The sequence below is a fragment of the Nelumbo nucifera genome, chromosome 5 (assembly GCF_055504915.1).
Source record: "Nelumbo nucifera cultivar China Antique chromosome 5, China Antique-T2T, whole genome shotgun sequence".
NCBI lineage: Eukaryota > Viridiplantae > Streptophyta > Magnoliopsida > Proteales > Nelumbonaceae > Nelumbo > Nelumbo nucifera.
In genome coordinates, this window is record NC_142653.1 from 73,685,882 (window position 1) to 73,830,060 (window position 144,179).

General features: G+C 39.9%; 2 protein-coding genes across 7 annotated transcripts in view; one reads left to right on the forward strand and one right to left on the reverse strand.

Moving 5' to 3' along the window:
• The first annotated feature begins 7,316 nt into the window (after positions 1–7,316).
• On the forward strand, positions 7,317–112,029 carry LOC104589179 (alpha/beta-Hydrolases superfamily protein). 6 transcript variants are annotated; one of them, XR_016075971.1, is made up of 15 exons: positions 7,317–7,843; positions 23,455–23,592; positions 23,744–23,770; positions 35,214–35,304; positions 52,672–52,715; positions 55,336–55,434; positions 55,955–56,012; positions 56,121–56,173; positions 56,321–56,422; positions 82,832–82,897; positions 83,037–83,158; positions 83,338–83,509; positions 110,358–110,410; positions 111,480–111,635; positions 111,770–112,029. XR_016075971.1 is itself a non-coding variant. In XM_088887198.1 (13 exons), the coding sequence occupies exons 1-13, from the start codon at positions 7,706–7,708 to the stop codon at positions 111,887–111,889; spliced, it is 1,230 nt and encodes a 409-aa protein (XP_088743324.1). In that variant the 5' UTR covers positions 7,317–7,705; the 3' UTR covers positions 111,890–111,986. The 6 variants fall into 6 exon arrangements, 3 of the variants coding, with proteins under 3 accessions (XP_088743324.1, XP_088743326.1, XP_088743325.1); XR_016075969.1 differs by lacking the exon at positions 110,358–110,410; XR_016075970.1 differs by lacking the exons at positions 23,744–23,770; positions 110,358–110,410.
• A 30,604-nt stretch (positions 112,030–142,633) lies between these two features.
• The window catches only part of LOC104593980 (uncharacterized), a 7,903-nt gene continuing 6,357 nt past the window's right edge, over positions 142,634–144,179 (reverse strand). Inside the window, exon 3 of the mRNA XM_010254106.3 lies at positions 142,634–143,461. Within this exon, the coding sequence (XP_010252408.1) occupies positions 143,046–143,461 (416 nt within the window). The 3' untranslated portion in view covers positions 142,634–143,045. The remainder of the gene's footprint in view (positions 143,462–144,179) is intronic.

The following is a 144,179-nucleotide window of genomic DNA, read 5'->3' on the forward strand; positions in this document are numbered from 1 at the left end:
TTGGATTTGGACTCTTTAAGTGGATAAGAGTTATCCTCTTATCCTTATCTACTGATTCAAACCCAGATCCACCCCTATCTAATTAATCCAATTAACCCAGTTCAAAGTGGGCTTTAGGCTCATTAAACTTTCAGGCTCACTTCCTTTTAATATTGGCAAGCTTGGCTCTCTTTGTATGGCGTGGAACCCTAACATTGATCTACGCATAAGCTATATGGGTTCAACCTTGCCTCTGTTATAAGCCTGGCCGAATTCACTGCTGAATACTGGAATTTTGGTCCAGGGTAATACTGGAATTTTGGTCTGGCTCAAGGTTTTCAAGAAAATCCACACTACATTTACCACAGGTCTCTCCCAGGTAGCTGAGACAAGCCACCCCAAGCAACTTGGCGGTACATCAGTGCCAGCCTTGACAGAATAAATCTCCCCAGATCCATCCAATGGTTGTGAAGATTCTAAACTAACACGACTCTCATATGTATCCAATTTAAGGGTATTACACAGAAACATACCACAATACCATGAATCAAAGATGTACTTTATTCATTTACAATAAATGTCATAATGTACAAAATGCTGATTGGAGCTAAGGGCATACATTGTCTAATAGAAAGCATATGGCTGCTTAGTCAAATGGAGTGTGGAGCTGAGCAAATTCGACATTGACTACACGCCTCGGCCCACCATCGAAACCCAAGCCTTGACTGCCTTCCTGGTTGAGTGCACCTTCTTGGCACAAGACCCAATTGCAGCGCCCCCAGTTTGGAATCTTCACATGGACGATTCATCCAACCAGCAAGGTAGTGGAGTCGGGCTCATTCTCCTCGGCCTAGACAACACCATATTAGAGCAAGCCCTCAGGCTCGAATTCAAAGCATCAAATTATGAAGCTGAGTACGAAGCTCTAATCACTGGACTTCGGTTCACCCTAGACCTTGGTGCTCGGTGAGTTAAAGCTTTCAGTGATTCCCAATTGGTGGTCAACCAGATCCTCGGCCACTTTGAAGCAAGGATACCAACAATGGTGAGTTACTTGCAAAGGGTTCAAGAGCCCGTCCAACGGCTCGGACACTTCACCATATAGCATATTCCCCGAGCTGAGAACATACGGGCCAATGCACTCTCAAAGCTCGCTATCTTGTCATGCACGGACCTCGACTTGACAGCCCGAATGGATACCCTTGCGCAACCCAACATCTTAGAGATAGCCCTACTCATCCTCCCTGTTCAAAAAGGATCGTCATGAATGGACCCCATAGTTCCGCACCTATAGGACGGTACATTGCTAGCCGACCGAACCGAAGCAAAAAATCTCGTACATAGGTCAGCTTGGTACTGCCTCATCCAAGGACAACTCTACCGCCAATTACACACTCTCCCCTACCTAAGGTGTCTCCCCCCAGCTAAAGACTAAACTTGACAAGGCCAAGGGAATGTGGGTTTAGGAGTTGCTGAGCATTCTCAAGGCATACAGGACCATATCGCGAACAACTATCGAACAGACCATTCAGTCTAGCATACTGAGCTGAAGCAGTGATCCTTGTATAAATAGGCTCCCCAACTCTCTAGACTGAGATTTACGATGATGAACAAAACAATGACGATCTTCGCATAAACCTTGACCTAGTGGAAGAAGCGTGACCGAGCATACCTTAGATTGGCAGCACAAAAGCACTGGATGGCCAAATATTATAGAACTTGTGCCCCGGGTATGTTGGAAGACAAGCGACCTCATTCTCTGCAAAGTCATAGAACTTGCGCCATGAGAAGGGAAGCTCGGACCAAATTGGGAGGAACCGTATAGAGTGACTAGAGCCCTCAGACCAAGCACCTACATGTTGGAAGACCTCGATGAAAATCTTGATTCGAGGAGATGGAACACCGGAAATCTGAGGGTGTACTATCAATAGCTCAGATCAATAAAGTGATTTGTTTTGCACTCAATTGGCTAGCGTGCACTGCACCGCACACACCGCCCAGCCGAACTCTAACGGTTGAAGTGCCTACTCAACGCACACTGCCCAACCAAACTCTAATAGTTGAGGTATCCACGCACTCATCACTGCACACACCTCCACACTTCGACAACACCTAGCCAACCTACGACTAGCAGACTCGGCTGACCTCCAATGGCCGAAGCTCGAAGCGGGAACGATGCTCGTGCCTTTAAAGGCAAGAGGGCAGCTATTGAACTCTGCGCATCCAACTGATGAACCAACAGAGCAGAGCCAACCGAGGAGCGCGGCCCCCGAGCATCCCCGACACGACAAGAGGTCGGAAGCAGCTCTGCCAGCATGGGAGCTAAAAATAGAGAACCAAGAAACTTGACTAACCGAGACCTCGGCCTGGACAAAACTGAGGCTTGCGACTAATTCATTCACCAAGTTAAGCAAAAAAAAAAGGGAAGAGAAACACATAGCTCAGGACCAAAAATTTTTTTCATTAATCAAAATTATTTACAAGTGAGAAGGCTTGGTATACCGAGCCGCATACATTACAAGCAAAAAAAAGGAATAGAACAGAAAAGGTAGCAACATAGAATGAGACACTTCAATCTTCGGCCGACGCTCCTCGGCTGACTTAGGGACCTCGATGGCAATACTCTCCTCGCTTGGCGTAAGGGGATCAATTGGGCCCAGACCTTGCATGACTTTGACTACCTCGGGGAAGTGGCGCATAGTCCTCTGCCAACAGAAGTTAAACCCCTGCTCCAAAGAACGAGTGGAAAAGTCGTCCAAGTCATTCTAATAGGCCTCTGAGGCCTTATACTTGGTAACTCCTTCCTCCTCCGCCTAGGCTATCTTCTCCTTGTCCTCCCTGATCTCTCTCCTTAGCGCGTCTTACACCTCCTTTAGCTCGGTGACGTGGCCCTTGAGCTTGCGGACAGTGTCATTTTGCTCCTCAGCCTCCCACGCCTCGTAAAGACGCCTTAGTGTTCGAAGACAGTCAACTAGGCCGACGACCAGGCAAGCATTCTGCAAGAAAATCAACTGTTAGTACAATAGCAATAGTGACTAACTGAAGTGAAACGACCGAAGAGATAGAATAAAGGACTTACCACTGCAGCCTACCGTAGAGCCACACTGTTAGTACAATAGCAATAGTGACTAACTGAAGTGAAACGACCGAAGAGATAGAATAAAGGACTTACCACTGCAGCCTGCCGTAGAGCCACACTCTCTAGGGAACCGCTGGTCAAGCCAGCAATCTCCTTTCGATGATAGGCACTACAGACCCCGAATGATCTGTTCGGGGATGCCCTTCGTCTCGGGCTCGTCACTTGGTCGGACTCTCCACTACGACACATATACATCGGCCATGCCACTCTCTAGCATGCTGTCCCTTGGTGGTGACAGGTGATCGAACTGCGTTCCCTTCTTTGGGTTGACCACCACCTCTTTGACTGTTGAGGCGTGGGCTCCGTCGATCTTGATTGTGGCTCGGTGGCTCGCGATTGTGCCCCCTAAGCCTTGGTAAACCGCGACCTCTCCACCACGGCCCTTATGCGCCGAGCCATCTCATCAACGCTAGCCATCTCAGTACTTGCACAAACCATCATCAAATCAATACCAAGTAAAGAGTTCAGAAATGAAAAAGAGCCCAGTAGAACACACAAACCAGCCGTCTCACTCATCATTCTAGCACGGATTAACATTGAGAACAATGTGCACTCCAGCACGTCTATCCTCTCTATCTGCCTAATGGACACCTTCTCCTCCTTGGTATGTTCAGCTGCAGTTGGCGCCTTCATCTTGGCCCTCGACTTTTGAAGCTCAGCGGGGAACGACCAGCCTCTAGGGTAGCACACGAAGAAGAACCTCTCCTTCCAGTGCTTCACCGAAGACAGAGCCCCAACAAACACCTTGTTATGATGTCGAACCAAGAAGTAGTAGTACCCCTTCAGGTGCTTCTTTAGTTGCAGAAAGTAGACAAACATCGGCAGGGTGACTTCCAAACCATGGACCGAACAGTAACACAAGAGACCCACTAAGTACCTAAAAGAGTTCGACATCAACTGGATGGGCTAGACGCGGAACCACCTCAACACCACGATGATTCCCTCACTTAAAGGAAACCTCAACCCGACCATCAAGTTGTGCTCGTAAATGCAAAACTCTCCTGGCCGAGCTGAGGTCGCTCTCTCACCAGCACCCGGGCACCTTAACTCATACTCCTCAGGTATACAGTACAAGGCCCTGATTCGGGCCAAGTCCCCAGGAGTCAAGCAGCATAGAGGAGACCTAAACCGGCTGCTGGACCATAGAGGAAGGTCGACCCCCTCCTCAATCACTACTTCGACCTCGACCTCATCGGCTTTGGCCCCCTAGACCGCGGCCTCCTCCAACTCTGCGGCCTCAACCCCAAGTTCGTCGACCTTGGCCCCTGGCCATCGGCCTCACAAATAGCAAGCATGGTGGTCTCAACAAGAGAACTTGACTCGGACTCACTACCAAAACTAAAAGAAGAGGAAGATGAACAAGAGGAGTCAAAAGATGAAGAAGAAGACATCTTACCGAATTGAAGTTAGAGATTGCGCCATCGGCCTCACGAATAGCAAGTGTGGTGGCCTCAACAAGAGACCTTGACTCGGACTCGCTACCAAAACTAAAAGAAGAGGAAGATGAACAAGAGGAGTCAAAGGACGAAGAAGAAGACATCTTACCGAAGTGAAGTTAGAGATTGCGGAAAATCGAAACACTAGTTGAGCTGAGGACTACTTCTTGCCGAGCTCCAGAGAACCCTCTTCGCAAATGACAAAGTAGAAATGCTCTTCACTTCCCTTTTATAGGACTCCCAATGGCCCAGATCAAGGAAAATCAACAACGTTGATCAAACACCACACTCTGATAGTTAGGGAAGATGAAATGATGCCTTTGCCCCTCACACACATGTAGCCTTGAGGAAAAGAAACGACACCCTACTGACCCATCTCGGAAATGGTATGGGTGTCAAACCGGCCAATTCACCCAAGAAATTGGTTTACCTCGAGCCACTCAACCCAGAAAAGCGTGCTTAGCCAAAGTTCAAGTTCCTTAGCCGAGAACCGAAGAGCTCTTCTATGCCACACCGCGGTTGAGCACTACATTCCTCGACTTCAGAACTAGGGGAGTGTTGTTTGGGTTATGGTTGAGCTGGCCCCGTGTGCCATGTGGCAACCTTCGTGGCCATCTTATTTCTTCAGCCACATTGACACTACGTAGGATGGATAAGTGCAACTAAGAAGAGGATCCCCGTATGGATAAGGAGGACAAGCCTCTCGAGGATTAGGACTTATCTCAAAGACCTCAGCGAACAACCTCATCCTAACAACCCCCGAAAGCCTCATCCGAATCAAACACGGATCTTCAACTATAAATAGGTAACCTCTGCTCAAGGTAAAGGACTTTTGACTCTTTAGCCTTTGTACCGTTACTCTACTTCTGCTCAGACCAACACTTTTCTCAACTACTCAGCCCGACCATCCATCTCTCATTATTGACTTGACGTTGGAGTGTCTACCCAAGGAATAACTCCTCAGGCCTCTGATTTCTTTCTTGGTTGCAGATCTTGTTGCACGGTTTTTCCTTCCGCCTCGGCTTCGCCAATTGGCAGGATTATCTGACTACGGTCTTGGTTCGGGACACCTCGGATTGGACAACATCAAGTTCCTCTTTTTTAGGCTTGAACTAGCTTCGATTCTTTGTGCCTTCGTGGGTTTAGAGGAGCATATGCCATGGCTTGGAATTGCTAAATTCTAGGTTGATGTGAAGGGTTGGAGATGGAGGAGCATTTGAATTTGGGAGGATCCATGGGTTCTCTCCCTTGAGAATTTTAGAATCCACTTTGAAACCAGACATATGCTAGTGGAGTTCGGTTAGTGATCTTCTCATTGGTCCCCCTCTTAGATGGAATGAACATTGTTTGGAGACTCTTTTCTCATGGGTGGAAGCTCAAGCAATTCAAGCTATCCTTGTTAGAGCAGACAACTGAGAACTAATGGCCATGATGTGGATTCGTACCAACTCTACTCAATATGCTTTGAGATTTGGTTATCATGTTGCTAATGGAGAGTTGATGGGGAAAGGCTTACTTGCAACAAAGGAGAAACGGCAGCTTGGGAATCACAACCCTCTCCCGAGTCAGTAATGGATAGGGGTGCTCAACCGAACTGTGGGCTAATTTTTGAAGTCGAATTGGGGTTATCGTTCTTCTAAAAACCGATAAATGAAATCGAACTGAAGCCGATCAGTTAACTGGTTGATTGATTCGGTTAGCCATTGGTTCGGTTCGTCAGTTTTTTTATTTTTTATTATTTACAATATTTATTATAGAAATATATATATATATATATATATATAATACTAGATGTATATATATAATATAATATTTTTAATAATAAATAATAAATAATAAATTATATATATTTATATATATAATGCATATTTATTTATTTATAATGTATAAAAAATTAAAAAAATATATAATATATATAAATATATGTATACCGATCGATTCGATTAACTACTGATTTTCTATTTTGGTTAATCGAAATCGAACTGGGACCTTTGGTTTTTTAAAATATTGAACCAAAATCGAACCAATCGGTTTGGTTAATTAAAATTTTAGTTCGATTTCTATTAGTTCGATTTTTTAATTTTTTTTGCTCACCCCTAATAACGGAAGTCAGTTTATAAATTGTGGGTCCTTTAGAAGATTTAGAGCTTCATTTAATTGAATCCGCATCACTTGCCAAGAAAACATGTTCCAACGCTCTAGTAACATTATCTCACATTGCACGTTTTATGCATAGCGGGTCTCACTTTTACGATGGGTCGCAATCTCATGATAAGATGTGCCGTGTTACATCAAGATGGTGGAGGGTTGGAACATATTTTGTTGGTAGAATTCAACTCGCAACATGGCTCAGGCTCACCAGAAGATTATTTGCAATTTGCGAGTATGTGGGACCCCTGTCACGACCTCCTCCCGGCATGATAAAGTTAAGACAATCATGACCGTCCATTTTGTTCAGTTTACGATGCTTCATGCGGCTAAGTTTGGTGGTGGTGATGACACTGGCAGTGGTGTTCAGAATTTTATATACGTTGTTAGTTAACGACTTTAACCGTCCTCACGGTCTTACACTCACGTGCGGCGGCGTGCCATCTATTTTATGGTCGTCCTTCCTCTTCACGGTCTTACACTCACCGCGCATCTCATATGAGACTGGGATCCACCATTAAAGTGAAACCCACTATTCATGAGATGTGCGGTGTGAGATGATGTTGATCGAGGGTTGGAATATGTTTTATTGGCGGGTGATTCGGACTCCCATGTTGCAAGGGTGGCAAGCGCAACTTGACAGACAATAAGGGTATTACCGTGATTTTAACTTGAGAGACCATTGCGGCATTGCCACAGGTTCGATTGAAATGTAAGCGACGCCATGTGAGCGGAGTGTTGTGGAGACTGGAGACAGCAGAGACACCTTGGAGTCTCCGCCTCCATCATTCCGAAATTCTTCTCCCTATGCAAAGCCTAATTTTCTCCGTTAGAAGCCCTAAAGCTCCTCTCCAGAGCCGAAGCCCCATTAGTGCCTGAACTCTCAAATCCCAAGCTCCCGAATTTCTTTTGGATCTCCCACCGAGAACTCCAGACTTTCTTTCAACAAAGCTCTAATTCGTTTCCTCGCATGAAATCAACAAATTCACGTTGATCTGCTAAAATGGCGGGAATTTCAAATTTTACGCCGAGTGGGCTCAGGCAGAGATCGCTTGCATTTGCGGGGAACGAGTTGGGTTTCTCTTCAACTTGCAAATTCAATCGAAATGTGAAAACAAGAATATCGAGGCGTTTCTTCGAGGTATGGTTGAGCTCCCAAGTCCCAATAGATATCAGCTTCATTTTCGTCGTCGGAAATGCAGGTCTGACGAAAATACCCCCAATAAGAGCCGGATAATTGCGCTTTTTTTCTTCTTCTTCTTTTTTTTTTTTTTTAAACCTTGTTAATTCAGTATTAAATGTATTTTGCCATTATGATCACTGTCTGGAATACATTCTGGGTCAAATAGCTGATCATGATTCACCTCATTCCCACATTCTTCAGAGTGTAGAGTATTCTTCCACGGATTTCTCCCTCTAATGAAGGTGAAACAATTTCCTGAGAGTATGTTATGCAATAATTTTCAAACCTCCTCTTTAGCAGATTGAAGGTACACACAAATCCTACTGATATGTGGAAGCATTGAATTCAGAAACCAAGACATGATAATCAGGTTTTCTGACTCTCACTTCGCATATGATGGGTCATCTTCACTGGGTTCTTTTGTCTTCCCAATTCAATTAATTTCTCCCAACTTCCAATATCCCCCGATATACATATTTATAGATTGTGATCACTCGAAATAATTCTTTCCATCAAGTTTGAACTCCATTGTTGCCTGAAATACCACTAGTAACGACATGATAAAGTCAAATACCTCACTGAACAGAAAACCCAATCACCCAACAGGTTGACTCCAACCCATAATATTACCAGACATACCAAGAAACATTGATATGACTTAAGCTAAAACACTAGTTTGGACAGGTTTCTTTTTAATGGGGACTGGGAGGAAATTTTGTGGAGCTGATGCAAGAAACGCTAGTCTTCACAAACTTAGATCATAAACTGGTGTGTCACTGGAGTACCCAATTCATAACATGCATAGAAGTGCTAGGTACATTAGAGAGACCAAAGGGCATAACCAATCACTCATATAATCCACCCTTGGTCCTGAGTGCTGTCTTCCATTTGTCATTGGGTTGAATTCTAATCTGATGGTACCCACTCTTAAGATCTATCTTGGAAAAGATTGTTGCACCAGCCATCATGTGAAGCATATCAAGTCTAGGAATAGGAAACTTATATTTGATGGTGATCATATTAATGGCTTGTCTATCAACACATATATTCCAAGAGCCATCTTTCTTTGGTGTTAAAAGGGCTGGAACTGCACAAGGACTAAGACTTTCTTGGATGAAGCCTTTAGACAATAACTCTTCAACTTTCCTTTTGAGTTCAACATGTTCTATTAGGTTCATGCGATATGCAGGCAAGTTGGGAAGTTGAGAACTTGGGACAGAATCAATAGCATATTAGATGTTGCACATTGGTTGCAACTTGCAACTCATTAGTAAGTTCTTCTAGTGCTACATCTAAAAAATCTGAGAACATCTTGTGTACTTCTAGAGGTGAATGTACAAGTGGTACAAGTGTTGACATTGGCCTTAAAATAACTTGCTGGTTATTAAACATGAAGTCATAGGTGTTTAGCTTTCCACAATGGTATACATCCCCAATCATATAGCCAAGGTCGCCCCAGTAAAATGTGGATAACATTCATGGGAATAACATCACACCGAATAGAATCTGAGCATTGATGAATGGAAAAAGAAACCAAACATCATTTAGTTACCGGAAGGGAGGTGTAGTTGATCCAAACAACTTTGTATGGGTGAGGATGTGGTTCCGTTGGCAACTTCAAGCGCTCAACAGTTGATTCAGACACCACATTCATGTAGCTACCACCATCAATAATAAGCTTTTTAGCTTGATTTCCACACCTAACCAATGTTTGAAAATTGTAGTTTGCCTCCAATCCTCCTCTTTTTTTGGAATAGAATGTATTTGTCTCACAACATTCACAAGGGAAACATCTACATCATTATCGTGCAAATCAACACCATCGTAGTTTCCAAAATCATCTTCCTTGGGTGAGTCATGCCCATAATCTTGTGGATCATGGGTTTGTGGTTCAGGTTCAAGTCTCTCCTTCCTTGTTTTAGCTTCATCCATAGGTTCCCCACCATTCCTTGGGGCACTAGAAGAAGCCTCTCTATTGGTACTTGCAGTATTAACTTGTCGTTGTGGAGAGCCTTGTTGTAACTCCTTGACTTGAGCTTCCAATGCATCAACTATTTCCATGATCATGTAAATGAAATCACCCCATTGCCCATTAGTCAATCTGCCTCTAAAGTTCCTTCCACTACAAGTTGTCATAGCTTTGGTCCTTGTTTTGATACCCAACAGAGAAGGAAGAGAAGAGATGGAAATAAGATGAAAATCCTAGGCAATCACACCAAATTCTGTAGAGAAACAAAGAAGCTTCCCCCCCCCCCCAAGTTAGCTTGCCAAAAAGAAGTTAGGTTAGAGAAAACCTACCCCAAACAATTACAAACATAAAGTCAAACAAAGCGAAATTACTAGACTAAGACTTGTCCTGAATATAACCCCTAAACATGCAAAATTAAAAAAATATTGTAGTTGTCCAGAAATGTGAAAAAGCCAAATAGGTTCTGTCCAATAGAAGATTCAACCCCACAAAAAGCATCTTAAGGTGGATTGAAGACTCTAGGGTCATCCTAAGTGGATCCACTGCTATCCCAACTCCCATGGGGGCCCATGTCATTATAATGATGCCAAATAAACATAGGAGCAACTTTGGTTCTCTTTTGATACACCTTAAGTTGATTCCCATTAGATTGGACAACACCCTCACTTAGGATCATTTGAAGAGAAGAGGGTATCAAATAGGAAATAGGTGTGCTCTTTGTGAGCTAGAAGCAGGAAGCATTTTGCATTTGTTGGTCAAGTGCTGCTACACAAGGTGTATTTGGGGATCCTTTTTTTGGTTCTTGGGGCGGGGTTGTCGCCTTGGGTGCCTAGAAAAATTTTTAGCTTTGGCTGGAGAGGGAGAGGGAGTCATTTTTAAGTGGTGGTAGGGAAGTATGGGGTAGTGAGGTTTGGGTGGAAATCAAGGGAGGTTTCAAACTCCTATTGGGTGAATGTTCGGAAGGGTATAATGAAATTTAACCAGAACTTCAGGGGTTTGGTAAGTTTTAATGTGGGGGATGGGTCCAGAGTGAGATTTTAGGAAGACGATTAGAGTGGGACTGGGAAGTTGTTGATATTTTCCCAAGATTGTATAGGCTGGCTGATCAACAGGTTTTGATTGCCCACTGTTATGAAATCAGAGGTGATCAGGTGGTTTGGAGTCCCAAGTTCAGAAGACCCCTGCTTGATCAAGAGGTGGAGGAGTGTATTCTACTGCTGGACAAGCTAGAACAAACCAAAATTTCTATGGCTAATGAAGATGGTTTGTTGTGGAAGGAGTGCAGGAATGGAAAGTTCTTGGTGAAGTCTTTTTACTTGGCTCTCATTAAAGATATGATCAGTGATCAAATGAGTGGAGTGTGGGGGAATCCAGTCCCTCCGAGAATTGAAGCCTTTGCTTGGCTGGTTGCCTTGGACCAAGGTTCAAAGTATCGATACGTATCGGGCCGTATCGGCCAATACGTATCATATCGGGAGCTTCCCAATACGCTCCTACAGAGGCTGTATCAGGGTTTCAACCGGTTCAGGGGGTGGGCGGACCTTAAACTGGCCCTCTGAACCAGACTTGAAAAAAAAAACTAAAAAAAAAAAGCTATCGATACTGCCCGATACGCCTCTACTGGTGTATTGATATTTTGAACCTTGCATTGGACAGTATTCTCACAACAGAACATCTGAAAAGTAGAAGTTTCAGCATGGCTAGTTACTGCGACATATGTAAGTCGGAAGAGGAAACTGCTTTTCACTTGTCCTTCTCTTGCAAATTGGCAAACTTCATATAGAGGTACTACTCTTTCCTCTTTGGAATTCCCATCTTCCAGGCATCCTCAACTGCAGAGATATTTTCTGCTTGGCCAAGGTTCGGAGGAAGCAAGAAAGCTAAAATTATTTGGAGCTGCATTCCATTTGCAGTGTGTTGGTCCCTGTGGTGCGAGAGGAACAGGAGGCTTTTTGAGGATAAAGAGAAAAGCTTTGAAGTGGTTGTGGCTTAGGTTGGAAAGCATATGACAAGCTGGGTCCTTTCTCTTCAAGAATTTGAGCAAATTAGCATATCAGACTTAGTAGAGAACTTTTGGGATCTTCTTTGAATTCAAGCTTGTAATGTGAATCTTTTTAATTTGGACTGATGTATTGGTGTATCACCTTGACACCTGATCAGATTGTACTTGTTCTTTTTATTTTAAATAAAATTTTTCTTCATTACTCTTCAAAAATAATGCCCTTGATATTTATACATCACTGTTCTACATTAATCTGTTGTCTCAATGATTAACAACACAAAGAAATGCATTATATTTGATAAAAAATTTTTCTCAGCTATATTTTAATTATCTTTGTAATTGACTTTTTCAACATTTATTTATGCATGCGATATGATAGCATTTACACATTTGTCCAGCAGTAGAATACACTCCACCTCTTGATCAAGCAGGGGTCTTCTGAGCTTGGGACTCCAAACCACCTGATCATCTCTGATTTCATAGTAGTGGGCAATCTAAACTTGTTGATCAGCCAGCCTATACAATCTTGGGAAAATGTCAACAACTTCCCAGTCCCACTCTAATTGTCTTCCTAAAATCTCACTCTGGACCCATCCCCCACGTTAAAACTTATCAAACTCCTGAATTCCTGCTTCTAGCTCACAAAGAACACACCTATTTGCTATTTGATACCCTCTTTTCTTCAAATGATCCCAAGTGAGGGTGTTGTCCAATCTAATGGGAATCAACTTAAGGCATATCAAAAGAGAACCAAAGTTGCTCCTATGCTTATTTGGCATCATTCTAATGACATGGGCCCCCATGGGAGCTGGGTTAGCAGTGGATCCACTTAGGATGACCCTAGAGTCTTCATCCACCTTAAGATGCTTTTTGTGGGGTTGAGTCTGCTATTGGACAGAACCTAGCTTTTTTCACATTTCTGGACAGCTACAGTATTTTTGTAATTTTGCATGTTTAGGGGTTATATTCAGGACAAGTCTTAGTCTAGTAATTTCCCTTTGTTTGACTTTATGTTTGTAATTGTTTGGAGTAGGTTTTCTCTAATCTAACTTCTTTTTGGCAAGCTAACTTGGGGGGGGGGGGGGGCAAGCTTCTTTATTTCTATACAGAATTTGGTGTGATTGCCTAGAATTTTCATCTTATTTCCATCTCTTCTCTTCTTTCTTTGTTAGTTCTTTGTTTGTGCTACACATCTAGACCTAAGATGGTTGCAAGAATAGTGCTGAATCACAAAGATCTTGCATCAGTTTGGTATCAAAACAAGGATCAACACTATGACAACTTGTAGTGGAAGGAACTTTAGAGGCAGATTGACTAATGGGCAATGGGGTGAATTTGTGGAGTGACCTTGTCACCTTGAGTATCAATAGTAGTGGTGGAAGTTATTTGAGACAATGTTTTCAACTCGCTATTGACCTATATGGTTGAATCATTCGAATCATCACCTGGTCCCATTTCCGGGTGTGGCTTTCCTAAAACTTGGAAATTGACCAAAAACCGTTGACTTGGCCAAAAACTATCTGACTTGGGTGGTTGAACAATTGACCTGTTCAACCTGGTCGCTGGTCATGGATTACAAAGTAAAATGTGTTGAAACTTTTGGAGGCCAAAACTTTGTACTTGATTGTTTGGAGGCCATAACTTTGTACTTGATTGTTTGGAGGCCATAGGCCATACATTATTTAATTAGTATAAAATACATGTTTATGCACTAATCCGCCTGTCTGGTTACAACCGCCACTTTTCTCTGCTCTTCTCTATTCCTTTTTTTCCTCTCTCTCCTATCTTGGTCGCTGTAAAGAAACCCTAGGGCTGACCGTAGAACACAACAAGGTCTGTATCTAGGGTTTTCCTTGGTTGTAGGGCCCAAGGGGAGTTTGTTCCAGAAACCGATGCCCTACTAGATACCTTGCAGCAGGTAGTAGCCATTCAGTTGCTAAGAGAGATCTGTGTGGAACAGATCTAGTTGGAAGGACTGACTTCGACAGTCCTAGTACAGATCGTAAGGGTGATCTCAGTCTACGACAGCAGAAGTCAAAGCCCAGTCTAGTCCAGAAGAGTTCAACACATTACGGAGGCAGATTGTTCTTGGTTTCAGACCTGTTACAAGGGGTTCTCAGACCTGCAACAACTTCGGTAAGTCTGAAATAGTGTTCTTTGTACTGAGTTTTCAATTGTGATCACTGTAAGAGGAAGGAGATGTCTTCAATATCGGGAGAAGTGTCTTCTAGGGATAATAGGACTGGTGGGAGGTCTTCTAATCTGGAAAATCCAAATCTGCACAGCTTGCAGATCACCAATGTATTGTTGGATGAATATAACTTCAGAGAATGGTCTGTTTCAGCCATGCTCTTCATTACTTCCCGGGAACTTACGGGTTATTTAGATGAACAGAAGAAGGAACCTGTAGTGGGTAGTGCGGAGTATGCAGTATGGCGTAAGGAAAATGCTACTGTTATGTCCTGGCTGCTTGCTTCGATGACTCCAAGAGTGGCCAGGACTGTTCAACACTTTCCTACTGCTGTTAAGATTTGGGAGAAAGTCTAAAACTTATGGACAGAGAAAGAACAATGCCAGAATTTATAGGCTGAACCAAGACATTGCTGCATTGAGACAAGGAGATGTGACAGTTGCAACGTATTTTGCAAACCTAGAAGGACTATGGGAAGAACTTGATCATCATCTTATTCTTGATTGGGAGAATGCAAAAGACAAGGAGAGGCATGACAAACAAATTGAAGAGGGTAGAGCCTTTAAGTTCTTGGCTGGTTTAGACCCAATGTATGAGAGCACAAGGTCTCAAATTCTTGGAAGGGATGAAATGCCATATTTACACCATGTCTATTATCTAGTAAGGAATGAAGAGGTTAGGAGGAAAGAGATGCAAGTTGACACTCAAATACAGCCAGCTGAACAACCTGTTAAACATTCAGCCCTGATTTCTTCAAACCAAAAGGGGAGCAAGCATTCAGACAAGAGACATCTTAAGTGCTCTCATTGTGGTGGTGAAAGGCATGTAAAAGAGATTTGTTGGGTTCTTTATCCTCATCTGAAACCAGCTGCGTTAAGGAAAGACAAGAAGTCCCAGAAGAATCAAATAGCAAGTGGGAACCATGTTACTAGTCACAGTGGTGATAGCTCGAAGAACACATCTACAGTTGCATCTTCTCCCATGGGACAGACTGCTAATTCCTCCACATCCGGGTTCTTGGGTTTCACTGCTGATGAGGTAGAGGTCCTTAGCTGGGCCCTAACCCGTCTAAGGACTAATTCCCTTGCTTCCACCTCTCTTGTCAGATCAGGTATTGTCTCTGCTTATTGCACAGCTAGTTCTATAGATTCTACTTCTTGGATTATTGATTCCGATGCAACTGACCACATGACACACATGTCCTCTTTATTTTCTTCTTACCAATTGATGTCTGGTCAAGATAAGATGAGAGTTGCTGACGGTTCCCTCTCCACCATCTCTTGGAAGGGGGGGGTTGACCTAAGCAAGAATCTCTCTCTTAAATCTATTCTACATGTTCCAAATCTTACTCCCAATCTCTTGTCTGTTTCGAAGCTTACAAAGAATTTAAACTGTAGCGTAACTTTCTTTCCTAATCATTGTGTCTTTCAGGACAGATTGACGAAGAGAACGATTGGGAGCGGTCATGAGTGTGGAGGTCTTTACTATTTTGATGCAGACATAAGTTCGGCCTTACAATCATCTTTTATCAGTAGTCAGAATAATGAGGAGTCAATAGCTAGGTTACACTTGTGGCATGCTAGGCTAGGTCATTTACCTTTTTCATCATTGTAAGGGCTGTTTCCTGAATTATTCAAGGGTATTTTGAGTCAAAATTTAGTTTGTAAAGTGTGTTAGTTGTCAAAACATTGTAAAACTCTTTATCCAATTTCTAGTAATGAAATTTAAGCTCCTTTTGATTTGGTCCATTCTGATGTTTGGGGCCCTTCACCCCTTGTTTCTGTGGATGGCTTTCGTTACTTTATTAGTTTTATTGATCACTACTCACGATGCACATGGATCTACTTGTTAAAAGGACGTGATGAAGTGCCACGGATAACCATGGCATTTTGTAAAATGATCGAAACTCAATTTGACAAGAAGATTAAGCAATTCCGTTCAGACAATGCTGCTGAATATTTTGAAAGATCCTTGAACCTGTTCATGGAAGATGCTGGCATGCTACATCAGTCATCTTGTGCTAGTACCCCTCAACAGAATGGGGTTGCTGAGCGCAAAAATACACTTATTGGAGACCGCTCGAGCTTTATTATTTCAGCACAAAGTTCCCAAGCACTACTGGTCTCAAGCAGTCCTTATCGCATCATATCTGATAAATCGGATGCCATCCAAGGTGTTGGGTATGAAAACTCCTTTCTCTGTCCTTTGCCCTAATCTTCCAGACTTTCCTCTTCCACCTAAAGTCTTTGGTTGTGTATGTTTTATACATGTAAAGGATCCAAAGAAGACCAAGTTGGATCCTAGGGCTACGAAACGAATCTTTCTTGGGTACTCTTCTACACAGAAAGGTTACAAGTGTTATGATCCCGTCACCAAGAAGAAATACGTCACAAAAGATGTGGTATTTTTTGAGTCTCACTCCTATTTTCATTCTTCCCAGAATCCTCTTCAGGTGGAGACTAGTGGGATGGAAGAGGATTCTTCTTCCCCCTCCTTTTTTGTGCCTCTTTCTGCCTCGGGCCTTCCATTTTCTCCTCCTGATCCTCCTAGTTGTAGCATCCCGAGTGAACCTAGTGAGGCTCTCATTGCACCTATTACCACTCTTGATGCTGCAGATGTAACTGAGGACACCAGTAAGCAACAAAAAGATATAAGAATCACCTACAACAGAAGGAAAAAAGACCCTTTAACTCATGGCAACAATCAATCGGACTCAGATCAATCTGCCTCAACAACTCCAGGTAATCATCACTCATACTTCTGATTTGGATCTCCCTATTGCTCTTCGTAAGTCTACCCATTCTTGTACTATCCGACACCCCATTGCTGAATTTGTTTCTTACTCACGTTTATCTCCTCGTTATTATTCCTTTGTGTCTGCTCTTTCCTCCATGCATGTTCCTATTAGGTACTCAGAGGCAGTGTTTGATCCAAGATGGAAAGAGGCTATGAATGAAGAAATGAAAGCCTTAATGAAAGCAAGTACTTGGGAATTAGTGGATCTACTAGAAGGGAAGAGCACTGTGGGATGCAAGTGGGTGTTCACTATAAAGCATAGGGAGGACGGGTCCATTGAAAGATACAACGCCAGACTTGTGGCAAAGGGGTTTACTCAAGAGGAAAATTGACTACAAAGAGACCTTTGCTCCAGTCGCAAAGCTCAACACAATCCGGGTCTTATTGTCATTAGCTGCAAATTTCTCATGGGAGCTACATTAGTTGGATGTGAAGAATGCTTTTCTAAATGGTGATCTACGTGAAGAGGTATTCATGGATCCTCCACCAAGTTATGGCTTTGATGGGAAAGTATGTAAGAAAGCATTATATGGCCTTAAGCAGTCTCCTCGGGCTTGGTTTGAGAGACTTTGTGGGGCCGTAAAGAGAGTGGGATACACAAAAATGTTAGACAGTGTATGCCCTTAGCTCCAATCGGAATGATGTACATTATGACATTTATTGTAAATGAATAAAGGCTAACACTGATGTGCCGCCATTGGATGAGTCTGGGGAGATTTATCCTGCCAAGGCTGACACTGATGTGCCGCCAAGTTGGTTGGGGTGGCTTGTCTCAGTTGCTAGGGTGAGACCTGAGGTACATGCAGTGTGGGTTTTCTTAAAACCCAGAACCTGACCAGAATTCTAGTATTGCCCTGGACTTTGGAGATTGATGGGCAAAACTGGAATGTTACACCTGACCCCTAGACTCGATTATGATACTGCACTAGGTGTCTGATTGGACTGTCTTTGATATGCCAATCAGTGAGATCCTTAGAGGGGTCAAAACCTGGGTATGTTGGGACAGTCTGAGAATTCATCTAAGTGGGTGATCATAGTGACAGGATTAGCCCCTTTGTCGGACAAAGGTAATGATCGGGGATGCACTATCTCTGATGGAAACCAAAGCTGCCGACAGCCGATTTCAATCGTTGAAATTTGTTTTGCAAAATATATTTATATAAATATATATATATATATATATATTATGGTTTCAAAATGTTTGCAAAAGTTTTAATTCTCGGGATCCATGTGAGTAGAGAGTGCGACACTGTTCCTTGCAGCCGAGGGAGAGGTCCTCTCTTGTTGGGTAGTGTTTGATCATTATGGGTTGAGAGGTTAAGTGTAAGACCATTGAGGGTAGTACCTGATGGGCTAATCTTGCATCTGCCCACAGTCCCTGGGTTTTTATAAGGTGGCTTGGCCCAGGGACCACTTAGTATAAGTGTTGGGCCCGTTAAGAGCCCATGGTGATGGGCTCAGGGGTTCACTGCCCATAACAGTGAATTCAGCCAGGCCTTGTAACAAAGTATAGGCTGAACCCATGTGGCTGATGTGTAGATCAATGTTTGGGTCCCACGCCATACAAGGAAACCTAACTGGGTAGCAGTTTCGAAGGTAAGTGAGCACATGGACTTAATGGGCCTAAAGCCCAATTCGAACTGGTCTAATTGGATTAGTTAAAGAAGGGGGCGGATCTGGGATTTGGATCAGCAGATAGGATAGGGATTTATCCCTATCCACTCAGAGAGTCCAGATCCAATATTTGGATCTGGAAACTCCTAATAAGATTAGGAGGGCTGATCTAATTTGCAGATAAGATAAGGGCTTATCCTTATCTCTTAAAGAGAACTCCTGATCCAAATACAGATTTGGATTAGGAAACTCCTAATGAGATTAGGAGCTCTCTTTAAGGCTATAAAAGGAGGAGGGGGGCGTGTTAGACAGTTGTATGCCCTTAGCTTCAATTAGAAATATGTACATTATGAATTTATTGTAAATGAATAAAGTACACATTTGATTCATGTTCCTGTGGTGTGTTTCTGTGTAATACCCTTAAACTGGACACTTAATGAGACTTGTGTTAGTTTAGAATGTTCACAGCCATTGGGTAAGTCTGGGGAGATTTATCCTGCCAAGGCTGACACTGGTGTGCTGCCAACTGTTAGGGTGGCTTGTCTCAGCTACCAGGGTGAGACCCGAAGCACATGCAGTGTAGGATTAATAGAACCTTTGAACCGGACCAGATTTCCAGTATTGCCCTGGACCTTGGAGATAGATGGGCAAAACTAGAAAGTTACACCTGACCCCTAGACTCGATTATGACACTACACTAGGTGTCGGATCGGGCTGTCTTTGATGTACCAATCAGTGAGATCCTTAGCGGGGGTCAAAACCTGGGTATGTTGGGACAGTCCGAGAATTCATCTGAGTGGGTGATCATAGTGATAGGATCAGCCCCTTTGTCAGACAAAGGTAATGATCGGGGATGCACTCTCTCTGATGGAAACCAAGACTGCTGGCATCCGATTTCAATTGTTGAGATTTTGTTTTGCAAAATATATTTATATAAAGATATATATATATATATATATATATATATATATATATATATATATATATATGTTATGGTTTCGAAATGATTTGCAAAAGGTTTTAATTCCTGGGATCCATGTAAGTAGAGATTGCAACGCTATTCCTTGCAGTCGAAGGAGAGGTCCTTAATAGGCCTTGGAAGGCTAAGTGAGTACATAACTTAATAGGCCTTAAGCCCATTTTGAACTGGGCTGATTTGATCAGTCAATTAAAGGGGGCGAATTCTGAGGAGGATCAGCTCATAGGATTGGGCCTAGACCATATTCACTTAGAGAGTCCAAGATCTAAATAAGATTTAGATCTGGAAGCCTCCTAATTAGATTAGGAGATGGCTGATCTGATTTGCAGATAAGATAAGGGTTCTCCCTTATCACTTAAAGGGACTTCTAATCCAAATATAATTTGGATCAGAAGCTCCTAATAGGATTAGGAGCTGATCCCTTCAAATCTATAAAAGGATGAGGGGGTGGCAGCCTTTAGACATGCAACCTAAGACTCTTGTCTTCAGAGCTGAAATCACAGAAGAGAGATTTCTGCAACCTCTGCAAAATCTCTCTTGCTGCCTCCTTCCTGCTGCCGCCATTACCTTCAGTTCGATCTCCAGTTCTTGGGAGAAATCAAGATTTGATCTTGACACCAATCTTTTGGGAAAAGATTGATTGGAGCTGTACTCACAAGCCATCCAGTTGATTCTTGCGAAGGGTCAAGTTCTTTTGAAGAACATTGCTGATTTTGCTCCATCCTGCACTGCGCCATTTTCAGTGGGAGCAGTCTTTGGATCCTTCCTTGGGCATGAACACCTCCATTGGGAGATACTAATTCTCCGTATCAGGTACATCCTCCCTCCTACTCCTTTTGGTTCAGATCTGATTTGGTTCATGGTTCAAGATTGATCATTGAAAAATATGTTTTTCTAAAGTAGGGAATTCGATTCCCTACAAAATGGGAGAAATTTTTGAATTTTGCCCAGTCCATTCCGCAAGACTTGGGCGTCCATGTGATGGATATCCCATCCCTTCAGGGCGAACCATTCTAGACAACATCTCATCAGATCAGATCTAAGATCACAGAGAGAGAAGACAGCTACAGTAAGACTGCGCCATCTTCTGCTCTTGCGCCCTCCTCCTGCTGCCGCCATTGCCAGTTCGATCTCCATTGTAGGAGCCATAAAGAAGTGTTCTTGATATCAGTCTTTGGAGAAAGGCTGATCTAAAGTCGTGTTCACACTTCCTCCATCGAATTCTTGCTGAAGGATTCGGTTCTTGTGAAGAACCTGCTGATTCTACTCCACCCTACGCTGTGTCATCTTCAGTGGGAGCAGTCTTTGGAGTTTTCCTTGGGTGTGAACACCTTCGTTGGGAGTTACTGCTACTCCGTATCAGGTACATCCCTCTCCTACCTTTTGGTTTCAGATCTGGTTCGGTTCTTTGTTCAAGATTGATCATTGAAAATGCAGATTTTCTAAAACAGGGAATGCGATTCCCAGATGGGAGAGAGAAATTTTTGAAATTTCGCCCTACCTTGCTGCAGGGTTCGGCCATCCATATGATGGATCTCTCATCCCTTCAAAAAAGTGGTGCAGATCATACTTTGTTCATAAGGAAACAGAATAGCCGACTTACGGTACTCATCGTCTATGTGGATGATATGGTGATTACAGGGGATGATCTAGAAGAGATAAAAAGATTAAAGGAGTTCTTGGCTTCTGAGTTTGAGATCAAAGACTAGGCCATCTGAGATACTTCCTTGGAATTAAAGTTGCTAGGTCACAAGAGGGCATCTATATATGTCAGCGGAAGTATGTCCTTGACCTCCAGGGGAGACAGGTATGATGGGGTGTAGACTAGCAGATACTCCAATAGAACAGAACCATGGTCTATAGGAATCAGTTGGAGAGGACTACCTTGATAAAGAAAGATACCAAAAACTGGTAGGGAAGTTGATATATCTGTCTCTCACTCGACCATATATTGCTTATGCTGTACATGTTGTCAGCCAGTTCATGCACTCTCCAAAGATTCCTCATATGAGAGCAGTGGAAAGATTTTTTAGGTACTTGAAGACTTGCCCAGGAAAAGGAATTCTGTTCAAAAAACACAATAAAATTGAAATTGAAGCGTATATTGATAAAGATTGGGCTGGCTCTGTTGGAGACAGGAAGTCTACTTCTGGGTATTGCACGTTTGTTGGAGGAAATCTGGTTACATGGCGAAGTAAAAAGCAGAATGTGGTTGCTAGATCAAGTGCAGAGGCAGAATATCGAGCTATGGCTCATGGTGTTGCTGAACTACTGTGGCTTAGGACCCTTCTTGGTGAGCTCGGGATAAAGGTCAAGTGTCCTCTCAGGCTGTATTGTGACAACAAGGCTGCCATCAACATTGCAAATAACCCAGTGCAACATGATAGGACGAAGCACATTGAGATTGACCGACACTTCGTTAGAGAAAGAATCGTTTCAGGAAAACTCTGTATTCCTTATACTCCTTCCGAGATGTAGATTGCAGATGTTTTAATTAAAGGACTAGCTTCAACGAAGTTCTCAGACTTACTTGGCAAGCTAAACATGACTGACATCCATGCTTAGCTTGAGGGGGAGTGTTGGTTCAACTGTTTTAGTGTTTATGTTAGTCATATTTGTGTCTTTAGTTCTTAGTTATTGGGCCTAAACTTGTTTAATGTTTTATTTGTTTTATTTGTCTAGGTGTCCCATCACTATCAGGGGCATTCTAGTCCATTCATGTAACATTATTTTATAATCATCTATATGTTTGCTGTGTTCCAGCAAACATATGTAATGTGCTGTCTTGTCATGGTCTGACCTGTCTGACCCGGACAGTCAAATTGCTGAACTGCAACCCAGAGGCAAAAATGGTTCAGCCACCTGGTTGGCTTTTTAAAACACTGATCTGAGAGTCTTGAGGAGGTGAGTTGGTCGCAATATTAGCTGAGTTATACTTCTTCTCAGGCTTCTGGTAGAACTTTTTGGGCTTGCCAACATTATCTCAACATATCTTTTTGTGTTTGGGTTTCTCACAGTTTGTGCACCTTAATGTATCTTTCTCATTCTCCTCTCTATTCTTATTGGATTTATCTTTCTTGTAGTGGGTTTCTTGTGCTTGCCGACACTTTGACAGAATCCCCTTAACCCTTTTGCTAGTGTTTTCTCATTCTTCTTAATACAAGACATTCTTCATCAAATAATATTTGATTAATAATCCTAAAATCACAAAACATTCTTTTCTATAGAGGCAAAACAATTAGGACCCTCGCATGGACTTGTTTGGGTTTGGCTAAAGGGCCTTTATAGAGCTGGAGAGCTGATCTTGTAGAATCAGGAATGCAAGATGTTTAAAATCACATTAGCTTCCTGGATTAATGCAATTGGGAGAGAAATAAACAAATTGAAAATTTCAGATGCTTGAATTGTTGAGTGCTTCTATATTTATATGTTTTGTTTGATTTTATTTCTACATTTTCACTTTGAATATGTTTTATATGTTATGTTTATATATATATATATATATATTTTAACTTGAGATAATTGGCTTTTTAAAACATTTAATTTTTGTAAAATTCAAGTATGCATTTAATTTCTGAATCATTATTATTTTATTTGTATTTTCAAATTATTTTTTTTTTGAAAAAATTCAATACATTTGTGCTTTTCTTCAAAAGGGTGCATGCCTTGCCTTGTGCCTTGACATCCTTTGGTCCCAGCTATGTGTAGCTCAAATTTCATTTTATGACCAAAAGAAAAAAAAAGAAAAACAGAAACAATGAGGACCAAAGTAAAGTCCATTATCCAATATTGGCCCTAGCTATCTCAGGTTTTGGGAAGGGTGGACTTGATACAACCTAACCTTTGTCATTTATTTTGGCACAAAGTGGCTGCTCTCAGACTTCAACCTGCATTCTCTTACTCATCACCCCAAGATTTTACCATCACACCAAGAAGTGGCCCCTAGATAGTGAGGACAAAGTAATTTTCTATATTTTCTGGGTTTATGTTCTTATCAATTTGCTTCTTCTGGTTTTAGGATGATTGCGGTGGTCGATTATCTCTAACACACTCAAAGAAATCTTATGGAATTATCAGACCAAGCATTTGTATGGCTTTAGTGGAGGAGAGACCTTCTTCTCGTGGCCAAGATGTGGCTAAACCTTCTGGAATCTTGGTACTTAAAGAGTTTCCTGTTTCATTTGTTGTCACTGATTTTGTTTGAGGATGTTGTTGTTATGCTTTTGGGAAAACATTTTACTCAGTCATTTTTATGTACTAATATTGGTTTATTCTCACATTAATTATGTGTTATGATATTTTTGCAGGCTTATGATCTTGTCCAAGGAGCACTTGTATGTCCATACATTACCTAGTTATCCATGCATTGCAATTTTGATCTTATTTGAGTTTGAACACATTTTCAATTCTAGAAGCTATGTTCCATTGTTTGAGAGTTAGTGTCTCTTCTATATTATGTCTTATTAACGTGGTATATGCTTTTTTTGAAGTTTCAATAACGGATTATTTTGGGCTAAATTGTAAGGCTGGGTTTGGGGACTGCAGTTCTAGTTGTATTTGGTTTTCCTATGGGTGTGGGCAACTTACCCACATAATTGTAATCTCAAGTTTTATATAATGCTTAATAAAATTTACCCTTGCTGATAAAAAAAAAAACGAATTATGGTAAAATGTGAAAAATGGGGATAAAGAGCTCCTCTAGTTCAAGATCAATGAAAACCCTTTTAAAATCCTCCCTATTCTTTTTTCCTTAGCTAGCAGCCTCCTCTTTATGGATGTTTGGGATTCATCTCTTTGGGTGTCTATTACATATTATATCTTCTTAATATGTGTTGTGCTTAGTGGAAGTTTGAATAATAAATTATGATGAAATATGGAAAACTGGAGATATAGAGTTCCTCTAGACAAGAGTTGGACCGTTATCTTCTTAAGATCCTTCCTGTTAAGTTCTTTGATTTCCTTTAGAAGTAGCCTTCTCTGGATTTTGGGAGGCATCTCTCCAATTACTGAGAATCTAAGGATGTGGGTGTCGATGTGCATGGGGAACAAGGGTTTGAGGAAGTTGAGGTACACGAAGGAAGAGATTATGATTTTTCCATTGGGTAAATGCAAAAAATTAAACAAGAAGATTGATTTGAAGAAGGTTGTGCATACAAAAGTTCTATGGACTCATGCAATCACCACGAGCCTGGTTTGGTAGGTTCAATAGTGTTGTATAGGAGGTTGGTCTCCAGTAATGTGGAGTTGATCATTAAGTCTTCGGCAGGGATACCACATTTGGGAAGATCATTTTGGTAGTGTATGTTGATAACATAATAACTATTGGTAGTCATAGTTTTTGAGGCTAGGCGACAGGGGGGCGCCTTGTCGCCTAGTTGCCTAGGCGGGCGCCTAGTTGCCTAGGCGGGCGCCTAGTTGCCTAGGCGGGCGCCTAGGTGACGCTTAGGTGATGGATTTTTTTTAAGTAAAACCATATATCCTAGGGTAGTTTAGAAAATCAACATTTCATGAGAAGAAAAGGAACAAAGGAAAGAAAATTAAAAAAATATAGGGGATGAACCCCCTACTTTTGTTATAGGAAAAAAAGAAAAGAAAAGGTGGAAGAAGAAGAAGATCTGAGAAGAAAATGTGTTGATTAGACAAAATTTTAAGTTTTTTCCCTTGCTTATTGGTTCAGGTTCTGAAATCTTTGAGCATTCAATCAAGGATCAAAACTTCGATATGATACGCCCCGTATTGGGTGTATTGTATTGTATCTTTTGCGCCCCAATACACATGTTTACAGGTGTTTTTGGGAACCCGTTTTTTTAAAATAATATATATATATATATATATATATATATGTGTGTGTGTGTGTGTGTGTGTGTGCGTGTATTTAAAAATGAAATTGAAAACCAAAGAAATAAAAAAATAGGGGGAGTATCGTTATAAGTGCTGATACACCTCTGCCGATACACAGAGGTGTATCGATACTTTGAACCATGGTTTCAATACAACAGTTAGCAATGTTTGTGTTGATTAAACCCTAACAAATAAGAAAATAATAAAAAGAAGTTAGTACATAAACACATAAAATGAGTATTCTAGTTTAATAATGCCTATTTTATAATTATAATGTAAAAAAATTAAAAATATAAAAGTATTTTTTAACATAGTGCACAAAATTACTTGGCGACTGGGCAAGGAGAGCCTCCAAGGGCGCCTTGCCGCCTAGGCATCGCCTTGACAACTATGCTGGTAGTGATGCTAATGGAATTGATGGTTTGAAACAAATTTTGCAACAACACTTTCAAACCAAGGACTTAGGATCCTTAAAGTATTTCTTGGGTATTGAAGTAGCCCGTTCGAAGTGGAGAATCTCCTTGCTATGGACCCTAATGTGAAAAATGACTGATAGCCAGGGGGAACCATTCGATGATCCTGGAAGGTATAGGAGATTAGTTGGCAAGTTGATTTATCTCACCATCACTTGTCTTGATAACTCCTTCAATGTTGGGGTTCTGAGTCAGTTCATGCAGAATCCCACAGTCATTCACTGGAAGGTGTTGTAAGAGTATTAAGATACCTGAAAGGTGCCCCAGGCTGGGGATTACTATACAAGAAAGGGAGAGACTAACCTTAGAGGGATATTCTGATGTAGATTGGGCAGGTTCTTCAATGGACAGGTCTACTACAGGGTACTTTACTTTGTTGTGTGATAATCTCATTACTTGGGAAAGTAAGAAGCAAAGTGTAGTTGCTAGAAGTAGTGCTGAATCTGAGTATAGAGCAATGGACCACACCACCTGTGAGTTGATATGGCTGAAACATCTCCTTCAAGAAATAGGTGTTCTTATTGGAAGCCTACTACCAAGTTGTTTTGTGATAATCAAGTTGGTACTCATATTACTTGCAACTCAGTTTTCCATGACAGGACCAAACATATAGAAGTTGACTGCCATTTTGTAAAAGAATAGGTGACAAATGGAGATATTGTGATTCCTTATGTCAAGTCAGAAGAACAACTGACAGATTTGTTTACAAAGAGCTTGTGTCATACTAGGATGGATTATATTTGTAACAAGCTGGAACTCTATGATATATATGCTCTAGCTTGAGGGGCAGTGTTGAAATGTTTGCTCACAAGGGAATTTTAGTCATTTGATATAATCTGGTATTTCCATGTTAAGAATCAATTAATATGGGCATTTTTGTAATTTTTGCATGTTTAATGAACAATGCTATAGTGCAGGTCAAGAGGAAGGGATATACAGATCGTATTCCTTCCTTGAAACCTACTTTTCTTCTTCCCCCTACTTTCTCCTTTCTTTCTATTGTGTAAGACAGGTTTCCTGACCTTCTTTGTTTTTCCCTTTCTTTTTCTACTTTATTTACAAACTTTATCAATAAAAAGAAGAATATAGTATATAAACACACAAAATGAATATTTTGGTTTAACAATGTCTTTTTTTTGAGAAAGGTAAAGTATAGTAAATTGTATTGAAATCTAAAGTATGGTCCTCTGTACAATGAGAAACTGTATATAACACCCAATTAGGGACCTCCAAAAAATTACACCTTCAAAAAGAAGAAAAAGTATCATTTCTAAATATACTATGGACAGACAGCCAGTCCTTTAAGAACCCTACTGCTGCATTAATCACCACTGATTCTGTCAGCACCTTCTGCTCAAAGACTCTGCAGTTTCTTTCAAGACAAATGGCCCACAAAATTGCAGACCAACAAATCTTTCCTTTTCTAGACATACCCAGGACATGCCAGCTGGCCCAGCCCTTTAATAGATCTTGCACCGAAAATAGCTCCAAGAAAATAGTTCCATATTGAAGCACTAAAGCTACAGTGCAGAAATAAGTGACTTGAAGTCTCCTTGTAGTTACCACAACTGTAACTCTTGTTTTAACATCAACATTCATGTAATTTCTGTTATAGTTCTTGTATTTGCTGTTAGGAGAGGCGGCACCTTGCGCCTCTAAAGGGACTTTCTTGTAACCAATCATTAATTTAATGGAAATGAATTTATTTATCAAAAAAAGTCTCCTTGTAGTTACAAAAAGTACAAAGAAAATCTCTAACAATAAAACCTTTCTTCAACAGCAAGGTCTTTTTTTTTGATCGGCAACAAAAAATTTATTAATAAAGAGATAAATTTACCGCTTTTAGGTAGCTTCGGCTACCCAAAACAAACTTAAGCACAGGACATCAGCTAACAGAAAAGCTATAACTTTTTACTTTACAAGTTGGCACAGAATCATTGTTCCCTGTTTACCCCTTGCTTTGATAAGTGATCTGTGAAACTGTTGGTTGACCTTGGAGTCCATTGAAAAACCAATGGATATCCCTGGAAAGATATAACTGTGTCCTACAATCTGTTTATATCATCGTGAGTGAAGTCCGAGAATAAATTCATTGATTTCACTTCTCAGAAATTTATCTTCAACAGCATGGTCTTTGTTAAGAATTTTTCCAAAGCAGCTACCCAAAGGAAGAATTTTACTTTGGAGGGGGCTGCATTTTCCTAAATGATCTTGCTAGGGAAAAAAAGATCTTGCCTCACCAACAAGATCCAAATAGAAGAAATTCACAAAGAACTCCCCAGATTTTGTCCGCTTCGAACATCTTGTATCTTGAACTTGCAGGTTTAGCTGTTGATTTTGAAGGGCTTCATACAGAAGGGCCACCAAATCCAGTTCCTAATCAATTAAAAATTCTCTTGGAGGGTGGCCAAATAATGATACTGTTCTCCATCACAATCTGCAACTGAGGCTGACCTGTTTGCAGCCACGTTAAAGCGAGAACACATCTTTTATAGCACTATCCCCACACCCAAGGGTCCAACCAAAAAACACAGCCTCCTCCCCATCCTCCACTTTGAGCTTTAAGCCTTCAGTATACTTATCAAAAGCTCTATAAATGACTTTCCACACTGTACATCCATAAGGAAGATTGGGATCCATCATGTCCCACCTGTTGCTTCTTAAGCCATACTTCTCCTCAATAACCTTTCTCCATAGAATGTTTGGTTCACTATAAAATCTCCAAAACCATCTTCCCTATAATGCAATGTTTGTAATAGAGGATGTTGAGGAGGTTAATAGTAAAAAAGAGAAGAAAGTCAAAGGAGAAGATTTCGATCTAGGTTAAAAGGAAAATTCGAATGAAGGGGTGGGGGCAAAAATGTCCAAAGAAAGCCACATGGAGGAGGGAGGGGTACTAAGTGGGGAACCCCAAAAGTCGTTTCCTGGGCTTGATTTGAATGGAGGATCAGGTTGCTGCCTATTCGGAGGAGGTGAATGGGGTGTGTGGGGCTTATTATACTATTGGAGAGAAAGCTGAATTCCTTAATTCTAGTCTACCCAACCCCAATTTTCTTATTAGAGAACACCAATACCCCTCATTCTTCCCCCTCAAAAATGGATATAGCAGAGATTTTTGTTGACATCAATAGGGTTGGTATGGGAATGGGGTGTTATATGCTAGTTTGGTGGGAAAGAAATGGAGATAGAAAAACTTAAAGCTTGGGAAAATCTAGAATGGGGAAGAGAGGGTTTTGGGGGTGAGGAAGTTAAATGGGTCCTGGAGTTTGAGAGATGAAGAAAGAGAGATCTCTATTTGTGTCTCGACTAGTGGTTCCTGGCAGTAGGGGAAGTGCTTGGTGGTAGAAGGAAATAGGAAATGTGGATTGGGGTGATTGGAATACATCTGCATGCATGGAGAGTTCTAACATTTGTGGAGATCAACAACATGTGTGGAAGATTTTTGAATTATGATGACAAAAATAGATCCTAGGAGAAATTGGATATGGTGAGGATATTGATCGAGACAGAGGACGTCTTTGCCATTCCATTTAGGATGGTGCTTAACTTTTCAGGGGAATATTACAAGTCAAGATTTATTGTGGAAGGAGAAGATGGAACACATTTAAGAGCAAAGGGGAGAGGTGGTGACAGAGATGTGGGAATCTTCGGAGGCAGGGTGAAGGAGGAGACAGTGGAATGGGGGGAAGTCAAAGAGTTAGTCTAGGGGAGGAGAGGAAGAAGAAGAGGATGAGGTAGTAGGTAAATTAGTAAGAGAGGGTCATGTGGAAGGCTTAAGATTGAGTGGATGGGTGGTAGATATCCACGCGGAGGAAAATTTAAAGGAGGCGGAAGACCATGGGTAGGGTAGAGAAAGGAGGGGGGAAGGAGTTATAAAATAGGCATTAGTAGGTTTTAAAAAGAAGGAAGAGAGAGGTGGGAACCTTGTTTCCCAAAAGTATTAGTATTATATCTCTATGGATGTATCATTCTGTATGGGAACCTTGTTTCCTCCTTTTTGCTAATGTTGTTTATTCATTCATCCTAATAAAATATCTTCTAAAAAGGCAATTAAAATTATAAAATCATTATTTTTTTTGTGAGAACTAAGAACTTAAGACCCTAACATAGACTTGTTCGGGCTTGCCTCGAGGGGCGTGGCACAAAGGCAGCTCGTAGAATCAGGAATGTAATATGTTTTACATCACATTAGCTACTTGAAGTAATGCAGTTGAGGAAAAAAAGAGATTGTGGGTTTTACATGCTTGAAAATGTTTTATATGCTTGATTTTAATTTTAAAATTTCATTTGAATATGCTTTGCATGTTATGTTTATGTATTTTAATTTTATATAATAGGTTTTTTAAATAATTTATTTTAAAATTTAAGTTTTACATTTTTTATTAAAATTATGTTTCATATTTTTTTTTTGATTTTTTGGCATTTTTTTTGAATTTTCTGACTTTTTTTTTTGCTTTTTAGCATTTTTTTTGTATTTTTGCACCTTGCTTCAAAAAGGCACACGCTTCCCCTTGCGCCTCAGGTGCAAATTGGCCCCTGTGCCTTTTTGTGCCTTGTTCTTTTAAAACACTGAGTAGCAAGACTCTTCTTAACATATTCCATAGCATTATCTAATTGGAATATTTTGATACAAGTTATTAAACTGGGTGTGGATCATCTAATGAAACTAACCTATCAATTTGGGAACTTCATCATGAGAATGCAAATGGTCCAACAGCTGTACTAAAATTTAACTTCAAATTTAATTATTGAATATGCTTTGCTGATAAAAAAAAACAAAGATAAACATTTGTTGCCTAGTCCCTTTGTATTGCTAATCCATCAACCAAAATGTCAGCTGATCTTTGTACCCATGGTATTACCAATTACAATTCTCTAGAATGCGAGCCAAAACATCTTATTTCATTTCTGTAGTTCCAGTTTGCCGCAATCCTTTTCGATAACCAACTTATAATTACTTTGAAATCTCCTTCAATAACTAGTTTGTCAAACCCCAATTCGTTTGCCTTCTGCACCCCAACCACTGCTGCTTTCAGTTCTTCCTTGATGGGGTCTCCTTCCCATATTGGGACCGAGTACATCGCAAGTAAAAAACCATTCTCATCTCTTATTACTTCTATCCTAGAAGGACCAGGATTTCTCCTACTGCTTCGATCAAAGTTCAACTTTTATCTTGCCCCTTTCTGGTGGCATCCTTTCCTTTATCAGCTTTGATTTCTTAGAAGAAGAGGCTGAAAATGCACCGCATTTTCTGAAAAAATATCCATCGTGAAGTCTGAAAACAAATCCAAAGTCGTCACCCAATCCAATGTGCAACCTTCACTGTGATTCTCTCAAATAATAGCTTCCTTGCTTCTTTCCTTCCCTTCAAAGATTCTTGTGTTTCTTTCCTCCCACAAAGTCTAGAGCACCAATGCTCTTGTACATCAGAAACCAGGCATATTTTTGTAACTGGAATCAACTACATAATATTTTCCAACTCAACAAGAGGACAAGTGTTAGATTTCGGTGGAATTAAAGATTGATACCATGCGTAATCCTGGTTGTTAACTTGCAAGCCTTCAGGTGGGATAGGAAATAGGTTTTGAAATGTCTCAATGAATACCCTTGAATCTTGAGCAGCTCCCTTCCATCCTGCTCAAACAAACATGAATAACATGTCAAAGGAACATGTACACATAACATTTTGGGTAGTGGAAGACTTCCTTCCCCAATATGGAACCTGTTCATCAGATGGTACCCATGTATGGACATGTGTATCTATAACCAAAAATATCTGAAGTTATTACAAAGAATTACTTCAAACTAAGGATAGTATTTATGGCTGTTTTCTATCGTGGGAAGAACCACCGTAAAGTCACCGGGGCATACAATATCTTTCCTGAATTCGCATATTGCTTTTAGCACGACACTAAAATGTAGGGATGTCATTTTCTTCGAGTGTTGGAAATGATTGGTAACATCTTGACTTCATTAATTATAAGCAATAATCTTCAGCCTAATCCCAACTTGTTCATCAATTGACTCATATCTACAATCCCTTACTAGTCCCCTCTTTGCCAATGCTCCCACCAAGCAAATGAACTCATTAGGGATCTAATGATGCCATAAATAATTAAATATAACAATAAATATATGAATATTTAAAAGTATATGTTTAATAAATAAAAAATTTAAAAGTATATATTTAATAAATAAAAATCGGACCAAACCTCCATGATTCAGTTCTCAGGGACTAAGAAAATATACTTGTTTCATGGTTCCAGTTGCCACTGCAAGAGGTGGTTGCCGTTGCAAGAGGTAGACCCTGTTGCAGAGATCAAGTCGTTAGAGAATGTTACAGAATACAGACTTAGAACCCCGGAAGCCTAGACATTTGACAAAGGAAAAAGCCACCTGGTGGTCGCCACTGCAAGTGGTGGCTACCAGCACTGCTCCACAGTCCTTGACAGAGAAATAGAGCGTCATGAATTGACTTGAGAAACAGAGAAAGAAAAACTGAAAAACTTAAGTTGTGGTTATTGGCTTGCCGCTGCAAGTTGTGGTGGCCGTGGCATGTGATGGTTACTGACACTACTCCATAGTCCAGCTGCTGGTGTCTTGAGACCTTGACTTGAGAAAGAGAAACAGAGAAACCCTAGAGTAAGAGTAAAGAGAAAATCATTTGTCTTTGTCAAATAGGTCTTACACTTAGGATAAAAGTCATTTTTTTCCTTTTATTTTTGTTTTAAATAAATTTTGTTAATTTAATTATTTTTATTTGCAAACCACTAACTGCTGCCTGGGCCAATTGGGTTGACAGGTTGATTACCTTGGTCAGCGGTTCTCTGACTGTTTCAATGGTTTTCCTTAAAATAGCAGTTTTGGACTGAATGGAACCGGTACCCTGGCTGGTTTCCAGGCCAAATGGTCCAACTGTCCGGGTCAGTGACAGTTGACCAAATGGTCAACTGTCCAAAGCCACTGGCTTCCACTCTCGGTGGCATTGGATTTCCCCAAACAGTTGATGCTTGAGAGCTTTTTGTCTGGTTTCTTGTTAATGCTTTGTAGAAAGATTTCATTGTCAATCTACTTTTTTTTGCACTCCTTCCTCCATCTCGAATCTGTCCTCTTTTGATTCAACTCCACCTCTTGAAGCCTATCCAGCAGCTCTCTATGTTCTTCCACGTCCCAATCTAGGAGCAGCCTTCTAAAAGTAGGAGAGCAAACCTCATTCCCTTGCTTTATTTCAAAACATTGAGCAATGGTGACATTGTTTTCTGCTTAAACTATACAACCTCGGACAAACTTTACAAAGCCCTTCTCTCCACCTTCTCAGCCATTCATCCAAACTCCCTTGTTTGATCTACACAGCCACTCCCACTTCACCAAATGATGCTTCTTTCAATCCACCTTAACATTCCAAAGAAAGTCCCTTTGCACATTTTCAATCTCATCTGCCACCAAAGCTGGAATTTTAAATAAGGATAAATGATATAGCAGCAAATTAGAAAGGACACATTTGGTGATTGTAATCATCCCTCCAAGAGAAACATACCTTCCTTTCCAACCTGCCAATCTTTGCTCAATTCTTTGCACCACTGGTTGCCAAGTGGAAGGAGCTGCTGCTCTTTCCCTAATCAGTAATCCCAACTATGTGAAAGGGAACTCCCCCACTAAACACCCCAATGCCCTAGCACAACCCTCAATCAATGACTGTTGTATATCTCCCACCCCCATCATGGTACTTCTGCTTAGATTAATTTTAATCCTGCTAACTGCTCAAAACATTTAAGAATTGCCCTCAAATCCAAAACTTACTGCACTGATGCATCCACAAAAGCAGCATATCATCTGCATATTGCAAGTATGGTACTCTTACTCCTCTTCCCACCTTAAATCCTTCCAATAACCCTGCATCCACCCCCTTGTCAATTAGCCTGCCCAACACTTCTATCGCCAACACAAAAGGGAAAGGAGACAAGAGATCACCTTGTCCTATCCCCTAGAAGAACTGGAATGTTCTGTTAATACCCTATTAACTCAAACTGAAAAGGAAACTAAGGATATACAGGCAAATATCCAGCTTCTCCATTTATCCCCAAATCCCATCCTTGCCAACACCTCCTCCAGGAAGCCCATTCGATATGGTTATGTGGATTCTCCATATCAATCTTACATATCACTCCTGCAATACCACTCTAATAATCTAGTTCTTGCATTTGCACATTCACTTCGAACCAAAACCCCATTCAATATTTACCTTCAACAAATGCCATTTGAGTTGATCCCATAAATTCTGTCACACCAATATAAGTGATCTACAATCAACTTCTAGGTTTCCACATAATATACCTCACCTGAATTGAGGCTGGAGAAAGAGAAAAATAGGAGCTGCAACCTGTAGACACCCAGAAAACAAAGCAGAATACTGCAACTCGTTTCTTAGGCTTCCACTGATCAAACAGAGCCAAAGGGCCATACCCCAAAAAGGCAACTAGTCTCCAGTCTTTGATGATAAAAAAAATATATTGTTTTGTTGGTTTTATGGGCAGAAACTCTAGAACATCTTCTAGGCTTCAAATCTGAATCTGAAACCAAAACTCTTCATATAAACCAGGTGATCCAAGCTGTAATGATCAGCAAAAGAAAAAGCTATGCTCTGATAACAACTTGAAAAAAAGCAATAATGATCAGCAAATTACAGCCCCATACACCCTGCTGATCTGAGCAGTATATGGGTCAAAATGTAAGAACGAAAAGAGAAAAACCATGCTCTGATACCAACTTGAAAAGCTCAATCAGATTAGAGTTCTAATCTAAATAAAATATGCAGTAGTTGATGAAAATTCAGCAGCAAAAAGAGAAGAAAGAAGGCAAAAGAGAGAAGGAATGTGGAGAAGAGAATCCTCTTAGGGATGCATGTGCAGCCCTATTGTAATCACTGTACAACTCTGAAAATAATAAAGAAAACATAAGAATAATGACAAATCAGCATAAATAAAGGAATAAACTTCTCAACATAGGTGAAAGGAAGTTAATGGGTAACTGAATTTGAGGTAGAGGACATTAGGGAGGGTGGTAGTGCTATATAGAACTGATTGCTCTGATACTAGATGGTGTATAACTATTGATCTGATACCAAATTCAACAACGGGGAGAGTACTGAATGCACAATTTGCTTTTCTGCAGACAGGTTGGCTAATCTGGCAGGATTTGAGGTTGTTGTCAGATCTTGTAATTAAATGTTGTTTTATTGATGGGGTTATTTATTTTGAGTAATTTCGTGATACTCTTGCTCTTGGTTATAATATTTTTCTTTGTATGGAGTTCTCTTTGTTTAATTATAAAAAGTCTAGCCTCCAGAATACTGCCTGTTCCCTTTTTTGGAATTACATATATAATTCTATTTACACTCACTTAATGAAAGGAAAGAAGAAAAAAAAAAGATTAATCTGAAACATATAAATCTTTTTGAGTGCAGGTCAGATGGAGTTCTGTTATGGACAAGTCTATACCTGATCCACCAACAGCTGTTCTTTTGCATGGAATTCTTGGTAGCAGGAAGAACTGGGGTAGGTGTATATAGTTTGTTGCTTAAAACCAGTGTGTTACTTCATATTCAGCATATTTTATTTTTTAGAAACATAAAAGTTTTTTGTTTTTCTTTTTAAACTTATATTGTTTTCTATTTGGAACTTGGATTTATGAATTGATGATGAATCTGTATCTTATGCATATTGCATTGTAACATTACGAGATTCTGTAGTGACACTTGGTTTCATTTCTCTTTCTATCACTGTTTTTCATAACTCCGTCTAGCATAAATTGTGAACCTTTTCCTACTGCAAGATGCAAGATTTGGTACAAAGGACAGAGCTTTAACATTTAGCTATGTTATTTCTATAGCTATATAAATGAAAATCATTTGATATCCCATTCTCCCTATTAGAGATGGTCTTTCAAGTAGATCTGAAACAGGAATAGGGCATTGACTAATCCATTCCAATTCTTATCAAAATTCCTTTTTTCCTGTCCTTTCATTTCCTCTCTTCTCTGTCTGTGGGGTCTACCCTAGTTTATCAACTTTTTTTCCCCAAGTTTCCAAGTCATTGATTAAGTAGTTTAGGTGTTATTTAGTTTTCATTTTGTCATATGAGAATGATAGAATTTTAGTTCTGATTTCATAGTTTTAGTAGGATTGGCTCAGTTGTAGTATGGGAGTGGTATACTTCTAGTTTTTTGATTTCTTAGTTTTGGTAGGATTCTCTATGCGTATGTAGTTCTTTTACGAAATTCAATTAGTAATAAATAAATTGAGTTAATTTGAGTTCTTACTTTTTATGCTAAGAGTCATGAGTGATTCCAATGTCCTAGAGTGATTATAGGCCCCTTTTGAGTGATTCAGGGTTTCCAATCTTCTTTCTGTATCTTCCTTCTAATTCTACTAGCAGCAATTATAAGTTTATAACCATTCCGAAAGAGCCATTGAGGACATATAAGGGTCTATATTGAACATGTGTGGCATTGCACTTGTGTTGGCAGACACACAAGCCATCCAACTTTCTCCTACCATCTGATCTGCAACTTGTCCAACTTTCTGCATTGTCCACATGTTGGTGTTAGGGATGTTTGGTGGTTGCAAAAGTGGGAATGGTAGCCTATGATTGTAATGTAGGGGCTGGTAGATAGAAACAAGGTTGATGGGTAGTCTTGCTTCAAAATTCAACAAAGTATTGCTCTGAATCTAGGAGAAAATCCAGAGAATAGTTTCTGGGTTGCTTCTAGAAGCAGAAAACCATTAGAAAATGTTAGAGAATATCAACCTATTCAAGGATCTCACCTAACAGCTTAAGCTTTTAGGTTGAATGGTTCTCTGAGATGGTATCAGAGCCATTTTGACCAAGTGGTCTAATGTTCGGTCCTTGTTACCCCTATTATAATTAAATAAGTTTCAGCACAAGGTGTGGGTGGGCCTGTGCTTGTTCACGCTTCAAGCCCAATGAGCTTTCATGTGAGGGGATGCATTAGAGAATATCAACCTATTCAAGGACCTCACCTAACAGCTTAAGCTTTTAGGTTGAATGGTTCTCTGAGAGAAAATAACAAAGAGAAAGAAATCTTGTATTTCTCAAACACTGATTTCAAAGACAACTGTAGTGAAAAAAGTAATTCATTCCATTCTCATTCAATTCTGCTGTTCTAGACAGATTTACATGTATGTATAAACTTCACCAAAACAAAGGGGCTGTTTAGTATTGTGGTTGTTTATTTAATAAACACTTTGTACTGTATTTTTCTTGAAAAATGAGAAAGTGGTTGATAAATATTTTGTTGACGGATGTTGTACACAGGTTTAGTACCGCAGGGGTATTTCTGTAATTTTTCCATTCATTATGTTGTACGACCAGTATAGTATAAATAACAACTGCTTCACTCGCCTGAAGTATTCTTTTGAGGCATTCAGTCCTCTCGCCTCTCCTCTCTTCTCTTCTTCTCTTTCTCTCTTCCTCCTCTCTTCTCTTGTTCAACATGGTATCAGAGCGGGTTTGTCCAGGCCTGAAAACAAATTAGTTGAGGTCATTCTCCAATGCCGAGTAGGTTGCTTCTTCATCTCCAAGAAGCTGTATCCCTGATGTTCGACTTCAAGAAGGAAGAAGGTGCCGGCCTGACTGTTCAGCTTCCTAGCGCAAAAAAGAGTTCTGGTACAAAGTCTTTTCATCTTCCAGCTCAGATGCTGTTTTCCTTGATTGCTCGGCTGTAGAGAGGCTGTCACCTGATGTACGAAGAGGATGTTCTGGTTTGCAGAGAGGCTGGCGTTTAAGAAGGTACTGTCCATCTACTGTTCGGGTGCCTTGGTATTCAACTGAGGTTGTTTTTTTGTTGTTTTCTTCTTGCACCCTTCGATGGATTGATGGTGCCCTAAAAATCCAAATGTGGTGTTCTCCTCTTGTGTGTTACTACTATTCGGCTACATTGTTGATGGATTGAAGTTTTTTTTTTCTCCCATTGACTGTTCTTGCTGTTCGGCTACATTGTTGATCTCAGTGACTATTCGGCTACCCTGAAGTTGGTGTCAGCCGATTAGGTGTGTGGTGAACTATCACCTTGTATCTTTCTTTCTACTAAGGAGTTGTATGAAAACTGTAAAACCATAGGTCATACAGACCTGGTTATGTACTGCAACTGCAGTGTTTGTATGTTTGTTCTTTGGATTCCTACAAAATTGTAGGTCATATAGACTAGTCCAAGTGCTGCAGCAACAGTGTTTGTTCTTGGCTCTCTGTGAAACCGTAGGTCAGAAGTACCTAGTTGTATGCTGAAATAGCAAGTGTTTCTTCTTTTGTGGACTGAAGGACATAAGATCCCTTTTTCTGTAGCAGCTCTGTGAGGCAGTGTGCCTTGGGTGTTGTGTGTTCTTAAACCTGAAATCATGAATAGTGAAGATTCAGCCACATCTGGAATCTCCACAATGCTGAATGGAATGAGTGGGGGTGGCGACCTATCCTTCCCTATGGCTGTTGTTCCTCTTGATGGATTAAATTACCTAGAATGGTCAAGAGGGATCAAGTTATACATCACTGCAAGGGGGAAAGTAGGCTATATTAATGGAAGAATCAAAGAACCACCCTCTGGGAATGCTGAATATGATAGATGGGATCAGGAGAACAGTATGGTAATGTCTTGGCTCTTGGTCTCCATGCAACCACAATTAAGAAAGAACTTCATGTGGGCTGAAACTGCAAATGAGATCTGGGAACAAGCAAAATCCACATATTCAGAACTACGACACTATGCCAAGATCTATCAACTGTTGGCAGTATCATCTACTTGTCGACAGGGGGAGAGAAGTTTATCAGTATATTACTCTGACTTGACCTCTGTCTAGAAGGAATTGGACCATTTCCAGAATGTTGATTGGAAGTGTGATGAGGATGCCAAACTGTACAAGAAACTTGTTTCACAACAAAGAGTGTTTGCTTTCTTGCATGGTCTAAATCCTATGTACGAGTCCATCAGAGTACAAATTCTCAGTTCTAAGGATTTTCCATCAATTCAGGAAGTCTATGCTCTTGTTCAATCTGAAGAGAGTAGAAGGAACTTGATGAACAACACTGGTGGGGATGCAATTGTGTTGGCAGCAAAAGGGGGTGTCTCTACTAGTGTGGGATCTTCTTCCAGGAGAGGGGATCTCCAGAAAAAAACAGAAGATAAGGAAAAATTGTGGTGCTCTAATTGTCAGAAACCCTGACACACCAAGGATACCTGTTGGGATCTCCATGGGAAACCAAAATGGGCTCAAGATTTGACTAAGAAGCAAGGCTCAGATGTGAATAAAATGTTCGGGCAGCAAGGTACAAAGAAACACCACATGGCCAACATGGTTACTCGGGAGAATCAACCCCCCATTCCTACTGTGACTCAAACACATCTCTCTGGATCTGATCCAAGGGAGGATATTGTAAATTCCTTCCGTGACCATCTAGAGCTCTATGGTAGAGCAATTCGTCAGATGGATGCTCCTCCCACAACCTCATTTGCATCCACGTCAGGTAACCCTACCACAACTTTCCATGTTGCTTCTCACAACCTTGACTCTCCATGGATCATTGATTCTGGAGCGTCAAAAGACATGATTGGTATGCCCTCTTACTTTCAAACCTATCACCCTCTTTCTGGAAGAGACAAGGTGAGACTAGCTGATGGATCATACACTTTCATAGCTGGTCAAGGAACTCTCTCTCTTCCTCTTGGTCTTACACTTCCTGATGTTCTTCATGTTCCAAAATTTCCCATGAATTTGTTCTCAGTTAGTAGTGTTACTAATTCCTTAAACTGTTCCGTAACCTTTTTCCCTTCTTATTGTGTGATTTAGGATCTGGCCTCGGGGAGGACGATTGGTAGGGGACGTATGGTTGATGGACTCTACATGTTGGAGAATACGACTGTCTGCATGTTACAGAGTCTATGAGTCAGTTCAGAAAGAGTAAAGTGTACTTATGACATTGTCGTCTTGGTCATTTGTCTTTCGAGTCCTTGAAAGTTGTATTCCCAGAACTGTGTAAGTCAATGTCCGTTTCTGATTTCTCTTGTCAAACGTGTCAGTTAAGCAAGCATTGTAGAACTCATTTTCTTTAGAAAAATAGTAAATCTGAGTTTCCTTTTCACATTGTTCATTCTGATGTATGGGGCCCTGTTACTTTACCTTTTGAGAGTGGCTACAAGTACTTCATTACCTTCATTGATGATTATTCTAGATATACTTGGGTATATCAAATGCGAACCCGGGAGGAAGTACCAAAAATTATCCAAGACTTTCAGTGGATGGTCTTCACTCAATTTCAGACTGAGATACAAATTTTTCAGTCAGATAATGCAAAAGAGTTTTTTCATAGTGATCTCACGGAGTTCTTTGCTTCACATGGCCCACTTCATCGTAGCTCTTGTGCCCGCACACCACAACAAAATGGTGTGGCTGAACGGAAGAAACGACACCTCCTTGAAGTGGCTCGGGATTTACTACTTCATATGAATGTCCCCAAACGATTTTGGTTTGAGGCTGTCCTTTGTTCTACATACCTCATTAACCGAATGCCCCCTCGTTGGTTAGAGTACAAAGCCCCGCATCAGCTTCTCTTCCCTAAGGTCCCTCTTTTTTCTGTCCCTCCTCGTGTATTTGGTTGTCAGTGGTTTGTCCAAAATCTGTCTCCCACCTGTGGGAAATTGGATTCTCGTGTTATCCCGTGCATATTTCTTGGTTACTCTTTCACTCAAAAGGGGTATCGTTGCTTTAATCCTGTTTCTCGGAAATTCTATGTCTCTATGGATGTTACTTTCTTTGAAGATGAGCCTTTTTTTCCTGTTTCTCCTCAGGGGGAGTGTAGGCATGAGGAGAAACTGGTTCAACTTCCTTCTCTTCCTGATCCTTCACCATTGGTTCAACCTCCTCTTCCCGACCCTCCATCTTTCAGTGTCTTTTCTCGTCATCGCAAAGGCCAACCAAATTCAAGAGCTATGGAGAATCCAGAAGCTATACCTCAAGTGCCATCAAACTCCTCGGGGGAAGATCATACCCACTCAGGTAACTTGACTCCCAATGATGTTCTTGATTCCTCTGTTGCTAATGATCTTGACCTTCCTATTGCCCACAGGTAAGGTGTTAGGTTGTGCACCACTAAACATCCCATTTCCAACTTTGTTTCATATGAGAACATTTCACCCTCATTTCGTGCCTTCCTTACCTCCATTGACAGTGTCCCTATTCCCAAGAATGTGGCAGAAGCTCTTTCAGTACCAGAATGGACAAATGCCATGAAAGAAGTAATTAATGCCCTTCATAAAAATGGCACATGGGAACTTGTTGATCTTCCTAAGGGAAAGGATCTAGTTGGATGTAAATGGGTGTTCACGGTTAAGCATGGGGTTGATGGAACTGTGGAGAGGTATAAAGCTCGTTTAGTGGCAAAGGGGTTTAGTCAAGTATATGGACTTGATTATGCAGAAACTTTTGCCCCTGTTGCCAAGATGAACTCTATTAGAGTTCTTTTCTCTCTTGCTGCTAATCTGAATTGGGATCTACATCAGCTTGACATCAAGAATGCTTTCTTGAATGGTGACCTTGAAGAGGAAGTTTATATGGTTCAACCCCCTGGTTTTCTGGCTCAAGGCAATGAACAAAAAGTGTGCAAGTTAAAGAAGTCTTTATATGGGCTGAAGCAATCACTAAGAGCTTGGTTCAGCAGATTCCATGCTGCGGTTCAGCAAAAGGGATACAAGCAATGTCAATCAGATCACACACTGTTTGTGAAAAGGGGAGAAGGTAAAATGGCCGCTTTAATAGTATATGTGGATGACATAATTGTTACTGGTGACTGGAAGGATGAAATTCAAAGGTTAAAGGGTTTCCTTGCCACTCAGTTTGAAGTGAAGGACCTAGGACCTACCAAATAATTCCTTGGAATTGAAGATGCTCGATCAAAAAAGGGTATCTTTATCTCTCAAAGGAAATATGTCCTAGATTTGCTTTAGGACACTGGAAAGATGGTGGTTAAGCCAGCTGACTCTCCCATTGACCCCAACCATAAATTAAGTGACAGCCAGTGTGAATCTCTTAAAAATGTGAAACAATTTCAGAGGCTTGTAGGGAGATTGTTATATCTCTCTATGACCCGTCCAGACATTGCATATGCTGTTGGTTTCCTCAGTCAGTTCATGCATGCACCTAGGTCCACTCATCTTGATACTACGATATCTTAAGAAGTTTCCTGGTGCTGGCTTGTTATTTCAAAGGCACAGGCATTTGAGAGTTGAAGTTTATACAGATGCGGATTGGGCTGGATCTCAAAGTGACAGAAAGTCTACTAGTGGTTACTGCACCTTTGTAGGAGGGAACCTCGTTACTTGGAGGAGTACAAAGCAAACCGTGGTGGCTAGATCCAGTGCTGAAGCTGAATATTGTGCAATGGCCCACGGAGTAGCTGAAGGTATGTGGATAAAGAATCTGTTGAGTGAGTTGGGTTTCCCAGTGGACAAACCCATAACTCTATTCTGTGATAACAAAGCAGCTATAAGTATTGTTGCTAACCCGGTGCTACATGATAGAACAAAGCACATCGAAGTTGACAAGCATTTTATCAGAGAGAAAGTCATCACAGGCGAAGTATGTACTCCCTATGTCAGCTCTGAAGACCAATTGGCAGACATCTTTACAAAATGGCTAAACTATTCCAGACATCATGATCTCTGTGACAAGTTGGGCATGATTGATATCTATGCCCCAACTTGAGGGGGAGTGTTGACAGATGTTGTTGTACACAGGTTTAGTACCACAAGGGTATTTCTGTAATTTTTCCATTCTTTATGTTGTACGATCAGTATAGTATAAATAACAAATGCTTCACTCGCCTGAAGTATTCTTTTGAGGCATTCAGTCCTCTCGCCTCTCCTTTCTTCTCTTCTTCTCTTACTCTCTTCCTCCTCTCTTATCTTGTTCAACATATTTATTTGGTGTTGTTTGACAGCTAGGTGGCATTAGACGCCATTAGGCACCACATAAGATGAAGAGTAAATAAACGGCTGGGTGTTTGGGAAAACATTAAAAATGGTATTTCCCCCAATGGTTGGCTCTCATGTAAACCAAGGAAATGTTTATTTAATAAACAATCTCATAAATGACTACAAAACCAAACACCATGATAAAGATTTAGCAATTACTGAAACTGCAGCCATCTCATAATTCGAATCCTTTAAACTGAGAAAATTGAAACTAAAAAATAGAAATACAGTTAAGACTGGGGAGGTGGAATCCTCTTGTTGGTGTGCTGAGAAACATGGGGTCTTCAAGTTTTGTCTGAATTAACGTTTTTGGCATTCCTCCCCATGCCTGGATTTTCCAAACTTTCAGGGATATCGATGACGCTTGTGGGATTTTTAGGTTCGTCGATTCAAGAACTTTGGATTGGAAGAACTTAATGAGCACGCGTTATCTTAATTGAGGTGGAGGACATTCATCTTGTTCCAACATCCCTTTTGCTTCACTTTGGCGGAGAACTTTTCGATTTAAGAGTGGTTATCGAAGGTACTTACCTTGGAGGTTGGCTTGATATCCTCTTCTCGAGTAAAGAGGAAGGAAGTGTATCTCGAGCCCCATCCGGTTCGAGAAGGTGGAAGTCGAAAAGATTACTCTTAGAGATAGTTTCGGAGGATGAAGTTGAGGGTTTTTTGGGAACAAAAAATGATATCGGTTTTAGTGGGATTTGGGGGAGAGCTCGAAAAAGAAAGAGGGGAGTGGGGCCCACTCAGTGTCAGGTGATAGGGGTGTTAGAAAGTCTCTTCAAGTGTGTCCTGTATTGGGGAAGGAGACATCACCGGGGCCCATTCTCCAATGCCTTTATCAATTCATGCGATTAGGGTGAAGGTTTGGATGTTAGGCAAGCTATACCTGAATGAGCAAGGGTGGCGGTGTTTTGCTGTGAAGTGGCCTAAAGAAATCTGTCATACTCCTCTCTGGGAATACTCATCATCTCCTTCCCAGAAATAGTTGTGACTGTAGAAGATGCTGGATCAACTGGTTGAGTATCACCGACTTCACTACCAACAGTAGCTGCATGATTAGCCCATGTGGATGGTGGGCCATGTAAATCATAACAGAAGTTAACTGTGTGTCCTTCTCTTCCACAGTGTGTGCACTTCCTTGTTGTGCTCCCCCTTCCTCTTCCACGGCCTCCCCCTGAATTACGACCTCCTCCACTAGTACGACCACCCATAGGATTACCACGGCCTCCCTTAATTGTACAACCGCCTCCTCTGTGCCCATAAGAACCACCTTGAGTGCTAACCAGTGCTGATCTGTCAGAAGTTATGTTACTCTATACGGGGCTAAGAGATATCCTACGGAGATGGGCAAACACTTCTTGAGTAGGGAGAGCGGATCCTCCCAATATCTGTGCCCTAACTGTTCATACTCTGCTTTCTGTCCCACCAAGAACCGTGTAACATCTAGTTGTTCCCTTTGTTGCTGCTGAATTTTGATGTTCGGTGTTAAGGGACGATAGACGTTAAGTTCATTGCGAAGATTTTTCATACTGGCATACTATTCTTCAAGGGTCTGATTTCCCTGCTACAAACTTAAGTATTCTTGATAAAGCTGATAAACCCTTATAGTGTTGTCTTGTCCAGAATAGAGTTTCTTGGCATGTTCCCATATATCCCTTGTATCTAAAAACATGAAGTTAATACTGATTTTAGGCTTCATACTGTTCTACAACCACATCATGATCTGAGCATCCTCTTGCTCCCAATCACTAAAACCTGGGGATTCAGCACTCAGTTTCTCCTCCCGTACCTGTTTCACTTTCTTCTTAGCCTTCAAAAACACCTCCACCGACTTGGCTCACAGAACATAGTTTTCACCATTGAGTTTTCTTGACAGTGTGGCCGGCTAGAGAAGAGAAGAGATTGGCAATGGAACAGTGTTGGCGGTGCCAACTTCTATTAGTATATATAGGGTGACTAAAATAAAAGGGGAAAAGACCCTTGTTCCCCTCTGTAAGTGAAGTACAATAATCAGAAAAATAAAAAAAGACATTAATCAACCAAACAGACCCTACCAAGACAAGACTAAAAGACAAGAAATAAAATAAACTATTTCAACACTCCCCCTCAAGTTGGAGCATAGATGTCAATCATGCCCAACTTGCCACACAAATCATTATGCTGCACATGATGAAGACCCTTGGTGAAGATGTCTGCAAGTTGTTCTACAACCACATAAAATGCTTGTCCACTTCAATGTGTTTCATCCTATCATGGAGGACTAGATTAGTTGCAATGTTGATAGCAATTTTATTATCGCAATAGAGTGACATAGGGTACTAACTACAAAACCCAGTTCACCTAACAGGTTTCTTATCCACATGATTTCAGCAGCCTCATGAGACACGGCTTTGTATTCTGCTTCAACACTAGATCTAGCCACCACACTTTGCTTCTTACTTCTCCATGTGACCAAATTTCCTCCTACAAAGGCACAATACCCACTGGTAGACTTTCGGTTATCAACTTCCCCTACCCAATCAGCATCAGTATATACTTCCACCTTTAAATGTCCATGTTTCTGGAACAACAAACCAGCTCTAGGAAACTTCATGAGGTATCTAAGGACCCTCTCTGCAGCTTCAAAGTGAGTTGTCCTAGGGTTGTGCATGAACTGGCTAAGGACACCCACTGCATAAGCAATATCTGGCCTAGTCATAGACAAATACAAGAGTCTCTCTACAAGTCTCTGAAACTTCTTCACATCTTTCATGAACTCCCCCTGACTGTCTCCCAGCTGATGGTTAGGTTCAATTGGTGAGTCAATTGGTTTCACCCCTAGATTGCCAGTATCTTTTAGTAGGTCCAATACATATTTCCGTTGAGAAATAAAGATGCCCTTTTTAGAGTGGGCAACTTCAATTCCGAGGAAATAACGTAAGGGTCCTAGATCTTTCACCTCAAATTGAGTGGCTAAGAATTTTTTTAGTTTCTGTATTTCAGTTTCCCAATCTCTTCTGATCACAATGTCATCCACATACACAATTAAAGCTGCACTTTCCCTTCACGTTTCTTCACAAACAGTGTGTGGTATGACTGGCTTTGTTTGAACCCCATCTGTTGAACTGCTAAGTGGAACTTACTAAACCAAGCTCGAGGTGATTATTTCAACCCATATAAAGATTTTTTTAACCTGCACACTTTTTGCTCACTGCCTTTGGCACAAAAACCTGGAGGTTGGGTCATGTACACTTCTTCTTCTAAGTCACCATTCAAGAAGGCATTTTTAATGTCCAATTGGTGAAGTTCCCAGTCAAAGTTTGCTGCCAATGAAGAAGAATCCTGATAGAGTTCATCTTGGCTATTGGGGCATGTGTTTCTGCATAGTCCACTCCATATACATGTGTAATACTTTTTGCCACTAGTCTGGCCTTGTACCTTTCGACAATTCCATCAGCCTTGTGTTTCACTGTGAACACCCACTGGTTCCTTCCCTTCAGGAAGATCCACCAACTCCCAAGTGCCATTTTTTTGTAATGCATCAATTTCTTCCTTCATTGCATCTATCCATTCAGGTTTGGATAAAGCTTCTGCCACATTCTTTGGAATCGGGATACTATCAACAGAAGAGAGGAATGCACGTTATGAAGGTGAAATATGGTCATAGGACACAAAGTGAGAGATAGGATGATTAGTGGTACAGGATCTAACACCCTTTCTCTTAGCAATAGGAACATCAAGATCATTAATGACATGGGAATCAACATTGAGAGGTGCAAGCATATCAATAGGAACAAGTGTACCTGGCTGATGAGAAGGATCTGCTTCTGGTGAATCCGATGATGTTGGTTGCATAGCGTCAGGTTCCACGACTCTTGAACTCTGCTGGATTTTGTGGCGACAGAGAAAGACACGAAATGGAGGAGGATGATTAGTGGTATAGGATCTAACACCCTTTCTCTTAGCAATAGGAACATCAAGATCATTAATGACATGGGAATCAACATTGAGAGGTGCAAGCATATCAATAGGAACAAGTGTACCTGGCTGATGAGAAGGATCTGCCTCCAGTGAATCCGATGATGTTGGTTGCATAGCGTCAGGTTCCACAACTCTTGAACTCTGCTGGATTTTGTGGTGACATAGAAAGACATGGAATGGAGGAGGATCAGGTAGAGGAGGTAGTTGAGCCTGGATGTGTTTCTCCTCAACCCTACTCTCCCCCTGAGGAAAAACCGAGAAGAAAGGTTGATTCTCAAAGAAGGATACGTCAACGGAGACATAGTACTTACGAGAGGTGGGATCATAGCAACAATACCCCTTTTGAGATAAAGGGTAACCAAGGAAAACACAAGGAATAGCATGAGGATCAAGTTTACCCCGAGTAGGGGACAAGTTGTGAACAAAGCAACGACACCCAAAAACACGCATTGGAATGGGAGACAACGGAGCTGTGGGAAACAAAAGCTGATGTGGGGCCTTAAACTCTAGTAACCGAGATGGCATACAGTTGATAATGTACGTGGCACACAGAACAACATCCATCCAAAAACGTTTTGGAACATTCATATGGAGTAACAAGCCAAGAGCTACTTCGAGAAGGTGTCGGTTTTTTCTTTCAGCAAACTGTTTTGTTGGGGTGTTCGAGCACAAGAGCTTCGTTGAATAGATCCACTCCAAGCAAGGAATTCCGTGAGACCATTGTGGAAGTATTCTTTTGCATTGTCTGACTGGAAAATATGAATTTCAATTTGGAACTGGGTGAACACCATGCATTGAAAGTCTTTCACAATTTTCGGCACTTCATCTCTAGATCACATAGGGTAAACCCAAGTATATCTAGAGTAATCATCAATCAAAGTAATGAAGTACTTATAGCCAACCTCAGTAGGTAGAGTAACATGGCCCCAAACATCAGAATAGACAATATGAAACAGAAATTCAGATCTTTTATTTCTCAAAAGAAAAGAGTTTGTACAATGCTTACTCAATTGACACGTCTGACACTGCAACTGACTCATTGACAAAGACTTGAACAAATTGGGAAACATAACTTTTAATGATTCAAAAGAAATATGACCAAGACGACTGTGCCATAAATAGGCTTGACTCTCACGGGACGAACTCAAGAACTCTGTAGCTGCAAGACCAGCTTTATTCTCCAACACGTAGAGACCATCTACCATGCTTCCTCTACTAATCGTCTTCCCCGAGGCCAAATCCTGAAACACACATGAAGACAGAAAGAAGGTAACTGAACAGTTCAAAGAGTGAGTGATACTATTAATGGAAAGTAAATTTATAGGCAATTTAGGAACATGCAACACATTAGAGAGGATAAGGCCAAGTGGGAGAGATATGGTTCCTTGGCCGGTTATGGTGGAGAATGAACCATCATCCAATCTCACCTTATCTCTCCCAGAGAGAAGGTTGTATGCCTGAAATAAATTTGACTTACCGGTCATGTGGTTCGAGGCTCCGGAGTCAATTACCCAAGGAGAATTAGATGTATGAGATGACACATGGAGAGCAGTGGCAGTGTTACCTGATGTAGACGCAAAGGAGGTAGAAGGGGTAGGACCAGAATCCATCTGGCGAAGAGTCCTACCATATAACTCCAAATGGTCACGAAAGGAGTTGATAATCTCTTCCTTAGGGTCAGAACTGGGACTAGTCTCTTGAGATGCCATATTAGCTGAGTTGGTTTCTTACCCTGATCAGATGTTGACTTCTTACACAAATCCTATGCCCATTTAGGTTTTCCATGGAGACCCCAACATGTGTCTCTGGTGTGTCTTGTTTTCTGGCAGTGAGTGCACCAAAGTTTACTTTTGTCATCTGCTCTCTTCTGTGAATCACCCTTCTTAAAGGAACCTCCGACATTATTATCTATACTTCCCCGGACAGCTAGGGCAACTGGCTCACCCTCTGCACAATTCATCACACTTCTTCCACTCTCTTCTGATTGGACTAAGGCATAAACCTCCTGAATTGATGGCAAGTCTTTACTTCCCAAGATCTGTACTCTCATGGACTCGTATGAAGGGTTCAACCCCAAGAGAAAAGCAATTACACGTTGCTGAGAGACAAGTGACTTGTATGCCTTTGCATCTTCATCACACTTCCAATTTACATTCTGGTAGTGATCCAGTTCTTTTCAGATCGATGTCAGATCTGAATAGTACACTGAGAGACTCCTCTCCCCCTGCTTGCAAGTAGAGGACTCAGCTTGCAGTTGGTATATCTTGGCATAGTGCCTTTGCTCTGAATAAGTAGACTTCGCTTGTTCCCATATTTCACAAGCTGTTTCAGCCCACATGAATGCCTTTCTTATTTGTGGCAACATGGAAACCAAGAGCCATGACATAACCATACTATTTTCTTGGTTCCACCTATCATATTTAGCGCTTCCACCCTTCGGTTCCTTCACTTTACCATTAATGTATCCTATTTTCTCCCTAGCTGTTATGTAGAGTTTTATTCCCCTAGACCACTCAAGGTAGTTTAGTCCATCGAAGGGGATTACAGCCATGGGAAAACTCATATCCATTCTCCCATTCAGTCCATTATGGTTTCCTGAAACCCCCGAAGTAGCAGAATTCTCAGCTGACATGGTCAAAACAGACAATCAGTCCCAAACATTGGACTTAAGATCCCTCCTTACTCCAAAAATAAAATTGCTCCACACACGTACTCAGTCCACACCCACACACTTGGGTTTGAAATCAGTCTGAGCACAAACAGTACCAATTTCATGACAAAAAGGCAAGATTCGGCAGATTTCAGACCTGTATGGTTTAACAGTCTCAACCTACCAGCCTTTCAGAATGTCTAAGAACATTAATCAGCAGGAGAGATCCTTAACACTTATAATAAAGCCAAAAAATTGAGATAACAGGTCATCCTTGACCTACCGTCACTTTAACACAGGAACAGGATCACACGATCCAAAAAAGAACAAGAGGTATAAACCTCACAAAGGTCTGACAGCATTCGGCAGCCCAGATTCATTTGGTTTTTTCACTTGGTCTACGACCAAGGAGGGTAAGGAAGAGAAAAAAGGAAGGACTGTACCAGTTGTAGATCTGTTTTCTTCAGCCCAGATTCAGATCTCTGATCCGCCCAGATTCAGCAAGTTGGAAAAGGAAGGAAGCTTGTTCGATCTGTTTTCTCAGTCAGTATTCCCGCTCTGATACTATCTTGACAATGTGGCCGGCCAGAAATAAGAGGAAGAGAAGAGAAGAGAAGAAGAGAGAAGGGAGAAGAGATTGGCAATGGAACAGTGCTGGTGGCTCCAGCTTCTATTAGTATATATAGGGTGGCTAAAATAAAAGGGGAAAAGACCCTTGTGCCACTCTGTAAGTGAAGTACAATAATCAGAAAAATAAAAAAAAGACATTAATCAACCAAACAGACCCTACCAAGACGAGACTAAAAGACAAGAAATAAAATAAACTATTTCAACAAGTTTGATGGGTGTCACCTGGACACTTAAAAAATCAGAGGAGATCATCACACTCGATTTCTGGTCACCACTCGAATCACCCACCGACGCCATTTCAATCTACAAAACTTGTTCTGCCCGTCACACACACAAAAGAGAGGTTTCAACCACTGCACTACTGTTCTTCAACTACCACACCAGCACAGTTATAGTCACCACGAGCTTGCCCTAGCATGCATTCAGTCACTTTGAACACCACTGATCTGTGAACAGGCAGATTTAAAAACACAGAGAATCCCTCTTGAAACTGCTCATTAGAGGGTTCAGACCACAACTACTGCACCTACTCGACCACCACAGCTGTCACGCATAGTGACAGCAGTCCACAATTTTTTTTTTTTTTTTCTGTTCACTCAAACTGCTGCAGTCGTCTACTGTTACCAGAAGTTAACCCACCGAAACCCTAGATGTTGCCGCAGAAACCTGGGTTTCGTTGCAGTCCTCTAACCCAGATTTCTCACACCAGAAAAAAAAATGGAAAAGAGAGAAGAAGAAAGAAGAGAGAAGAAGGCTGCAGTCGACTTTTATTAGTGGCGCTCTGATACCATGTTAGTATTCAGCCGAACTGAGAAGAGAGAGAAAAGAAGAAGAAGAAGAAGAAGAAGAAGAAGAAGAAGAAGAAGAAGAAGAAGAAGAAAGGAGAATAGTGTCGAACTGAGAAGACCAACAGTCTAACCCAGTCGACCATATGTTAAACTTGGTAAATAAGTATACAAAGACAAAAATGCCCCTATCTAGACAGAAGGCATATAACTAATACATTATTGATATGGAAAAGACTGAAATGCCCCTGTTTAGTCAACTCTAACACTATCTTTCCATTCTCTTGTATTCTGAAACTAACGGATATACAGATCTGAACTTTATCAGGGAGTAATGGAAATAAGGAAGCTTATTGTATCCAGACTGCTGCCAAACACAGTACGGGAGGGGGAAACACCTGACACAGCTGAATCTTCAGAGCCCATTACAAAGGACACCTAGAACCTTTTGCTAACACTTCAATCTACCACTGAAATCACACTAATGTGACAGTTCACACAGATCTCAGCCCTCTTATATCAAGCAGCCACAATCCTCACAACCAATAAATAGAGAATAGAAGCAAACTGACCTCACACAACTTAATGAAAATCCCTTTTCAAAGGTAGACCGTATATTCCAGCCCCATTCAACAGTATACAACAATCCTAGCATGCAGATAACAACATATATTTCCATCACACTGAGAAAAATCACTGCTGCAAACCATTTAAGACCACTCTTCAACATACTGAGTGTCCAGACATACCAAACAGGAAACAAAGCAACCCAGAGAAACTCAGTATGCACTCACTGAGTTCTATTTTGTTCCCTTGAAAGAAGTTCACATCCTCCATGATCTAAAAAAAGAAATTGAATAGAGCATCTACACTCCCATCTTCAATCACCAGTCACCACAACCAATTCTTCTCGGTACTATGACCAAGAGTAAATAAGGAAAAAAACAGAAATAAATGATTTGTAGATTATCACCAACATTCCGAAGGCCTTCTCCTCTAATCAGCAGATTGTTTTTGCAGTTTGAGAGAAAAAAGAATAAAGAGAAGATTCAGATCTGCTCAGAAAGGTGCTGTGATATCATGTGATCAGATCTGAACAGAAGAAGCCAAAAGTGGATTAGGCACCACCCCCACTCTTATTTTATTAGGGTGACATAAATAATATATAAAGCGAGAAGAATACCCCTGCACATATAATGAGACAATTTACAACAGATACCAACTAGTGTAGGGGCTGGTAGATAGAAGACAAGGTTGATGAGTAGCCTTGCTTCAAAATTAGTTGTTGGCTCATTTCTAGTAGCAGAGAACCATTAGAAAATCACAATGGGAAAAGAAGAAATCATGTTGTTTTCCCAACACTGATTGAATAACAATTGTAGAGAAAAACAAAAGCTAACTCATTCAATTGCCATTCAGCTCTGCTGCTCTGAGAGGCTTACATGTATATATAGAATTCTCAAGGCTTAGAGATTTGGAAATTACTAAAACCACAGCCGACTCCTAATTAGAATCCTAGAAACTCAAAAAATAGAATCACAGGAAAATAGTAGTAGACTAAACTAATAATTTCCTAAACAAAAAGGGGAAACTACCAATTGCACATCTTTTAATACAGATGGTAGGAGCCATAAATTTAGAAACTGCTATAACTCTCTAGAAATTGATTTCTGAACCTTCCATGATGTAGAAGGCTGTACTGGATCAAGTTGTAATGGCCGAATTCTTTTTTTTGTAAAATGTGATTAGACATTGCCTTTGTCGTTTTTGTTTTTGTTCTTTTCTTTAGTGCAATCTCTCTTATTGCTTTTTGTCTAGAAGGTGTGCCTGATATTTAATAGTATTAATTTTTAATATTCCAGGATCTTTTGCTCGTAGATTGGCGCAAGAATTTCCAATGTGGCAGGTAATATTTTGAGAAATTGCCTCTTGATTTGGTTTCTGTCTTCCAAAGATTTTAGAGAGAGAATGTGACAACTCAAACCTTACCAGATTTCTATTTAAGCCCATGCTTACTTTTTAGTATAAATTAACAATAAATACCTTGTTTATTCAAGAAGAAAAGGTGTAGAAATAAACAATGAAAAAGGTATTTAATCAAGAAGAAAAGGTGTAGAAAGGGAAGTAGGGATTCAGAAAAATAGAAGAGAGAAGAAAGTGGAAGAAGAGGGAGATGGAGAAGAGGGAATCATAGTCCTCTCCTGTCTCCTAATCGATTCTTTTATTAGATTCATTATAATGAATGCAAAATTACATAAATGCCCTTAATAGGGTGGCTGACTATAAATAACTATAAACATAAAGATAAATGGTTAACAGACCCATTAAAAAGAGGCCCATTAACAAGAACAAAATAAAAGGCTATTTAAGAACTGTTGACAGATGGCCCATCTTTTCTACAAAAGATTTTCTAGGCTACAGATAAAAGACATACAAAATTCTGACACTGATGGGAAACCAGTTCTCCAGAAACTGTCCAGAGCTCAAATTGGTTCATTATGCTCCCTTTTACCATGATGTTTTCTTCCAGGAATCTGTCTGTGTTTTAGGTGCACTATACACAGAGAGAACCCTACATTCATATATAGATGTAGTGTGCAACTTTTGAAATAGGTACATGTCTCTGATCTTAAAGCTCGTATTTTTATTTCTCCATCTTCTCTTTACATCTCACAATTTTCAGCACAATAGCACTATACCATGTGGATATTAGCAAAATGACTATTTTTCATTATTCGTCATCATAATCATCATCATCAATTCATGCCTTTTCCCAACTCTATGCGGTCAGCTACATGAACCCTGTTTTGCCAATCCGTGCTATTTGAAGCCATATCCACTGTTAAATTTTTAGTGCTTAAATCATTTCTTACTACTACCCATGTCCTTTCTGGTCCACCCCCAGCTCTTCTAGCCCCTTCAATGTGTAACAAATCATTTCTAACTACACAGTTGGCGGTCTTCTATGCACGTGTCCAAACCATCTTAGTCTACTTTCTCTCATTTTATCACCTATTGGATCTACTTCTAGGTTCACATGGATAACTTCATTCCTAATCCTACTCTTTCTAGTTTTTCCACTCATCCATCTTAGCATTCACATTTCTGCTACATTCATTTTCTGGACATATTTCTGGACTGCCCAACACTCTGCTCCATACAACATAGCTGGTCTTATAACAGTTTTATAGAATTTTTCTTTTAATCTAAATGGTATTCGCCTATCACATAAAAGTCTAGATGCACCCATAGTTGTCAAGGCGACTAGGCGCTTTTTTTTGCTTGCTTTGCCTAAATGCCAAGCAACACCAATAGTTGTCAACATGAATTTGTGAGTTTCTTTTTATATGAGGGTTCGAATGATACAGAGCTCTTTACCAAAAAAAAAAGCGATAAATTAAAAACTGAAGTTCAGTGAAGTTCAAAGACTTCGAAGATTTTGAAGCGACAAAGAACTGAACTTCACTGACGTTCAAAGACTTAGAAGATTTAAAAGAGTGAAGACATAAAGCAACAAGTAACTCCAGTCGAACACAGGAATGTTCGACTTCCAGAACAGCGCCTTCTTCTTTTTCTGGGATAAGAAATAACCCTCTCTCCTTAAATTTTTGATTCTTTTCCTTTCTTTTTTGGAACAAAAACAGGGGCTCCACTCCTTAAATTTCTGTTATCCATTTGACTTTTTTCTCTGTTTGTTTGAAATGATCATCATTTTCAAGTTCTTTTCTTGCATTTTTTTTTTAAAACAAGAACAGGGGCTTCACCCCTTCATATTTTTTAGCGTTTTTTCTTTCTCTTTTCTGAGACAAAAAAAGGGGCTCTGCCCTTGACTTATTTGTTGATTTTTTTTCTTCTTTTTCTATGACAAAAGAAGAGCAGCCCCTTCTTTTACTAGGCGATGGTTATTTCTAAGACACTATCCTTGAAACAGTAGGAAGAAAATGATTATTTCTGAGAAACTAGCATTGAAAATTACAAAGAAAAGGTTTATGTCTGAAACACAACCCTAGAAACACTGGGAAAAACAAGTTTACTTTTGACACACTAGGCAACGCCTAGGCGACTAGGAGATTAAGTTCTCCCTTGTCGCGTAGGTTCACCTGGGCGCCTTTAAAATTATGAATGCACCCCTCCATTTTGCCCAGATCGTTTTCCATTATTATTTATTTTAAATAGTTTACAAAAAAGATAGGACATTACCTGCTGAAGGAAGTGAGAAGAGAAAGTTGGGTGTCACACTGATTCCAGGACATTTATGATTGACTGATCAGATGGTCTTAATCTGCCAGCTTATCTGTCTACATTGCTGAAACCCCTGTATTGATTCCTTCAAACAACACAGAGTGAATAGAATATCTTTGCTGTATATTATTGTCTTAGAGTTTTTCTGTTACTATTTAGAATGTACATCTCTTTATAATTTTCTGTTGATACAACACAGATGCATTAAGTTTGATCTATAACTTTCTTGTTTCTTTCCAATATTTGTGAGAAACTTCATTTTTCTGTTTTGTCATTGTATGCAGTTTCTATTAGTAGATTTGCGTTGCCATGGCGATTCAGCATCTATTAAGAAGAGAGGACCTCATACTGTTGCTGCAGCTGCACTTGATGTCTTAAAACTCGTGAGTTATTAACCAATAGTAGCAACTTGTGCATATTATTTCCTTAGTTTTATCTATGTTGTGTGAAAGTAATATAAAGTCAATTCTATATTTTTGTTAATTAATTTTGATATATAGGTGATATTTTTTTAATTAAAGTATAAAATGGAGGGTTCCTGTTGGAATCTGCCCAACTCAGACACCAGCTTTGAGAGCAGTGTGACCTCCTGTGAAAGCGAGAGAGAGAGAGAGAGAGATCAACTGAAAGGAACAACTTTCTATTTAATTCAGTCATTATTATTTCTTATTTATAGCCTGAGCTTATATCGAGTAATGGATTACAGTTGGAGTTCTCCCACTTGGATTCTTTTTAGTTAGTTGAGATCCAAAAGAAAAACTTTGAATCTGTAGAAATTCTCTCCACATCTGTTCAATCCTTGAATGTTCCTAAATCTCCAAGTGTTCGTCTGCGGTCTTATTTATTATTATCTCTTATATTGATTTTTTCTTATATTTTACTGCTCTATTTTGCACTCAATAGGTAGCACAGCTCAGATTAACACCTCGTGTCTTAGTTGGTCACAGCTTTGGAGGCAAAGGTATGCTGTGGCTACTACGGCAGGATACTGCCTCATGTTTGAAATCATTTACTTCTAAGAGCTCAGGAAAACTAAGTGCTTTAAGTTTCTCATTAATGATCTACGCAGTTGCACTGAGCATGGTTGAACAAGCTGCAAAGCCTCTTGCACGACCAGTCAGAGTAAAGTTACACTATCCTTTCTTGTTAAATCTTTGGTTCTAAACAAAGTGAACCTTTTAATGGTTGGCAATATTTGTGCTTTGGTGCTTATTCAGGTTATTCTTTTCATTCTTATCTTCTAATATATCTTTGATGCTTTTCTTGAAGGTTTGGGTTCTAGATGCAACTCCTGGAAATGTCCGTCCTGGTGGAGATGGAGAGGATCATCCTGCTGAACTGATTTCTTTCCTAAGCAGGATGCCAAAGCAGGTGCGTTTTCTTTCAATAGTTCCAACCAATGATTTCTTAAGTATATTTTGCCTTTGCTCTTTCATTTTTTTTTTTCATTTTTTTTGTTCTGTGAAAAGGTTGTGAACTTTATTGAATATATAGTCTACTTTACCAGTAAATAGTAAGCTAATATCATTGATTATTATTGACGGCTGGCTAGTTCTTTTATTGCTTCTTTGTGTTCTAGGCTTTATATTATTTGTTTATTTGTTACTGGGCCATTGGCATTTATTAATAGTTCCTTCTTTTCTATTGCCGAGCTGCCTAATTGGGGGCATACATGCAATTGCCTCTTCAATTAACAGAAGTAAATACGTATGTGTTATGTTAATGTGATCTGACATTGAGACCCATGATTAGAGTAGTTTGAATAGTTTCTCCTTCTAAACATTTGTATTTTTTTTTGTTAATTAACAGGAATTTTATTAAAAAGGGAACAATATGTACTGTTAACTGGTGTATTATATGTACTGTACACTGGTTTAGTACCCATGGGGGTATTTTCGTAATTCTGTATACATTTTGTTATGTATGGCCAGAACAGTATAAATAGAAAGCTTCACTCAACTGAAGCTATGTTTTTGTTGAGGCCTTAACTCAGTTGCCTCTTATTCTTCTTCCTCTTCTCCTTTCTTCTTCTTTTCTCCTTCTTTTCTTCTTCTTCTTGGTCTCCTACTCAACATGGTATCAGAGCAGGTTCGTCCATGCCTAGAAAACAACTAGCTGAGGTCTCTCTCCTCTGCTGCAAAGGAGTTATAGTACTGATGCTCGAAGACAAGGAAGAGGAAGTTTTTCTAGTGCTGCGGTTAGTCTCCACTGCCGAGTAGGGCTCTGCTACAAGTATGCTGACTGTTCAACTTCCTAGCACAGAAAAAAGGTTCGGCTACATGTTTTTTTGCTGGTAACTGGGTTGCTTCGACTAAGAGGACTGTAGAAATCCATCCCAGATGTTCGAAGGAAGGCTCTGACCTGAAGGGGAGTTCGAGTTCATGACTGAACTGCCTATTGCAATCTGACCTGAAGGGAAGTTCGAGTTCATGACTGATGACTGTGCTGCCTATTGCTGGTACTAAGATTTTTTTTTTTCTCTCTTCCTGTTTATGGCTTCTTGCACGACTGTTAATGTTCCAGAATCTGAGTAGGGTCTGTTCCCCTTCTTCCGATTGTATGTTGCTCTAGTCTGCACTCTAAGGGGCAGTTGATGAACCCTAGAACTTGAGTGACCGTTCGGCTGCTCCTACTGTGACTTTTTTTTGGGCTGAGAAGCTGTATCAAAGTTGTGAACTATAGGTCTTTCAGACCTGGTTACACTGCATGTGCAGTTCGTATAGTGTTTTGTGGACTCCTACACAGTGTAGGTGATAAACCCTAGTACTGCAGTTGCAGTGTACGTGCTTGGTCTCTGTGGGGCCGAAAATCAGCAAGTGTCCTGTTGTGCTTTGGTTTTGTGTATTTCTGAACTGAGAATCATGAGTAGTGAAGATTCAGCTACATTTGGAATCTCCACAATGCTGAATGGAATGAGTGGGAACAGTGATCTATCCTTCCCTATGGCTGTTGTTCCTCTTGACGGGTTAAACTATCTAGAGTGGTCAAGGGGGATCAAACTATACATAACTGCAAGGGGAAAAGTAGGCTACATAAATGGAAGAATCAAAGAACTACCTTCTGAAAATGCAAAACATGATAAATGGGATCAAGAGAATAGTATGGTTATGTCATGGCTTTTGATCTCCATGCAACCGCAAATAAGGAAGAACTTCATGTGGGCTGAAACTGCAAATGAGATATGGGATCAGGCAAAGTCCACCTATTCTGAACTTCGACACTATGCCAAAATTTATCAACTGCAAGCAGCTTCATCTACTTGTAAACAGGGGGAGAAGAGCTTATCAGTTTATTACTCTGATTTGACAACTGTTTGGAAGGAGCTGGACCATTACCGGAACATTGAGTGGAAGTGTGAGGAAGATGCAAAATTGTATAAGAAACTTGTCTCACAACAAAGGGTGTTTGCCTTTTTACATGGCCTCAATCCTATCTATGAACCCATTAGAGTACAAATTCTAAGTTCTAAGGATCTTCCTTCAATTCAGGAGGTCTATGCTCTTGTCCAGTCTGAAGAGAGTAGAAGGAACTTGATGAACAACACCGGAGGGGATGCAATTGTGTTGGTGGCAAAGGGGGGTCCCTCTACTAGTGGTGGACCTTCTTTCAAGAGAGGGGATCTTCTGAAGAAAGCAGAAGATAAGGAAAAATTGTGGTGCACTAATTGTCAGAAGCCCGGCACACCAAAGATACTTGTTGGGATCTCCATGGGAAACCGAAGTGGGCTCAGGATTTACCTAAGAAGCAAGGATCAGATGGTATTAGAAGACCCGGGCAGCAAGGTACCAAGAAACATCACATGGCCAATATGGTTACTCGGGAGAATCAGCCCTCCACCTCCACTGTGACTCAACCACCAAATGGCCAACATAACTACTCTGGATCCGACCCAAGAGAGGATATTGTCAACTCCTTCCGTGACCATTTGGAGCTTTATGGTAGAACAATTAGCCAGATGGATGATCCTCCCACCACCTCTTTTGCATCCACATCAGGTAATCCTGCCACACCTTTCCATGTTGCTTCTCACGACCTTGACTCTCCATGGATCATTGATTCTGGAGCGTCAAAACACATGACTGGTATGTCCTCTTTCTTCCAAACTTATCACCCCCTTTCCGGAAGAGATAAAGTGAGACTAGCTGATGAATCATACTCTCCCATAGCTGGTCAAGGAACTCTCTCTCTTCCCCTTCGCCTTACTCTTTCTAATGTTCTTCATGTTCCAAAATTTCCTATGAATTTGTTTTCAGTCAGTAGTGTTACAAATTCCTTAAACTGTTCTATGACTTTTTTCCCTTCCTATTGTGTGATTCAGGATCTGGCCTCGGGGAGGACGATTGGTAGAGGTCATATGGTTGATGGACTTTATATGCTAGAGAATACGGTTGGCCTTCTTGTTACAGAGTCTATTAGTCAGTTCAAAAAGAGTAAAATGTATTTATGGCATTGTCGCTTGGGTCACTTGTCTTTTGAGTTGTTGAAAGTTGTTTTCCCAGAAATGTTTCCAATTTTTCTTGTCAAACGTGTCAATTAAGCAAGCATTGTAGAACTCAATTTCCTCAAAGAAATAGTAAATCTGAGTTTCCTTTTCACATTGTGCATTTGAATGTGTGGGGCCCTGTTACTTTACCTTCTGAGAGTGGCTACAAGTACTTTATTACCTTCATTGACGATTATTCCAGATACACTTGGGTATATCCAATGCGAACCCGTGAGGAAGTACCAAAAATTATCCAAGATTTTCAACGGATGGTCTTCACCCAATTTCAGACCGAAATTCAAATATTTCAATCAGACAATGCAAAAGAGTTTTTTCATAGTGACCTCACGGAGTTCTTTGCTTCACGTGGCTCTCTTCATCGGAGCTCTTGTGCCCGCACGCCACAACAAAATGGTGTGGCTGAACGGAAGAACCGTCACCTTCTTGAAGTGGCACGGGGTTTACTACCCCACATGAATGTTCCCAAACGTTTTTGGCTTGAGGCCGTCCTTTGTTCTACATACCTCATTAACCGAATGCCCTCTCGTTGGTTAGAGTACAAAGCTTCACATCAGCTTCTCTTTCCTAAGGCCCCTCTTCTTTCTTTTCCTCCCCGTGTTTTTGGTTGTCGGTGTTTTGTCCAAAACCTTTCCCCCACCCGGGGAAAATTGGAATCTCGTGCTATCCCATGTATATTTCTTGGCTACTCATTCTCTCAGAAAGGGTATCGTTGCTTTGATCCTGTTTCACGGAAATTCTATGTCTCCATGGATGTTACCTTCTTTGAGGATGAGCCCTTCTTTCCTGTTTCTCCTCGGGGGAGTGTAGGTATGAGGAGAAACTGGTTCAAACTTCCTCCTTTCCCTACTCCTTCTCCTTCTCCTTCTCCCCTTCCTCCTTCTGATCCTCCACCTTTCCGTGTTTTTTCTCGTCGTCGTAAAGGCCAATCAGGTTCAAGAGCTGAGGAGAATCCAGAAGCCGTACCTCAAATGCCATCAGATTCCTTGGGGGAAGATCATACTCACTCAGGTAATTTGACTCCCAACCTCCCTGTTGCTAATGATCTTGACGTTCCCATTGCCCATAGGAAAGGTGTTAGGTCGTGCACCACCAAACACCCCATTTCCAACTTTGTTTCCTATGAGAACTTCTCACCTTCATTTCGTGCTTTTCTTACCTCCATTGATAGTACCCCTATTCCCAAGAATGTGGTAGAAGCTCTCTCAGTACCAGAATGGATAAAGGCCATGAAGGAAGAAATTGATGCTCTTCATAAGAATGGCACATGGGAACTTGTTGATCTCCCTAAGGGAAAGGATCCAGTTGGATGTAAATGGGTGTTCACTGTTAAGCATGGGGCTGATGGAACCGTGGAGAGGTATAAAGCTCGTTTAGTGGCAAAGGGTTTCACTCAAGTATATGGGGTTGATTATGCAGAAACCTTTGCTTCTATTGCCAAAATGAACTCTATTAGAGTCCTCTTCTCTCTTGCTGCCAATCTGAATTGGGATCTACATCAGCTCGACATCAAGAATGCCTTCTTGAATGGGGACCTTGAAGAGGAAGTTTATATGGTTCAACCCCCCGGTTGTTTGGCTCAAGGAAGTGAACAAAAGGTGTGCAAGTTGAAGAAGTCTTTATATGGGCTGTAGCAATCACTAAGGGCTTTCAGCAGATTTCATACTGTAGTCCAGAAGAGGGGATGCAAGCAATGTCAGTCAGATTACACACTGTTTGTAAAAAGAGTAGAAGGTAAAATGGCTGCCCTAATAGTATACGTGGATGACATAATTGTTACTGGTGACTGGAAGGATGAAATTCAAAGTTTGAAGGGCTTCCTTGCCACTCAGTTCGAGGTGAAAGATCTAGGTCCTACCAAATACTTCCTTGGGATTGAGGTTGCCCGATCAAAAAGGGGTATCTTCATCTCTCAAAGGAAATATGTCCTAGATTTTCTTAAGGACACTGGAAAGATTGGGGTTAAACCAGCTGACTCTCCCATTGATCCCAACCATAAGTTAAGTGACAGTCAAGGTGAACCACTTTAGGATGGGAAGCAATTTCAGAGGCTTGTAGGGAGATTGTTGTACCTCTCTATGACTCGTCCAGACATAGCATATGCTGTTGGTGTCCTCAGTCAGTTCATGCATGCACCTAGGTCCACCCACCTTGAAGCAGCAGAGAGAGTACTACGGTATCTTAAGAAGTTCCTGGGTGCTGGTTTATTATTCCAGAAACATGGACACTTGAGGGTTGAAATTTACACAGATGCGGATTGGGCTGGATCTCAAAGTGACAGAAGGTCTACTTGTGGTTACTGCACCTTTGTAGGAGGGAACCTTGTTACTTGGAGGAGTAAGAAGCAAACCGTGGTAGCTAGATCCAGTGCTGAAGCTGAGTACCGTGCAATGGCACACGGAGTAGCCGAAGGTATGTGGATAAAGAATCTATTGGAGAGTTGGGTTTTCCAGTTGGTAAACCCATGACTCTACTCTGTGATAACAAGGCAGCTATCAGTATTGCTGCCAACTCGGTACTACATGATAGAACAAAGCACATTGAAGTTGACAAGCATTTTATCAGAGAGAAAATCATCACAGGCGAAGTATGCACTCCATACATCAGCTCTGAAGACCAACTTGCAGACTTATTTACAAAAGGGCTAAACTATTCTAGACATCAAGGTCTCTGTGACAAGTTGGGCATGATTGATATCTATGCCCCAACTTGAGGGGGAGTGTTAACAGGTGTATTATATGTACTGTACACAGGCTTAGTACCCGCAGGGGTATTTTCGTAATTCTGTATACATTTTGTTATGTACGGCCAGAACAGTATAAATAGAAAGCTTCACTTGACTGAAGCTATGTTTTTGTTGAGGCCTTAACTCAGTTGCCTCTTATTCTTCTTCCTCTTCTCCTTCTTTCTTCTTTTCTCCTTCTTTTCTTCTTCTTCTTGGTCTCCTGCTCAACATGTACAATTTTACATTCTATTTTACAGAGGCCAAGCTCTCCCCCACTCATTCATATTACAACTTTTCTCAGAACAATTGATCCCTTGAAAGTTGAAATCTCTTGCTAGGATAAAGTGTCAGCCATAGAGCTAGCTGACCTTCGAACTCACTCCACTTTCACTATCATAGTCCTTATCAACCATCTGATCTTTTAATTTCGTTTCTATGCTGCCATGCCTTTCTTCCCTTGATGAATCAGCAACACCAATCTGCCCTGAGAAGGCAACTGCATTACTTTGCATCCCCAAACACCCCCACCTGATTGCTCTAGATTCCCCCTACTACTACCATCAAAGTTTATTAACCTTTGTAAGCCTTCTTGTGGGGGATACCTACTCTTTGAACTTTAGGGCTTTCATTATCAGGGTGTCCACTACCTCCTTTCATTTCCTTAGTGTATTGTAAACTGAAAAGGAGGAGAAGATATTTCATGTTTTCACCCATTGAGTCACCCTCACTAAAATACATTCAAGAAGTGCCTCCAAGATTTTATTCTTTCAGAACTCGATAGGAATCTTGCACTGGTGCCATGGAAACTTCTGCAAGACCTCAGCACCGTACTTCCTTTAGTCAAACCAACCTTATATTGGACGACCCAACGACTGACACCTTGGCCTCGGAAGTGGGGGGCATGTGATATGGTCAAATACATCTGGCCAATATGATCTTGACAGATGGCAACATCAGAGGGTAACCTCATCTTTTCATAGGTCTTGTGAGGCATTATGGAGATTTTGCCTCTAAGACTTATTGGCAAGTTCACCTTTGACCATTACGACCTCGATGGGCATTCCACCTTGTTTATTGCTTGGGTATTGGTTTGCTATGTACTATTAGTCCTTAATGTGGCATGCATTCAATGTTAGCCGACATGGGGAAGGCATTACAAACTCCTTCAATATGGCATTCAATAGTGGCTTTGCCTATAAATAGGCCAGGCGGCACCAGGTATCCTCTCTTATGCTCTCACTCTAACTCTCATCCACCTCGATACACCTTGAATCTTCATCTTGCCTCCTCTGACTTGACCACTGGAGTGGTTGCCCTTGGGACCACATCCCGGGGCCTGTGATGTCTTCTTGTGTCTGCAGGTGGGACCACAACCCACTTCAGCTTTGAATTAGCTACTTCCAAATTAGGAGCGAGGGTAAACTGGAAAATTCAGAGCTGAAGTCGGCTGCAGTCCCACTTGTAGACACAAGAAGACATTAGAGGCCCTAGGGTTTGCTCCCATTGGTGGTTACTCCAACAGTCATTTCAGAGGAGGCAAAATGAATAGCTGAGGTGGGTGAGAGTGCTAGAAAGTCAAAATGAGAGCATAAGAGAGGATACTTGGTGCTGCCTGGCCTATTTATAAGCTAAGTCCCTATTGAATGCCATATTGAAGGAGTTTGCAAGGCCTACCCCACGTTGACTGATATTGAATGGTCCCAATGTCTTTCTTTTCTCTTCTTAACACCTCCTTGATAATGTCCCTTTTCCTAACACTTCCTAAACTTCTTACATTCCAATTGATAATCTTCATTTCTATTTCTCATGTTTTTGTTGTGAGCAGAACTGAGAACAAGAGAGAGAAGATTCAGGGGTGTCAAGAATCGTCGAACAACAGTCCCTGAGAAGTTGTGTTTCTAACATAATAGATGATGCGGCGAACAACAGTCTTATGAGGTTGACAAGGGGTAGAAACAAATTGACTAATGACCTGAATAGCATGTGAAATATTAGGACGAGTCATAGTGAGATAGATCAAAGAGCCAACAAGCTGATGGTACAAAGTAGCATCAGGAAGAACTAGGCCTTCAGATTTAGACAACTTGACATTCAGCTCTAGAGGGGTATCAACGTGTTTCTCATCTGTAATTCCATCTAGTTTGAGGAGATCAGAGGCATATTTTTGCTGACAAATGAAATACCCTCGACTACTACAATGGACTTCCAAACCCAAGAAATAAGTAAGAGGGCCCAAGTCCTTCATGTGAAAGGAGTTATGAAGTGAGGACTTCATCTCATAAATGTCATCATAATCATCCCCAGTTAAAAGCACGCCATCAACATACAATAGTAGAATAGTAATACCCTGAGGCCTTCTCCTAACAAAGAGAGAGTAATCAGAGGAACTCTGGCTATACCCAGCTGCAACAACAACATCTCGAAAGCACTCAAACCAAGCCCTGGGTGCCTTCTTCAGACCATATAGGGGTTTCTTTAGGTGACAGACACGTGAAGAATCACTGCAATATCCAGGTGGAGGCTTCATGTAGACTCTCCTTTAGTTGACCATGAAGAAAAGCATTCTTCACGTCTAATTGGTAGATAGTCCAGGAATGAACAACAGATAAGGCTAGAAGAACCCGAACTGTGGTGATCTTAGCAACTGGGGCAAAAGTTTCTTCATAATCAATCCCATATTCCTGACTATATCCTTGGCAACTAACCGAGCTTATATCGATCAAGAGAACCATCTGATTTTAGTTTGATCATGTAGACCCAAAAACTTCCAACAATAGAAGCATCTGGAGGAGCAAGCACAAGATCCCAAGTATCATTCTCATGGAGGGCTTGAATTTCGGCATCCATGGCTTCTTTCCAATGAGGACTTCTAATGGCTTGCTAATAAGAACTAGGAATATTTGTGGAAGAAAGTACAACAGAAAAGGAGCTATGGCTTGAAGGAAAACCATAGCGGTCAGGAGGTCGAGAAAGATGAGTAGAACGACAAAGTGGAAAAGGAGAACTGCCATCTGAAATAGGAGGAGGATCTTGGGGCGAAATGTCACTTACAGGAGGTGCAGAAGGAGGATGCTCTAGACCGGGTGGAAGGAGGGTTGTAGGCGTAGGATCTGGGACACGTGGCCGCTTGCGAGTGAAGACAAACATATCTTTCTCAGTAGAGGAAGTAGGAGAGTTATCTAAATCAAAGTTCTGCAAAACAGAGATAGAAGGAGTAGACAATCTAGCAATTCCAGCAAAGAAGGAAATATGTTCAAGAAACACAACATTCTGTGAAATCCGAATATGACGAATAGCAGGGTCATAACACAAGAATCCTTTGTGGTCAGGACTATATCCCACAAAGGAACACATAGCAGACTAAGCAGTTAGTTTACAACATTCACAAACAGGAAGATGTACTAAACAAAGACAACCAAAAACATGAAGACTGGAGAAGTCTGGGGGATAACCAAAAAGTTTTTGGAAGGAGAAGTGTTGCCAAGAAAAGAAGAAGGAAGATGGTTCATCAAATACACAGCTGTACTGGCTGCTTCTACCCAAAATGAAGTTGGAGCATGGGATTCCTGTAGTAATGTTCGCACAACACTGAGGATATGCCCATTCTTCCATTCAGCTACACCATTCTGTTGAGGAGTGTCTAGAAAGCTGCGTCGAGATTGAATTCCACAACTCCTCAAGTAGGCCTGAAAGTCTCCGTCTCTATATTCTTCCCCTGAATCTGAATGGAGAATACTCACATTACATTTGAAGCGAGTTTTTACCATAGTATGGAATAATTTAAATGTCGCAAAGACCTCTGATTTGTGCCGTAGAAAATAAATCCAAGTGTATCTGGTACAACCATCTATAAACAATACAAAGTATTTGTATCCCAATCGTGAAGTAATAGAAGCAGACCAAACATCACTATGTATTATCTCAAAAGGTTTAGTGGCATGCTCAGAAGTGTGAAGAAAAGGTAAAACATGACTTTTATTTTTGAGAATATAGATGACCCAATCGTTTATGCCATAAATCCCAAACATTATTTCTATAACTCAACAGAGAATCAGACATTGAGGAACTAAGATAAGTCGAGGATGCTCCTGATGGAGACTTTTCGAGTTCTAGCGCAAGCAGACGGCTCAGTCTGCGCCCCTTCCCTTTCACCTTCCTAGTGTACCATAGTTGTCAAGGCAACGAGGTGTCGCCTAGGCGATTAGGCGCTTTTCAAAAAACGCCTCGCCCAAACGCCAACTATGTTAGGTGCATACTTATAGAAATATTTATTAAATAAAAAATAAAAAATATATAATATTTTATTGGTTGTTTTAGTTATTATAATAGAACCTATTGCATGTTATCATGCTTTTGTATTGAGGAAAGTAAAATCAAAGTTAATTTTCGAGGGTTTCACATTGACAATAGAATCGAAGTATCGAACTGAGGAAGATGAGAGAACAACAGCCTCCATCGTTCCCACACAGTTCTCTAAAGTCAAGGTGAGTTAATCCTCCTCCTCCTTCTTCTTCTTCTTCTTCTTCTTCTTCTTCTTTTTAGTTTTGTTCTCTGTTTCCTGGTTTAAAACAGTGGTTATGCCCCATTTTCTCCTCTTCCTTTTTGTATCTTTTCTCCAAGTTTTTTGAATCATTTTATTGGACTAAAACAGTGGCTCCGCCCCCTTCTTTTGTTCTTAAATTTCCTGCATGTTCTCAGCTTTTTTTTTTTTTTTCTCATTATTGGTGTCTGAAACAGGGGCGGAACAGGGGCTCTGCCCCTTCTTTTATGCTTCATATTCTTCTTTTATTTTAATATTTTTTTTACCAGCTTTTATGGGTCTAGAATAGGGGCTCCGCCCCCTTCTTTTTTTCTTAATTTCTTCCATTTTTTCAGCTTTTTTTTTTGTTCTCATCATTGGTTTCTGAAACAGGGGCTCCGTCCCTTCTTTTCTTCTTATATTTTAATATTTTTCACCAGATTTTCTGAGTCTAGAATAGGGGCTCCGCCCCCTACTTTTCTTTTTCATTTTCTTCTTTTATTTTAGTGGTTGTTCCCTATGTATTGTTGATCTAAATTCAAGTTCCATGCACAAAAGTAATTGCAGAATACATAAATCTCAAGAAAACTAGTTCAAAAGGGTAGAAATCCATCGACAACCTTAGTTTTAAACTCCATCGCCTAGGCGAGGGCTAGGCGCCCGCCTAGGCGCCCCATGGTCACCTAGCCTCGCCTGGGCACCTTGAAAATTATGCAGTGTACCGGTCCTGTATCAAGCAACCATCATGAGAAAAGGTGAGAACATTTCCTTCATCAACAAGTTAACCAATAGAAATCAGACTAGTAGTAAGGTTGGGTACTAAGAGGGTTTTTGAGAGAGGGAAGGACATAGTGGATGACAGTTTAAGGGATGAGTCACTACTACCAATAATGCCTAACTTTTCACCTTTGGCAGTAACAATGTGTTTATGGTGAGTCTCAGTAGACGGATTTGGTTGGTTGAGATAGACTCCTGTCATATGATTGGTGGCACCTAAATCTATAATCCAAACATGTGAAGGAGAAGAACAATATCCAGAGAACTTACTAGACAAGCCTCATCAAAAACTGAGTTACCTTCCTCTTCTCAAAATGTTTCTAGAGATATTTCACACATTCTGCTGAGTCCGAGGGATCAATATGGACGAGTTTGTATTCAACCCACAAATCAAGAAAACCTGAATAGTATTCTTGTATCCTTCTATCTCCTTGACTGTAGGCAAATATCTCTGATTCAATTTGATACTGTCTAGTTATATTGGACTGTTGGTAAACTTTCTCCAGATATGAATACATTTCATAGGCTGTTTTTATTCTTCTCATAGGTACAGAAATATGATAATCAATAGAACTAAGAATCCAGGAAACAATCTTGTCATTATCTAGTTTCCATTGTTGTATGGCTTTGACCTCAGTCTCAGTTGGTTTAGTGACAGTCCCATTCAGGTGTCCTTCCAAACCTTTCCCTTCAACATAAAAATCGAAGTGGAATTTCCACATCCTATAATTTTGTCCATTCAGCTTCACAGGAATAATATCCCTTCTGTTTGAATCCATTACAGCATAAAACAACAAAAAGAAGGGTTCGACAATAGTCCAAAAAACTAGTCTAAGCAGCAATCTACTTCTGCTCAAGAGGAGGAAAGGGCGAAACAGTACTACAGTAATCCAGAGAAGTCCAGAGAAGGGTCCGAACAACTTCAGCAAACAAAAAAAATGTTGACAGTCCAAAAAAGGTAAGTTTCAGGACTGTCAAACCAAAGAAGGGACCAAAAACCGTTCAAAAAGGAGATGGAAAAGAGATCCAAGTGACCGGAGGGCAAGAGGGACCTAGGGCGACACCAGATCTAGAGTTATAGGCTGATTGGATCAGCTGAAAGAGAAAAAAGTGTGACGAACCAACCTGCCAGGCGTCTTTTTCAGAAAAAAGGAGGGTTTTTGTGCTGATCGAAACAGCCCTCAAGTAGATCCAGATCAGAATCCAAACAGTACTAGTGGAAGCCTTGAAGAACACTCTTTAATCGTGTGTAGAAACCCAAACTCCCAGGCTGATACAGATGATCTGCTCTGATACCATGTGAGCAGAACTAATAACAAGAGAGCAGATTCAGGGGTGTCAAGAATCGCTGACCCCCACCCCAAAGAGTCCCTTTTATACTAAAAGATATGTACAGTTACAAGAATGCCCTTATAGGGCTGAAAGATAAAAAAAACAAATAAAATAATTAGAGTACTTTACAGGGGCTATACTAATAATGTACATCAAGATATATCTTCACATTCGTACCTTACCCAACTAACTATATCCACTTCCTCTTGTTTTCTTCTCTCATCCTTAAATTCCATATCACCTTCAGCATCCAGAATCAGTTTTCTACTTTGTTCATTTTCCCCTTTCCTTTTTTTCCCCTCCACTTTCTCTAGCATATATTTTTACCTCTCTTGGGTTGTTCACTGGATACCCTATCTTTTTAGCAAATCAAACTTTTTTACCTCTACAGGGTCAAGAAGCAAGAAGGAGAGATGAAAACCCTCCAACAACAGTCCCAATCAGCATAGAACTTGAACAGAAATGAAGAATAGGCTAGGGTGATACCAGATCTGTAGTTTCACTCTGATCTGATAAGGCAATCAAGAGATCTGATGAAAAGAGTGAGAAAACCCTCACATTTTCTACAGAAAATCAGCAAAGAAAGGCTGATTGGAACTGCCCCAAATATGCACTTATAACTTCAGAAGTGGAAACCAAAAGGAGCCTCTCCAGTCCTCTTATGAGGGACTTGAAACACCACATCAAATGTTCTCAGCAAGTCCAGTTGATTGAACCTGCTCTGATACTGTGTCAGAGACAAGTACAAGAGAGAAAATTATATGGAAGGGTATGTCTTGATGTCCACATGCCCAAAAAGAATTGTATTATATACTCTTAGAGTACAAAAGGTGGGAAAGGACAATTTTGTCCTCCATAAGTACAAGAAAGAAGAAAATAAAGAACAATTATAATGTACATAAGATACACAATAAAATGGTGCTCCCACCAAGAGATCAGCCCAACAATTCTCTACATACCTAATCTTGTAGCTTTCCCTTTCATCTCTACTATTTCTTCCCATAATATAAGGTATGCTTGAAACATTATAATACACCCCACCTCTCAAATACCCAGATAGTTTGTTTTCTGGATTTTGAAATGATATATAGGGCCTAATTCTGTATATATCCCCTCACTTCCTTCACATGATTGTCCCCTCTACCTTGTATCTAAAATCCAGACTCACCACTCTCCTTTGGTCCCTTCTCTTGCTGTTGTTGGAAATTAATACTTCTCATCTTCTTCAGTTTATTTCACTAATGTAATTCCTATGGTAATTCTAGTCTGACGATTAATTTGATCAAGTATTAAGGTCTCCCTGTCCCTAACTGATCTAAGAGCCAAACATGGGCACTTGCTCCCAACACCTAGAAGAATTTGGTATTCTATCCCTCTTGCATGAATCCCCATATTTTTAGGAGTTGGCTTCAAAAACCTACCATGGTCATGGAACCAAGATAGAAGTGTACTCCACCTTGAACTGGATTGAAGTCTTATGATCTATGCATAGTCCACCTTGGACCAGCTTAAAATCTTAAGGATCTATGCATATGAAGCTCCTCCCCATTCCTTCCCTATTGCTTTAAAACTTTTAATCAGGCAAATCATGAAGTGGATACATCTGGCTGACATGATTCTCTTGATTCTCCCTATTTGGCTTTTATGGATTTTGGCTACGAGGTGTCATTAAATCAATTCTGGGTGATGCTGATATGTGGACAAATGCCCCTGAGATCTGTCCTGAAATTGATGGAAATGAAACAGTGAAGAAGACAAAGAATTAGTGTCTTTGGAGAAAAGTCGGGGGTTATCATACTTTCATGGGTAGTAAGCACTTTGCATTCATACTTAGTGGAGGCCTCACAAGGGAGGAGAGTGGGACAGTATTGAAGCCAATGGCAATGTGGATAACTCGACCGGGTTAATTGCAAGAATGAGTACGTCCATAAGATAAAACAATTATTTTTGTCAAACAGATACCTGTAGTGAAGGTTATGGATATTTAGTTCAGGACTACATCTTTAGGCATTCTCTTTCCAAGAAGAGATGCTTCACTAAATTTGTCTTTAGAGAACTGGAAGAGCCAGAGAAAAATTTTGCCATTTTGGATTGGAAGAAACCATTGTGTTGACTGTAGGGAAATATGAGGATGAGAATGATAGGATAATTGAACTTTTTCCCTAGAAAATTTCATAATTTGGGACATAGTGGAATCTCAGGTGGCAAAGGAAGATGTTATTTACAGCTGTAGGTTAAAGTGGGACAGGATCTATTTTGGAAAGATCACTGGAGAAGGATTTAGTGGAAGATTTCTTTGTGAACGGTTGAGTTGGGCTGATTTCAAGTTATTGGGCCCAGTCATTTATTTTTTATTTTTAAGTTTTAAAGTTAGGAAGTTATTGGGCTTTAGGCCCATTGGTTTATGTTTTTAAGTTGTGACTGTTCAGCTACTTAAAGTAGCCGCCCTACTAAGGGCATTCTTGTAATCTTTCATTATTTATTTTAAGTATTTAATTCAAAGAGGGGTTGGCAGCCAGATCTATTCAATTCTGGCTTCATCCCACTTTCTTTTCTTCTTCTCTCTTTCTCTCTTGCTGAAACCTTTCAGTGTCTTCTACTTTTCTTCACAAAGTATACATCAGAATTAGTTATCAGCAACTTCTACTTGGTATTAGAGCAGGCCGAAGGCTTCTTGAGCTGCTCTATCATGCAGCCCTAGATCGGCTGACTGCATGGTGATTTGAGAGGCTGATCGAAGATCTCAGGTAAGCCCAGTTTTTGGATTTTTTGGTGGATCTGTTTTGCCCTATAGCTGGGCTAGGGTTTCCCATCAAATTCAAGAAGAATTGAAGAAAGAGGGAGAGTCTTGTTTTTGTAGGACACTTCAATTTTGACCTAGCAAGTGGTGCCCTAATTTTTTAGGGTTCCTTGGAGTTTTCTGAAGAGGGCGGTTCAAATCCTACCTTTTTTGGAGGTCTCTAGAGAGAACGACTGCCTCTTCTCTCTCTTCTCCTGTCCCGCAGAAAACAAACCCGAGAGTGAAATGGGACCAGTGGAAGGAGGTGTCGGAGACCTTTTCAGGGTTGGGACCATCACTACAGTTAAGTTAGATGGTACAAACTATTTAGAATGGTCACAATCTGCAAAGATGGCCATTGGTGCTTGTTGATAGGTGTATTATATGTACTGTACACAAGTTTAGTACCAGCAGGGGTATTTTTTGTAATTTTGCAGACCTATTGTGTTGTACGGCCAGTATAGTATAAATGCAATGCTTCACTCGACTGAAGCAGTACTTTTGAGGCCTCATCTCAGTTGCCTCTTCTTTTCTTCTTCTTCTTCTTCCTTCTTCCTTCTTCTCCTTCTTCTCCTGCTCAACATGGTATCAGAGCAGGACTGTCCAGGCCTGGAAAACAACCAGCTGAGGTCTCTCTCCACTGCTGCGTAGAAGCTTAGTCCTGATGTTCGAAGACAAGGAAGAGGAAGCATTCTCTAGTGCTGCTGCTAGTCTCCACTGCCGAGTAGGGTTCTGCTACAAGAAAGCTGACTGTTCAACTTCCTAGCGCAGAAAAGGGTTCTGCTACAAGTTTTTCTTCTTCTTCCTTCATCCTTCAGCCTTAGGTGCTGGTAACTGGAGTTGCTCGGCTAAGAAGATTGTAGAAAACCATCCTAGATGTACGAAGGAAGGTTATGATTTGAAGAGAAGTTTGAGTCCATGACTGTACTACCTATTCACAGTTCGGGTGACCTAGCTGAGAAGCTATGTTAAAGTTGTAAAACTATAGGTCATTCAGAGCTGGTTACACTGCAAGTGCAGTTCGTATATTGTTTTGTGGACTCCTACACAGTGTAGGTCATACAACCTAGTACTGTGGCTGCAATGTTTGTGCTTGGTTCCTTGTGAAACCGAAAATTTGCAAGTGCCTAGTTGTGGACTGTAGCAGCTCTGTAAGGCAGTGTGCCTTTGGTTTGTGTACATCTAAACCTAGAATCATGAATAGTGAAGATTCAGCTACATCTGGAATCTCCACAATGCTGAATGGAATGAGTGGAAATAGTGATCTATCCTTCCCTATGGCTGTTGTTCCTCTTGATGGTTATGTCTTAGCTTTTGATCTCCATGCAACCGCAAATAAGGAAGAACTTCATGTGGGCTGAAACTGCAAATGAGATTTGGGAACAGGCAAAATCCACATATTCTGAACTTCGACACTATTTCAAGATTTATCAACTGCAAACAGCTTCATCTACTTGTAAACAGGGGGAGAGGAGTTTATCAGTTTATTACTCTGACTTGACAATTGTTTGGAAGGAGTTGGACCATTACCAGAATATTGATTGGAAGTGTGATGAAGATGCAAAATTGTACAAGAAACTTGTCTCACAGCAAAGGGTGTTTGCCTTTTTACATGGTCTCAATCCTATCTATGAATCCATCAGAGTACAAATTCTAAGTTTTAAGGATCTTCCTTCAATTCAGGAGGTCTATGCTCTTGTCCAGTCTGAAGAGAGCAGAAGAAACTTGATGAACAACACCGGAGGGGATGCAATTGTGTTGGTGGCAAAGGGGGGTTCCTCTACTAGTGGTGGTCCTTCTTCCAAGAGAGGGGATCTTCAGAAAAAAGCAGAAGATAAGGAAAAATTGTGGTGCACTAATTGTCAGAAGCACCGGCACACCAAAGATACTTGTTGGGATCTCCATGGGAAACCAAAGTGGGCTCAAGATTTACCTAAGAAGCAAGGCTCAGATGTAAGTAGAAGACTCGGGCAACAAGGTACCAAGAAACACCACATGGCCAATATGGTTACTCGGGAGAATAAGCCCTCCACTTCTACTGTGACTCAAACACCACATGGCCAACATAGCTACTCTGGATCTGACCCAAGGGAGGATATTGTAAACTCCTTCTGTGACCATTTGGATCTTTGTGGTAGAGCTATTCGCCAGGTGGATGCTCCTTCCACCACCTCTTTTGCATCCACATCAGGTAATCCTGCCACAACTTTCCATGTTGCTTCTCACATCAGGTAATCCTGCCACAACATCCACATTAGGTAATCCTGCCACAGCTTTCTGGGTATGTTAGACAGTTTTGTATGTCCTTAGCTTCAATATGATTTGATGTACTTTTGACATTTAGTGCAAATAAATAAAGTGCCTGTTTGATTCATGTTTGGTATAATTCTGTGTAAGACCCTAAAACTGGACTCTTATTGAGGCTTGTGTTAGTTTTAAATGTTCACAGCCATTGGATAAGTCTGGGGAGATTTATCCTGCCAAGGTTGATACTGGTGTGCCACCAAGTGTTGGGATGGTCTGTCTCGTTCACCAGGGTAAGACCCAAGGCACATGTAGTATGGGATTACTCGAATCCTTGAACCGGACCAGATTTCCAGTATTGCCCTAGACCTTGGAGACAGATGGGCAAAACTGGAAAGTTACACCTGACCCCTAGACTCGATTATGACACTTCACTAGGTGTCGGATCGGGCTGTCTTTGATATGCCAATCAGTGGGTTCCTTAGCGGGGATCAAAACTTGGGTATGTTGGGACAGTCTGAGAATTCATCTGAGTGGGTGATCATAGTGACAGGATCAGCCCCTTTGTCGGACAAAGGTAATGATCGGGAATGCACTCTCTCTGATGGAAACCAAACTGCCGGCAGTTGATTTCAATCGTTGGAATTTTGTTTTGCAAAATTAATATATATATATATATATATATATATATATATATATATTTGTACGGTTTCAAAATGTTTGCAAATGGTTTTAATTCCCAGGATCCTTGTGAGTAGAGAGTGCGGCACTGTTCATTGCAGCCGAGGGAGAGGTCCTCTCTTGTCGGGCAATGCTTGATCATTAAGGGCTGAGAGGTTAAGTGTAAGACCATTTAGGATAGTACCTGATGGGTTAATCTTGCACCTGCCCACAGTCCCTGGGTTTTTATAAGATGGTTTGGCCCAGGGACCACTTAATGTAAGTGTTGGGCCCATAGGGTCCATGTGATGGGCTCAGGGGTTTACTAAGCTTTTCAGTGAATTCGACTGGGCCTTGTAATAAAGGCTGGGCCAAACCCATGTGGCTGGTGTGTAGATCAATGCTTGGGTCCCACGCCATATAAAGAAGCCCAACTGGGCAGCAGATTGGAAACTAGTTAAGCACTAAACACTTAATGGGCCAAAAGCCCATTTCGAGCTGGGCTGACATGATCACCCATTTATGGGGCGAATCTGGGATTGAAGTTAGCAGAAGGATTGGGCCTTTAACCTTATCCACTCTGGGAGACCAAATTCAAATTAGATTTGAATCTGGTAACCTCCTGATAAGATCAGGAGTAAGCTAACCTAATCTGTAGATAGGATTAAGATCATCCCCTATCCAAATACTGATTTGGATTGGGATAACTCCTAATTAGGAGGTTTCTTAATCAAGAAGAAAGGAGGAGAAACCCTAAGGGAAAACAATCAGATTTTGAACCTAGGGTTGTGTGCAGGAAATCATCCTGCAAATTGAGATTAGATCTCATACACATTCTAGAAAGAAGAGAAACAATTCAGCCATCTTCGTCCCAGGAGTTCTCCTCCAGCCGCCGCCATTCTTTCTTACAAGATTCGATCTTTGAAGAAGAAAGAAATCAAGAAATTGGTTCTTGACATCAGTTTTGCAGAAAAGACTGAAAAGATTTGGTGCTCAGAGTTTCCAGTGGATTCTTGCAAAGGATTCAGCGTGTAGGATGCACCCTGCTGGTTCCGTTCCACATACAACTGTGTCATCTTCAGCAGGAGCGGATCTTGGTATCCTCTTTGGGCGTGAACACCAACTTTGGGAGATACTGCATCTCTGGATCAGGTATAATTCCTTCCATCCCTTTTGGTTCAGATCTGGTTCGATTATGGTTCAAGTAGGATCCTTGAATATTGTATTCTTAAATTAGGGAATATGATTCCCAGTTGGAAGAAGGTAGCAAAATTTTTTGAAATTCGCCCACCCATTCCGCAACCTTCTTGGCGTCCATTAGATGGATCCTACCATTCTTTCACATGGATCATTGATTCTGGAGCGTCAAAACACATGACCCCTCCTTACTTGGTGGGCCCCACAACCCTGAAAAGGGATGCGTACGGAAACCCTAGCCGATTAAGGCCCCCCAGAAATCTGACTTTATAAAAGTCAGTGGGAGCCACTCTAGTTTGACCTAAATTAGAACTAGGGCGTAATTTTGTTCCCTCCAGCAAATATGAGTGCATATGATAGGGAGATCCATATGGACTCTCTAAAGGCCTTCCGTCATTAGCACAATGATGGGTCCTTCAGTAATGAGGAAACGCACCATAAAATTGGGCTATCCATTTGCTGTTGGGTCTGTCAGAGTGTTTCATAAGATGATAGGGGCGTCATAGACCGACGTGGGAGAGGCTTCATCAGAAAATGGGAACTCTTTCACGGTACCTTGGCGTAACCTGAATATGATGGGTGAGCACTCACTGGATAGAAAGGTTTACCTGAAAACGGCTCTGAACCTTGTCTGACAGAGGCCAAAGGGAAACTCATAGGATGAGTGGATATGATCCGTCACAGAAAGGTGGTGGGGTTATGCAGTTGGAACAGTTGGCCTCACGCACCCTATGTGATTCCCACATTTCCAGAGACATTTCGTCGTCTCCGTCACTGAGATTCGAGAGAAATCTCAAAGATGAACAAATGGGAATGGAACATAGATTAAAAACCATATCTATGTAGGTAACATGAATCAAACTAAGGTTGTGGACTAACGTCTTTGCTGTTTTATCAGAAAATGGCAACGGTCAATTCGAAAAGCTTCTAGACGACAACAAGCTTAAGGGCCCAAACTATGCCGAGTGGTACAGAAATCTTATGCTGGTCCTAACTTCCGAAAAGTTAGATAAGGTGGTGAAAAATCTTGCCCCGGAGCGTCTGGGTGATAGGGCTTCTGAGGCCCGTAGGAGGGACTACCATGATTGGGAGGATAAGAACTCCCTAGCCCGCTGCTATGTCATTGCTTCACTAGACAACTCAATACAGAGGCAGTTCGATCAGATCGAACTAGCCAAGGACATATTGGATAGTCTAAAGACAATGTATGAAGAGCAGAACCGTTCTACTCGACAGAAGGTCTTGAAACTGTTCATGACTGCGCAGATGTCCAAAGGGCAAAAAGTTCATGACCATTGTCTTCGGATGATGGGCTACATTAACGAACTCGAAGCCCTTGGATCTGGGCTAGATCTTGGCACACAAGTAGATGCCATCCTGAATTCTTTGCCCTCTTCCTTCAATGCGTTCACAATGAACTACAACATGAATAAGCTGAATGTCAGCGTCCAGGAACTCAGCAATATGTTGTAGAGGGCCGAGGATCTACTCAAGAAGGATGAGCCTGTGGTTATGCTTGCTGAAGCTAATAAATTGGGCAAGAAAAAGAGAAAGGCAAAGAAGCTTCAGAAGAAAGCTGCCAAGCCTAAGAAGCAAACCGTGGTAGCTAGATCTCAAAGTGACAGAAACATGGACACTTGAGGGTTGAAATTTAAACAGATGCGGATTGGGCTGGATCTCAAAGTGACAGAAGGTCTACTAGTGGTTACTGCACCTTTGTAGGAGGGAACCTTGTTACTTGGAGGAGTAAGAAGCAAACCGTGGTAGCTAGATCCAGTGTTGAAGCTAAGTATCGTGCAATGGCACACGGAGTAGCCAAAGGTATGTGGATAAAGAATTTATTGGGAGAGTTGGGTTTTCCAGTTGATAAACCCATGACTCTACTCTATGACAACAAGGCAGCTATAAGTATCGCTGCCAACCCGGTACTACATGATAGAACAAAGCACATTGAAGTTGACAAGCACTTTATCAGAGAGAAAATCATCACAGGCGAAGTATGCACTCCATACATCAGCTCTGAAGACCAACTAGCAGACATCTTTACAAAAGGGCTAAACCATTCCAGACACCAAGGTCTCTGTGACAAGTTGGGTATGATTGATATCTATGCCCCAACTTGAGGGGGAGTGTTGATAGGTGTATTATATGTACTGTACACAGGTTTAGTACCCGCAGGGGTATTTTTTGTAATTTTGCAGACCTATTGTGTTGTACGACCAGTATAGTATAAATGCAATGCTTCACTCGACTGAAGCAGTACTTTTGAGGCCTCATTTCAGTTGCCTCTTCTTTTCTTCTTCTTCTTCCTTCCTCCTTCCTTCTCCTTCTCCTGCTCAACAGTGCTCGTGGGAAGTTGGGGTATATCACTGGTGAGGAAGTGAAACCCGAGACTAACAGCTCCCGGTGGGTACATGAAAATTATATAGTAATGACTTGGTTGTGTAATTCGATACTGCCCCATATAAGTAAAAATTTTTTCGTGGGCAAATACAACTAAGGAAATATGGGATGGGGTTGTAGAAACCTACTCACAGAGTGAAAATGTTGCTAGGACCTATTAGTTGAGGAGTCAGATTATTGCTACCAAGCAGGGAGATAGACCTATTGCTATTTATTTTTTGGCCCTTAAAACCCTGTGGCAGGAGATTGACCATCTGGGGATAGTTGTTTGGGAAACCACTAAGGATGTAGCTGCCTACCAGAAGCTCTTAGAGAAGTATAGAGTCTTTGAATTTCTTGCTGGTCTTAATCCCGAATATGATGTTGCAAGGCAACATATCCTCTCCAGGGTAGTGTTACTCTTTCTCAGGCATATGCCTTTGTACCAGGGGAAGAGAGTAGGAGGAATGTGATGATAAAGAATTCTGGTTTTGAACAATTAGCCATGGTCAGTACTATGAAACCTAAACAGAGTGGAGACCGGGGTGGCAGTGAAATCAGGAAGGAAGATAAGAAGGATTTGATTTGTGATTACTGTAAGAAGCCTAAACACACAAGAGATACCTGTTGGAAGCTTCATCCTCATCTTGTGCCGAATAGACTTAAAAGCAAGAAGGGAAATGCTAATATGGCAGTCATTGGTGACATACCTGGCCCCCCTACTATAGCTACTTTGGAGTCTGTTACAGCTGCTGCAGTGAGGGCCGAACTTGAGAGATATGGGTAGTTCCTAAATCAGCGAGATACAGTCTGCCCTAATCTAGTAACAGGTGGACAGCTAGGTACAAGTGGTTTTGGTGGAGGACATTCTACTTCCTTTGCTCATACAAGTAGTTCACATTCAACTACAAATTATGTTTCTACTACAGGTAAGGAGGGACCTCTTTGGATTATAGATCCTGGAGCCTCAGAGCACATGACCCATAGTTCCACTAATTTTTCTTCTTACCAACTCTGTTCTGGCAGAGACAGAGTCTCCACAGCCGATGGATCTCATGTTCCCATTGCTACGAAGGGGTTTGTCAAGATTACTGATTCCACTTCCCTACCCTCTGTCCTTCATTGTGTTTTGCAAGATCTGGATTCAAAGAGGATGATTGGGAGTGGTCGTGAAGTGAATGAAATCTACCTCCTGGATGCGCTTCCTCATCATTAGGGTCATCATGTTAGTAGGGATATTGAGTCAGAGTCTATGAATCAGATTATGCTTTGGCATAATTGTTTGGGTCATTTGTCTTTTTCTTCTTTGCATTTCTTATTTCTAAAGCTATTTGAGTCTGTTAATTTGTCCAATTTAGAGTGTGAAGGTTGTCAGCTTGGAAAACATTGTAGACATTCCTTTAAAACTAGTAATAAAAGTTGTTCATCTTCTTTTGATGTTATTCATTCTGATGTGTGGGGACCATACCATGTTCCTTCTATGGGTGGCTATCGATATTTCCTTTTATTTGTGGATGATTTTTCTCATTATTCTTGGATTTACTTAATGAGATCTCATGATGAGGTACCATCCTTGGTTCGGCAATTTCATCAGATGGTGCTAACACAGTTTGGGGAATGAGTGAAGGTGTTCAGATCAGACAATGCCAGGGAATATTTTGAAAGGAACCTTGCTTTGTATCTGTTAGAGTATGGAGTTATCCATCAGAGCAGTTGTTCTTACAATCCACAGTAGAATGGTGTTGCAAAGAAGAAGAACAGACACATTGTTGAAATTGCAAGAAGCATGATGATCACATCTACTGTTCCAGTTCAGTTTTGGGGTGATGTAGTTTTCACAACAGTCTTCCTGATTAATAGGGTGCCCTCTTGTATACTTGGATTTAGCACCCCATTCAGCCTCCTTTTTCCTAAGGGGGAGATGTTCCACATTCCTCTCAAGGTGTTTGGGTGTGTTTGCTTTGCACATGTTCTTGGTCCTCACCGCTCGAAGCTCGATCCAAAGGCAAAGAAGTGTGCTTATCTTGGTTATGCAGAAAATCAGAAAGGGTACTGCTGCTATGATCTAGTCTCTGGGAGTCGGTATGTTACTATGGATGTCACCTTTTTTGAGTCCACATCCTTTTTCTCAAAGGATCCTTCTCAGGGGGAGTGTTTTGGGGAAGTAAGTGAGCCATCTATTCCTCTTCCAGTTCCAGTTCTTGTGTCCACTCCTGTGCCTGATCCTCCTATATCACCTATCTTACCACCTCCCTTGCGTCCTACTTCTCAGTGTTATTCACGACAGCGACTTCATGGGGAGGTTGATTCCACTGTAGAAGAACTCACATCACTTCCTATCGGTTCCTTGGAGACTCCAAATTCAGTTGACATGGATTCAGGTATTCCTCTTGATCCCTCTAATGTTTCAGTTGTTATTGATTCTACTAATCCCATTACAGATGACTTGGACCTTCCTATTGCACTCAGAAAAGGGAAGAGAAAGTGTACTACTCATTGTATTTCACAGTACCTATCCTACAGTGGATTTTCTTCTTCCTTTCGTGCTTTCCATTCTTCTCTTGGACTCTGTGTCTATACCCAAGGGTGTCAGTGAGGCTCTCTCCAAACCTGAGTGGAAGATAGCTATGCAGGAAGAGATGGAAGCCTTAATTAAGAATCAAACATGGGAGATTGTGGATCTACCAGAGGGCAAGGAGACTGTTGGATGCAGATGGGTTTATACAGCTAAATACAAGGTAGATGGAAGTATAGAAAGGTATAAGGCCAGACTGGTTGCAAAAGGGTACACCCAAACCTATGGCATTGATTACTTAGAGACCTTTGCACCAGTTGCAAAGATGACTTCCGTTCGGATCCTTCTCTCTCTCGCTGCCACATACTCTTGGCCCCTGTTTCAATTTGATGTAAAAAATGCTCTTTTGAATGGAGATTTTCAAGAAGTGTATATGGATCTTCTTGTTGGTTTCTATAGTGATGCTGAAAAGGGGAAGGTATGCAGACTGAATAAGTCACTTTATGGTTTAAAACAGTCTCCTAGAGCATGGTTGACAGGTTCAAGAAGGCCTTGACTGCTTTTGGCTACACTCAGACTCAACCAGACCATACTTTATTTGTGAAGTGGAGGGGTCCCTGGTCAGTCCTGATTGTTTATGTGGATGATATTGTTGTCACAGTAAATGACCTAAGTGAGATTGACAGTTTGAAGAAGAATCTACACAGAGCATTTGAAATTAAGGATCTTGGGGAGCTGAGGTATTTCTTGGGCGTTGAGGTTGCAAGATCAAAACATGGAATTTTTATTTCTCAGAGGAAGTATGTTCTGGACCTTTTGCAAGAAACAGGGAAGCTTGGAACAAAGGCAGCCAGTACTCCTATTGATCAGAATCACAGAATTAATGCATCAGAAGGTGAGCTGGTAAAGGACATTGGGAGATATTAGAGACTTGTGGGGCGACTGCTATATTTATATATGAAAAGACCAGATATCTCCTATGCAGTGAGTGTGGCGAGTCAATACATGCATGCCCCATGAGTCCAGCATTGGGAGGCTGTTGACAGGATTCTTGCTTATCTGAAGGGACACCTAGGCAGAGGCATACTATTTGCTGACCATGGACAATTGAAGCTAGAGGTTTATATAGATGTTGATTGGGCAGGATGCCTTGATGACAGGAGGTCTACATCGGGAGTTTGCACTCTTGTTGGGGGTAATCTAGTCCCGTGGAAAAGTAAGAAACAGACAGTTGTGGTAAGATCAAGTGCAGAAGCTGAATACAGAGCCATGGCACATGGAGTTTCAGAGCTTCTCTGGATCCGCTCCTTGTTAGGAGAGATTAGTGTTGAAGTAGAAGAACCTATGATGATGTACTGTGATAATTAGGCAGCAATTAACATTGCCCACAACCCAGTTCAGCATGATAGGACAAAGGAAATTGAAGTAGATAGACATTTCATAAGAGAAAGGGTGACTTCAGGGGAAGTTTGTCTTCCATACATTGCTTCTGATTTGCAGCTTGCTGATGTTCTCACAAAAGGTGTTGCAAGGAACAAGCTGGAGCATGATCTACGCAAGTTGGAAATGTGTGACATTTACTCCCAACTTGAGGGGGAGTGTTGAGTTGGGCCGGTTTCAAGTTATTGGGCCCAGTCATTTATTTTTTATTTTTAAGTTGTTAAGTTAGGAAGTTATTGGGCTTTAGGCCCATTAGTTTATGTTTTTAAGTTGTGACTGTTCAGCTACTTAAAGTAGCCGCCCTACTAAGGGCATTCTTGTAATCTTTCATTATTTTATTTTAAGTATATAATTCAAAGAGGGGTTGGCGGCCAGATCTATTCAATTCTGGCTTCATCCCACTCTCTTTTCTTCTTCTCTCTCTTTCTCTCTTGCTGAAACCTTTCAGTGTCTTCTACTTTTCTTCACAAAGTATACATCAGAGTTAGTTGTCAGCAACTTCTACTTGAACAATAACATTCTAGAGCAAAAAAGTGAAACATAATGAATTCTAAAGTTAAAAAAAAAACGAAGGAAAGGTGCAAGTTAGATTAGATTTGTCTTAATATTTAATAAGACTTGTCTTCCTTTTTATCCACCATTTGATTTGTATTTTCTTATTTTCTCTCAATCATTGATGAGTATTTGATTAGTTTACTTTGGGATGCAGATTTCCTCAAAACGGGATATTGTAAATATCCTTGTTCATGAGGGGTTCTCTAAAGATGTGTCACAGGTTTGTTTAATCTCTGAAGATTTATCTTGTAAAAAGTTTATTTGCTTTTGCATTACAACAAGATTGTTCAGGAAGAATTTTCTCATTTACTATGTTCCATTTAAATCGTGTGCTTTCTTACTCTTGTTTTCTGTTTCAGTGGGTGGTAACTAATCTTCGCCAGACCAGCACTGATGCTTCATCATTATCTGGCTTCTCATGGATATTTGACCTCAATGGCATTGCAGAGATGTATAAATCATATGAAGAAACAAATTTATGGTATTTCTGTTCAGCAAATCATGTTTCACTTTTCACTTTGTGTTTTCTTTTTTCCTGTATGATTATTTTCTGCTTCCTTTTCCCTGATGTTTGACTGGAAAATATTTCCTGTATCATTTTCCACTAATTTTTGAAATTCAAGTTGCCAGGCATGTTTAATCTAGTTTAAATGCTTGCAGGAAAGTTGTGGAAGATGTGCCTCAAGGTGTTCATGTCAATTTCTTGAAAGCAGAAAGAAGCTTGCATAGGTGGGCTCTTGAAGATCTCCAAAGGATCCATGCTGCTGAGGAGTTGGCTGCTAATGAGGGAGGTGGTGTTGAGATGCATGTCCTAGAAGATGCAGGGCACTGGGTATGTAGCTTTCTCAGTTTAAAATTGTATATTTTTCAGGCTGACTATTTAATAAAAAGCCTCTTCGAGTAAAATTTTTCAGCATGAACCAGGGCCTTAGGTTTAAAGTATTGATACAGAAATAAGCTGATACTTTATGGTTTTTTGATATTATGGATATGTGCCATGGGTCAAATCGCCAAAACTCGTATATATCCCACTCATATCCACCTTATTTACCAATACTCAAGGTATTGGTCTTTATCTCTGAATATGGACAGATAATTGGAAAATATTGGCTGATATGTTACAATTTTTTAACAAAATCTATCCAATGATAGGGTTTAATTTGTCTAGTTATAGTTTGTTTATGTTTAAAATTTCAGAGTCATTGCATAAGTAGGATTAGAGTTATTGAGTCTTCTTTGAATTGAAATTGGATTTGATTGCTTAATTGAGTCCTACTAGGATTATTAAGTCTTTGAAAGTTTGACTCCTAAGACTATTATGAGTCTGACAATTTGATTCCTAGAATTATTATGAGTTTAGAGTCTATAAATATGTATGGATGTTTTACACAAAGGCAATGAAGTTTATTTTCTTCAGCCTATGCTAGCTATGGTGAGTGATCCCCATGCCCTAAAGTGATTCTAGGCACCCTGTAAGTGATTCCAGGTATTTTCTCTCTTCTTTCTTTCTCTATTTTCTCTCATATTCCTTCAAGAAGCCATTACAGCCATCAACAGCCATAACATTCTGATCCAAGAAGACCATTCAACATTCTATAAGGACTAGAATTGAGGCAGTCCTACATCACTATTGCTTTGAGGTAATAAAAGGAAGGCAAACTTCTCTAGAAGCTACCCTTTCTCTTATAAAATGCCGGTCAACTTCAATATGTTTTGTCCTGTCATGTTGAACTGGGTTGTGAGCTATGTTGATCGTAGTTTGATTATCACAATAAAGCATTAAGGGCTTATCATGTGTAATACCCATCTCCTCTAGAAGTGACCTAAGCCATAACAACTCTTAAACTCCATGTGCCATTGCCCTATATTGGAGAAGATGTGACTATCACTTTGTAAGAGAAAAAGTGATCAGTGGAGAGATAACTACAGCTCATGTGAGTTCAGGAAACCAGTGGGTAGATCTATTTACAAAGGGGCTGTCTTGGGGCAGAGTAGATTACATATATGACAAGCTGGGACTATATGACATATATTCTCCAGCTTGAGGGGGAGTGTTAAAGTCGAAAGTACAAGGGTATTTTGGTCCTTTGTCCATCCAATTGAGAGTGAATAGTCTGTTTTATTCAAGTTTAAGTTATGTGTTTCATCCTTAATGAGGGACAATACTGTCTTTTGCAATATAGCTTATACATTATAAATACAAAGTGGGTTGGCTGGGTGGTGTGACTTTTCTCTTCTGGCTGAACCCTTCTTCTCCTCTTTCTCTTCTTCTTCTTCTTACATACTTCGGACCTAGGACTGAATAATATTAATCAACCTATTCACAAAGATAAAGCTAGGTGTAATGAGAAAAATCATCAATAAACAGAATAACATATTTATAATTATCCATGCAAGGCAAATGGTATGGCCCCCACACATCAGAGTGAACAATATGAAAAGGAACTGTAGATCTTTTATTACTTGCAGGATAAGAATTTTTACAATGCTTTGATTACTCACATGACTCACAATGTAGACTTGACAACTTATTTTCTTAAAACAAATTTGGAAACAAAAGACTCAATGAAGAAAAAGAAATATAACCCAAACGATAATGATATAACATAATACGACTAACTAACTCTAACACATTTGAACCAAAAGCCGCTCTTGGAGGTGATACTTGACTTTGTCCAAGCATGTCTAGTAGGTATAATTCATTCGCCTCATGGCCACTCCCAATCACCTTCTGAGAGTCCATGTCCTGAAAAACACAATAAGAAGGTGAAAATGTCACACTGCAATTCAAAGATTTTGTCAAATTACTAACTAAAAGCAAATTAGTGTTTAATTTAGGAACATAAAGGACTAAGTATAAAGTGAGGGTGTTTGAAGTTTTGATGTTTCCCTTGCCAGAGATAGGAGCAAGAGATCCATCAGCAAGGGTGACCTTATCTTGGCCAGATGAAAGCTTGTAAGTAGAAAATAAATGGAACACACTAGTCATATGGTCAAAGGCACCAGAATCAATTATCCAAGGGATCCTACGATTACCTAGGATAGAAGCATGATTCGTAGTAGCACAAATACCTGAATGGGAATATACGGATGAAGAGGGAACTATCTCTGATGAAGTAAGTGTTGTAGCATTAGACTCCAGGTGACTAATTATTCGGCCATACTTCTCATACTCGGCCCTAGCGACTACTAGTTGCTCTCCCATTGACTTCTAACCGCTATGCCCCTGTTCACTCTATAAGGAGGTGGCTATTATTTGCATTTCCACTTTTCCCGTTCTCCTTCATTTTTCCATTGTATGCATTCTTGAGTCTGGAAGGTATAAGCTCTGGATGCAACTTCCAACAGGTGTCTTTAGTATGTTTAGGCTTCTTGCAGTATTCACAAAGAACATCTTTCTTCCCAATGTTGACCTTCGGCTTCATCCTAGTATTAACATAGTGATCCATCTATGGCTCTATAGATTGAACGTGTCTCCTACTCTCCTCACTACTCACCATAGCATAAGCCTGAGATAATATCACCTCATCCTTCGCCAAAACATTTTGTTTCAAAATATCACACTCCGGGTTGAGTCCAATAAGGAACTCAAAAATTCAATTTCTTTCCACCAGTTTTTTATGTGTTTCAGCATCCTTTGTACACCCCCAAACCACAGTGTCCATCAAATCAATCTCCTTCCAAAGGGATTTTAGCATGGAGAAGTAAACGGCCAAGGGCTCCTCTCCCTATCTTAGATTATTCACATCATTCTTCAATTTGTAAGCCCGAGCAACATTCAATTTTTGGGAATAAGTCTCCGTGACACTATCCCATACTTCCTTTGCAGATTCCATCCACAAGTAGTACTGGCTAATATGTGGCTGCATAGAATTCACTAACCAACCCACTACTGTGTAATTCTTTTACATTCACCTCTCATAGGTAGGGTCATCCTCCCCCGGTTTCTACTTGCTCCCAGTGATGTAACCCCATTTCCCTCTACTACACACATGTATCTTAATAGACTGAGACCAAGCTAAATAATTGGTCCCATCTAGCTTCACAGTGGTCACTACCCCAAAAAGATTCTCCTTAACCCCCATATCCAAATCTGGAATCTATGGGATATTTGGTTTCTCTGCCACTTTGCTCTATTGAGTGAAATGGAAATCAAAATAAGTCTCAACTAAGCTAGAATTGCTACCCCAAGCAAAAAAAACTACTCTTCAAACAGCCAAATCTAGAGTTTCACAAGACCCACCCGAATGGGAGAAGAGGAGAAAGTTCAATTGCTCCTGTTAGAATGCTCGGTCAGGGGTATTTTGGTCATTCTGGTTTATCTTCTTGAAAATGAAAGGTCTATTGTATCTGAGTTTAGGTTATGTGTCCCATCTTCTATGAGGGACAAAATAGTCTTTCTTGTAACTCTAAGTTTTATGAATAAAATTCAAGTGGGTTGGCTAGGAGAGTGATTTTTCATATTCTCTCTTCTAGTCTGGCCGAACACTCTTCTTCTTTCTCTTTTCTTTCTTCTTTCTTCCTCTCTACTTTAACCTAGAATCAACTAGGGTTTATTCACATGGTATCAGAGCAATAAGGTCTCATGTTTTCTTGCTGCTGTCTTCTTCTTGGGTTCGCCGCCAGCTTCATAGTAGGTTTCATCATCCTACAGCTGACCTGATTGGAGACTCGATAAAGGGCTGAAAAGGAGTTGTCGTTTTAAGGGCCTGGAGGTGAGAATGCCTCTGGCCGGTGCTGTGGTGGTCGTTGAAGTTGTATACTAGACCCTCTATTCAGTGTACGAAGAGGGCTGGACGTATACAGGTATGGACACTGCTGTCGTATGCTCAGAAATGGACTCTGAATGCTAATTTTTGTGCTTCAAAAGTTAGTTGTTGTGGTGCTGGGTGAGACTGATACACATATCAGTCATGTTCCTTTGTTTTCTTGCTCGCATGTGTGCTGAAAGAAGAGTAGTAGACTGCTGAAGTCCACGACAGCAGTGGTGTGGTGATGGTTTTGTTGTGGTGGCTGACATATCTATGATTCTAAATGCTTAAAAGTGAACTCCTAGACCTTGTGTGTAATCAGTTCTGCAGTATGCAGTCCAAGTGTTTGATGTGTTGACTGAATGATTTCAGCTTTAGAGTGTAGTGTGTAATGTGCAATTGAAGAAGGTGGAGTTGGTGGTATCATAAGTGAGATAAGTCTTGTGAAGAGTGTGAGATTGTGGTGTATATTCAAAGGTGAAATAATTGAGATGGCTTCATTTGCAGATGGGTATGACAACAAAACCGGCATCATGCTTTCTCCAGATTATCCAAGTGTTCAGATGACATCCATCAAGTTGAATGATGAGAACTATGTACCATGGACAAAATCTGTGAAGGTGTTCTTGAAGGCCAAGAGGAAAGTAAAACATGTGAGAGAGGAGAAACCTTCCTCTGATTCCCCTGGGTTCAGTGATTGGGAACAAGATGATGCATAGATAATGACATGGCTTTGGAACAGCATGGAACCAAAGATTAGTGCGAACTTCATGTTCCTAAATACAGCCAAAGAAATCTGGGATCATGCTAAAAAGTTGTACTCTGGACAAGACAACACAACTAGGGTATATTAGTTATACCAAGAGTACTTCAATTTGAAGCAAGGAAGTCAAAGCTTAGAAGAGTATTATGCAAGTTTGAGGAACATCCGCAATGAGCTAAATGTGTATCACCCTCTAACATCAGATGTCCAGATCCAACAACAACAAAGTGAACAGCTTGATGTGACTAGGTTTCTTGTGGGCTTGAAGGCCGAGTATGAGCCTGTCAGAGCACAGATATTGGGGGGATCAGCTCTCCCCTCACTTGAAGAAGTTTTTGCCCGTCTTAAGAGGACATCCATTGAGCCAGTAGAACATTCTTCCTTCTCTGATAGATCTGGTTTGGTAGTGACTTAAAGGGAGTGGCCGTGGAAGTAGAAGTGGTGTGTCAGTAGTGGCCCTCCAAGCAACCATGGTGGACACATGTTTAACCGGGCTAGTGGTCGGACTGGAGGCCGAGAGTCAAGGGGAGGAAGATTGGTGGAGGGCATGAAGCAGGTGGTTTGTATTACCTCTCTCAAGGCTTTGAAGCTACTAGTTCCTTCCTTGAGTCATCTTTCATCATTAGATTGTAAGTCATGTCAGTTGGGAAAACATCATCGAGTCTCCTTTAGTCCAAGAGTTGATAGTCGTGTCTCAAGTCCTTTTGCCTTAGTTCATTCTGATGTATGGGGTCCAGTTAAAGTGGTGTCATACAATGGGTATAAGTATTTTCTAATCTTTGTTGATGACTTTTCAAGGATGACATGGATCTATCTTATGAAAGACCATAGTGAATTGTTCTCTATTTTTCAAAAATTTCATGCTGAAATACGCACTCAATTTGGTGTTCCTATGAAAATACTTCGCTCCGATAATGCCAAAGAATACAACTCCTCACCATTTCAGCAATACCTAGAACATCATGGGATAATTCATCAGACTTCTTGTGCTTACACCCTGCAACAAAATGGTGTAGCTGAACGGAAAAATAGACATCTTCTTGAAACTGCTCGGTCCTTGATGATCAATATGAATGTCCCAAAGCACTTTTGGAGTGATCTTGTTCTTACATCATGTTTTCTGATAAATCGGATGCCCATGTCAATCCTTGGAAGTCAATCCCCTTTCTCTGTGTTGTTTTTCACTTTGTCTCCATTTCCTCTCACCCCAAGAGTCTTTGGTTGTGTTTGCTTTGTTCAACACTTGGGGCCTGGAGTAGACAAGCTAGATGCTTGAGCTACGAAGTGTATTTTTCTTGGCTACTCAAGAACTCAGAAAGGGTATAGGTGTTATAACCCAAAATTTCATAAATCGTTTATGTGCTCTGATCTCACATTCTTTGAATCAGTTCCATTTTTCTCAGATGTCCGGGTCTCTTCTTCTCCCTCTGTGGTTCCTCTTTTTGTACCGGTTGTGGACACTCTTCTCGTAGCTCCCATTCCTTCTGCTGATGCACATCATATGCCTGTTACTACAGAGAGACCGCCAATTACTCAAGTGTATACCCACAGAAGTGCTTCGGCCCCTCCTCCACTTCAGCACCTGTCAACAGATCCTGCTCCTGCTCCTTCTCCCTCAGATCTTGATCCCCCTATTGCTTTGCGGAAAGGTAAACGCACTTGTACTTCTCATCCCATTTCAGACAATGTTTCCACTGCTCACCTTTCTGCTTCTCATTGCAAGTTTATATCATTACTCTCATTAGTTCCCATTCCCAAGACTGTACAAGAAGCCCTTGCCTCCCTAGGGTGGCGGCAAGCCATGGAAGAAGAACTCTCTGCTCTACAACATAATCACACGTGGGAACTCACCACTCTTCCTCCTGGTAAGCACACTGTTGGGTGTAAATGGGTCTATACAGTGAAGCTGAAGGGATGGGATATCCATCACATGGACGTCCAAGTCTTGCAGAATGGACTGGGCGAATTTCAAAAAAAAATTTCTCCCATCTTTGCAAGGAATCGAATTCCCTATTTTAGAAAAACATATTTTTCAAGGATCAATCTTGAACCAAGAACCAAACCAGATCTGAACCAAAATGAGTAGGGGGGAGGATGTACCTGATACGGAGAATTAGTATCTCCCAATGGAGGTGTTCACGCCCAAGGAAGGATCCAAAGACTGCTCCCACTGAAGATGGCGCATGGCAGGATGGAGCAGAATCAGCAATGTTCTTCAAAAGAACTTGACCCTTCGCAAGAATCAACTGGATGGCTTGTGAGTACAGCTCCAATCAATCTTTTCCCAAAAGATTGGTATCAAGATCAGATCTTGATTTCTCCCAAGAACTGGAGATCGAACTGAAGGTAATGGCGGCGGCAGGAAGGAGGCAGCGAGAGAGATTTTGCAGAGGTTGCAGAAATCTCTCTTCTATGATTTCAGCTCTGAAGACAATAGTCTTAGGTTGCTTGTCTAAAGGCTGCCGCCCCCTCATCCTTTTATAGATTTAAAGGGATCAGCTCCTAATCTTATTAGGAGCTGCTGATCCAAATTATATTTGGATAAGAAGTCCCTTTAAGTGATAAGGGAGAACCCTTATCTTATTTGTAGATCAGATCAGCCATCTCCTAATCTAATTAGGAGGCTTCCAGATCTAAATCTTATTTAGATCTTGGACTCTCTAAGTGGATAGGGCCTAGGCCCAATCCTATCAGTTGATCCATCTCAGAATTCGCCCCTTTTAATTGGCTGATCAAATCAGCCCAGTTCGAAATGGGCCTAAGGCCCATTTAAGGTCATGTACTCACTTAGCCTTCAAAACTGCTGCCCAGTTGGGCTTCCTTGTATGGCGTGGGACCCAAACACTGATCTACACATCAGCCACATGGGTTCAGCCCAGCCTTTGTTACAAGGCCTGGCCGAATACACTGTTATGGATAGTGCACCACCTGAAACCCATCTTATGGGCTCTATGGGCCCAACACTTACCCTAACTGGTCCCTGGGCCAAGCCACCTTGTAACACACAGGGACTGTGGGCAGATGCAAGATTAGCCCATCAGGTATTATCCTCAATGGTCTTACACTTAACCTCTCAGCCCATAATGATCAAACACTGCCCGACAAGGGAGGACCTCTCCCTCGATGGCAAGGAACGGTGTTGCACTCTCTGCTTACATGGATCCCGGGAATTAAAACCTTTTGCAAATCATTTCGAAACCATAACGTAGATATATATATATATATATATATATATATCTTTATATAAATATATTTTGCAAAACAAAATCTCAACAATTGAAATCGGCTGCCGGCAATCTTGGTTTTCATCAGAGAGTGCATCCCCGATCATTACCTTTGTCTGACAAAGGGGCTGATCCTGTCACTATGATCACCCACTCAGATGAATTCTTGGACTGTCCCAACATACCCAGGTTTTGACCCCTGCCAAGAATCTCATTGATTGGTACATCAAAGACAACCCAATCCGACACCTAGTGTAGTATCATAATCGACTCTAGGGGTCAGGTGTAACTTTACAGTTTTGCCCATCTATCGCCAAGGTCCAGGGCAATACTGGAAATCTGGTCCGGTTCAAAGGTTCTATTAATCCTACACTGCATGTGCTTCGGGTCTCACCTTGGTAGTTGAGACAAGCCACCCCAACAGTTGGCAGCACACCAGTGTCAGCCTTGGCAGGATAAATCTCTCCAAACTTACCCAATGGCTGTGAACATTCTAAACTAATACAAGTCTCATTAAGTGTCCAGTTTAAGGGTATTACACAGAAACACACCACAGGAACATGAATCAAATGTGTACTTTATTCATTTACAATAAATTCATAATGTACATATTTCTGATTGAAGCTAAGGGCATACAACTGTCTAACAACTCCCACTTGCACTTAGGTCCAATCTGGTATAAGCCGGAGTCCCATACTTTCCACGTGTTTCTCGAACACTTTCTGTGTCAGTGGCTTAGTCAATGGGTTTGCTACATTCTCCGTTGATGCTACCTTCTGAATCAAGATGTCCCCTCTACCAACAATCTCCCGGAGTACGTGGTACTTCCTCTCGATGTGCTTCGACTTCGAGTGGGCTCGTGGCTCCTTAGCCTGAGCAATCGCTCCATTGTTACACAACAACGGGATGGGTGATGTGCTGGACGGAACTACTCCCAATTCGTGAACGAACTTCTTCATCCACACAGCTTCCTTGGCAGCTTCACTTGTAGCAATGTATTCGGCCTCGGTTGTGGAGTCTGTTGTGGACCCTTGTTTGCTGCTTTTCCAGCAAACAGCACACGATCCTATCGTGAAAACATATCTAGATGTAGACTTTCTATCATCTGGATCCGACTGGAAATCCGCATCTGTATACCCTTGGATCTGTAGTGAACTACCATCTGTATACACTCACTGCCTAGTTGATGTCAGGACGAGCGCACAGCATGGCATACATGATGCTCCCTACGGCTAAGGCATAGGGAACGTCTTTCATGCTCTCGATCTCCTCAGAGGTCTTTGGAGACATCTTCTTGGATAGATTGACTCCATGCCTGAAAGGAACATTTCCTTTCTTGGAGTTTTCCATGTTGTATCTCTTGACTATTTTGTCAATATAAGCATATTGGGATAATCCTATTATCCGCTTCGATCTATTTCTATAGAGTCGAAGACCCAGTATATAGGAGGTTTCTCCAAGGTCTTTCATGGAGAATTGCTATGATAGCCATACTTTTATCGTAGTTAACATTCCTACACCATTCTCAATGAGTAGAATGTCATCTACATACATAACTAGAAACGTAACCTTGTCACCACTGGTCTTTCTGTAAACACAGGGTTCATCCGGATTCTGCTCAAAATCAAACTTTTTGACCGTAGAGTCAAATCGGATGTTCCAACTTCTAGAAGCTTGCTTGAGTCCATATATGGATCTATTCAACTTACAGACCATGTGTTCCTGACCCGTAGCTACAAAACCTTGCGGTTGCTGCATATAGATATTTTCAGTAAGATCTCCATTCAGGAACGCAGTTTTGACATCCATCTGCCAAATCTCATAGTCATAGTAAGCTACTACAGCTAGCAAGATCCTAATGGATTTAAGCATGGCCACGGGCGAAAAGGTTTCCTTATAATCAATGCCTTCTTTCTGAGTGTATCCTTTCGCCACTAGACGAGCTTTGTAGGTCTCAACCCTACCATCGGGGCCCTTCTTCCTCTTGTAGATCCATTTGCAACCAATTGCTTTTACCCCGGAGGGCGGATCCACTAGAGTCCAGACTCCATTGGTCTTCATTGAGTCCATCTCAGCTCTCATGGCATCTACCCACTTAAGGGAGTCTATGTCCAATATAGCTTCCGTATAAGTCACGGGATCCTCTTCACTAGTCAAGGTTTCGACTAGGTAACTATCCTGATCGTAACCAAAACGGACCGGTGGCCTGGACACTCGGGTAGATCTTCTAGGTTGGTCACTACCTGGAACTTGTGGGACACCTCCCACTGCTTCTGAGCTCTCCTCATCAAGAACAATTTCTTGACGAAGATTGTCCAGGATGTAGTCATTTTCCAAGAATTGTGCATTCCGACTGTAGAACACCTTCTGCTCACTTGGATCATAGAATAGGTAGCCCACTGAGCCCTTTGGGTAACCTACGAATAGGCAACGGCTGGTCTTGGATTCCAATTTGTCCGGATTCGTTCTTTTATCGTGAGCCGGACAACCCTAAATCTTCAAGTGTCGTACACTTGGTTTCTTTCCGGTCCAAAGCTCATAGGGAGTCTTAGGAATCGATTTGGTTGGAACCCGGTTCAGCACGTATATCGCAGTCTCTAATGCGTATCCCCAAAAGGATGTGGGTAACTCTGAATGGATGATAAGTGACCGAACCATATCTAATAGGGTCCTATTCTTCCTCTCTGAAACACTGTTAAGTTGTGGTGTAGCAGGAGGAGCTAACTGTGATACTATCCCGTTTACCTTTAAGTACCTGAATTCGTCAGAGAGATATTCGCCGCCTCGATCTGATCGAAGGGACTTAATTTCTCTCCCTAACTGTTTCTCGACCTCTTGTCTGAACTCTTTGAACTTTTCAAAGGATTCAGACTTATGTCTCATTAGGTATAGGTAACCATACCGAGAATAGTCATCGGTGAATGTAGTGTTGGTTACGGGTCCTAACACTCAGGGGACCACATACATCAGTATGTATAAGGTCAAGCGTGCCTGTACATCTTTCAGGCTTATCGTTAAATGGCCTCTTTGTCATCTTACCCTGAAGGCAAGGCTCACAAGTGGGAAGATCTTCTACAGTTAGAAAATCCAAAGGACCATCCTTTATCAGTCTTGTGATTCAATCAATACCGAAATGGCCAAGTTGGTAATGCCACAGGCACGTGGGATTAACTGTATCACATGCTCTTTTCTTGGGGATTTCAGCTGACGTAGTTTCGGCTATGTTAGTTTCTAGAGAAGGATGTAGAACATAGAGACCGTTCTCCAGTTCCCCATATGCGATGAATTTATTGTTTCTTTTAATAGTAATCGTATTACTGAAAAAGACAAAATATCCATCCGCACACAGTTTTGAGACAGAAATCAAATTTCTTCTTAGATTTTGTACAGAAAGACAATCTTTAAGTACAATATTTCCTTCTCTAAAATTTAATTCTACGGTGCCTATTGCCGTAGCTGCAACACTTGCAGAAGTCCCCAAGTAAAGCATCACTTCTCCATCATTCAACCTTCTGCTTACCTTGAACCCCTGCAATGAGTTACACGCATGAGTTGAAGCCCCAGAGTCAATACACCAGGACGCAGAAGCCACCAATAAGTTGGTTACTATGATACAAGATTCGAAATTACCTTTCTTGGATTCCTGGTACTTGAAAGAATGGTAGGATCCATCTAATGGACGCCATAAAGGTTGCGGAATGGGTGGGGCGAATTTCAAAAATTTCCTACCTTCTCCCAACTGGGAATCATATTCCCTGAATTTAGAATACAATATTCAAGGATCTACTTGAACCCTAATCAAACCAGATCTGTACCAAAAGATAAATGGGAGGATTATACCTGATCCGGAGAAGCAGTATCTCCCAAAGTTGGTGTTCACGCCCAAAGAATGCTCCAAGATCTGTCCCCGCTGAAGATGACACAGCTGTGGATGGAACAGAACCAGCAGGGTGCGTCCTACACACTGGATCCTTCACAAGAATCCCCTGGATGTACTAAACACTGAATTCTTTCAGTCTTTCTTGCAAGACTGATGTCAAGAACTGGTTTCTTGACTTTCTTTTCTGCAAAGATCGAATCTTGCAACAATACAGATGGCGGCGGCAGGAGGAGATCTCCAGAAACGAAAAGGCTGAACTGTTTTCTTTTCTGGAGAGTATGAGATCTAATCTCAAATCGCAGGAACCCTTCTTGCTTACCAAAACCCCTTGGATCGAAATCTGATTTCTCTCCCTCTTGGTACATTCGAAATCTCCTCCTTTCTTCTTGATTAAGAAATCTCCTAATTAGGAGTTATCCCAATCCAAATCAGTATTTGGATAGGGGATAATCTTAATCCCTTTCCCAGATAGAGTTAGCTTACTCCTGATCTTATCAGGAGGTTACCAGATTCAAATCTGATTTGAATTTGGTCTCTAAGAGTGGATAAGGCTAAGAGCCCAATCCTTTTGCTAACTGCAATCTCAAATTCGCCCCATTGATGGGTGATCATATCAGCCCACTTCGAAATGGGCTTTTGGCCCATTAAGTATTCAGTGTTTAATTAGTTTCCAATCTGCTGCCCAGTTGGGCTTCTTTGTATGGCGTGGGACCCAAGCATTGATCTACACACCAGCCACATGGGTTCGGCCCAGCCTTTAATACAAGGCCCAGCCAAATTCACTGAAAATCTCAATGAACCCCTTGAGTCCATCGTATGAACCCTATGGGCCCAACACTTACATTAAGTGGTCCCTGGGCCAAGCCATCTTATAAAAACCCAGGGACTGTGGGCAGGTGCAAGATTAGCCCATCAGGTATTGTCCTAAATGGTCTTACACTTAACCTCTCAGCCCTTAATGATCAAGCACTGCCCGACAAGAGAGGACCTCTCCCTCGGCTGCAAGGAACAGTGCCGCACTCTCCTCTCACATGGATCCCGGGAATTAAAACCATTTGCAAACATTTTGAAACCGTACATATATATGTAAATATATTAATTTTGCAAAAACAAAATTCCAACGATTGAAATCAACTGCCGGCAGTTTGGTTTCCATCAGAGAGAGTGCATTCCCGATCATTACCCTTTGTCCGACAAAGTGGCTGATTCTGTCACTATGACCACCCACTCAGATGAATTCTCAAACTGCCCCAACATACCCAGGTTTTGATCCCCACTAAGGATCTCACTGATTGGCATATCAAAGGCAGCCTGATCCAGCACCTAGTGAAGTGTCATAATCGAGTCTAGGGGTCAGGTGTAACTTTCCAGTTTTGCCCATCTATCTCCAAGGTCCAGGGCAAGACTGGAAATCTGGTCCGGTTCAAGGATTCAAGTAATCCCATGCTGTATGTGCCTTGGGTCTTACCCTGATGGCTGAGACAGGCCATCCCAACACTTGGTGGCACACCAGTATCAGCCTTGGCAGGATAAATCTCCCCAGACTTATCCAACGGCTGTGAACATTTAAAACTAACATGAGTCTCTACAAATGTCCAGTTTTAGGGTTTTACACAGAATTAAACCAAACAACATGAATCAAACATGCACTTTAGTTATTTCCACTAAATAACAAAAGTACATCAAAATGATTGAAGCTAAGGGCATACAAAACTGTCCAACAGTACTGAGGACAGTTCCTCTTCCAGTGGCCGTTTTGTTTGCAGAAGTGACATGCATCTGCTGTTCTGTCCTTCTTCTGCTTCTTGGGCTTGGTAGTCTTCTTCTGAGGCTTCTTTGCCTTCCTCTTTTTCTTGCCCGTTTTGTTAGCTTCAACAAGCATCACCACAGGCTCATCCTTCTTAAGTAAGTCCTCGGCGCTTTGTAACATATTGCTGAGCTCTTGGACACTGACATTCAGCTTGTTCATATTGTAGTTTAACATGAACCCATTGAAGGAAGAGGGCAAGGAGTTCAGAATGGCATCCACTTGAGTGCCAAGATCTAGCCCGGATCCAAGGGCTTTCATCTCGTTAATGTATCCCATCATCCGAAGACAATGGTCGTGAACTTTTTGCCCCTTGGACATCTGAGCGGTCATGAACATTTTCAAGACCTTCTGCCGAGTAGAACGGTTCTGCTCTTCGTACATTGTTTTCAAACTGTCCAATATGTCATTAGCGAGTTCGATCTGATCGAACTGCCTCTGTATTGAGTTGTCCAAAGAAGCAACGACATAGCAGCGGGCTAGGGAGTTTTTATCCTCCCAATCTTGGAATTCTCTCCTACAGGCTTCAGAAGCCCTATCACCCGGACGCTCCGGGGCAGGAGACTTGACTACCTTGTCCAATTTTTCAGATGTTAAAACCAGCATTAGGTTACGGTACCAGTCGGCATAGTTTGGGCCCTTAAGCTTGTTGTCGTCAAGAAGCTTTGCAAATTGTCCGTTTGCCATTTTCTGATAAAACAACAAATATCAGTCCACAACCTTATTTGATTCATGTTCATATCACAAACATGGATTTTAATCTATGTTCCATTCCCATTTGTTCATCTCTGAGTTTTCCCTCCTTCTCAGGGACGGAGACAGCAACTTGTCTCTGGAAATGTGGGAAACCACATAGGGTGCATGGAGCCAACTGTTTCAGCTGCAAAACCCCACCACCTTTCTGTGAAGGATCATATCCACTCATCATATGAGTTTTCCCTTTGGTCTCTGTCAGACAAGGTTTAGAGCCGTTTTCAGGTAAACCTTTCTATCCAGTGAGTGCTCAATTCGTGAACGCCAAGGTACCATGAGAGAGTTCCCATTTTCTGGTGAAGCCCCTCCCACATCGGTCTATGACGCCGCTATCATCTTATGAAACACTTGGACAAGCCCAACAGCAAATGGATAGCCCATTTTCTGGTGCGTTTCCTCATTACTGAAGGACCCATCCTCATGCTAATGATGGAAGGCCTTTAGAGAGTTCATCATATGAATCTCCCTATCACGTGCACTCATATTTACTGGAGGGAACAAGAATTATGCCCTAGTTTATTTTAGGTCAAACCAAATGTTAGAATGCTAGAGTGTGTTCGGCTGATAGGGTCTCCTATTAGCCCATTCTTATGTTAATCTTATCTTGTAACTGGGCCTTTGCTAATGGGCCTAATCCTATTTATGTTTTAAGTCTTCTGGTTGTCCCATTACTAATCAGGGGTATACCAGTAATTTTGTTGTACTTTGTACTTCACTTATATTTAAATAAAGGCATTGTCGACTGCTAACACAGTTCGACATTCTCTGCATCTCAGAAGTTCATCCTCTTCTTTACTACTTCGAGTTCAGCTTCTTAGTTTACATGGTATCAGAGCATTAGCTCCTTCCTAGTTTCAACCGGTGCACTCTCTTCTCTTGCTGCCTTCTTTCATCTTCTCCTTTCTTTCTGGGTTGTTGCAGTAAAGACCTAGGAGTGTAAGGGAACTCAGCAAGTTCGAGCCTAGGGTTTCTCTTGGTTGTAGGACTCAAGGGAAGTAAGACCCAGAAGTAGATGTCCTACTAGTTTTTTTAGCAAGTAGTAGCTATTTGGCTACTAAGAGAGGTCTGTACAAGACAGACCTAGTTGAGGACTGATTCCAGCAGTCCTAGCACTAGCCGAAAAGGGGAGGGCTTCCTCTACAGTTGCAGCTTTGGTGCTCCAGCCAGATTTGTGCAGAACAGTGGTAAAGGCATAGCCTCCTCTACAGTTGCAGCTTCAGTGCATCAGCAAGACCTTTACAGAACTGTGGCGACTTCAGTTATAGATCATTTCCAGGTCGGTTATCAGCCCTTCTTCTGGTATCAACCCTACTTAAGCTCTGTGAACTGGTTCAGTTACAGACCTTCATTTGCTACTGTACCCGAACTGGTTTAGTCTAAGTGAAGCCTATCCGGAGTGCTACCAGCACTGTGAACTCTGTGACTACTTCGGCCAGCCCTAACCAGAACCACCTACAGCACTGTGAACAAACTCTTTGACCGAAGTTAGGATGTCATCACTATCTAGTGAAGTTTCTTCTAGAGATAACAGATCTGTTACAAGGTCCTCAAACCTGGAGAATCCTAATCTGCATAGCTTGCAGATTACAAGTGTGCTATTGGATGAGTATAATTTTAGAGAGTGGTCAGTCTCAGCAAGACTGTTCATTACCTCTCGTGACCTCACAGGCTATTTGGATGGAGACAAAAAGGAACCAGAAATCAGCAGCCCTGAATACACTGTGTGGCGCAAGGAAAATGCCACAGTGATGTCTTGGTTGCTGGCCTCCATGACTCCTCGGGTGGCCAGAACTGTTCATCACTTCCCTACAGTCGCAAAAATCTGGGAGAAAGTATCTAAGACATATGGCCAAAAGAAGAACAATGCCAGAATCTACAGGCTGAACCAAGACATTGCAGCCCTAAGGCAATGAGACATGTCTGTGGCAACATACTTTGCAACACTGGAAGGCCTCTGGGAAGAGCTTGACCATCACTTGATTTTGGATTGGGAAAATGCAAGGGATAAGGAGAGGCATGACAAGCAGATTGAGGAGGGGAGAGCCTTCAAGTTCCTAACAGGCTTAGACCCTATATATGAAGGTGTAAGGTCACAGATTCTAGGGAGAGACGAATTACCTGAAATTCATCATGTTTACTACCTGGTCAGGAATGAAGAAGTAAGGAGAAAGGAGATGCAAGTTGATTCCCAGACACAAGTAATAGAACTATCTGGAGAACATTCAGCCTTAGTCTCCACTAAGGGAAATAGATTTTCAAACAGGAAGACCCTCAAGTGTACCCATTGTGGCGGTGAGAAACATACAAAGGAGAAATGTTGGGTCTTGTACCCTCATCTGAAGCCAGCTGCTCTGAGAAAGGACAAAAGGCAACATAAGGGCCATATGGCAAGTGGGAATCTTGCCACCAACAGCAGTAGTGATATCTCACAGATTACTCAGCCAGTGTCCTCCTCCACCACAAAGCAGGTTGCTGACTCTTCTGGACCAAGTACCTTGGGCTTTACAGCTAGTGAGGTAGAGGTTCTCAGCCGGGCATTAGCCCGTCTGAAGAACAATCCTTTAGCTTCCACCTCTCTTGTCAAATCAGGTACAACCTCTACATTTAGTGCAACTAGTTCCATTAATTCTAGCTCTTGGGTGATTGACTTAGGGGCCACTGACCATATGACACACATGTCCTCATTATTCTCCTCATATCATTTGTTGTCTGGCCAGGATAAGATGAGAGTAGCTGATGGATCACTCTCCACCATCTCGGGAAAGGGAGTGGTTGACCTAAGCAAGGATCTCTCTCTTAAATCAGTCTTACATGTTTAGTCTTACATCAAATCTGTTGTCTGTTTCAAAGCTTACAAGAAATTTGAACTGTAGTATAACTTTTTTTCCCTCTCACTGTGTCTTCCAGGACAGATTGACTAGGAGAACGATTGGGAGTAGTCGTGAGTATGAGGGCCTCTACTATTTTGATGCAGATGTCAGCTCAGCACTGCAAACTTCTGCTACTACTAGTCTAGAAAGTGTGGAGTCAAGAGCTAGGCTGCACTTGTGGCATGCTAGGCTAGGTCACTTGTCTTTTTCTTCTTTAGCAATGTTGTTTCCCAATTTATGTAAGGGCATTCCGAGTCAAAGTTTAGTTTGTGATGTGTGTCAAATGTCAAAACAATGCAGATCAATGTATCCAATTTCTGGTAATGAAATACAAGCCCCTTTTGATTTGGTCCATTCTAATGTCTGGGGTCCTTCACCCATTGGTTCCATTGATGGCTTCCGTTATTTTATCAGTTTTATTGACCATTATTCTCGGTGCACTTGGATTTATCTGTTAAAAGGATGTGAAGAAGTTCCACGGATAACTATGATGTTTTGCAAGATGATTGAAACACAATTTGGGAAGAAGATTAAACAATTACACCCCTCAGCAAAATGGAGTTGCTGAGCGCAAGAACAGGCACCTAATGGAGACAGCTCGATTTTACTTTTCCAGCACAATGTGCCCAAGCAATATTGGTCTCAAGCTGTTCTCACTACATCATACCTGATAAATCGGATGCTATCTAAGGTACTGGGTATGAAGACCCCCTTCTCTGTGTTGTGTCCCACTCTTCCAGAATTTCCTCTTCCCCCATGGGTTTTTGGATGTACATGCTTCATACATGTGAAGGATCCAAAGAAAACCAAGCTGGATCCTAAGGCTACAAAGGGAATATTTTTTGGGTACTCTCCTACACAAAAAGGGTATAAGTGTTATGATTTTGTCTCCAAGAAAAAATATGTCACCAGAGATGTAGTCTTTTTTGAGTCTCAACCCTATTTCCAGTTTTCCCAGAATCCTCTTCAGGGGGAGACTAGTGGAATGGAAGAGGATTCTCAGTCTCCCTTCTTTTTTGTTCCCCTTTCATCACCTTCCACTACTCCTAGCTATAACATTCCGGGTCAACCTAGTGAGACTCTAGCTTCAGCTGATGATTCTGATGACTCCAGCAGGCAAGAGAAAGAAATACTCACATACAGTAGAAGGAAGAAGGGCCCTCAGCCTCATGATTGCAACCAGTTGGACTCAGATCAATCTGTCTCTGCAATCCAAGGTGATTCCGACTCTCTCAATTCAGATTTGGATCTTCCTATTGCTCTCCGTAAGCCTGTTCGTTCTTGTACCACTTGGCATTCCATAGCTGATTATGTCTCTTACTCACATTTATCACCTGCCTATCATTCCTTTGTGTCTGCTCTTTCCTCTGTATGTGTCCCTTCCAGATATTCAGAGGTGGTATCTGATCCAAGATGGAAAGAAGCCATGAATGAAGAAATGAAAGCCCTAATGAAAGCAAGAACGTGGGAATTGGTGGACTTGCTAGAAGGGAAAGGCATTGTTGGGTGCAAGTGGGTATTCATAGTAAAGCACAGGGAAGATGGGTCAATTGAAAGATACAAGGCCAGACTTGTGGCAAAGGGATTTACACAAAAGGAAGGAATTGACTACAAGGAAACCTTTGCCCCGGTAGCAAAACTCAACACAATCAAGGTTCTACTGTCATTAGCTGCAAAATTCTCTTTGGAACTTCATCAGCTGGATGTGAAGAATGCTTTCCTAAATGGTGATTTACATGAAGAGGTATTCATGGAACCCCCACTTGGATATAATGTTGGAAAGAAGGTGTGTAAATTAAGGAAAGCTTTGTATGGCTTGAAGCAATCTCCCCGGGCATGGTTTGAGAGACTTTGTACGGCCATGAAAAAAGTGGGGTGCACTCAGAGCAGTGCGGATCATACATTGTTTACAAGGAGGCAGGATGGAAAACTTACAACTATCATTGTTTATGTGGATGATATGGTGATTACTAGAAATGATGTGAAAGAGATGAAGGGGCTGAAGGAGTTCTTAGCTTCAGAATTTGAGATCAAGGACCTGGGAAATCTGAGATATTTTCTCGGGATTGAAGTTGCTAGATCAAGAGAAGGAATCTACATATGTCAACGAAAATATGTGCTAGATCTCCTAGAAGAAACAGGCATGATGGAGTGCAGGCTAGCAGACACACCAATAGAACCGAACCATGGATTACAAGAATCAATGGGTGAGGAATACTGTGATAAGGAAAGGTACCAAAAATTGGTAGGAAAACTGATATACTTATCCCTCACTCGGCCAGACATTGCCTATGCAATGTTGTTAGTCAATTCATGCACTCACCAAAGACTCCTCATATGAGAGCAGTGGAAAGGATTCTCAGATACTTGAAAACTTGCCCAGAGAAAGGAATTCTATTCAAGAAAAACAATAGACTTGAAATTGAAGCCTACACAGATGCTGATTGGGCTGGGTCTGTTGGAGACAGAAAATCAACCTTAGGTTACTGTACATTCTTGGGAGGAAACCTAGTTACATGGCGCAGTAAGAAGCAGAATGTTGTGGCTAGATCAAATGCAGAAGCAGAATACCGAGCTATGGCACATGGGGTTGCTGAACTCTTATGGCTCAGAACTCTCCTTAATGAGCTTGGTATCAAGACTGAAGGTCCTCTCAAGTTGTATTGTGATAATAAAGCAGCTATCAACATTGCCAACAATCCCGTGCAACATGACAGGACAAAACATATTGAAATTGATCGACACTTTGTTAGAGAGAGAATTGTTTCAGGGGAACTCTGTGTGCCTTATACTCCATCAGAAATGCAGATTGCAGATGTATTAACAAAAGGGTTGGCAATTACAAAGTTCAAGGACATATTTGGCAAGCTGAACATGATTGATATCCATGTTTATATTGAGGGGGAGTGTTAGAATGCTAGAGTGTGTTTGGCTGATAGGGTCTCCTATTAGCCCATTCTTATGTTAATCTTATCTTGTAACTGGACCTTTGCTAATGGGCCTAATCCTGTTTATGTTTTAAGTCTTCTGGTTGTCCCATTACTAATCAAGGGTATACCAGTTATTTTATTGTACTTTGTACTTCACTTATATTTAAATAAAGGCATTGTCGACTGCTAACACAATTCGACATTCTCTGCATCTCAGAAGTTCATCCTCTTCTTTAATACTTCGAGTTCAGCTTCTTAGTTTACACCAAAGTGGCTCCCACTGACTTTCATAAAGCCAGATTTCGGTGGGCCTAAATCGGCTAGGGTTCTGCACGTAACCTCTTCAGGAGGTATGGGGCCCACCATTGAGGGAGGTCATCCAATGACCAGGAAGGACACCATGGCAATGATGTGCATTCAGCCATGGTGTGCACAAGAGCCACTATCGAATCTGCATGGGCCAAGCACTTATGGCCCATGAACGTAGCACATCACACATCCATAGATCACATGTAGGGAGGAATTGATCCAATCAATTAATTATCTGTAAAAACCCATTTGAAGCCCATTTTAACCTATAATATTAACAATTAATATCATCTAGGTATATGGGCTGAATTAGGGTTACCCAGTTCGGCCCATATAGCTTTATCCTTTGAAATGGGCTTTTGGCAGTTTTAACAATTTAAAACTGGGCCTTACAGGTTGGGTCGAATTAAATATCCAATTAATTATCAATCCTTAGGCCCATTAAACAAAAAATTAGGGCTGATATTCAGCCTTGATTGAACCCTAGATTCGGTCCAAACAATTTGAACCAATCTTGGTTCGAATGGGTCTAGGGTTTGATCTTTAATTAAATCTTTAATTCAAGAAAATAATCTGAAATTAAAGAACTGATGAAACAAAACAAGAATCAGTCAATCCTGGGCTGTTCGTACAATCCATCATGCAAAACAGAGGTTAGATCACAGAATGCAGTTTCACAAACTACAAATCGCAGGTAGCGAATGTCCCATCTGCGAAATCTCCTTCCTTGCGCCGCCATCTTTGATCCAAAATAAATAAATAAATAGAAAACCTAATTTCTATTATAATTACATCAGATCGAATACCTAATACATTGAGTCTAAAAATTAAAAAAAAAATTATTACAAACCAAATGTAATGAATAAATCAAGAAACTGCAAATCTTGCAGGTTCCCTGCGCAAACCAAGAATTCGATCTCCTCTTGTACGAACAGCCCATAAATCAAGAAAATCATAAAGAACTATTCTAAACAATAATCAGATTTATATAAAATTTAATTTCAGATTATTCGCCCATAATTTTGGGAGCAAATTCCCAAAAACACTTATCTGCGCAAATTGGGTAGAACACCTTCTACCCATTTGCGCAGGTTCAGATCTGAATTAAATTGATTCAAGATTTGAACCATGGCTCTGATACCACTGAAGGGATGGGATATCCATCACATGGACGCCCAAGTCTTGCAGAATGGACTGGGCGAATTCCAAAAAAAAATTTCTCCCATCTTTGCAGGGAATCAAATTCCCTATTTTAGAAAAACATATTTTTCAATGATCAATCTTGAACCAAGAACCAAACCAGATCTAAACCAAAAGGAGTAAGAGGGAGGATGTACCTGATACGGAGAATTAGTATCTCTCAATGGAGGTGTTCACGCCCAAAGAAGGATCCAAAAACTGCTCCCACTGAAAATGGCGCAATGCAGGATGGAGCAGAATCAGCAATGTTCTTCAAAAGAACTTAACCCTTCGCAAGAATCAAATGGATGGCTTGTGAGTACAGCTCCAATCAATCTTTTCCCAAAAGATTGGTATCAAGATCAGATCTTTATTTCTCCCAAGAACTGGAGATCGAACTGAAGATAATGGCAGCGGCAGGAAGGAGGCGGCAAGAGAGATTTTGCAGAGGTTGCAGAAATCTCTCTTCCGTGATTTCAGCTCTGAAGACAAGAGTCTTAGGTTGCATGTCTAAAGGCTGCCGCCCCCTCATCCTTTTATAGATTTAAAGGGATCAGCTCCTAATCCTATTAGGAGCTGCTGATCCAAATTATATTTGGATTAGAAGTCCCTTTAAGTGATAAGGAAGAACCCTTATCTTATCTGCAGATCAAATCAGCCATCTCCTAATCTAATTAGGAGGCTTCCAGATCTAAATCTTATTTAGATCTTGGACTCTCTAAGTGGATAGGGTCTAGGCCCAATCCTATCAGCTGATCCATCTCAGAATTCGCCCCTTTTAATTGACTAATCAAATCAGCCCAGTTCGAAATGGGCTTAAGGCCCATTTAAGGTCATGTACTCACTTAGCCTTCCAAACTGTTGCCCAGTTGGGCTTCCTTGTATGGCGTGGGACCCAAACATTGATCTACACATCAGCCACATGGGTTCAGCCCAGCCTTTGTTACAAGGCCTGGCCGAATACACTGTTATGGATAGTGCACCCCCTGAAACCCATCTTATGGGCTCTATGGGCCCAACACTTACCCTAAGTGGTCCTTGGGCCAAGCCACCTTGTAACACCCAGGGACTGTGGGCAGATGCAAGATTAGCCCATCAGGTATTATCCTCAATGGTCTTACACTTAACCTCTCAGCCCATAATGATCAAACACTGCCCGACAAGGGAGGACCTCTCCCTTGACTGCAAGGAACAGTGTTGCACTCTCTGCTTACATGGATCCCGGGAATTAAAACCTTTTGCAAATCATTTCGAAACCATAACATATATATATATATATATATATATATATATATCTTTATATAAATATATTTTGCAAAACAAAATCTCAACAATTGAAATCGGCTGCCGGCAGTCTTGGTTTCCATCAGAGAGAGTGCATCCCCGATCATTACCTTTGTCCGACAAAGGGGCTGATCCTGTCGCTATGATCACCCACTCAGATGAATTCTTGGACTGTCCCAACATACCCAGGTTTTGACCCCCGCTAAGGATCTCACTGATCGGTACATCAAAGACAGCCCAATCCGACACCTAGTGTTGTATCATAATCGAGTTTAGGGGTCATGCGTAACTTTCCAGTTTTGCCCATCTATCTCCAAGGTCCAGGGCAATACTGGAAATCTAGTCCGGTTCAAAGGTTCTATTAATCCTACACTGCATGTTCTTCGGGTCTCACCCTGGTAGCTGAGACAAGCCACCCCAACAGTTGGCAGCACACCAGTGTCAGCCTTGGTAGGATAAATCTCCCCAGATTTACCCAATGGCTGCGAACATTCTAAACTAACACAAGTCTCATTAAGTGTCCAGTTTAAGGGTATTACGCAGAAACACACCATAGGAACATGAATCAAATGTGTACTTTATTCATTTACAATAAATTCATAATGTACATATTTCTGATTGAAGCTAAGGGCATACAACTGTCTAACAGAAGCATCTTCCTGATGGCAGTGTGGAACGACTAAAGGCAAGGTTAGTGGCCAAGGGCTATTCTCAGTTATATGGTGTGGACTATATGGAGACATTTTCTCCTGTGGATAAAATTGGTTCAGTTCGGGTGTTGATCTCATTAGTTGCTATGTATGATTGGCCTCTCGTACAACTTGACATCAAAAATGCCTTCCTACATGGTGATCTTGTTGAGGAGGTGTATATGGAGCAACCACCAGGGTTTGTTGCTCAGGGGGAGGCTGGCAAGGTGTGCAGGCTCAAAAAGGCAATCTATGGACTGAAACAATCTCCACGTGCATGGTTTGGCAGGCTCAGTGAAGTGGTGAAGGCCTTTGGGATGAAATAGTGTCAGGTTGATCATTCTGTGTTCAGCTATAACTCAAAGGATGGGAAAATCTTGCTAGTCATGTATGTGGATAATATTGTCATAACTAGAAGTGACAGCAATGGAATTGACAGGCTAAAAAAATTCTTACAGAACCACTTCAATACGAAAGATCTGGGGAAGCTAAAGTATTTCCTAGGAATAGAGGTTGCGAGGTCAAAACAGGGGATCAACCTATGTCAGAGAAAATATGTTCTTGATCTACTTGAAGAAACAGGGTTGTTAGGTGCTAAATCAGCAGAGACTGCTTTGGAACTCAATGCCAAGTTAAGTGTGGATGTAGGTGAAGAGTTTGATGATCATAGAAGATACAGAAGGTTGGTGGAAAAGTTGAACTACCTGACCATTACCCGACCAGATATATCATTTGCTGTGAGTGTGGTGAGTCAGTTTATGCAACATCCCCGGGTTCCTCACTGGGAAGCTGTTCTGAGAATTGTTAGGTACCTAAAGGGTGCTCCAGGTCGTGGTTTGTTATACCCAAAGGGAGGAACTCTTGAGATATTAGGGTACACAGATGCTGACTGGGCTGGCTCTATATCAGGCAGGAGATCAACCACAGGGTATTGTACCTTCCTGGGTGGCAATCTTGTAATTTGGAAGAGCAAAAAACAAACAGTGGTGGCAAGTAGTGCAGAAGCAGAGTACAGGGCTATGGCCTATACCACATGTGAACTAGTATGGTTGAAAAACTTACTACAGGAGATGGGATTCTCAATTGACAAACCCATGAAACTATACTGTGATAACCAAGTTGCTGTTCACATCTCATCCAATCCCGTCTTCCATGAAAGAACTAAACATATTGAGGTAGATTGTCACTTTGTGAGAGAGAAAGCGATAAGTGGGGTAATAACTACATCTCATGTGAGCTCAAGAAATCAGTGGGCAGATCTCTTTACAATGGGATTGTCTCGGGGAAGAATAGATTACATTTGTAACAAGCTAGGACTATATGATATATACTCTCCAGCTTGAGGGGGAGTGTTAGAATGCTCGGTCAGGGGTATTTTGGTCATTCTGGTTTATCTTCTTGAAAGTGAAAGGTCTATTGTATCTGAGTTTAAGTTATGTGTCCCATCTTCTATGAGGGACAAAATAGTCTTTCTTGTAACTCTAAGTTTTATGAATAAAATTCAAGTGGGTCGGCTAGGAGAGTGATTTTTCATATTCTCTCTTCTAGTCTGGCTGAACACTCTTCTTCTTCTTTCTCTTTTCTTTCTTCTTTCTTCTTCTCTACTTTGACCTAGAATCAACTAGGGTTTATTCACAGCTCCTACCAGAGGTTCTAGAACCCTGTCCAACTCAAATCGTCCTTAATTAAATTCAATAGGCTACCTTTTGATCCTCAAGCACCAACTTCAAAGTGTATCTCTAGGACCTATAACTAGTTTTCTCCAATTGTCTAGGGTTTTCAGGAAAAAAACTCCAAGAACCTGCCTTAGGCTTCAATTGGGGATGAAAAAGTTCACAAAACCTCTCCAAAAACCCTCCCAACTGGGCTACATAAGCTGCTCCCTAATCATCCGATCAATTCTCTATTCACATTGTGCATGGGCAAAGAGAGAAGAAAGAAAAGGTGAGAACCTGCTCTAATACCAAGTTGTAAATCACACTGCAATAATCTGAATTAAAAGAAAAGAAACTAGAGAAACGAAGATTGAAGAGAGAGAAGTGATGGAGGAAGAAGATGGAAGAAAAGGAAGAAGAAGAGAGAGTAGTTCTCAACCTCTCTTCAGCCCCCAATGTTCTCTTTTATTCTTTTGTTGTAAAAAATAAGGACAATTACATGAGTGCCCTTAGTAGGGCATCCATCACTAAAGCCAGCAATAAGAAACAATAAAAAAAGAGAAAACAGGCCCATAACTAAGGCCCACTACCTACTAACACAAGTCATAAGCATAACATGAAGAAAAACAAAGAAACTAAGGCTCATTTGGCCCATTTTCTCTACAGTAAGGATCACAAGAGGCACCTAAATATGGGAGCAATTGGATATGTTGGTGTATAATGATGAAAATGGCCAAAATTTAAAATTCAAGTTTTGATGGAACAGAGAATAAACTATTCTAATTTATCCCTCTAAAAGCACTACCATTCCTCAGGATCATCAGGAAGTTGGTCCCACTTGTAACCCTTGCATTCCTATCACCTTTGACAGGTGCCAATCCCCACATTGTACAGAACTCTGAATTCACCAGGCTTGTAAACTGTAAAGCAGTCCTACAGTATCAAAATATGAACTTGGATTTGAGGCATCTAAACTGGTTCTTGTTTCCTTGCACTCCATGATCTCAGGATTCAAGATCATCTTTATTGTATACCCATAAACCAAGCTCCATCACCATTATCAAAGTGGTTCTGCATTCTCTTTTCCACTCCTTAAGATATGAGTTCAGCCTTGTAGTTTTGATTGAATGCTTTTTCCCCAGATCAATAAGAAAAACAAGGCAATTTCAAGTCACAAAGAGTTTTACCATCCACATCTATGAAACCACAAAACACTTGCATCTGCAAAAGTGAAAGGGATTCTTAAAATTCTGATCCATCAGTCACAGATCTTGCTAGTTGGTTGAACCTATAACGGGGCCCTAATAACTGAGTTGACTCTGGGTCATTAAATGCCAATCTCCTTTGCTTTAATGCGTAAAAATGGAATTGCTCTTACTGGGAAACTTGAATAAGAAAGGTCCGCCCCTTGGAGTTCCTAATTGCCATTTGAGATTTGCATTGCCAGCCTACGATAACCCAGGTGGATTACTTGCTTCCTCAATCCTTTGAAATACAGCATTTATATAATCATCTTTGGATTTCAAGCATCTTACCCATAACTGCTTCTTCCCATTAACATTTGTGAGCCTATCTCTGTTTTGAAGCTTGGGTGCAACACACAGATGTGAACAGAGAGAAATCTGTCACTGAAATATGAGTAAGGTCATTTCCTAATGTTGTATGTATACAAAAATAAATGTGGCATGGTAAATCATATTGCAGTTAATTAATTATTTTTTTAGGAAAGGGTATGTTGCTAGTCAATTCTGTATGTTCAGTAATGGTAACAACAGTGGTTTAATGCCTAGCTTCAGCAGTCCAATAGAATTTGTGAGTTTTTCTCTTGCAGCTATCATGATGGGCCACAAAAAAACATGGAGGCTAGAGTAATTCTATGAGCAACTGATCCATGATAAAATGTAGCATTATCGTATCATGATACCCCATCACAGCTTGAAACTGATATCTTTTTGGGGTGATGTAAGAATTGCATTCCTCATTACAGGTCCTAGCTCAGAGAAAAAGAATTCAGCCTGTTCTTCTATAGTAGCTCAGCTCACATTAAAAAAAAAAAAAAAAAAAAAAAAAACACCTATAGTAAATAATGGGATTTCTGAATAGTAAGTGATTATAAAGGCATCATATCGAGCTCAATAGGCCAAACACACCTTAAGAGATAAGCGGTTTTTACCATGATGGTCTATCCTGGGGTCTATTTTGGGTGTTAACCCAAGATAATCCATGTTATTTCATATTGAAACCTGGACAGTTCTCTCTTGCAGAAAGGAAAGAGATTGAAGATATCTCTTTGTATTGTTTCTTGCATGCACAAATACATACATACTGTTTCTATGATGGCATATTGCCATATCTGAACTCACACAACCGAAGATAACAATACCCTCTAAAAGAAAGCACTAACACAATGCATACACTTGTTTTTGGAGTACGATAACCAGTTATGCTCCATTTAGAGAAAGGGTTATGCTAGTCGAGTCCTGAGGAACACTTTGGCATGTCCCTAAAATCTAAACCATCCAAAATATTTTTGAAATTACTGTACTCGAAAACATAGGTCCAAGGCAGGTTTCAATGGGTTAAGCATTAAGAACAAACCAAAGCAATGGTCCTCAAGACAGTCTTAGCATTTTCCATGGAGAATAGAGTAGTTTTAACGTACTAATAAAAAACTTTGCTAAGTTATTCATGCTGAAAACTTTTGACAGGTCCATGCTGATAACCCAGATGGCCTCTTCAGAATTCTATCACCTTCATTCCAGGGATTCAGAATATAATGCTCGGGCATGGTTTGCGCACTGTAACTTGAAATACCATCTCTAGATATCTCAAACAGATAAATCCTTGGCTTCTTGTGTCAAAATGTTAGTAATACATCTTTGGACCTCTTGTTTTCTTTATCCATTTGTTTTTTCTTAATTTTGATCGTTGTATTTTTTAGTTTTGTCACATTTATTATTCTTTAACTGTAACTTCTGTATTCATCTTCTTCTTGCAGTTGCGCTGCATGCTAGCAGTTGCATTCGCAACTTCACAACCATCTTACATAAGTACATATTGTTCTGTATTTGTATTTTGCGGCTTGACAACTGTTGGTGTTGGTTGTGAACAAAATTAAGTGCATGCTTCATTCAATAGGAGATTAGGGTACAGAGCCACTGCAATAGTTGGTTCACCACTTTATTATATAGCAATTACACATCGTCCACTGCCAAGTAATAGATTCAAGTATGATATATTATAATTTTGATTATAATATATCCAAGAGCTTGTATTGCATGAGTTTCTACTTATTTGTTAGGGCTCAGTTTGGAAGGAGTACAAATGCAAATATGTAGAGTGCAAACCTTATATTTTATATTATTTTGTATATATTTGCACTGTACATATTTCCATTTGTACTCTTTCCAAACTGAACCTAAAAAAAAGTTTTAGTTATTTGTTTATTAAAATAAGCACGAACCTTGTTCCATAATTACGTTGGCATTTCTGTGATACGTCCTTTACTTCCTAGATCCTAACTTTTAGATTTCCATCAAGTCCATGAAATGCTTTTTTGTCAAAAGGGAGGATTCCCCATGCACTACACTTGGTGGCTCTTATCTATGTATGATAGACCAAGGTTCAAAATATTGATCAGTATTCCCTTGGTTCTATAATTCATGACAAATTAGAGATTAAGGAGGATGTTGCCCATAAAATTACTGAAGACGGGTAAAATGAAGAGGAGCATCTAGAGTCTTATGCATTGGTCAAATACCACTTGAATCAAAGGAAAATTCTATAATATAGTTGTAAAAATAGTTATGCTTATGTAGCAATGTGTTGGGCAGTCAACAAATATGTCCAGAACATAAATGTAGATATAGGTGGAAAAATTAAAAAGGATTGGGCCAGAAATGAAATTATTTGAAAATATTTAGGGGGCATTTTTTTTTTGGATTTTAAGAGGGAGAAAATTGGTTAATATGATTTTGATTCCCATTGACCAAGAAATCCATGTTCATTTTTTAGATTTATGTGGGGACTGGTAAAGGTTTATTTTCCTGGGCCGGGTAAGTGATACCTAATTTTTAGGTGGATAAATTAACTTTCACATCTAGGGGAAAGTTGTCAATACTTGGATGGGACAAAAATGCCCCTTTTAATATGGAATTTTTATGGCTAAGATGGTCATTGCCTTATTTACATGGGAAATAAAAGAACATGGGTAAATGCACTTATATAGGTAAGTGATTTACCCGGGTAAGTGATTTACCGAAAAGCAAACGGGGCATTCTTTTTTTGGATTTGGAGAGGGGGAAGTTGGTCAATGGGAATTTGATTCCCATTGGCCAAGAATCCTATGTCCTTTTCTCAGTTTTATGTGGGGACTAAGGAAAGTTTATTTTCCTAGGTATCACTTACCCAAGAAAGTGATACACATCTCCTAGATGGGAAAATAAGTTTCCCACACAAGGGGAAAGTTGCCAACACTTGAATGGGACAAAAATGCCCCTTTTAATAATGGATTTCTATGGCTAAAATGGTCATTGCTTTTATTTACATGGGAAATAAAAAGAACATGGGTAAATGCACTTACTTGGGTAAGACACTTACCCAGGTAATTGCATTTACCTAGGTAAGTAACTTACCAAAAAGCAAATGGGGCCTTAGGAGTAGCTCCAATAGTTGAATAAACTGAGAAAAAATAAGCTAAGATGATTTGGTCACATGCATAGAAGACCATTAAAAGCACTTGGAAGAAATGATTTTTTGCCATTTTTTAAGGGTTAGGAATATACTAAAAAGGATATGTGTCAAAGTAGTAAGAAATGATTTAAGCGAACCTCTCATAATTTACCAATGATATGGAATCAAATAGAACAGAACCACAAACAAGATTCATGTAGCTAACCTTGTATAGCTAAGATAAAATTTGGATGATGGTGAAATCAAGATATGCTTTGGATACAGTGGAATGGTTTGGATATTACAGGAACAAAAACAAAATATAAATCAATAAATTTAAATTAAGGTTCCAATTATTATAAATGAAGTATAAACACAAAAAATATATATTTAGTTGGTGCTGCATTATAATTCAAAAAAGTAGCCAAATAGGTTAAAATTGTCACAAGGTATATTTTTCATAAGGTATACTTACAAATCACGTTAAGGATTTTAACAACGTTAAAAACGTCATTTGTGAATTAATAGATAGATATGATTAGGCAGTGTTGGAAATCATTTTCATGAAAAAGAAGAAAAGAAGAAGCATTAGAAATGATAGAATGATAAGAATTAAAATATGCAAATATGCTTTATTAAACAAAATATATCTCTTTAACACTTACAGATAATAATTTCAATGATAAATCAATTATTTTCTTTACTATACAAACTACAATTTTCTAATTGATGCTGGCAAGACAATTTTCATCAAAGCTGATCTAAAAATGTTGGAACTTAAAAACATTTTTGCTTTAATGTAGTCATGTAACATGGTGTAGTGGCAAGGGATTATGCAACTTAGGTTGGAATTTGTGTAAGATAGATTCCAATGATAGCATTATAAGTTTGGTTGAAAATTCTAATTAGGAAGTTGGGGAAATTTAAATTTAAAGAAAATGCAAATTGGATTATGAATGTATTGGTTGATAAAAAATGTATGGTGGAATAAAGTGCATGAAAATTGGGTCATTCCACCTGTGTCATGTTTTAGTCCGCTGGGAAATTGACACAATAAACCTTTATTAGGCATACCACGTCGACATTTAAAATCTTTTCAAAACCCAATTGCATCTTAAATCAAACATAGAATATCTATGGGTCATCAACATAAAGTCCCTGGGTTTTCCTAATTCAACCTCAAAAGTCCTGTTGTTTCATACATTTGGTTGAACTCGAAAGGGTTCTCCCTACCATTTAAATTTAATTCAATTGGATGGTCTGTTTGGTTTTCAAAACATTGAAAGGATGTATTCATGATTTTCACACCATAATGGCCAGTATGTCAAGGGTGAACCAAAATCCAGTAACTGTTATAGTAAAAATCTTGAGCGTTGAGCAAGGTTCAAAGTATTGATAATGCAAATTTAAGAGGCTTATTACGACATGCTTTAAATGTGTATGGATGCAGTGGAAATATATTAAGATAGGAATTGATACGCTATGGATGCAGTGGAAACTCAAACAACTTTCGAAAATAAATCAATAACATTATATTTGAGTTTCGGATGACCATAAATAAAGTAATAAGTACTGTAAAACTCTGAAAAAATTGAGTATAATCAACATACAATAACATATATATAGTATCCAATAACTTAAGAAATGATGAGCACAAAGCAAAAAAGATAATTCTCCTCACCATGTGCGAGTTCTTCTCACCATCTGTGTGGGTTTTCTTTCATCACTACCTACTTACATAATATAAACAAGGATCAAAGTATCAGTATCAGGTATCACGTATCATATCAGACAAGTCAGGTGCAGATACACTTTGCAAATACATGAATACTAACAAAAGATATAAAAACGCTTGGATACGTAAGGAAAATAAATACAAATCTAACACTTTGCAAATAAGTTATAAACACATAAGAAATGCATACTTCAATATATTATATGAAGAGAAACATTACAATTAACAATACTGGTACTCTAGAGCATTCAAACATCAAAAAATAATTGTCACTCTATTTCAATTTTATAATTATAATTTTTAATTTTTATTATTTTTGGGAATATTTATTAATTTAGTATTTTTATATAAATAATAACTCCTTTTTAAATAATAAACATGTTTTCATTTTTAATATATAATTGTAAAATAAAACATATAAATCATTTAAGGTAGATAAAATAAATTATTTATAATTTTTAGTTTTTATTAAATGTTTTAGAGAAATTAAATCTTAAATTATTCATTTCAGTTTCTATAATTATAATTGACAAAGAAATTGAGAATTTTTTTAGGGTAGAATAGGATAAATAGACAATAAATCCAATGAATAAACATAAAAATAGGGTCCCATAAAAAATGATAAATGATAAATAGTTGATAAAAGTAAATAAAAGGAAAAATACAAAAATAAAAAAAATATAATGGAAAGAAACATAAAAACATAAATATGCAAGAAAATAGAAAAATAATTCCATAAAATAAAAGTGCAAATAGATTTTTATAAGAAAATAGCAAAAAAAAGATTGTTGGGATTAAATTATATAAATAAATAAATGATAAAAATAATAAATATAAAACAAAATAAAGAAAATAATAATAAAAAATAAATATTAGAAAATGAAGCAAATAATAGTAAACAATAAAAAATGCAAATGGTAAGGTAGATTCTCTTTTGTGATGGTTTGTTCTTATGGTATGCTTTCTTTATTATTTTGCTTACATAGTTGTTTATTTTGTGTTATGCCTGTTTGAAATCCCATGTGGACCCCACTTGTTGGACCCGAGAGAGGGGTGCCTAACCCCTTCCCTCTCCCATCCGATTTTTACCCGGATTGGTGTACCTAGTGCCTCAGGCTTTGGAGTCACTATTAAACAAAAATGAATTTTGTTTTCATTCTTGGAGGTCTCATCAAATCCATTTCCATAACTGATGGGTGGCAACTCCATTCCCAACCCAAGTGAGTCACTTTTCTGACGCCCATAGACTAGCAACTCCACTAGAGAGTTTTTGGACCATAAGTGGGGCCACATGGGGCCCGTTTTGGCTTGATTATTATTTTTTGTATATATGCATGCTTATGTGTTATTTCCTTTTATTTTAATAATAACTACTCATTTTCCGATAATTAGATAGTTTTTTTTTTGAATAAACTGCAATGCATTAATCAACCAGAAATATCACAAACAAGCAAGTCATCCACAAACGCTGGAGGCTCATGCCAGATACAAGGATTAACGAAACGACAAGAAGCCCTAGCTAAGCTGTGGGCCACGGTGTTAGTTTGCCTTTTGACACAAGCCACCGAGAAGTTTACACCTTGTTGTAACAAGAAGGAACACTCATGAACGAGGGAGCCAAATTCGGACAGCACGAAGGGCTTTCCATACTACTAGGGCATCAGTTTCAAATTCCACATTTTGGATATCCATGCTGATCACCCATTTAATTGCTGCTATAAGGGCCATTACTTCCCCTTCTTTCGAAATGAATAGACCAGGAACTATGGACGGGTAACCTTTCACAAAAGCACCAATCTCATCACGTATAACTATCCCAAACCCAGTGAGGTTACTGCTCGTGAAAGAGGCAGCATCAACATTACACTTGAAGGAACCAGGAGGGGGAGCATGCCAATTATCGTCACCTTGGTGGTTAAGATTAATAACCATGCCCAATCGCTTTTGTATTTGAGCTTGCTTCCAATCATGGAGAAGTTGCAAACTCCCAGTAATAGCATGATTAAGCAGCTTAAAATTATTTCTCCATAGCTTGGAGTTACGTTGAGAACAAATGGTCCACAAAACCATGCAAGCACATCTAGACTTGTCAAAATCAATTTCTGCTAAAAACTCAAGAAGACAATTAGCAAAAGAGGCATGATTCAACACATTTACACTGATGCCAGCCTTAGACCAACAAGCTTGAGCATACGGACATGATAACAAGACATGGCTCAGACTTTCAACGTTAGTATTACAGAGATGACATGAAGTATCTAACTGGATGCCATGCCTAGCAATCTAGTCTTTATAGGGCAAACACTCCCTACAAACCTGCCAAACAAAGCTCTTCACCTTAGGTGGAATAGGAAGCTTCCACAGCTTATCCCATCCACCCAAAATAACAGCTTGAGAGATAGTGGTATTAAGATCCCTTGCAACCCTATATCCTGACTTTACTGAATATACCCCATTTGGTGAGAAATGCTAAATTAGTCGGTCCTCTTGATTAGCATAAGACAAGGGAATATTCAAAATTGCACTAGCATCCCTTGGGCCGAAAAGCTCATGAATCATTTCGACATCCCATTCCATGTGGCCTGGAATCCATAGGTCCGAAACCACAATATCTTCAAGCCCCTCAACTCTAGGCGAATCAGCCTTAAAATTGCCAATCTCCTTAAGCCACAGATCATCCCACACACGGATATGCTGCCCATTCCCAATTCTCCACCTACAACCCTTCTCCAAAACAATGCGAGAATGCCAGATGCTTTTCCAAGTATAACTTGAATTATGCCCACACTGGGCTGCTAGAAAGTCCCCCCTGGGGAAGTATTTAGCCTTGAGAACACGACAAACAAGAGCATCTGGGTTTGAAAGGATATTCCAACCTTGCTTCGCAAGCATTGCTAAGTTGAAAGCTTGCATGTCTCTAAACCCTATACCACCCTCTTCCTTCCTTACACAAAACTTCTCCCATCTAAGCCATTTAATGCCCCCGTCATTAGAGTTTGAATTACCCCACCAAAATGAGTTCATCATTCTCTCCAACTCTTTGTTAAGAGAGTCAGGAATCATAAAGGTACTCATGTAGTAGGAGGGGACATCTTGAGCCACAGATTTAATTAAAATCTCCTTACCCGCACGAGACAAAAGCTTACTCTTCCAACCCTGCAATCTCTGCCATAGATGATCCCTGATAAATCTGAAGACTTCCTTCTTCCTACCTATCAGAGAAGGCAAGCCTAAGTACCTCCCTGTGTTAATAGGATTAACACACCCAACTTTTGAAAATTGATTGCTTGCCCCGATGCTTCTTCATAAACTTTTAGGATATTCTTCATGGCATTACATTCCATTTCCTCTACCTTGAAGAAGAAAAAACTATCATCTGCAAACAAAAGGTGAGAAACACTAGGCGCATCCCGACAAATACGACAACCAGAAATCAGACCTTATCTTTCAGCTTTATACATCAAAGCAGATAAGCCTTCAGCACATAAAATAAATAAATAAGGGGAAAGCGGGTCACCTTGGCGAAGACCTCTACCAAGAATAATAGGCCCAACCTCCATGCCATTGAAAGCCACAGAGTAGGAAACTGTAGTGACACAAAGCATGATCAACCTAATCCATTTGTCAGAAAAAACCCAATTTCTGCATCATAAGCTTGAGAAACTGCCAGTCCACTTCCTCCTCATAAAATGAATAAGCTCAAAAGCTCCATGCCATTGAAAGCCACAAAGTAGGAAACTGTAGTGACACAAAGCATGATCAACCTAATCCATTTGTCAGAAAAAACCCAATTTCTGCATCATAAGCTTGAGAAACTGCCAGTTCACTTCCTCCTCATAAAATGAATAAGCTCAAAAGCTACTAAGACATTATCAATGATAGCTCTCCCAAGCATGAAAGCAAATTGAGCATTCGAAATAATGTTAGGAAGAAGAACCTTAAGACGATTAGCAAGCACTTTTGAGATGATCTTGTACAGCACATTACAAAGAGAAATAGGTCTCAAATCTTTCATAGTTTTTGGGGACTCACACTTCAGAATAAGCACTATAGTAGTATCATTTAGTAAAACTGGAAACTCTTTTCTGGAAAGCCAAGACACAGCAGCTTGAAAAATATCTTTACCAATTAAGGGCCTGAATTTTTGATAGAAAGCTGGATTTAGGCCATCCGGACTTAGGGACTTGTTCGGATGCATTTGGAAAACAGATTCCTTAAACTCCTCAAAAGAAAATGGAGATAGCAACTTCTCATTTTCTGAGTCTAAAACTTTACAATCAACAAAATCGAAACCATCAATAGCATGACTAGAAGACAAGGAAAACAACTTACGAAAATAATCCTGGACCACTTGACAAAGACTACTCGGATCATCATGCCAATTACCCTCATCATCCATCAATCTTGAAATTCTATTGGTCCTTTTCCTCGTGGATGCTGCCGTGTGAAAATATTTAGTATTGGCATCACCATCACGAAGCCAAAAACTATTGCTACGTTGATACCAATAATCTTCCTCCTGCCCTAAAAGCTTTAAAAGTTCAATTTTCTTTTCTTTAATAGTTTCAATATCTGAAGGAATATTGTTGTCCCTGAGCCTCTCAATAACTGCTTTACATTGAGCAATATCCCTGGTGAATTTCTGATTCAGACCCGAACCCCATTTAGGAAGAGCTTTGCCACACTAATCCAAACGAGAAGAAACATCGCCCATCCTCAACAAACTCCATGCATCCTCCACCATTTTATTCAAACCTGGTTCCCATAACCACCCATTTTCAAAGCGAAAGTGCAGTTGACGATGAACACGAGAAACACTCACTGTTTCTAATAGGATTGGATTATGGTCCGAAATAGGAGCAACCAAATTTTGAAGCTTTGCGTCCGAAAATAACCCCAACCACTCTCCTGAAGCAAAAGCCCTATCAATTCTTTCCTAGACCCATGCCTCAGTCCCTCTACCTCTCTCCCATGTGAAGCAAGAAACAATAATAGAAATCTCGTGAAGGTGACAATCTGAAATAGTCTCATGAAACCCAGCCAAAAGCCAGTTAGGATGATCCAATCTGCCCCGCTTATCCTCAAGAGAAAGCATGTCATTAAAGTCTCCAATGCAGCACCATGGCAACCTAGAAGAAGCACAGATAGCACGAAGAAGATTCCATGAGTCCCTCCTACGACTTCTATCCGGATAACCGTAAAAGCTTGTTAATCTCCAAGGACCCTTCTCATCATCACATACCTGCACATTAATATGATTATTCGAATAATCTAACAAAGAGCACATATTAGGAGCTTTCCAAAGAAAAGCAATACCACCACCCCTCCCTTCCCTATCCACCGCAAAAGCACCAGCAAAGCCAACCTGAATTCGAATTTCTTCAATTTTATTGACATGAACAAGAGTTTCAATTAAAAAGATAACATCTGGTTTACGAGAACGGATAAGCTCTCTAAGAGCACAAACTGCACGAGGATTGCCACGTCCTCAGCAGTTCCAGCTTAAACATATCATGGTTATTGGTAGGCCTGAGAACCAGGTCCTGCCATTAAAAAATGACCAGCTAGAATATCATCCTCACTGTGTAACTGAACACTACTGTTCCCAACTTCACCAATTTTGTCTTCACTGTCCACGACCATATGGTCCGTTTTTAGTTCTGAATTTGAAGTCTCCACTGCTCTTCATTTTTTCCTATCATCTTGCAAAGTCAGGCCATTATCTTCACGGTCCAGGCCCATATCACTTTCTTTATCGGATTGCACGTGCTCCTTACCAGCTTCATGATCTTTCTGACTAATTATAGAAGCATGCAGACATGTTGCCAAAGTCTTCGGCATATTGCTTCTTTTACTAGAGCTTCCAAATTCGATAGTGTAAGCCTTTCCATAACCGTTATTCATATTAGCCATGCACAATCCCATATTTTCCGCCCTAACCTCATGCAACTTACCATCCTCACCCTATATTCCCGTATCATTATCCCGTAACCACCGTTTCCCACCATGCGCGGTGGTTCATCTGTCCGGCGCTCGCAACCACTGCCCCCATTCCTTCTTGACTTCTTCGCCGTTTGTAGAGAATAACTTGTCACAAAATCGATCTATATGCCCCAATAAGCCACAAATGAAACAAAAGTGGCTCAGCCTTTCATACTTAAATTTCACCAACAACCATTCTCCACCCATCTTTTTGATCTTCTTCCATCGCTTCAGGGGATTCCTCACGTCCAGCCGAACCTTTATTCTCATAAAGTTCCTCCACAGCCCCGAGTTGTTGTTGTCATCATATTCTACAAACTCCCTAATGAAATTACCTATTGTTTTCCCACGTTTACAGACATAAAGCCTACTGGTAGGTCGTAAACTTGCACCCAATAATCAACATGAAACAAAGGTATTTGATTAGGGATCTCTCCTGGTTTCAGATGGTGCAGAAATAGGACATGATTATCATAAGTCCACGCACCACCCTCCAAGTCACGTTTTAAATCCACACTATGAAAGAATTGGAATAAAAAACGTTGATCAGATATATCTTTAATACATACCCCCTTCCCTGGATGCCAAATACTCGCCATTTGGTGCTTCATGACGTTGAAGTTGATACTTTTGTCAGTGAGGAAACGACCAACTAGGCACATGTCGTATCAAACCAGACTTTCACTCTCGGTCCCCTATTCCAGGATCAGTTCTTCCTCCTCTTCATCCATCAATGATAACACCGCCATATGTTGATCCATTATAGACAATAGAAAACAGTAGGACAAAGAGTATTCCACACGTGAAAGCAGTCAAAAAAAAGATTAATACCAGTGCTCAAAAACACAAAAAAGACAAGTAGACAAGGGCACAAACTCTCACAGACGGAGAGAGGACAAAACTCTCACGAGCGGAGAGAGGACAAAACTCTCACGGAAATGACTTTGTTTAGTTGTTTATTGCTTTATATATGTTATTGCTTATTTGTTCACTTATACTCTACAATCACCATTTTGCACTAGTTTTAGCATCCCATGTCCTATGAGGAAGGGTCCTAGGTGGCCGGTCATTAGGGCCTTGGTTCCAATAGTCACGCCAAATGCCAAAATCGGTCACCAACCCAAAAAGCCCATCTGTCCGGTGGGTGGAGGTTTGAAGATCGACAACCTTGTTGGAGCCTTGAGTCTAGGTGTCAAACCCTTCCCTCATGCATCACATTCCACATAGTACACATGTTGACCTAGTCATTAGGGTGTCAGCCACCTTAGCTTTGTTTTCTTAGATGCCCCTTTGCGCCCACATAAAATAATGGTATGAAATAAAAAGATAAAATAAAAAAAAAGTGAATAAAAGGTCAAGAGTCTAATGAAATTAACATAAAAACACAACATAATTTAAAAAAAAAAACAAATAGTAAATAAAAAATATAAAAAATTTGAAAGAAAAATAAAATAAAAAAGAGTAGGAAAGGTTAGTTAAGCACAAATGCACAGAAAAGAAAATAAAAATTAAGAAAATTCAAAATCCAAAAAAAATGGAAAAGAGAAAAAAAATAAAAACCAAAACAAAAAAAAATATATTAAATAATCAAAATTTCAAAAAAATTAAAAAGTCAAAAAACTAAATAAAAAAAGAAGAAAAAAGAGAAAATATAAAAATTATAAAGACTTTTTAAAAAAGAAAAAAAAAGACAAAAACAAAAGAAAATAAATAAACAAATAATGAAAATTACAAAAAACAAAAAATAATAAAAAAGTTAAAAAGGGTGAACAAATTAAAAACAAAAGGTAGGACAAGTTAGCAATATTTTTGGATAATTAAGATGAGAAAAGCAATAATGCCACAAATACACATGAAAGTATTAATTTCAAAAAAATTAAAAAACGAAAAAAATAATAAAATTTATAAAAAATAATAAAAAAATAAAAAATATAATATATATAATAAAAAATAAAAAATACAAAAGTTGAACAAGATGAAAAAAAGAAAATAAAAGGTAAAAAGAAAATAAAAAATAAAAAAAAGAAAGAATTTATATATATATATATAATATATATAATAAAAAATAAAAAATATATATATATATAATATATATAATAAAAAAAAAAATATATATATATATATATAATATATTATATATATATATAATATAATAAAAAATACAAAATACAAAAGTTGAACAAGATGAAAAAAAGAATTTATATATATATATAAATGCGTTACCAAACAAAAAACAAAAAAAATGAAAAAATGATAAAGAAAATCAGATCGAAGTAAAAAAAGATGAAAAGAAGAAGATGCATGCAAGGGTGAAATGAGAAAGTAAAGCCAATAAAAATACAAAAAAAAAATTAAAAACAAAAGAGAGACAAAAAAAGAGAAGAAAAAAAATAATTAAAAGAAGAGAAGAAAGAAATGAAAGATGCACAAGGTAGGACATAGAAGAATAAGCAAAATATGAGATAATGATGCACAATTATCTAATTGATGCCCTTTCTTAGAGGAATTTATTCTTGAAGATCTAGAATTCAGAAAGCATCGTAGTTCAACTCAAATTCTTTATTATGTTTGAAATCCCTCCTAATACTGATTGCATCTCTCAAATGGTGGTTCCACCAAACCCAGAGATGACAGTGCCAACTCATGCCCCTTATAGTGATTACCTCCATCTCCAAGAAAGATTGAATGAGATGTCTATTAAGTTTTCCAAATTGGAAGCTGAGAAATCCCAAACTACTTAATCTACTCCAACAATGGGAACCCAACCATCTTTCTCTCCTGCATTCTATGCCTTTGCATCCTCTTCATCCCAGAACCCTGGTCTCATGCCAAAAACAACATACTCGTCACATCCCTTTGTCTTTACTACGGGAATCAAACAAGCTTATGAGTCGAGGACATTGCCCACCTTTAACTTTGAGAATCCAACTATACCTCGACCCACTACTACATCCTCAGGAGGAAAGAATTTGAATATGACTACTGCACAGTCACCACTCTAAGATTCCGTTAAGATTGAATTAGAGCAAATGAAGGATGAGATGAAGAGGTTGAAAGAAGTTTGGAATTTGGGAGTTACAGACTTCAAAGAATTGTGCTTGTACCCTGATGCAGAGTTTCCTGCTAAGTTCAAAATGCTTGACCTTGAAAAATATGATGGGAAGGGATCCCCACAAACATATTTGAAGATCTTTTGTAGTGATGTGTTTCAATATGGATCAAACAAGAAGTAACTCATTCAGATGTTTCAAAAGAGCCTTACAGGGAGTGCTAGAACTTGCTTTGCAAATTTGGCAAATGAAAAGAAGAGGACTTGGAAAGGTGTTTCAGAAACGTTCTTGGATCAGTTTTCTTACAATATGGAGTTAGCACCTGATTGAGCAGATCTCGAATTTATGACTTAAAAGTTAGGAGAAAGTTTCTTGGATTATGCATATCGGTGGTGTAAAATGGCAGGTAGGTTACAACACTCGATGCCAAAAGAAGAGATTGTGTGGTTGTTCATTAAGACGTTGAATTATCCATATCATACCTTACTGATTGCACAAACTTTGAAGGATTTTAGTGATGTTGTGAAGGGAGCTGCCAGAATCGAAGAGGCTCTTAGGCATGGTCAAATAAACCCAGTGATGATCCCTAGAAATTCACCAATAGTTGGACCTCCCATGAGCAGACATATTATCCTTTACCTGCACTAGCACAAACATGTCATCTACCTCTCATAACCTCGATCACTCAATGTTAGCATCCGATTTTTGCTCGCTCCCTTCTTTAACCCATTTCTTACTTTTAGGATGCTCGATCGGACCACACCAATCACATTAAAACATGTCAAAACCCTAAGAAACCAAATTTTATCCCAAATGCCCATAAATCCACTGTTAAATCTACATGATTCCTGATGTTATTTATCAAAAAAAAATCTACATGATTCCTTGTCGATGGTCTTGATTATGCCACATCACCATACTTGATCCTCGATCAAACTCCATTACGTGAAACAAAATCCTCAAACAAAAAACCACACAAGATTTCAACCCTAAATTCCTGAATTTAGCCAATCATTCATCAGAGATTTCATTTTGATGCTTTAACACTACGATGCTCTTCGAATATAAAACCCGTGATTTGTACATGCCTAACATGATCAAACCCTTCCAACAACCTCATAACCCAATCCATACCTACCCACAAAATTTTATTCCAAAATTCCCTTGTTTGACCCAACATCAAGCATTGATTCTATTTTGACGAATTTTATTGATCAAAAGCTCACCTATCACGAATCTATACCATCCAAGCCTTATTTGACTAATCAGACCCCACCACCATGTTTAGATACCCAAATAACCCCAACATATCAAATTTCACGACCAAATACCTTCATTTAACCGTTGAAAAAACAAGATTTTATTTTGGGCCCTCTCATTAATTAGAAAACCATAAGACCATGATCTGAATTAAATCAGTCAATCTACACATCTGATCAAAGATCCATCACTTCCACTAGATTTTGGATGTTCAAATTTGCCTACCTACCAAATTTCATCTCAAAATTTCCCTGTTTAACCCTTCATCAAACAAAGATTCTATTTTAGCAAATCTTATTGATCTGAACCTGTCAGCCACATATTTCAATCATCTCAACCCCATTTGTCCAATCAGGCCTCACCACTATGTTCAAATACCCAAAAAACCCCAGCACGCCAAATTTTATGACTAGATTCATCCGTTTGACCGTTAAACTTTAGAGATACCATTTTGGCGCACTAAATTGAACCGCCACATTAGCTGTCCAGCCTAGGATCTTAAGAGGGTGGGACTGACGTCAGCTCCTTACTTAACCCCATTAAAACACTTGGACCAATGAATTTGAGCCTAATAGGCTTAAAGAGCTCAAAATACCAAACAAGCCCTCACTTAAAACTAAGAACGAACAAAACCTCATTTAAAAGTTCATCAAATTTATGTTTATTGCCATTGTGAGCCCCAAATATGGGGCTGCAACGTTTGGCATGCCCCAATCCCTCATTGGATGCACAAAATTCATGAGAAGCCTTCCAAAATTGAGAAAATTTGTTGAACAAAGAAGGAATGGTCAACTATAGGCCCTTATCTCTCAAAATCCTTGCTTATTTCAGTGAAGAAACTCTGTTGAACCATAGATACTATAGTTGGACGAGTTTCAAACCCATCTCTTTCCATTTTCTCTATAAATAGAGGCCCAACTTGAGCTTGAGAGAGGGGGGAAGGGCAGTTTTCCAACTTCTGTAACACACCCATTCTGCTTGAAATCCCGAAATCCCTGAAGCCAACCTCAAGTCTCATCCCCTGTTTTCCAACTTAACACCAAAAACATTCAGCCCAGCTCAAGTCCTTTTAGTTGTTGGATAGTTCGTTTCAAGGTTGTACATGAGAGGTAAGCCTCTCATTCCATCATCTCTTTGCTTTTAGTTTAGTTTCAGATTGCTTAAAGCCCTAACATCTTGGGAAACTTGCATTTCCAACTTTCTCTAAATTGAGAAAAAGAGGTAGAGAGGCAAGGGTCATAGGGAAACCAATACCTAAGACCCGATAACACCACATCAAGTCAATTTTGGGAAAAGTTGTGAACATATTTGCCAAATTTTAGGAGCTTTGAGTAATCCTGTTAATTCTGTACTTTGCTAGAACTTGAGCCTGAATTACTCCCGTAATGGGCTGCTATAGCAGCTTGGAGAGAGGAGTGGCTAACACCTTCCCTTAGCTTGGAGAGAGGAGTGGCTAACACCTTCCCTCTCCCAATCTTTGGAACCCAAAAGCTTTTAGTTCAATGCCTTCCCTATGGAGGACGGAGTCACTATCAAAGACTTGATTCGAATCTTTCAAATCCGAAACTGAGGACCCATTTCCTTTAAAAAATGGGTGGCAACTCCATCTCTTTGAGCCAGCCATGAGCTTTCCGGAGCTCACACTCAGCAATCTCCTCAAAAAGAAAGAAGAAAGCTTTCCCCTTTGCCATGTCCTCATTCTCAACTACTCCCTACTTTAGTTTAAGGTGGGTCTTTGTAATTGCTTACATGGAGACCTCCACGGGAGCCCAAACCTAGAAATTATGACGAGAATGCTCATTGTGGTTATCATCAAGGACCCAATCACACCTCCGACCATTGCTGGCAATTGAATTTTGTAATTCAAGATTTGATTGATGGCAACATTCTTACTTACTAGGACCTTATGCAAATGCAGCAATTTATAGAAGTCAACCAGAACCCGTTGCCTAATTCAGGGGAAAAATTTGACACTTCCGTCAATTTCCTCGGAGAAGGGAAGGCATTTTGTGGTCCTAGAATTTTTATTACTCCTGTTGGAGCCCTACTAATGGCCTATTCTCCTAGAACCAAGTCATTACCCAATTGGACCTCTCATCCTTGATCGAAGCATATCGTTAACTTTCCACCAACTCTTAGAGGAGGTAGTCATTATAAGGTGAAAAGTTTAATGTCACTTCAGCCTCGATCGACCAAAGTCACCAATTCCAATTTTGAGTCACCATCAGTGATTGAGGACCTGACCTTCGCGCATACTACAGAATGTGTTATTGAAAGCCTACCCAAGGAGGACATCTCTGTGATCAATTTAGATGTTTTGCCAAGAGCCGAGATTAATTTTTCTGCTATTTCAAATGTCACCTCTGATATTGTGGAACTTTTGTTAATTTAAATGTAACGTCCAGAGTAGGGGACAATGCTTTCTACCTTACTTCCACATTGATCAAGAGCATATTTTCCTCCTTGTGCATAGTCGTTGTCCCTTTGTATTCTTATGTCATTCAAAGACACACATTGAACTATGTTCGGCCTGATCCCTTTCAAAGGGGTACGTAGTGCATTCTATCTCTTAGGTATGGTCTTTTCCATTAATAAAATACTAGTTTTTCCAATCATTTTTTTCTATCTGCTTTTGCCTGAATCACTTATCCATGTCAAAACAATAAATCCTATCGGGTCTTATCTCCTTTGGAAGAAAATAAAGATTCTCTTTTCTAAGAAAGTTGCATAAGTGGAACCTAAGAAAATCGGGGATTCACAATGAATTACAAAGACATGTCTTCGTAAAAGGCTAGTTGATAATCATTGACTCGCATCTAGAAATACTTGACAAAAGGGGATAGTCCCATGAATAAAAGCACTGATGCCCACCCCTATCCACCTCATTAAGCATTTCAAATAGCCTTGATCATAATCTTAATATTTTTTCCAAGAGCACCTAAATATCCTAAACTGATGCGGTTTTGACTATTTAAGCATGTATCCTCTACCTATTCCCCTTGAGCTAGCATAGAGTAAGGATATCATCATAACCTAGTGCTTCACCAATTGATAAAGGAAAGGACTGGATGCCAACTTTGGCCGTTTTTAATTCTTAAGTAACCCTATTTTTTCTTAAGATCTACTAGTTAGCTCAATTGAGCCATTGCATAAATACCTTTTCTTGGTGAGTTTGTTAAACTCTCGGTATGCTTTTTGCAGGGCTAAAACAAAAAAAAAAGGAAAAAAAAGATAATAAAAAAAAGAAAAAAGAAGAAAAAAGGAGAAAGAGGAAGGAGCAATGAAGAAGAAATCGGGGCAACTTAGTATGAAGGAATGAACAAGGAAGATTGGAAATATTGGAAACCTTGAAGAAATTGAAGTCAAGGAAAATCAAAGTAGGGAATCTAGGGCAAATAAAAAGTAAGAGGAAATGATGGAGAAATATTTGCAGAAGGTTAAAAAAGAAAGAAGTGGTGCAAAAAAAAAAAAAAAGCAAAACAAAAAACTGGGGTGGATATATGTTTCAATCACTTTAGAATTAATTGGGTTGAGTATTTGTTTGTTAATTCTCTAATATGTGAAGTCCTCCATGATCAGTGAAGAAACATAGTTCATATTGGAAGGTGCGAATAGCATATAAAAAAGAGAGAAAAAGAAAAAGGATGAAGAGAAAATAACAACTCTACATAAAGGTCAAGCATTTAGTTTCCTATTATAAATAAGTTTTTAAGCCTTTTACCCTTCATTTCAGATCCCCTGTCCTAAACCACATTTCGTCCCATTCATCAAGTCCTCATCGATCTTTTAAAAATTGGTAATTAGCACTGGATAGACCTAATTGGTTGGCGATGAGAGATTTTGTTTTGAATCTTCTTCAATCAAGCATCTCTTTCATCACAAATCGTCTTGTTAGCCAAGGACTGTGGCAGTTTCCCATAAAACCCAGGTGCTTTCTAAGGCAAGTCTATGATTGTTTCCTTCGCAATTTTGATGCACATGCCTTTATCATTGCTAGAGTTTCGATTAGCTCTTTTGAAGATGGGGAAAGTACTTTTATCTTTTGCTAAGGAATGACATGGGCCCCTTTTGACATAATTGCTTTATCATGAATTAAGCTGAAAGAAGGCTGGGAGAAGAGGGTAGGGTGGAAAGATGGAATTTGAAATAGGAACTAGAAGATCTTAGGAAGGAGGAGATAAATTGGAGGCAAAAATCCAAATGCAAATGGCTAAAAGAAGGGAACATCAATACAAGGTTTTTTCATTCGTTGGAAAATGGGAGGAGAAGGAAGAATTCTATTTCAAAATTGGAGTGGGATGGGCAATTGCTGACAAGGGTAGATGATATAGCTCAAGCTTTGGTTAATCACTTCAAATTAGTGTATGAGAACCCAGGGAGACCTAGTGAGAGATTAGAGGACTTGGAGTGGAGGGTGGAAGATAGTGTCTTATTGGAATCTTTGGAAAGAAGATTTGAGGCCCAAGAAGTGAGAAATGCAATCTTCTCCATGGGTCGAGCTAAAGCTCCTAGGCCTGATGGTTTTTCGATGGCCTTCTATCAAGATTGTTGGAAGATAATTAGAGAGGATTTGTTGTAGGTTTTTGAAGAGTTCTATGAGAGAGGAAAATTTAACTTGGGAGCAAATGCAACTTTTATTGCCTTGGTTCCTAAGAAGAAGGACCCTCTCCAACCAAAGGATTTCAGACCTAAAAGCTTGGTGGGAAGCATGTATAAGATCATTTCTAAGGTCCTAGCGCTAAGATTAAAAAAGATCCTCCCGTCTTTAATCTCACCGTACCAAGGGGCCTTTGTAGAAGGAAGACAAATTGTAGATCAAATACTTATTGCCAATGAATGTGTTGAGGTGAAGAAGAGGAGAAAGGAAAAGGGGTTGGTTTGCAAATTGGATATTGAAAAGGCATATGACATGGTGGACTGAGATTTTTTACTAGAGGTTCTCAAGCAAAGAGGGTTTGGGGAGAGATGGTGCAGTTGGGTAAAGGGATGCATTTCTTCATGTCATTTCTTAATATTGGTGAATGGTGTAGCTAGGGGTTTCTTTCCTGCAAAGAAGGGTATTAGGCAAGGAGATCCATTGTACCCATTCCTCTTTACCCTAGTAGTTGATGTGTTGAGTGCCATGATTTCGAGGGCCGATGCTAACAATTTGATAAGAGGTTGGAGGATTGGTAGGGAGGAAGTGGTGGTCACACACTTACAATTTGCAGATGACATCATCTTGTTTTGTGACGGGGAGGAAGGGGAATTACGGAACTTAAAGAGTCTAGTGCTTTAATTTGAAAGGAAGTCCAATCTTAAAGTGAATTAGGGAAAAAGTTGTGTGGCAAGGCTCAATCTAGGCAAAGAGGAGGTGGATTCCCTAGCTAGGATTTTGGGGTGTGAAGTGGGGAGTTGGCCTTTACAATATTTGGGGCTACCATTGGGAGGGAACCCAATGGTTGAGAGTTTTTGGTACCCTATAATTGAAAGATTCTCCAAGAGGTTAGCAAATTGGAAGATGAATTACATCTCTTTAAGGGGCACGATAACCTTAATCAAGTCAACCTTAGCCAACCTGCCAGTTTATTTCTTGTCTACCTTTAGAGTACCAATGAAAGTAGCTAATCAGTTAGAGAAGATAATGAGGGATTTCTTGTGGGAACCAAGGGATACTAAGAATGATCACTTAGTGAAGTGGGAGGTGGTTTATAGGAGTGGGGATGATGGAGGCCTTGGGTTAGGAAATATAAGATTAAGAAACATGGCTTTGCTGGGGAAATGGATTTGGAGACTACAGATGGAACAAGACAGACTTTGGTCTAGAGTGATTGTTAGTATTCATGGATTGGCAGATAACAGCTGGGATGCAAGACTCGACCCTGGGGCTTCTCAGTGTTCTCCTTGGAAAGCTATTCAAGGTATTTTGCCTCTTATGCTTCCTTATTTCAAATATGATCTTTGCGCTGGAAATAAAGTCTTGTTTTGGGAAGATGTATGGGTTGGTGAAAACTCCCTTAGATATAGATTTCCTTCTATTTACTCCTTGTCTGAAAACAAAAGAAAAGTGATCTCTTCAGTGTTTGTTGATAACTCTTGGGATTTGGGCTTGAGAAGAGGTCTAAGGGATTCTGAAATGAGGATGGTTGATGATTTGATCACTCAGTTAGGGGAAGTCTTTCTTGGTTAGTCCTGTAGAGATAGCAGAATTTGGAAACCTTCCCCTTCTAATTTTTTTAATTGCTCTTCTTTCTATAACATTTTGCTTCAGACCTCTAACCTTGTAGGGAACTTTCCTTCAAAGGAGGTGTGGGGTAGCCCTGTGCCCCCAAAAATTCAGGCCTTGTGTTGGGAAGTGGTACTCCAAAAAATCAACACCTTGGATTTATTGTAGAAAAAGAGGCCAAATATGTGCCTCTCCCTCCATGTTTGTTGCCTCTGTTTGGGTTCTGGTGAGACAATTTCACATTTACTAATCTCATGTCCCTTTGTGTTCTTTATTTGGTCTTGGTTCTCTTCTCTCTTTGACTATAGGTGGACTTCCTCCTCAAGCGTAGTGAACCTCTTTGATCCAACTTTTTACAGGAAACCAATGGTTCGTGGAAGGATTATGTGGAGAGCCACTAGAGCTGCTGTATTGTGGACAGTGTGGGAAGAAAGAAACAATAGGATCTTTAAAGGCAGATGTAAATCCAAGGAAGAGGTTGTGGAAGGAATAACTCTTAAGGTTATTCATTGGTTGAAATCCTGTGATCCTTTTAAGGATTTCTCAATTGAAAACATTTATAGAAGTTGGGGTATTGTGGCATCTATTACTACTTCCAGAGCTATGACATAGGAAGTTTGGTCCCCACTGACACAACAAAGGGTGAAACTGAACTTTGATGGAAGCTCTATAAGTAATCCAGGCCCATCTGGTATAGGAGGTGTTTTCAGAGATAATGAAGGCAAGATAATGGCTTTGTTTTCAGGTCCAATAGAAGTTGAAAATTCCTTAAGAGCGGAAATCTTGGCACTACATCAAGGTGTAAAACTGGCCAAACAGTTGGGGCTACAACAGATTGAGATAGAGGGAGACTCCAAGTTGGTAATTGGGTGGATGCAATTAGGGCAGTTGGGAATTTGGCAATATAGACAACTGATAAGGGAAATTCTTAGCATAACAAGGGAGGTGGGTGTTTGGTTCAAGTGGGTAAAGAGATCAACAAATGGTTTTGCTGACGCCCTAGCAAAACAAGGGACTACAAGGGAGAGTCTTTTTTGGGCAGTGTTGTAATGTTTGATGTTTATTGGATCAACCTTTTTTAATAAGGGTTGAATTCTATATTTCAGGTTAATTTATCTCTAATGAAAGTTATTGTTTCTGATAAAAAAAAAAAAAGAATTAATGCTAGTAACACATATTGTTTCGATCCCGTAGCCTCCAAAAAATGTACAATAAAAGCAGAAGAATTCTCATATTCTTTCTACCTAAATTGCATTGTCTTTCTGCTCCGAAAGTTACAAAGGAAAGGTAAAAAGAAAAAGTGAGAAAAGAAAAGAAGAAAGAGAGCTAAATTAAGGGTATCTATGGAGTTTGACGTCTGAATCGAGCACTGATGTGTCTCAAAGAATAAGCTTAAGCCGCACCACTACAAAAGTCTTTTAAGAAGGAATTCAATTGTTCATTTTGCACAAAAAAATTTAAAAAAAGGGGAAAAATAATAAAATAATATAAAAGATAAGCAATAAAAAGAAAAGTGCAAAGTGTGGTAAAAATGTATAGAGAAGTGAATCCCAACAAGAAGAATGATTAGGTAGGAAATGACAATTAAACTGAACTAAATCTGTTGAGATTATAACTATTGAGTTTTTGACCGCATTTTGGATTCATTACATTTGGCATATTATTGGCATTTTCAAATATTTAGTCATGTCATCATTTTCATCATTTATGTGATTGTGTTAGTTTCATGTCTTCATTATTCTATAATACATTACAAATTTTGGTTTCCATCGTAATAATTGCATTTTCGTAATTTCAAAAATTTAGGTTAAACCGGGTCCAAGGTGTCATATCGGGGGTTCAGGTTCAATGGTGGGGGGTTTGGGTCAATGATCAAGGTGTTAAGATCGGTTCTGGGCAAAGAGAGGGGTCTCACATGTGCGGACTAGTGAAATTGACCAAAACGGAATCTTTTTGGATGAATGGTCAAACAGGGTTATTTTCGGTTGAAATTTGGCAAGGTAGGGATTTTGGACATTATGAGTTGAATGGTGGTGTCAGATTAGGCCAATTGGGCCTGGATCAGGCAGATCTGGAAAGGGTTTGATTTGGTCAATCTAGAGCCTCGAAACAGAATTTGTGTGATCGAGGGGCAAACAAGGGTATTTTGGGCTGAAATTTTATAGGTGGGTATTTGGGGATGTCTAGGATCTGATGGTGATGTCTGATTGGTTCATGGGGGTCAAGATCATAGGAATTTGGGTCAATGAAGGGATCTAGAATGGAATCTTGGTTTGATGGAAGGGAAAATGAGAGAATTTTGGGCTAAAACTTTATGGGCAGGTGTTTTGGTGTGTTTGAGGCTCAACCGTATTGTATGATTGGCTCAGATGTGTTTGGATCAAGGGAATCTGGGTTGTGGGTGTTTTAAGTTAGCGAGAGGGGTCAAAATAGAATCTTTGTTTGATGATAGGGTAAATGGAGGAATCTTGATTTGAAATTTTGTGGGTAGGTATTTTGGGTTGTCTAGGGTTTAATGGTGGTACCTGATTTGAGGGTTGAAGTGTAAATGGGGGTTGATCGGGGCTGTTGGATTGGAATCAAGCAGATTTAATGGTGGATTTTGGGGCTTTTGCATTGAAAGTTGGGTTTTTTGGGTTTTTGAGTGTTTTGGATGAATCAGAAAGGGCTTAATTGGGTGTTTAAGATAAATTGGAGGTTCAGGCGGCGGGCCGAACAAAAATTGGGTGCCAACAAATATCTAAGAAGAGTAAGAATGAGACATATCCATATCATAAAATGTAACCATGTATCACCCTAACTCTGAGAAACATGCATGTTTACTAAACTCAAAGCCATTCAATTGCCTGAGAGAACAATCCAGTTTAATCAAGTGATGATGTTAAATGAATTATATTGGAAGGTATAAGAAGGGAACTATTCAATACTTTAAGAAGAACAGTATTTAATGACAATCATGGAAACTATTCACTAAACGTTATTGAAAAACGAGTCTTATACACCTATACAAACTAAGAATCATTTAAAATTGAAAATTACATGATGACAGTAACTGGCTAATTCATGATAAACAAAGATAATAGTGGATACTATACAATAGTCTAAACCAAGAATTGCAACTTCACATAAGAAGTAAAGAAAATATGAGATGGAAATTATTCGGCATAAGAGATGTTCATCATCAAAGGCATAGTGAGAACTACTTAAAGCTAAGAATTATTTAACCTCAAAGCAAGGATTATTTGATAGATTACCTGACCTAGATGATTTTGCTGATGAAATAATATAGAAATGCTAGAGTTATCTATCATTCAAATTGTTTTTAAAACAAAGGAAATACTAATCCTAAGATTGAGCCTATATGCCTTACGCATCAAGCTTGGTTTGATGTCGCCTTCAAAAGATCAATCCCAAGTTGTTATAATGGTGTAAAACAAGAGACGCGGTTGGGCCTAACTTAGTAAGCCTGGTTAGATGAGGTTTACTAATCTAAGCCTCAGAAAAAAATGGATTCATCTTGTTGCAAGAGAATCTAGGATCTCCAATCTGATTATTAGGGCAATAGATGTTCGGTGATAAGGTGGTCGATGACCGATGACCAATGTGGTTACCCAAAACAGGGATTTCATATTGATGAGTAGCCAAGAATAAAGGAAAGGAGGGCTATTACTGGTTTTTGTTCAACGACAATGGTGAAGACAAAGAATAGAGGAGGAACCAATTTAGGTGTGGTGGTAAATGGAGAGGAATAAAAATAGAAGAAGAAGGAGGATGAGGAGGATGGATAGAGAGGCTAGTTGACGGGTGATCAATTATTGGTTCTTTGTTCGTTGCCACTTGAGAAGATGATGAATAGTAATTTCTCTTCCATTAGGTTTAATTGAAAACTTAGGCTTTTAAATATTTAGGGTAAAGGGCATTTTTATAATTTTATTGATGTTATAAGGGGATTTTAGTAATTTTATGGGGTAAGTCAAACCGAGATTCCATTTGTGTGGAGACAAATTAGGCTATTTTGAATGAAATTTGGTAGTTGGGATTTTTAGGTGTTACGGATCCAGTGGAAGTGTCTGATTGGTCCAACTAGCTAGCTTCGATCAAAGAGATTTGGAGGGTGAAAGAACCGACCAATAAGGATGCTCCAAATGGAATCTATGTTTGATAGGAGGGAAGATGAATGAATTTTTGGATGAAATTCATCAGTATGGGGTTTCTAAGGTTTCTTGATCCATCGGTAGGTTCTAATTGGTTTAAAGATGATGGGATCAAAGGGATTTGAAAGGCTAATACAGAAACTTAGAATGGAGTCTTAGTTTAATGGAAAGTTAGATGGTGTTTGATAGGTTCAAAATATGGTGTGTAGGTGTCTGGAGATGTATTGAGTTTATTGGTGGTGTTTGATAGGTTCGAAATCATGTCGAAGGGGTAAATCTATAAACTCGGGGGTTTCAATCAATGAGGTGGACTGAAATGGAATTTTAATAAAAGGCTAGATGGTGAAGATTAGAAGATTTTGTGGATAGTTGTTGGGAAGTTGTTAGAGATTTGAAGGAAAGGACATATTTTCAATTAAAAGCGTCTTAGGTCGCATTGGGTTGGCTAATTTGGAAACTTAGAATGGAATCTTGGATTGTTTATGGGTCAATAGTTAGATGAGTTTGAGGTTTTGGGCCTAAAGGTAGGGCTGAATGTGTTTGTGAGATGTGGTTCAGTAGTTTTTTAAGCCTTAGAGGTCTTGACTAATCAGAATCGTTGAAACAAAATCTTTAGTCGTTGGATGATGGAATCTTAGAGTTCAAAGTTGTAATTTGATATGTATGGGTATTTTAGTAATCTATACTTAGCGGATGAGTCTAATCAGGTCATAGGGCCGTAAGCATAGGTCGATTGAGACCATCGAGTTGGGATCGAGCAAGCTTAATGGTGGATTTGGCATATCTTTAGGTGTAGGTTGGTGTCAAGGTTAATTTTGATGTTTTGGAGTTAGTGATGTGGCTAAATTGAAGAATTCAAACTTAGAATTTCTCTTTCACATGTTCATTTGATCTAGATAAACGGATAGGTATCACATCAGATTTAACGGTTGATCTTAGGGAGTTTATTCATAAAATCTGACGTGTGACTATATTTTCACTTCCTATATTTAATGGCAATTTTTATCATCCTCACAAGGAAGATGATGGTCAAATTTTGTTAGTTCAAGTTAATCGGACCCTTAGTAAGCATCAATTGGCTCTAATGCTGGATCTAGAGTGTTTGATCATAGGAATAGGTTTTTTTTTGTATATTAAAGTTTCTTGGTTGAATCTAAATTATTGGATTGGATTTTGGGTGCAAGTAGGGCATCTTATCATTTCTCTTTGTCCTTGATTCTTGAAATGGAATCTTTTTATGTTAATGGTGGGTCTAGAGAATTTGGGGTTAAGATCTTGTTTTTGGTTTTTGGTCATTCTAAAATCATTAGAATGGTTGGATTAAGTGTGTGGAGATATTTTAATAGATTTTAGTTAATTCTTGATCTTTTTGGTAAACTTGGGTTTTTAGCATGTTTTTTGATTTTTTAAAAGGGAATTAAGAAGGATTGAGCAAAAATTGAGTGTTGACAGTGGCCCATTGTAAAGTTACATAGGTAATCCATTCATGGACTATTACATCTCGGTGCATTCCATGTCGTAATGAAAGCCTTGCGATGCGCTGTGGTGTCATGGCCTCACATCGCAAAATCATCACAAGCCGTATCATGTTCTTGCCTCTCGGACTCGTCTTATAAGCTCACCTTACAACTTAGGCCCCATTTAGTTTGCAGGAATAGGGGTCTGAAATCGGAATCAGAATGAGCTATTTCGATTTTAACTGTTTGGTTGAGCAGAATCGGAATCTCATTCCCATTCCTACTCGAATGGCATTCCCCCATTAAGTACGAACGTAATCACATAGGCTCATAGCATGTGTCTCAAATCTACAAACTTAATAAAAAAACTTACCACCTGAGCCACTATCATTACTGGTAAAAAAGGGGAATAAAGTTAGATTGACTAAGTGCTTTTAATCTAATCTCTCTCCAAAGGTTATAACTGTGTATTAGTAACAACCGATGATACATATTGTATTTTGAATCCACCAATACTCTAAATGGTATGAATGTTTAATTGTTTTTAAAGTATAAAAACAGTTGTATTAAACCTATTTTCAAACAATAAAAAGAAATAATAAGAGTGAATATCAAAAGTTGAAAACTCATGAAGGTTATATAGATTCGGAATCATTTATATAGCCTAAGTTTTCAAGTAAGCTAAATGATTCCAAATCTTCACTATGCAATTCTGCATCATTTTATTTTCATACCAACTAGACAATGATCCTCCTAGGTAGTACGGGCGATCAATTCAACCTATTTTGGGGTTCATATCTATGTAAATTTAGGCTAAAATTGTCTAAAATTCATCATAGCTTTTTAGCATTTCTCTTAAATTCATCATAACTTTTCAAAACACCCAAAGAATCCAAGTAATTTAATGTTAAATAAACTAATGAATGCTATCATATTACCATTTTACCCTTTGTTAATGTTTAAAACCTTACAATATTCCAGAAATACTCTTTTGTATCGTTCTTGTCTAGATCTCATTGATGCTTAGTTGCCTTTTGGGTGGAGAATCAATGTTATAGTGGGTTTGGAGTTTTTAACTTGATCCAGATTTCTATCCAAACTAGGGTTTTGCATACTAGGACCAATAAGAAGAGTTCTCCACCATTTTGATATTCAAAACAATGGTTTAGTAGACTAGGACAAATTCGAAGAGTTTTCCACCATTTTGTTATTCAAAACAGACTCAATGAGTTTGAATCTCATGCACTCTTTTCCAACACATTTTGAGTATGCATGTAGTGAGACACTGATTTGATCACGGGCTGAATGGAAGTGCAGTGTGCAGGAGGCCGGACTAAGTTCGAACTAAAGGAGCTTACCTTGTAAACAGGTCCAAATCCGCCTTGACCAAGTTTATTTTCTGATGAAAAGTGTTGTGGCGACTAAGGTCATGTTTGGTTCATTGCTCTGGATCTCAATCTTTTAATTCTTGATTATTCTAGGAAAGAATGGACAAGAATGAATAACATTAGACTGCTTGGTTGCAAAATTCTTGCCATGGCTACATTCTCTTTAGAAGGAAAAATCAGCCCCATAACACAAAAATGGAGTAGCATGCAGTATGAAAAATAATCATACCCAATCTTGCACATTTTCATTCTTTGAAGAAGCTTTGTCTACAAAACTGTTTCCATAGATGCTAACTTTTGCGAAAGCACTTTTACAAAAATACTTTTACAAAGCACTTCTATAAAGGTACTTTTACATGAAAGCACTATTATAAAAGTACTTTACTAAAGCACTTTTACGAAGATATTTTTATGAAAACACTTTTTGAAAACACATTACAAAAGTACTTTACTAAAACACTTTTGTGAGTATTTTTATGAAAGTAGTACTTTTATAAAAAACTTTTCTGAAAGTACTTTACGGAAGCACTTTTATGAAAGTTTTTTTATAAAAGTATTTTTACGGAAGAACTTTTATGAAAGCACTTTTACAGAAGTGCTCTTATAAAAGCACTTTTATGGAAGTACTTTCATAAAAGCATTTTTAAGAAAGTATTTTTATAAAAGCACTTTTACGAAAGTACTATTGCAAAACATCTATGCCAACTAGTAAACATCGACTGTTGGAGACATAGGCTGGCAATTTGTAAATACCAGCACAATTTTTTTAGAATGAAAATAAGCAGCATAGGACACTTGTCAATCTTAAAAGAATTCATTTTAGAAAAAAAAAGTGTTTAGTTCATAGCAATATTTTCTCATTTAACCTATTTTTACCCATTCTTTCTCATCTTAGATAAAAATGAAAAAGAATGTTATGGTCCATGTTTGATGTTGGTAGTATGGGATGCTAATGTTAGGTATTCCATATCGGGAGTATGGGATGTTATTGTGGGGTATATATGTGCTTGGGTTCCTTCCTTCTAACAGCTAACTTTTAGGGGTGAGTTCTCATAAGGCACATAACAAATGGTATCAGAGCCTACATTATGCCTCCCAGTTGCAATCATGCGGCGCAGGTGGTGATGTTGGTATTGTAGTGTTCAGCCGGGACTAAATGGACTAATGCAAAACCAGCCTGCATGGGTGACAGGACTGCGGAGTGTGTGGAATGTTATGATCCATATCTCATGTTGGTAGTATGGGATGAATGTGAGGTATCCCACATCGATAATATGGGATGCTGTTGTGGGATATATATGTGCTTGAGTTCCCTCTCTCTAACAGCTAACTTTTAGGGGTGAATTCTCCTAAGGTACATAACACAGAATGCTGATGAAACTATTATACTTGTCTTAGGCCCAGTTGTAGAACTTGTATGCCTGATGTTTCTTTCAGAATCCAACACCCAAAATGACGAAGGAAAATTACTTTGCTTTAGGGAGTAATTGAAGTATCTGTCGTCCTCACTCCAGGCGTAGCTGAAATTGTATGTGGCATTCTCAGATGTCAACTCAGGGACGCTCTTGAAAATTCGGCCTTCCCACACTCCTTTTGATCTGATTTGTTCTACAAGCATGTAGAGAGGTAGTTGCTAGAGTTTCATGCACGGCCATCGAGAGGTCGAAACCTAGAGAGGCAGTTGCAAGGCCTCAATGTCAAACTATTGCCAACACCCAAGTTCGCATATAGTGCATAAGCACGACACCAATTCTTAGGATGAGACCAGAACATATTCTAGTTGCCAGTTTGCATTGACTATGTGTAATGCTTCAACTGGTCGAAGTAATCGATGCAACCCTTCGATTCATGGGGTGCATGAACCCTCTAATAGGAGGTGTGCACGTCACCCTCATTCGGGCTTGTTATTCCATTAAGTAACAAGTCTATTAAGGTTGTCAGCCTGGTTCAACCGGTGACAAGAATCAACCAGTGGTAGTGGTAAGCATCCATTCTTCTCATTTTCCTTCCAAACCTATTATTCCTCCTTCCTTTCTATAGACCATGGACGGCAATTTTTTTCTTCAAAGATTCCAATCCTGTGCACTCAGACAAGAGTGGAAGTCTTGTGAGTTGTGAAGATGCCATAATCAAATGACCCACATCTTGGGAAGAACAAGGTCTGGTTTATGGATCTTCACATTTTCGTAGATTTATCAAAAGCTTGAAATGTTCAGTCTGTCTAGTAAAACAAGTATTCCCATCCAATAATAGCTTGTTCTCTCCGTTTTTTATCAAACCTTTTATCTTGGTGTTAAGGAAATACAGTTGAGACAAAATTTGTTAGATTTTCAATTTTAGAACTTAGAGCAATTAAGATCCCCAACTCAACTGTGGGTTTACACTTGTCGCTTGTTGATTCCATGTTGTCGGAGCTTGGTGAAACAAAGAAATCACCGCCTGTGGTCTATAGAAAGGAAGAATATGAGATTGGAGAGGAATAGCAGGTTTGGAAGGAAAATGAGGAGAATGGATGCTTACCATTAGTTGATTCTTGTTGTCGATTGACTCCACGTTGTCAGACTTGCTGAAATTACTGCCGGTGAGAGTGGCCTCCTGCTCTTAAGCTAGGGCTCGGGTGAAAATGAAATTGGGTAAAGAGAGTTCAAACGAATGAGGGGAAAAGATAGGGCCCAGATTTTGTTTTTACCTAACCAGTTGAACTGGGCTGACAACGTTAACAGACTCGTTTCGTTAATAGAATAGCAAACCCCGAAGAGGGTGACGTGCATGCCTCCTATGGGAGGGTTCACATGCCCCGTGAACCGAAGGGTCCATTGAATCTGAACTATTATTTTCTAGCGAGACTTTCATGTACTCGAAGGATTGAGGAAATAAAAGCTATAGATGTAACGTATCATCATCTCAAGCACATTGGACACGGTAGTATGGGGTTCTTTGGACATTTTGAAAAGTTATATTGAGTTTAAGAGAAATGCTTAGAAGTCATGGTGAGTTTTAGACAATTTTTCATATTTTCTTTGGTAAAGAATTTTATGGCCAGATAGGTATTTCATTTGATTTAAGAGATTAAATCAGATTTTATATAGAATTAATTACCCACTTTACCCAGAAGAATGGATCCCACACCACTTATCATTTCGTTGGAGATTCACTACTTATGCTTATATAGCAAGTTTGGTTTAGGTTTTTATTTAATTCAATAAATTAAATTGGGTTTAATTTGTAATTAATGACCTTTTTCAATTAAAAGAATGAGTCTTTTATTTGAATTAAAAAAAAAAACTGATTTTGTTTCAATTAGACAAGCTATAGTATAGTTCCAATTTCATTTAAACTGGTTTTTTAAATAGATAATATTGTGTATAGGCTTGTAAATGATACTTGAAAATCCATGGCCCGTCTGATTATCTTGAATTCAGATGATGCGTTTATATAATCAAACCGGATTTGGATTTTGGAATCTGTATTCAATTAATAATTAGATCGGATTTGGATTTGATTCTATCGGATAGATTGAAATCCGAATCCAATTATATTATAATATTTATTGATTTTAATATATAAATTTTATATAATATATTTAAAATCATAAAAATATATTTTACATATTATATTATATATAAATTTATAATATAACCAAATCGGTATTTTATTTTTACATTAATTTATTATATATAAAGTTGAAAAGTAATTAACTTTTTAATTTTTTATATTTTAAAAAATTAAAACAAAGTTAGATTAAACCCGAATCTCATCCAAATCCATTAGGATTTAGATTTGAATTCGAGATCTTTAAATCCAATCAAATTTGAGATCGATTTAGATGCAAGGTTTCAATAATCGGATCTAAACTCTTAGTTAGAGATCGGCTTTGTGTTAGTGCATACATACTTGAGCATCTTTTCCCTCCATTGTTTGATTAAGGGGTAAGGAGATGAAAGCATTTGTGGATTTTGATTTCTTTATTGCCTTGAAAATTCTTTTTATTAGACACCTAAACTCTTAGTTAAATTCATCAGCCCATAAGCAGCTACATTTGTAGTTAAAAAAAATAGTAATACATATCTCAACCTCAACGGCTTCCATGAATACTATTATATATATATGGGAGTCCGGATCACCTTTCCAACAAAACATGTTCCAACCCTCTACCAATATAATCTCACACCCCACAATTCATAGTGGGCCTATGAGAGTCTCGTCATATGAGATGTGTAGTATCAGATTAAGTTGATAGAGAGTTGGAAGATGTTTTGTTGGCAGAAAATCTCAACTCCTATGATGGAGATACAGTGCTTTTGCAGAGTTGCTGCGTGGCTCGATGAAAAATCATAGGAAAATTGATCAAACATCGATCTGCTGCTGATATTCAGGTGACCTCTAGTGCTGTTGGTGCTGAGAACTGCTGAAAGCAGAACCTGGAGGATGTTGGCAATCGCAGTTGCCGTGAAGAAACCGGTTGAACGACCGAAGATTGATCGAAATACCATCTTTGGTAAGGACCAAGCCATTTCATCTCCATGAAGCTCTTTTTCCGCCATGGACCCATGTAGAATTTCTTCTCCTTCATCGACGTCTTTGCTGCATCGCATACGATGCGTATGATCGCATTCATGTGCTCGTGTTTTCCGATGAAAGATTCCGGCAGTTGGTTTATCAACTTCTTGTATTCGTTGCATGCTTTCCCCATCTCAAATTCATCCCGAAAATCCAGTTCAATTATGAGCCGGGTTTCTTTCTTTCTTCCTGCGCTCTTTACAATAACATCTATGTATTCATGCATTCCTAAGAAAAACGAAAAAAAAAACAAAATAGGAATTAATTTTTCTATGGTTTAACAACACAAGAGAGAGAGAGTAGAAGCAACATACACTATAAATATTAGGTTGCGTTTGGTTGCAGTGCAAATAAGCTTGTACTGATGCAAAATTATGATAGTGCAAAGGATTTGTATGTAATTTTAATTTATTTATTTTTTTTATATTTTACCTTACTTTGTTTGATTGCAGTATAAATGAAGTAAAATAAGACCTGAAAGAGAATAAAGTAAAATTTAAAATAAAATTAAACCAAAGTTTTGCATTCTTTTCATTTGCGCTCCTATGCATTTGTATTAGTGCAAGTAAGATTGCACTGCAATCAAATACAGCCTTAGGATGGCAACACTTAACTCCCTGGAGGACTTTCGTTTTGACTGATACCCACCCATCTTGAACTTTCAGATTGAGCACTTCACCCCTGTTAGCATTTTGTCTGTTAATTTTATAAAAGATTCTCTTGTGACTGTCGTGTGCATTGTTTATGTCATTTTATGAGACAATTTTACAAAGAAAATGATAAATTACAACCAAAAATTAAAAATAAAGAAAATGTAGAAAATTGTAAATAATACAATAAATAGAACAAAAATGAAGGAAAAAAACAGAAAAAATATAACAATATATAAACACTAAAAGTTGCAAATAAAAACTAGAAATACAACAAGAGATACTGCATTTTAACA

Coding starts and splice junctions, on each gene's coding strand:
- LOC104589179 (XM_088887198.1), top strand. CDS start 7,706: ATGGCGGGAATTTCAAATTTTACGCCGAGTGGGCTCAGGCAGAGATCG. Junction 52,716..55,335: donor AAGAATTTCCAATGTGGCAG/GTAATATTTTGA, acceptor CATTGTATGCAG/TTTCTATTAGTAGATTTGCG. Junction 83,159..83,337: donor TATGAAGAAACAAATTTATG/GTATTTCTGTTC, acceptor AAATGCTTGCAG/GAAAGTTGTGGAAGATGTGC.